General features: G+C 31.4%; 3 protein-coding genes and 4 long non-coding RNA genes across 10 annotated transcripts in view; 4 read left to right on the top strand and 3 right to left on the bottom strand.

Annotated features, from left to right (window-relative positions):
- The window catches only part of LOC143074341 (uncharacterized), a 2,633-nt gene extending 869 nt beyond the window's left edge, over positions 1–1,764 (bottom strand). The window contains exons 1-2 of the mRNA XM_076249840.1: positions 1,667–1,764; positions 1,106–1,148 (exon numbers count right to left, since the gene is read on the bottom strand). Coding sequence (XP_076105955.1) covers positions 1,106–1,148; positions 1,667–1,724 — 101 coding nt within the window. The 5' untranslated portion in view covers positions 1,725–1,764. The remainder of the gene's footprint in view (positions 1–1,105; positions 1,149–1,666) is intronic.
- Positions 1,765–2,250: 486 nt separating this feature from the next.
- Positions 2,251–5,432, bottom strand: LOC143074342 (uncharacterized). Its single transcript, XR_012977809.1, has 4 exons — positions 5,188–5,432; positions 4,578–4,868; positions 3,693–3,974; positions 2,251–2,611 (listed from the first exon to the last, which is right to left on the bottom strand). It is a non-coding gene; the product is annotated as an uncharacterized LOC143074342 (long non-coding RNA).
- Positions 5,433–13,447: 8,015 nt separating this feature from the next.
- On the top strand, positions 13,448–48,759 carry LOC143075245 (uncharacterized). Of its 2 annotated transcripts, XR_012978267.1 has the most exons (7): positions 13,448–13,503; positions 33,756–33,869; positions 34,125–34,213; positions 37,494–37,805; positions 40,278–40,393; positions 43,760–43,940; positions 46,278–48,759. It is a non-coding gene; the product is annotated as an uncharacterized LOC143075245 (long non-coding RNA). The 2 variants fall into 2 exon arrangements; XR_012978268.1 differs by lacking the exon at positions 34,125–34,213.
- A 23,753-nt stretch (positions 48,760–72,512) lies between these two features.
- LOC143075246 (uncharacterized) lies at positions 72,513–85,152 on the bottom strand. 3 transcript variants are annotated; one of them, XM_076250606.1, is made up of 7 exons: positions 84,997–85,152; positions 82,744–82,853; positions 79,781–80,095; positions 78,776–78,894; positions 77,843–78,023; positions 76,426–76,491; positions 72,513–72,867 (listed from the first exon to the last, which is right to left on the bottom strand). In XM_076250606.1, the coding sequence occupies exons 2-7, from the start codon at positions 82,850–82,852 to the stop codon at positions 72,755–72,757; spliced, it is 903 nt and encodes a 300-aa protein (XP_076106721.1). In that variant the 5' UTR covers position 82,853; positions 84,997–85,152; the 3' UTR covers positions 72,513–72,754. The 3 variants fall into 3 exon arrangements, with proteins under 3 accessions (XP_076106721.1, XP_076106720.1, XP_076106723.1); XM_076250605.1 differs by having other exon boundaries at positions 82,744–82,992; XM_076250608.1 differs by lacking the exon at positions 82,744–82,853.
- A 24,565-nt stretch (positions 85,153–109,717) lies between these two features.
- Positions 109,718–116,370, top strand: LOC143077007 (opioid-binding protein/cell adhesion molecule-like). The gene is made up of 4 exons (XM_076252898.1): positions 109,718–109,910; positions 113,507–113,806; positions 114,472–114,750; positions 116,066–116,370. The coding sequence occupies exons 1-4, from the start codon at positions 109,718–109,720 to the stop codon at positions 116,368–116,370; spliced, it is 1,077 nt and encodes a 358-aa protein (XP_076109013.1).
- A 656-nt stretch (positions 116,371–117,026) lies between these two features.
- LOC143074344 (uncharacterized) lies at positions 117,027–120,531 on the top strand. Its single transcript, XR_012977810.1, has 5 exons — positions 117,027–117,357; positions 118,444–118,734; positions 119,307–119,420; positions 119,911–119,938; positions 120,439–120,531. It is a non-coding gene; the product is annotated as an uncharacterized LOC143074344 (long non-coding RNA).
- Positions 120,532–120,896: 365 nt separating this feature from the next.
- LOC143074345 (uncharacterized) lies at positions 120,897–123,506 on the top strand. Its single transcript, XR_012977811.1, has 3 exons — positions 120,897–121,004; positions 121,863–121,939; positions 123,324–123,506. It is a non-coding gene; the product is annotated as an uncharacterized LOC143074345 (long non-coding RNA).
- Positions 123,507–144,179: the final 20,673 nt, after the last annotated feature.

Raw genomic sequence — 144,179 nt, forward strand, 5'->3', positions numbered from 1 at the left:
AACGAGTCAAAAATTCTAATTCTAACACATGTTCATGTATTTTTTTTCAAACATTATCGTTTAATCCTGCTTACAAATGCAGAAAGAATTATTGTTTATTACTTTAGAAATTACAAATTGTGTTTGAATTTGATCTTTTGCTATTTACTTCAAACAATTTGGCATACAGGTATATGGAAAAAAAAATTTGGCTGGACAATTTTTTTAAATTTTTTTTTATGAAACCTAGTATTGTGTTGCATTATATTTGTGGGTAGTAAAGATAACTGTAGTCAAGGTAAATCAATTACATTTTAGAATATATGTTTCCGCGTCGAATTAATATATCAACATTATTTACGTAACGATTGTTTCGTCCCCTAGATTTTTTTCCTATTCTAGAATGTTGTGTGTTTGTTTTTGAAACCAAATTCATACAGTTAACTACGACAAAGACATGTGTGTATCTCCGGTGCAGCTCTTAGCGCTACCGCTTAAGCACTGTAGCACTTTATCATTCAAGAGGGGCGAAAGCTACTAGAGGGACAGTCAAACTCACAGATTGAAAATAAACTGACAACGCCATTGCTTAAAAAAAAAACCAAATAGACAAATAATAGTACACACGAAACAACATAGAAAACTAAAAACTCAGTAAAACGAACTCCAACAAATACTGGGGTTGATCAATACATTTCCCTTTTTAAATTGTGTCCAAACCGTCCAAGATTTTATCTAAATGGTTACATGAGTTACAAAACTACTCTGTATACAGGCTTTTTTAAGAAGTATTTTATATATGATTATTATTTTTTACCTTTTCAGCTTTTGATTTTTGTACCTTTAAATAAAGGCAATCCAAAATGTTATTTTTGGAGAACCGACTTTTGTTCTTTTTTAATGCCGCTGCACCATTTTCATAACAAAATATAAACAACATAAATGTGTGGACAACTATAACCTATTCGTCTAAGAACACAAAAGAAATGAAATATATTTGAAACAGTTATATTCCATATCCCTTTATTACCCGCTTAAAAAAATAATGTTTTCTTCAATATGAACTGTAAAAATATTCGCTGTGCCTAAAAATATATTCAACGATATGATGTCTGTAGAAACTTACATTTGTCCATCGGTCTGATGCACCGAAGGAAAAGTAACATCGCCTACAATTTAAAAAAATTTCATTTTCTTTTAAACAGTAATGTTTACAAGTAAAATAAATTAAAAAGTAATTGAAGTTGATATCAGAAAAAAAAATGTTATATACTGAAATATCACTTACTTGATTTTTTTTAAATAATAAAAGGATTCCCATGAACATGTTTAACCGAGCCGCATTTACGCGCCTGTCACAAGTCAGGAACCTCTAACCTTTGTTAGTCTTGTATAATTTTTAGTTTTAGTTTATTTATATATTTCGAAGTCAAGAAGAACGTCCGTAATCCCTGAACTTGTGCGCATTTTTTTAGGAGCCAGCTGAAGCACGCCTCCGGGTGCGTGATTTTTTTCACTGTATTTAAGACGCATTGGTGGCCTTCGACTGTTTTCTGCTCTTTAATCGGGTTGTTGTCTCCTTGACACATTCCCCATTTTAATTCTCAATTTTTTGAGACATACAAATTTGAAATCAAAATGACGCGCTACTTCTAATCAGGCGGGTCCTTGTTTGAAAATACCTTACCCGTCAGTCTTTTTCGACGTAGCAACAAACAAACAACTGTTACTACAAATGCTAACATTCCAATAGATATCAGGATAACATATTCGTGTTCATAATGCATACCTGTAATAAATATTTGAACCTATAGCTAACGACTATTGTTTAACGCTACATTAAATTGATAGATCATGATTCGGATTATTTTATATATATTATATTATTGATTTCAAACGTGTGACAAAAAAGAATCACATCACGTTTTAGTTTTTATTACTATTCATTTTCAACTGTTGCTACGCACGTTTATTATTTTCCTCACTGGCTTTGCCGCACAAAGATTTGTTTTCGTTTTTGTACACCACTATTGCCTTCATTGGCGTTGCAGTATAAACAAATCACAAAGAAGTTATACCTCATTCTTTTTTTTTTATTCAAAATTTGTATCTAAGAAATGTTTATAAGTTTGTAAATTAATAGTACAGTACAGACAACTTTATTGTATTTGAAGATTTACGAATGTTAATCGGTAGTTTTACTGTCGCAAATTGTGTTTATCTGGCGAACATCTATATTTACTTTTACCTATTTTATTTTTATATACGTCTGTTTTATTTTCATATACGTCTGTGAATAAGAATCTTTCGTTATATTCGAATTTAACTTCACTGGACCCATAGAAGTTATATAGCTGGCAGATGAAATAAGCATAAACAATATTTGTTACTGCAATCAGCTCTACTCTCCATCCATCTAAACGAATTATTTGACCGTAATAATTCATGCTTATTTTGGTTTTGGTTACAGTCTGGTTAAACATCAGCGAGCTTGTGTTTATCATCACTTCTGTGTTGTTAAACAAATAATGCCATTTTGGCTCTAATGATGCCGGATTAGAATAATAAAGAACTATAAATTGAAAGCTGTTAGCTTTTGAACTGCTATGCTTATTCGTGATCACAGGAGGCCCTGCAAAAGATATGGAAGTATAAAAACATAATCATTTCGTTCACATTGCAATTTGAATTATTTTTAATCATAATCAATATATACGTTTAAGAGAGTTGTTAGTCCCGGTAAAAAATAAATTACCAGAAATTCGTTACAATCACATTTTTTATGTTAGTATTTGGAAAAAATGAGACAACTAATCACCAATTGCAAAGACATTAACCAACCGTACAGTGTGCTAAAAAGAACCCACCATCGATTGATCACGTTTTTGTGTCATATACGTCAATACGGAAATAAATAACCAGAACCAGACTTCCCATGAGCAAAACATCACACCAGAATTGAACTGTTACTGTAACAGCGATTGAATGAATAAAGAATTTTTGAAATACTAAGGCTTTTCTACCTCAGGCATAGATTACCTTAGCTGGATTTGGCAAAACTTTTAGAAATTTTGTTCCTCAATGCTCTTCAACTTCGTACTTTATTTGGCCTTTTTAACTTTTTTTGGATTCGAGCGTCACTGATGAGTCTTTTGTAGACGAAACGCGCGTCTATACAAAATTTAGTCCTGGTATCTATGATGAGTTTATTTATTACAGTTGAGTTTATGGTATTGTTTGGGTATCTCATCTTTCAACAAGAAACTGAAAATCCCATTTAATTTTTCGTGATTCAATATTTGTTCATATTTGTTAGTTTCTATTGTTGCTTAAATAGAAGTCTTGAAACATTGTTTCAGCCCCAAGAAATAGATGTACATCTGATGTGGGTATCTTTTTGTTCAGAATGATCTTCTATAGTCATTTCTAATATATAGCTAGCGAGTTGTAAGGGTTTGATACCTTATATTATTAAGAAATGTTTCAATACGTCGATGGTCATCACGTAAGCTATTTAACAACAAATACAATATGGTTAATTGTAAAAGCAATAACAATTCAAATTTTAAAAGTTTAAATAATATATGTTCTAAAGAAATAATAATAGTTAATTCTTCAGATTCATGCCAAGCTAAAAAAATATCTTACTAAAAAAGAAGTTTTCCGGTTTGAGATTTTACTAAAACAGTAATATGCTACATTGCATCTTTTACCTTTTATTGACACAAGAGATGAAACTTCAGCTTTATTCTCTTTCTCAAGTACGATACATTTATACTCTCCAGCATCACGATAATCACAGTGTGGAATTTCCAAAACGGATTCAGAATCTTTATGTTTTCCTTTGAAACTACGAATAAGATGCTTGTTTCTGTAATGGTACCAAGAACTGGTCCAACTAATATTTGATGATGTGCTCCTAATATTGCATGTCAGTTTTATTGTGTTGGATGTCTTGCAGTCAAAGTTTTTTGGAAAGATACTGACATCGAATTCTGTAAAACAATAAGTGAAATATACAATTTAATAGCTTCTTTTTTAAATACAAAAGCATAAAAGTATTTGTAATTCTTATATTTTCAAAACATCTTTGTATAAACTTTATGTGCAGGTGATTATACAATTCTGTATTTGCATACTTTTATTTTTGAATGCATTCGTTCTACGGATAGATATTTTAATTCAAATCAAGATGCAGTGCGTTGGGTATGTACTTTTGTTTTCTTTAAATCAGAACGATGTTATGCCTAAACAATATATCATAGTATTAGCATTTCTGTTGATTGTTCAACGCCCTTTCTTACCTTGAAGATTTATTTTGATTTTTGATTTTTAGATTGGATTTCTTATTGATCATGTTCTACGTCTTATTTCATTGATAAGCAATCTTTATGAAATCTTTTTAAAATTATTTTACAAAATGTACTTATAAAAAGATAAAAGATAAATAAAATCCCTCTCAAAATAGTGAAATACTTACCGGGTGAAACAATACAAGTTTAGCTATTAAGACGTATCAATTTTTGCATCATATATCATACTAATATCACTGTCTGTAAAACTTGTTTTGTTTTGTACCTGATGTTTTTAGTCCATACCTGAATTTACTAATTGAATCTGTACATCTTTGTATCCAGCTCCGTTCCTAATTCGCAATGAATACATTCCAAAATCCTGGTAAGTTTTTGGTAATATGGTTGACGAGATCACATATTTAGCTTCACGAAGGATAGGGACCCGCACCAATATTCCCAATTTACCACCCAAGATGTTGACCCACAAGACTGTAGGGTTTTCGTAGCTTGAAACAACAAATGAAATGTTACCAGGATGGTTGATTGTTGTGAGAAATGTCTTATTTGGGTTTAATTCGGTCACTTCCGGTTTATCTGAGAAAGAAACCAAACATAAGAATACTTGAATTCTAAAATTGATTGAAATACTATTCAACATGGAACATTGAAAAGGAGTAAACTTTATCTAATGGCATGTGAAAATGTAGGCACAGAATAGCATTACAAGTCATTTATCTTACAAACCAACTGAATGTGTCAATTCCGAGTCCAATTATAGGTCCAAAACTAATTTCAAGATGTTTGTAATCGAATTTTATCAAATTAAATGCAGTAATGGAACATGATGTACACAGCAATATGTAGGACAAAGGCTTAGTAATATTATGAATGTACTTTTTAAAGTTGTACTCACATGTAACTATTACTTTTACACCGTCCGAACCAACTCCTACATCGTTGGTTACTGCACAACAGTACATACCAGACTCTGATCTTTTGATATTGTGCAACCTTACAATTAATTTCTGGTTTGCTGTTTTATCTTTCAGAGAATGCAATGTACCATTGAAGAAATGCCACTGTACATTTGTTGCATTTATATTGCTTTTGTAATTACACTGTAACAACACATTTCGAAACTCTTCAATAACTAACTGATCTTTGCCTCCGGCTACTGTTACCATTGGTTTCCCTGGAAAGTAAGAACAATAATGTTATTCTGTTCAAAGGAGACGAAGAATACCAATGGAATCCTCAAACTACTAAGTCGAAAATAAACTGACAACGCCATGGCTACAACAAAACAAAAACAAAAAACCCAAACAACAGCCAGCAAAACCCTTACAACGAATAAAACCAAAAACAATTAAGTGTCAGCAGTTTCTGCTTCACATGATGCACCCGTCGTGTTGCTCATACTTGCATAAACCTGGTGACATGTCTGATCCTGAAAAAGAGAACATAATAGTAGATATAACAACTGATTTATATCCATTGTTATCTGTAAAACAGATATTCCATAACTGTCGACCTGCTGGGGATGGTTACGTATACGAAGAAACAATATCAATTTTGTTTGGGTGTTTATCTGCGGGTACAAAAACATATATTTCATGACGGTAGAGGATATGTGTTTTACAATATGTGGCTCTTAAAAGTGGATGTAGTATAGACATTCGTAGATCCGATTAATTTGATGATTTTGTAATGAAACACTTTTTCTCAGGAGAATACAGTAAGTTATCAAAAGACCAGGGGAGAGGAAAATTCAATATAAGTTCCTTCAGCGGTAACCTTTTCCTTTAAAAATTTCAAGCATATTTTCTATTTAAATTCACGATCATACATGTCTGATTTTGATTAAAATCAGATACCTTACATCTTTAATTGATTCTAAACGGAGCCATTAATTTTAACAGATGGGCATTTCGACAAAATATGTATCTTCAGCGAGGTCAGAGACATAGATACCTGAATATCCAAATCTTAAACAAACTTTTAAGAGGTGATTAAACTAAAAATGGCATGATGTGTATCAAAACTTGGAGCAGGAATTAAAGCGCGCACTAGCTATATAGCTATATTCGATTAAAAGTCTCTCGATGATTTCCAAAATATTGATTACAGCAAATTATAACCAAACACATTACGAAATGACAAATCTGTTAAATGTTACATATGGTGATAAAATCATTTGCCAATCGCCTATGGCAGTCAGGAGGGTTTTAAGGTTATGTTGTTGGTCTGTTAGTCAAATGCGTTTTGTTAAAATGACTTTTTCACTCTTTTGACCTTTTCGAAAATGTCGTTTGTGCTGTATTTAGACCCCTCTACTAAGAAATTTGTTTTACATGCACACGTTTACAAATTGCTGTTTTAATCCAACGCAATCATAGGTTTCAAGATTGTTTTCAATTTAAATTTGTTTATATTTTTTTCGTTTGGGCTTGTATTATATTTTCCTTCGAGTTTATATGAACCTTTCATTTTATTTCGACTCTGTAAAATTTCAAGAGTTTATCCCAAATTGAGGTAAATTGTATGGCCTTTCAAATACCGTTTCGATCCCTAACATCACCGAAGAGCTATTTATTATTGAAAAACCGGATATTGAGTACAAATGGTTGCACCTCATGTTTGCGATAAACCATCTTCTCCGCAAGTTTATTGTTTTCTGTTTGGTATTAAATTAATAATCAAGATCCATGTTACATCTGGTGAACAATTTATTTGGCTATCGCCAATGGCAGTCTTCTTTTCACTTTTCTGATCTTTTGAAAAATGTTGTTTGTGCTGTATTTAACCCCTCTCTACTAATACATTTGTTTTACATGCACACATATAAAAATTGCGGTTAATATTTTCATCCATCCAAACCATAGGTTTGAAAGTTGTTTTCAATTTAGACTTGTTACTGTTTATATTGATATTGATAAAATTAATAATATCAGAAGTCCATGTCTAGTACGGGACCTCTGATAATTTATATTATTTTGTTTATCAGTCTGTCTGTTTGTCTTTTTTGCATGACGTATTCGGTATATATTAAGCCTGGTAATCGATGTTGTTTTTTTCCACACGTTGCTTTTCTAGTTTAGATATTCATGGCAACATAAGATAAATGCCATTTTACCATGTGTATCAAGGGTCTGACTTTGAAGACACTTGGAAGACAAATTCATCTAATCTAAAACGAAGCATACACATACAAAAACAATTAATAAGAAATAGAGTAAGTATGAATACATTTAACAACATTTAAACCTGAATATATCTCATTTTACAAAATCTGGCCAATTTCTAATACTTTCACCAATGCGTATACACAGATATGTGATATACATTGCATATAATCAAAGATATCTAGATAAAACAATCGGGTATATGAGCCTCACCGTTCCAATGAAAATCTATAACATTCAGGTGTTCACAAACGGCTAAGGAGAAAAGTATCATTACGACAATGACCAACTTATTCTTGTCTTAAATTTTGTACTAATATGCTTGGTCGGTTGCCATTTTGTGCTTCTTTTTTACATGTTTGTATGTTTTGTTAGTGATTAGAATTATAGCACAATGTTGACTGCTGTATCATGTGTATCATTGACATTTTTTCCTATTATGTCTGTTTGTTTTTTTCACGCATCTTTGTCAATATAACGGAATTTGAGGCTACTGTCATAAAAGTAACATGTTGAGCTAGCTATAAAACTAGGTTCAATCAACCATTTCTTAAATTAGGAAAATGCCCGCACCATGTCAGGAATATGACAGTTGTTATCCAAACGTTTGGTGTGTTTGAGGTTTCGATTTTGCCGATTGATTAGCGACTTCCCGTTTTGAATTTTCCTCGGAGTTCAGTATGTTTGTGATTTTACTTTTTAGTAGCTAACTTGTTTCTTTAATTATTATAAATTTTGCTACTGACCCAATGGTAAAAAGTTAATTCATGACGCAAAATCACCACCTTTTGATAAACAAACAAAAGTGAAAGAATGTGTAGTTCTTCGTCGCAAAAGTAGTAGTTGTAACTGCAGCCTTACGCAAAGACCTTCGGTTGCAGCAAGTTCAGGCCGTAGCCTAAAACCAATTAGGGGGGAATTCTTTATAAGATATAGGAAAGGTTACCCTGTATTGAAAAAAAATCTAATTACGGTGTAATATATAAAAACACGCTATCAAATGAATGGTAAAAAAAAAAGTTTAACACAATAGACACGTATAGTATAAATTAGAATGAAATTGTGAACGCCGAGCATGCAGGTAAAAACACACACATGTATGTTACTTATAATGGTTATTCACATACTTAAAATGTAGTAGCGAGTTGTAACTACAATGCAGCAACTTCCCTTTTTAAACCGAGGACAATAATCTTATATAACACATCATCATCAAATCCTTCTTGATAAATTGCTTTAAACCAATAACTTACTTCTGACAAACAGTGTAATTATTTGTTCACTCGGCATTTCGGCAGCGCTGTTATTTGCAAAACAGGAAAACTGTTTCCCTTCATCATAACGAGTTGGGATAAAAGTAAATGATAAATGGCTAGGTCCACCATATGAAAGAGTTTTGCTATTGTTTCTCCACTCCATGTATTCTGGTGGTTTTCCGCTGACAACGTGACATTCAAGAGTACTATTCTTATTCTCGTCAACTACTAATATTCCAGTTTCTGCACGTTCAATTGTCATGTTTCTTACAGGTTCTAAATCATAAAACAAATAATTGTTTTCCCAAAATCTTAAAAAATCAATGAATAATAATATTAATTAGCACTTGGTTTGCCAGTTGCAATTTTATTTCAACAGCGAAGATCGGTGAATAGCAGATTCAAAGTATAAAGTGAAACGTCCAGAAAAGACAAGAAAGATACCAGGAGGACATTCAAACTAAAAGTCCAAAAAACGGACAACTCCATGGCTATAAGGAAAAATAGACAGACAAGTTGATGGCCTTCGACTGTTTTTCTGCTCTTTGGTCGGGTTGTTGTCTCTTTCATATGTTTGCTATTCCCATTCTCAATTTTAAACAAAAGTACACAACATGCAACGTAGAAGGCTTAGGACTAAGGAACACGAACGCAACATAAAATATGGGTGAACTTTAAGCTTTGTAACGAAGTTTTTGTTTGCTCAATCTTCATTATTCTTTATTGTTATTTGTCGTGTTATCTTTTTATTTCTTTATATGTGTCGTTCCTTTTATGAATCATATCGTCACTCCTAGTATTCACGTATATTTTAAAACTTATTTTGAACTTACATTCAAATGCCATTTTATTCCAGATTCCCATCAAACCGGGTTTGAATTAACCTTCAGCTCTGATTAACCAGAACAGTAACATCTACTCACACTTTAAATCGATATTTTCGAAGAAAACATTCAAAATTGAAACATTAGTGAAACACTGAAATGGTGGAAATCCATTTAAGCTATATAAATGTACTCACCGAAAAACTCGATTATAAAGTCTGCGGATCTTGGCAGACCCTTCATGAGCACAATACATCTATACTGACCAGTCTCATAGATAGAAATATTTGAAATCTGTAGATTAAAGCTTTCTCCGATTATAGCTAGTTTATGCGCGTTTTTCAATAAATCATTCACTTTTCGTCCCAATGCATAAACTGATAAATCTTCTGGTCCAAGCCACTGGGTTGGCTTTTCGTGTGAATAGTGAGGACAGTTTAGTTGAATATCATCTCCAATGTTTGCAAATATCCTGTTTGATATTGCGTATTGACAGCAAATGAGATCTACCAAACAAATGCGTTTCATATAATCTAGTCGAAGGCAATAAAGGTAAATTATTTGGCAAAATCATTAAAGTTGTCGCTGAAAAAGATCTTTTCTTATTTGAACGAATTATTCTGAATGCATATCCCAATTAAAAGTTCACTTCCTGTTATATATGGGCAAGTACAAACCAAAATAATGTTGAAGCGGGCGGTGAATTTAATTTAACATCATTAGAATGTTTTACGAGCAGTACTTAAATGGGCAATATTTTGTTTGTTCCTGATCCTAAACAAATCGTTGATAAATACATATATGGAAAATTTACAATAACTTAATAGAAAAATGGGACCAAATCAACAAAAAAAGTACAAGTCCTTGAAGTTTTTGACCATTTGCAAATGTTGGCATATAATTATTTTCGAATTTAAGTTTTCATGAATATCACCGTACCCAAATCTGGCAATGCGATAAAGAATACTCATATTTATTGCGACAGTACCATAACCTTCTTAAGCTGTATTTGGCAAAATTTATAGGAATTTTGGTCCTCAATGCTCTTCAACTTCGTACTTTATTTGGATTTTTAAACCTTTTTATGATTCGAGCGTCACTGATGAGTCTTTTGAAGACGAAACGTGCGTCTGTCGTAAGTGTAAAATGTTAGTCCTGGTTTCTATGATGAGTTAATTTACTTGGTTTATTTATTAATAACTTATTGTTATTGGTCATTTGCGATTCTTTAGAAAATACCAGAAAAAACAACGTGAAAATCAACTCGCAATCTAGTGGTATAGGGCTGAAATATGTAAAAGTTTTAATTAATGGCTGAAATATTCTCAACTCACATGTATATATCATAGTTGCTGAATTTTTATATATCTTTTCTTTCATATTTGTCATATTCCTGTAAAAAAATATCTATTATCAACTTTTTCTCCCACAACTTCAGAAAAAATACATTGCAGACTGTACATGAAAAGCACAAAGTTGTATTTTCGAATATACATGTAGGTATAACAAATTTTAATAGGACGGAAGAACGATTGAATATAAGCAATATATGAAAAAAATAATATCACAAAAATCCAAAACGGAAAGTTCATAATCAAATAGTAAAGTCAAAATCACAAACACATCAAACGAATTAAAAACAACAGTACAGTGTTACTAACACGGATGATATAACCGCTTACATGAGATTAGTATATCAAACAACATTTTGTATATGGATTAATATACAACCGAAATATAATGTGAATGAAATAATAAACAAAATACTTTACTGCTGCAGTTTTAAATCGTACAAAGGAGTTTATGTTTACATATATAAGACATACCCTACAAAGCAAAAAAGGTCATGTGTGAGCTGTATTCTGAACCATCAACCTCGTAGACAAATACTATCGATTAAACAAATGATTTGAAAGCGTGGAAGATATAAGGAAAAGAACCTGAGCTGAAATTTACTGCCATTTCTAACCAGGTTACAGTCTAACTCACCTGGATCAAGGCAAAGGTCCCAAAAAACTACATCCAGGAATCCTTAGCGGGCCCTTATAATGAAACCCAAGCCTCGACCTACCAGGAGACAAAATATCGAGCGTTTCACCCAGTGTACGAATTCCAAAAAAACTGTTGTTTCCGTTGGTAACGCCTGTAACTACCAAGGGTAATAAACATCTGTCAGACGCAGCCGTCATTGGTAACCCAGCTACACCAACGAAGAACAAGAGAGATCTCAACATCCAAACAGACGGGCATAATACATTCTAATGTCGAAGTAGGCGGTAATGTCATCCGTTTAACGTGCATTAGATTTGTAGTTACAATAAATAAGTACAAAGTTATAATTATAAACATATACATCCATTCAAAATCACCGATTTTCATGCAAATTGTTATCGTTGAAAGGTAATATGACTTACAATGCTTGCGGTCTTGTATTAAATGTAATTTAATTATTCTTTCAAAATTTCAAATAGTCGTCCCTTTTCGTTGTCTACGAATATAGACTAATATAGTCCGGAGTGTTGACAGTGGTTACTTGCCATTTTTTTTTATACCCCTTTGAAATTTATTTCTCCATGTTTTATGCCTCAAAGCGCACATAGGGGGTTAAAATTACACTGTAAAAAAATTGGGTTTAGAATTGTAAAGGAAAGTAGTGATTTGTTCCAGCTGAAAAAGGTTAAAAACTAGCACTTCGGAAGCTGTCCAAAGATTTCAAGACGCCATAAACATAAAATTGTCCATATTTTGAGATAGAGCCGATGAAGTTTTCTATAATTTTGATATATTTTGTCCCAAAAGTAGTAAAACTTACTGTAAGAATTTCATTGAGAAAGAGCAGGTGGGATGTTTTTAATGTTCATTTTCTAAAAGAAATGCACTACGAAATAATTGTGGTCTCGGACCAGTAAAAGGGTCTCGACTTGACGAAATGTGAAACAACGGCCTGATGTATAAAAGAAATCAATAAACGATTAACAAGTTTAACAGACAGGGACTTACATCAAATACTGAATCACTTGGGACATGCGCATGTTTCTGATTATGAAACCCCAAGCTTATCTGAGACAGCACAATAGCAAACTGGAAAAGTCAGTTGAAAATGTGTAAGCTCTATTATTCGGTACAAGCTGAAACACATTTAGTTTTACATTAAAAAAAAAAGACACCAAACATCGATATATGACTACTCATAGCAGTTAAAAGCACCAAACATCGATATATGACTACTCGTAACAGTTAAAAGACACCAAACATCGATATATGACTACTCGTAGCAGTTACTGAAAGAGGAACAAAAAATACCAGAGGGACAGTCCCCGAGGGTATCACCAGCCCAGTAGCCAGTACTTCGGTACTGGCATGAAAATACGGATTTTTTGTGTTATTAAAATTTGCTGTTACAAAATGTTAGAAATTAATATAAATTAAGGAATGTATCCCCCTCATGCAAAGCTCTGATTCCTTTCACGGATTTGGCTATACTTTTTGAACCTTTTGGATTATAGCTCTTCATCTTTTATATAAGCTTTGGATTTCAAATATTTTGGCCACGAGAATCACTGAAGAGACATGTATTGTCGAAATGCGCATCTGGTGCAGGAAAATTGGTACCGTTTATTGTTGTTATTATCATACTCATAGATCTGGAACGGCCAAAAATATCAGAAAGATAGTTCAGATCCAATTACAATTACTTAGATAAATAATGTTCTCCCAGACTGAAGTATGGACACATTCATATCCGATTGAAAGTTAATTAGTATTCTAAGTAACAGGTGAATTGTTTTCAGATCAAAATATAAATGATCTCATACAAATACATATTTGAATGGAATAATGCCATAATTTCAATAAGCGTAACGAAAAGAAAATATGGACCGAAACACGTGACTTTATAGAATACAAACACTTAAAAACTAACGTACTCAGATGTTTTTTTTCAAAACGGATAAATACACTAAATGAGGTAACTTGAACTTGTTTTGTTGATTTTCAATCATTTCACTTTATTTCTCAATATAGTTATAACATAAAACAATTGTCTGTGTCGATCTTTTAAAAATTACAATATGATAATTTGAAGCAAGTTAAGTGAGGAATATTATTCGTTGTTTAAAAATATTTATTTTCAGTACGATATTATCACACATTATTCGTATCCATCTTTAAGCTATGATTTACACAAATCTGTAAATTCTATTAGTTTCCCCCATTTGTGTAATTGTGTTATTTTCAAACGATCATGATAATATGAATCAGTATTTAGGACTGCGCTTGCTGAATCGTTGTTTGTAATATGATATATTATGATAAAACATGTACAATACAAGGTAACCTTTTTTAGTAAACATACATTTTCGTTCTGATATATGTATATTCTATGGTGGCCGGTTAAGGCCATTTCGCCTTTTCGCCATTTCGCCTTTCGTTTTCTATAGGGCGAAAACGCGAAAACGCAAAATTGCGAAGTTGAAAACGCGAAATATCTTTACTTAAATAGAGTAACTCATTTGGATTAAAAGGCTCTCTAAATACAATATCAACTACATGACTAAAACATCATTAATATACACATGTAAACAATAGATGTATATATTAAACAAAATATAATTTCAACAACAAAAACCTTAACTTATAAATTTGACACTTTTAAAAAGATAATGACTTGTTAGAGTATTTGAAACAAAGAATGTATTAAAGGAATTGTCTAATTTATGAAAATATTTAATGTAAACCGCAGATATGAAAGTTATATACAATTACATTTAAAATAAAATGTTATAATAATATGTATATCTTAAAAACTCGAGAAGGCGAAATCGCGAAAAGGCGAAAACACGAAAACGCAAAATCGCGAAGTCGAAAAGTCGAAAACGCGAAAAGACAAAGTTTTCGACTTTTCGACTTCGCGTTCTAGCGATTTCGCGTTTTCGACTTCGCGTATCGATACATTTGAAGAATCCAGATTTAGAAGATTTAAATTCTTGTATAAAACTAGCAAACGATGAACGACAAACTGTAGACGCATCTTAAGCGAGTGCATAGTTTTTCAAAGTTGATGTAAACTTTGCAAACTATGTTAGAAACAAATGAACAAAACATGTAAGCGCTAAGCCGTTTGCATCGTTTGTGTTCGATAAATATGCACTCAATATCATACAATATTTTAACATACTATTGGATAATTGCCAAATCCAATTCAATTCATTTTTGAATAAAGTATTGTACTAAACTATAATCAATATGTAACGTGTTCAAGGTAGAATAAAATATTGTAAAAGTACTTTTCTTTTTTTGATCCGTAAAGGAAAAGAAAAATATTCATTCTGTGGCTTTTCAATTATCTATTTTTATATTTTCAAATTTGATTTTGAATTATTTTTGGATTGAAAAGTTTATGAAAGGGCTATTTTCCCACAGATGGACATCGTTGTTCTTTGTTAACTAACGCTTTATCGGCTATAGATCTTGTCAATATACACTAACTTTTTTTTGTCCCTATGACATACATTAAATTTGGGAAACTATCAGTTTAAAAGTTTGAATGGCTATTATCAAACTTAATAGTTTGACACGACGGTACATGTAGTATAAAGTAACCGTTTGTCACATATTAAAGGCTTTGAAATGACAAATGTAAAACATTTCAAACGAGAAAACTAAATTAAAAAATGTATGTACCTGTATTTTGTTTTTAAATTACTGATCATGCTAAACACACGTAAAATTAATGTAGAGTGAAAGCTGTTCAATTTTAAACAGGGTATACTATAAATTAATTACCGCTCTGTTCTAAAGTGGACGTCAGTTGTGAAGTTTCACTCAGCCACATGTGATCGGGATCTGTATGGTCAACTACAATAACAAAAATCTCTAATCCCAGTTCCAGGAAGTACTTAAAACGTATTTCCATCATGATATTGTTATCGTTAATATAGGTCAATTGGCCATTTCATTGTGATTATTCTTATTTAAAATTATTTTTGCATTTTTACTCTTTGAAAACTTCAAGTACCGTGTTTACGACAACTGAATGGCGCCATAGCTAATTAAGGTTTATGTACCCTTCTGTAGCCATTTTTGTACGAACTTTTCAAACTTCAATTGTATAAAATGATTTATTTGCCACAAAGTCCTCTTTTTCTATCAAATGCAATGAAACAGTAAAAAATAATGCTTTGCATCAAGTTTCCCCTTGGAACATGTACTAACTGGCCTATCTCTATTATTTATTATAATTTTTATCTTTAGTTTTGATACAATTGAGGTTTGAAAAATTCGTACAAAAATGGCTACAGAAGGGTACATAAACCTTAAAAATATTAATAAAATAAATGTTGAAAAGGTCAAGATTGATACACATTTATATCAATTTCCATATCAACAATATATCACATTTTCTCTATTTTACGAAATTTTCATTTGATCCTACTGACTGATAATAAATTCCCTTTCTCAGCACAGTAAAGTGATATGAAAAAAATATTGCCAGAAACTAAGGGTGCACGTGTCAGTTGTTGGTGAAAATAATAACGTCATCAAAGATAAAATAGCGATAAGCAGATGACCACTGGTCATCTCAACTCGATTGCTTTTCTCACTTTCCTTGAACGGGTCAAAGGAGAAAATCAATCCCGTTGAAATGCCTAATGATCATGTATAATAAATATAACGGTTCCCTCATCTCCTTCTCTCATAATTAAACGTAAATTTTGAAAATTTGAAGAAAATTTAGTACTTTATATGAAAGAAAATGACTGAAAAACTAACCATGTAGTGATTTACATGTATCTTTTAAAGCCGTTTATTTCTGGTTGTCTTTCCATTATATATTTCCTAAAAACACTATAACAAAAGCGATAATACATCATTTGTAATTATTCAGTAACTTCGAATCACATGTTATTTAAAGATTCTTAAACAACAAAATCGGGACGGCTCGACTAAATGGATTTTGAAAGATTTTGACACAAATTCTAAAGTTTTTCATAACGTAAAATCTGAGCGGAATATACGAAAATTTTTTTGAATTTTTGAACAAAAAAAATCCATATTTATTGTCTTTGAAATAGAATTTGAGTTAAATCGGTGATCATTAATTTGACAGCTGATTGATTCCCCTTTAAAATGATGCATTCTTCAATGGGTGACTTTTATAACCTTTATCGTGAGCTTTCCTGACAAAGTTTATCCATGGTTTGTACGGAAGTCATCTGAATTGCATTCAAAACCACTTGATTTCTAGATTTCTATTCGAAATTCTATTAAAAAAAGGGAAGGGCGTTTTTGAATTCTTAAGAGACAATTTACCAAAATATCATCTCAAAAGGTTTTTTGATTCGTTAATACTCGATCACATGTACATAAATTTTGTAATTACTCAGTTTGCATACCAACAATACTGTGTTAAGATGTTTGTAGGTGAAAAACAGCATATTGTACATGGCATACAACTTGTTACTAAAATACATTCTAGAAATCCCATGTTTTACCTTTTTCATACAAAAAGATGTTGACTTTAATATAATTATAGACTTTGGTTGAGGTCAATACTATGTTTTATCATATATTTAGTGTGCCAAAAAAAATGAAAACTTGACGTTCGTGACGTCACTTACCAAACAATGACGTCATTCAATAAATTACGTCACTTCCGAATGACCGTTCTATTGGACATATTTTGAGGGAAAATTTTCTTAAGCTTACATAAATAAAATCTGACTTTATGTAAAAAATAAAAAAAAAAAATAAAAAAAAAGTTAGGGGTGTGATATAAAGGGTATGCGATAAAGGGTACGCACCAAAGTTGCGCGTAATGGATTAAACAGCAGGCTATTTATCAAATATGCAAAAATACTGTATTTACTTCTAAACATATGATAAATAGAGAATAATACACGGCAAAATCCGTATCATATGTCGTATCATCCCGAGACACCAATATCAGCCCAAGGAGGGGTGTGATAAAGGGTATGCGATATAGGGTGCGCATCAAAGTTGCGCGATATGGATTAAACAGCAGACTATTTATCAAATATGCAAAACTACTGTATTTACTACGAAACATATGATAAACTATGTACTTTTTTCCAGTCTGTATCACCTACCCTGTGTCGCATACCCCGTATCGCATGGCTAAAACCGTATCGCATAGCAAAACCCGTATCGCATACCTGGTGTGACGTCATAATTAGAATGACACAAACGTTTGATCTATGACGTCCAGTATTTCCTGGCATGGGGGAAAATTAATTCCCCACAAAAAATAAGATGTAGAAATATCCGAAGTTATATAACGGTTTATTTTGTTATAATTTTCGTGAAGTTTGTTTTCATTACCTGCTAGATTAAACACAAATACAAAATGTTCAAGATTTTTGTTTGGTTACAATAGAGAGAAAACTTTTCAAGAAATATTTTTCTTGCTGTTCACCTCGTCAGACAATAAAAATGATCATGAATAATATAATCGCCAAAAAAACCCAATAAACTTTAAACATTTCTATATCTTATGATATGTATTTGATAAATATTAATTTTAGTTGAAATAAAAGGACAGTATCGTTAGTGGTGCATTTGAATACATGGTCTAACGTATATTGAGAATGTAATAAGGTTATAGGGGACATTACGAGTTGGATATTAAACAAATAAGGAAGCCTATATAAAAAGAAAAAAACAAGTCAGCTGGAAAAATACAGGAAAATTATAATGTTCTTTTCTAGCTTATCATTTCAGACGATTAAAAAAAAGTTATCCCAAGAATCTGATTGTATTAAAATATGTCATTCTGAAATTGCGTTAATTTCGCGGAATTTTTTTTTTGGCGCCAATTTGGAAGTTTATCTTTTTTTCAGTTTCCTACTTGCCATTAGGGTCTGAAATATATTTATTTCGATTTGTTAAGCATGGATTTTATTATCACAAAAAAAATAATTCTTAAACATGTCAAATTGGCCGTCTTTTAACGATCCCGTAATGCCGTTGATCGTCGTTTAAAATTATTTTCCACTAATTTTCACAGATTAACAAAGACTATATGTATTATACAAACAATTAATAATACGTATCTCAAATTTAAAAAAAAATCATCAAGTATAGCGTTCTATCACCCCTTGGGAAACCCCGTTTGAAGTAAATTCCAAAAGAAAGACATTTTTTGACATTGTAGTTTTTCGGTCTTACACATCGATGTCACCTGGCGTCTGAACACAGTCAATATACACACATTTAGTATGTTTGTTTGAAAAAGTAATGGCGAGATCAGCTGTGAATATTTGACTGGATTAATTATTCTCTTTAAGTCAGTGAAATGTATGACTTAACTAGGAAATCTTATACTGTCTTTGCACAACCTTAACTGCTTTAGATGACTGACATAAAACTCATTCGTTGTATATAAAATTCAATTTTTTTTTATTTTTTTTTATTAAAGTCTCACCACTTGTATAACATTATACATTCCAATAAACATATAAAACATTGCGTATAACATGAAATATTGGATAACATTTTTAAAACATATTGTATATTAAAACTAACAGTAAAATATCATTAGCTTAAATACTAAAACATATACAAGTGCCATTCTATTAAGAATTATGAGAGACTAATATTAAAGGATTAATTATATACAAAATTTATACAATTTTAAAACTACATATATCTAAGATTTAAAATATATCATCAGCTATATACAAATAAAAAAATTGTTCTTCTACATAAAATGTTATAGCAGGTTTTAGCAACTACCTGACATAGTTCTTCGTTTCTGAATAAAAATATAAACTTTTCGTCAATAGACAAGTTATAAAATTGATCGTTATGTTTTACAGCTTCACTATACAATATATTTCGAAGGTCTGCATATAAAGGACATAAAGTAAATACATGTTTTTCGTCTTCAATTTCATTTTTACACATAAAACAACATCTTTCATTTATTGGTTTATTCTCATAACGTCCTGTTTCTATTTTAAGTGGCGCAACACCACATCTAAATTTTGCATAAGCACTTCTAAATTTAATAGACACATTTTGTTTTAAACATAACTCTGTACAATATTGAGATTTATATAGCTTATAAGTACGAAGCTTGTTACCATTACTCTGTGACAGAATTTTTGTTTGCCATTCTACAATATATTTATTAAATAAAACATTTTCAATTTCTCGAACAATATTCTTATGCAGCACACAGTCAATACTAGTATACAAATCAAAATTACAATCTTTAAGTTTTTTCATGGCTCTATTACACCAGTTTTTCTTATTGTTTACAGCATTTTTATGTGACCATTTGAACACTTTATAATTTATTCTGTTATTGGTCATGACACTACATCTTGCCCAGTGCCTGAAGACACATGTCCATTGCTTTACACAAGGTGGTCTCCAGCCCATGTCCCCGTTAATTGCATCATTTGGCGTATTCTTGCCAACACCCATAAAAAACCTGATAGCTCTGTTCTGGACAGCGTTGATACAAGAAAAAGAACGAGTACCCCAAATGGATGCACCGTAGCTTATGACTGACCAGACCAGAGTATCAAATAATGTTGTAAAGGTACTGTGCTGGAAACCACCATGTGCTTTACATTTTACAATTAATAAACTTAGAGCTCGACTTGCAGACCTTGCTACAGCTTTAGCCATTTCATTATAATCGAGATATTCTGTCAGCAATAGACCAAGATATTGGTAACAAGATACTATTTGTACTGTATTATTATTTAACAAAAAAGATTTAGATGTTTGTTGAACCGAAGGGTTCCTAAATGGACAACTTTAGTTTTATCTAAGTTCACATTCATACAATTGGTAACGCACCAATTACTTAATACATCTAATAGAGTTTGTAAATTATTTTCATTTTCAGCAATAAATACAATGTCATCAGCATATAATAGTATACCAATTTTTTCACCATCAATGTCTACACCAATGTCTAGTGCTTTTATTACATCAAATAAACTATTAATAAAAATATTGAACATAACAGGCGATAATACACATCCTTGTTTTAAACCTGAATTAACGCTAAACCAATCTGTCATATTGCCATTAAGTTTAATACAACATTCTACATGTGAATATATAGCTTTCAATGTACATAAAAAATGTGTACTAATTCCTAAATCATCCAATTTAGTAAATAATAATTTTCTACTAACAGTATCATACGCTTTTTTGAAATCTATGAAAGCTGTAAATGTTGATACCTTTTTAAGTTTTCTAGTTTCAATAATTGAAGTTAATGTACTTAGATGGTCAATGGTACTTCTACCTTTACGGAAGCCATTTTGCTCGTCATGAATAATATCTCTTTCTTCTAACCAATACACTAATCTATCACTCAATATACTGCAATATAATTTATATGCACATGGCGCTAATAATAATATATTTTTTTGTGATAAAGGAATCCTGCAAAAGTCTGGAAAAAAATCCATAATCCCCGCTCCCCGAAAACAAATGGTTGCTGCCTTCAAACAATCTCTTTCAGAGTATCATTTTAATCAATCTTATTCAAAGCATTATCATACTGACATGAAGTGTGACTTAATTTTGATTTGTGGTCTAAAACATAATTGTTGACTTAGCCCCCAGAAACTGCTCTGAAAAAACCTTTATATAAATATAAAAATGTATAGTTTTTTAGGCAGTTAAGCTGCCTTATGCGAGCACCCTGGATTTGTGTTCTACCCAATAAATGCTGAAATACGTGCCATTGTTATCATCTAGCTGGCTACTATGTTATTTATAACTTATTGGACAGTTTTTTCATACTTTTCATTCTAGATTACAAAAAATATGACCAGAAAAACCTTAAATGATCGTCGATTTTCCCAAAAGTTTTGAAGTTGCACATAGGAAGTCGAGCACATTAGGAATCCTTATGTAGTTTATTATCCCCTGAGCTTTTGGCTAAGATGTCAAAGAACAAATGTATGAAATATTTAATCGCCGTAAATCTCTAAAGACAAGTAGTTAAGATTTCCCAAATTGCAAAAGTCGTAGGAATATTGTTTGTCGTCAATACGTAGTCAACTACGTCAGTAGTCTATTAATATAAGTTCAACTGATCACGCTGTTGGTGGCAATTTTGAATTAGAAGACGAAATTTTCGTATCTTTTCAATTTGGACGCAGGGGTTCAAATTAGCGGTTGTCCGAGGTCTGCGACATTCCACTTTTGCAGTCGGACTTTCTACTTGGTTACTAGCTACGCCCGACATGCCCGACGGACCTTGAAAGAAAATAAAAAATAACTTTGCAAACGTTTTTACCAAAGTTTCGATCTAATAAACGATCTCAAATTTATTTTCATCATTACTATTTATGACAGCGATGTTCAATTTGTTCAACCGCTAGCTTTATACAGAAAATCGCCGACATATATTGTGTAAATCCGAGTAAAATCGTATCTCACTATCTGTCAAAAACAACATTGAAAACAAAATGGCTGCCGCGAGAAGACAATTACAATATCGGATCCGATTTCCGAAGCGGATAAGGGTAAACCCGGGTTTTGGCTATTAACTAAAAAAATCCAGACAGGTGACAAAATACATCTTTGCATGGTAAAGAAATATAAACACTAGAATTGAAAACCAAAACATATACTGTTAAGCAGAAATTTTCGTGGAGGATTTAATTTCGTTTATTTCGTGGAAAGAATATATCCACGAAATTAAAACCCCTACGAAAATTTAACTTCCATATAAAACCACTTCCAGTTTAAGGAAACCACGAAATTAAATCCCCATGAAATCTTACAGAGAGACAAAACCACGAAATTTTAACCCCACGAAAATTAATGTTTCTACAGTATGTAAAAGAAAGAAAAAGCAGAAAATATTTTGTACACCAATTTTAATGTCAAAATCCAATACAATGTGACAGCTGGGAACAGTTTATATGACAATATATATGTTCCTGGTAACAGTATAAATTTTCTTTATCAGTGATAAATGTTGGTAATGCATGTTAGATGCTTTTAAAGTTAAACATATTACTGCAATTTCAAGGGGTATTTTTTTCTTCTCAAATTTGATAGGTCATTTAAAATAGCTGGAAGTTTCTTATATTAAAAAAAAAGATGTGGTATGATTACCAATGAGACAACTATCCACAAGAGACCAAAATGACACAGACATTAACAACTATAGGTCATCGTACGGCCTTCAACAAGGAGCAAAGCCCATACACTATAGTCAGCTATAAAAGGCCCCGATAAGACAATGTAAATCAATTCAAACGAGAAAACTAACGGCCCTATTTATATAAAAAAAATAACAAAAAACAAATATGTAACACATAAACAAACGACAACCACTGAATTACAGGCTCCTGACTTGGGACAGGCACAAATAGTGCAACTATATTATATGATACCTGAATGTAAGCAAATCATATGATATATAGGTGGAGTCCATTGGGCCACTCTACCTCCTCCTGTTTGATAACTGAAACGGATGAGATCCCCACCCCTCAACCATATACATTCATGTATGTCAGAGACTAAATAACTACATATATCTTCATGTAGGGGACAATTTAACTAATCAAATAAAATATAGGGGGATTCCCTGTGGGTCACTCCACCCCTCCTATTTGAGAACTTGGAAACGGTCGAGATCCCCACCCCTAAACCATATATATTCATGTATGGGACAATATAACAAATCATATGAAATATAGGTGGAGTTCATGGGGCCACTCTTCCCCGTCCAGTTTGAGAATTTGAAAACGGTTGAGATCCCCAATCCTAAACTATACATATACATGTATGGGACAATATAACAAATCAAAGGAATAATAAGGGGGTCCCTAGGGTCACTGTAAACCCTCCTGTTTGAGAACTTGGAAACATTCGAGATCCTCAACCCTAAACCATATTTATTCATGTATGGGACAATATAACTAATCAAATGAAATATAGGGGGATTCCCTGGGGTTCATCCCACCCCTCCTGTTTGAGAACTTGGTAACGGTCAAGATCCCCACCCCTAAACCATATATATTCATGTATGGGACAATATAACAAATCATATGAAATATAGGTGAAGTTCGTGGGGCGACTCTACCCCTTTCTGTTTGAGAATTTATAACGGTCGAGATCCACAATCTTAAACAATATATTTTTATGTATGGGACAATATTACAAATCAAATGAATTATAAGGGGGTCCCTATGGTCACTGTCCACCCTCCTGTTTGAGAACTTGAAAAAATTCGAGATCCTCACCCCTTAACCATATATACTCATGTATGGGACTATATAACAAATCAAATGAAATATAGGGAAGTCCCTGTGGTCACCCTACCCCTCATGTTTAAGAACTTGGAAACATTTGGGATCCCCACCTCCAAATTAAATGAAATATAGGGGGAGTCCCTGCAGTCAGCCCACCCCTCCTGATTGAGAAATTGGAAACAGTCGAGATCCCCACCTTTAAATTAAACCATATATATTCATGTATGAGAACTAATCAAATGAAATATAGGGAGAGTCCATAGGGTCACCCTACCCACTCCAGTTTGATAACTTAGAAACAGATGAGATCCCCACCCCTCAACCATATATATTCATGTATTGGACAATATAACAAATCAAATGAAATATAGGGGAAGTCACTAGGATCACCCCACCCCCACCTGTTTGAAAACTTGATAACGGTTGAGATCCCCACCCCAAACCATATATATTCATGTATTGGACAAGATAACACATTAAATGAAATATAAGGGTAGTCCCTAGGGTCACCCCGGCCCCTCTTGTGTGTGTTTTAAGAACTTGTATAAGATTGAAATACCAACTCCTAAACTAAACCATATTCGTTCTTGTTTGTCATTTCAAAAAGATTGAATGACATACAATGTCAATCTCATGGGCGTCACATATGCATGTCACTTTGCTAGACCTAACCAATGTGTACTAGACCTTGTCCAATTTTAGGCGACCATGGGAATGAATAATTATGGGAGCTTTGTTTGGAAGACTTCGTAACAGCATTATGTTACAATCATTTTTTTGATAATTAAAAAAAATTATTGATGGAAAATAGTTAGTAGGTTTAAAGAATTTACCTTAATTATAATTTGAATTATTTCTGGTCCTATAAAAATTTTCATTTTCATATGGCTCATTTTAAAGAAAACATATCTTTCAAGCCCAAGAATGTTTGACCAACTGTTTTTATAATTACCTTATTTTATTCCAAACTCAGAAATCATAGACTTGGGGTGAAGGTGGGGGACATTTACATTTACTATGGACAGGTTAGACAGACCTCACCTTTGATCCCTGTAGTAGTAAACATTTGTCTGATTTGTGTCTCATAACTTTTGTACTGTTGAACACAAACTCAGTTTTCTTTCCAGGGAAGCAAGTCCATTCATACTTTTACAAACTTGTACTAAAGTACTAAAGTCAACTTGAACTACTAACAGTCAACTAATACCAACGTTAACTATCAACTAGAAGAACTGCAATCATTGCAAACTTGTATCACTGCAGACTCATGACCATGAAAAAAATATACTTGATATATGCGTTGCTTTTAAAAACTTTGACAAAATATGAATTATTTGCCTTAATGATTAATTCATTAAATGAACATAAATGTACAATATATGAATGTTTAATGTTTGTTCTTTTTAAAAATCTTTAAAAAAAAATTGAAGCAACATTGCAACAGTTTTTATAATTATGTTTGGCTTGGTTTTTGGTTAACTGCCTACAGCGCTTACAGTGCTTTGATTTAATGTTATTATTATTTTTTTCAAATAGAAAAAGAAAAATATTACTGAGTCTATTTTGTTCTTATTTATTTTCAAGTTCGTGATTAGCACCATTTATTTATTGGTTTAGTGTGTTATTTTTATAATTTGAGTCCATTCATTAGAACTATAACTTGCATGAAATCAATGAGACAACATTTATTGTTATATTTAGTTTGTTCATACAAGGATTGCAAACTAATTTTCCTTTTATTTAAAATAATGAAGATTTTACATTCAGAATACTTTCATTATGATCTCTTTTAAGTTTAAATGAAAAAGAGAGGACCAACTTGCAAGTGTCAGTCTTAATGAAAAGGAACTCCTGGTTTTTTTTTATCATTTTAATACTGTTGATCCATTATTCATGAATATTTATACTACCCCTTGTATAAATTGAGTAGACATTTATTTCTGTGTTAAAATAATTTTGTTGCAGCAGTAAAAATGCTTACCAAAACATGAATATTAAATTAACTATTGGAATATTAAATTAATATTAAATTAGTTAATCTAACCCTATTATGGCACATAGGGACACATAGGGCCTATTTCACTGGGACTGAGTTCTGAAAACTTAAAGTGATAAAATGTGTTTCTCTATTTTTTTTGCACATGTTTACAGTATCAAAATATATTTAATAAGATTATTGTTAATAATATCCACTTGTAAATAACAGCATATGGTGCTTAATATAAAAATAGTTTGTTCATGATAGTGTCAAACAAAGGGACGTAACTCGTGAATTACCGTCGGCCCCGCTTCGTCAGAAATATCGACACATCGAAGTGGCACATTTGCGTATCTTAGCATATCAACTGGCACAAATTTGACATATCATAGTCCAAGTTATGTTACATAACATAATTTAAATTCAGCATAGCTTCCCGAGAAGTTGAGAAAGAAAATTACGATTTCAATTTTCTGTGACCAATTTGTTTCGTCAACACCTTGACTTTGAAGACACATTTTGAGAAAAAAAAATGAGTTTAATCCATAATTGGGTTGAGTAATATAATTCTAATATACTCAAGAATGTTCAATTAAAAGGAAATTAGTTTTAATTCATTAAAAAAACTACAAATTCCCAAAAACGAGCTTCACTTTTTTTGGTAAAAAAATGCCCATATATGGTAATCACATGACGTCCATTTTTGCTTTAAGAAATGGGGTCAAACCGGGGTCAGCTTTCCGACTGGATTGCAATGAAAAAAAATACATAATTCATCAGAGTCAATTTAATGTTGATGTTAGTTTCTATATAACCGCTCATCCCTTTACAATGATCAAACATTCATATCGCTTAAAATCTGTTATTTTAAAAAGACACTAGAACACACCCGCGAAATCGCGGGCATTCAGAGCGTAGTTTAAAGTATGTAAAGTGTTGTTGGAAGAATTTTGTAAAAAATTGAATGACTGGAGAATTTCAGCAAAAGTGTCATAAGTCATAGCTTATTGGGGACAGGAAAATGCTTTTTGTTTTATCCCTCCTCCTTTATTTCCAAATTCCCAATTTTTGGTTTTCTATCAATTTCAATATGAACATAGTTACATTTAGTATGTTATGGACATTTAAGTAAGGAGCCTGTAATTCAGTGGTTGTCGTTTGTTTATGTGTAACTTATTTGTTTTTCGTTCATTGAGCCTGTAATTCAGTGGTTGTCGTTTGTTTATGTGTAACTTATTTGTTTTTCGTTCATTTTTTGTACATAAATAAGGCCGCTAGTTTTCTTTACATTGTCAGTTCGGGGCCTTTTAAAGCTGAGTATGCGGTATGGGCTTTGCTCGTTGTTGAAGGTCGTACGGTGACCTATAATAGTTGTTAATTTCTGTGTCATATTGGTCTCTTGTGGAGAATTGTCTCAACATGGCAATCATACCACATCTTCTTTTTTTTGTAAAAGATTTAATGACTGGAGAATTTCAGAAAAGGTATCAAAAGTTCACATGATTATTTTTAGCGCTTATCTTTATATTATGAAAATTCATTCCTTATAAATATAGTGTATTTACTTTCAATTCTAAGTTTACTAATCGATCCATGGTGGTCATTGATATAGTATACAGACCCTCTCTATTTAATAAACTCTGTGACCGCCGTTGATAGTAAACTTGAAAATGATAGCAGATAAAATTCTGAAAATACACTTTATTCTGTGTATATGTATGTTCAAAGTATACAGAAAAACGCAAACCGGAATTCTAATCTGACTTAAAATTTCGTCCAATGGCGGGACAATATCCGGATACCTTTTTTCTCGTTTTTCTCCCGAAGTAACTCAATCTGAATAATCATATGAATAGATGACAAATGCGACTATGCACTATACCTATAGGACACAGAGGCGTGTTGATTGCTTTATTGTCGAAAGAGGAGAAGCGACACCCAAAATGAGGTCTTCTCGTTTAATAGTATAGAGATGTACCGTAAATGACACAACAAACTCTGCAACAATTTCTTACTAAATTATGTATCAGTGGAGTCTAAACACTTTTTAAAAACTGGAATTTATTTTCTAACGTTAATATAAATGTCCCAGTACAATTCGGTGTGATGGCTATGGTGATCTTACAACAATTATAAACCTAGACCATCGTACTAATAAGGCAACTCTTATATCAAATCTAAACTTTTTCAAGCAAGAACTTAACTATACACATGAGTGTGTTTGTTAATCGCACAACTGGTCTATTATTAGATACACGTCAATTTCTACAGTGTTAAACGATACGAGTGCCAAGGAGACAAGACAACTCTACATCAACAACTGGCACTTGTTCAACACTATTTATATTGATATTATTGATCAATTTCTTACCAAGTATTAAGTAACGTATTGTCATTTTTTTCTCATCAATATCGAAGGTACAAAAAAGTACCTGTTTGGCTTAATGACAACTGGCACTTGTTCAACATAATTTATATTGATATAATGATTTACCTTCTAACCAAGTAACGTATCGTCCTTTTTTTCAATAATATTTAAGGTATTTTGAAATAGCACAATAGTTCTTGTGTTATTAAAGTTATCTTGACATCTGGTCTAGGTTTTCTGCGTTACGTATACGTCATGAGCATTTTCGTTTTGCGACACTTTAGACTTCAGACGTGATCATATCAGGCATACATTCAAGGAGGGCATTCTTATCAATTCTGCAGGTATTTACATTGTTTGTCAATTTATTTGTACTATTAACTTCATACACATACTTTACTTGACATACAACGAAGATATTTAATTTATGTCAATATCTGACAAGAAATTGAACGGATACTTTTTTTTTCAATCCGTTCATGTCCCTTAGACGTCCATTCTTATCCGTTAGACGGACGGTCCATATCCGTTGCATGTCCGTTAAGCTCCATTTTGAAGACCGTACCTTGACATATAATGGGTGACTTTGATGTAGAGTTGTCTCCTTTGCACTTATACCACATCTTCTCATATCTATATAAACCACTAATGGTATACCTTTTTTATATCTTCAAAAAACTTAATACACTACAAAGATCTTACAAAATCAAGAGTATCAAATTTATAAATAATTTTAAGCAATATTGGTAATTTTACAATTCTGTCAAGTTTTCTTTACATGAATGTAATCTGACATTATTAGTTTGTGTATCTAAACTACTAAAGGAAGAGACCGTTTTATTGAGCCGCATCTCCTATGAAACTATATAAAGTAGGAACTATTTGTGAAATGACGTATAGATGCAATGTTTTGTAATTTGTTTTTGAAATAATCTTTTTTTTCACACAGAAAACGTCAATTATTGAGAACTTTATCGATCCGTGTGCTATAAGCTTTCACGCATATTCAGTCGACATACAACCTGCGAAATTAAAAAAAAAAACTCTTTGTTTAAACACTTGTATAATTGTACCGCGATTTTGCGGGTATCTTCTAGTGATATTCTTATTTACCTACATAGTCAAATCGTTCCAGAGTTCAAATTGAATATATGCCATTACTTTATGCAATATTGAATGTTGTGGGTTTTGTTTTTTTGGATTGAAATCCGCATTTTCTTTTCTAGATCAATGGAACTTGATAGAAGGTATATATTAAATGCATTGTATTTCAATAAAAAAAAAAGACGATCTGTCAGAAGAACAAAAAAGGAAAAATAGACTTAATCAAGTGTAGCTTATATATTGAACACAAGTGTCTAACCGTTTAAAGATATGTATATGGGTCATAATAAAAAAAAGTGCAAATTTCGACGAGGTATTATTTTGAAAAATGCTGTCATTGTTGAAAACATTTGAATTTGGCCCTCTATTCTATAGTATGGTAGCAACGATATTCAGAAATATGCAATGGGAAAAATGAAGAGTTCCTTCAATTTTAACAATTTTAAGTCATACTTTGATAGAATCGTGTCAATTGTGTTACCTGTACCAATCTAAAACATACATTTAGGTACTAAATATTATTGTTAAACATCAAACAACTGTTTCAATTTGTTGTTTAGGTTTAAATTACGACTTATTGACATTATTCATATAGCTGTGCATTCTATTCAAACATACATTTCAGAATACATTGTCGTAAAAAAGTTGGCTGTCCTAATTATGGCCGGTGTAAATACTAAAAAATACACTTAAACTGAACATATATAAAATCTATAAAATTAAATGATAACTAGAACACACCCGCGAAATCGCGGGAATATACAGCTTGTATTAAACTGTTGTAGGATGAATTTTTGTAAAAGATAGTATGACTGGAGAATTTCATTTAAGGTATCAAAAGCCCTCTCCCTTTTTTCCGAAGTCCGTTATGTGTTTCCTTTTTGTTAAATTCAATTTTTTTTTCGTGTTTCTGGCCTTATACCACAATTATTCTTCCCCTTTGCTACAATGCATTTTTTGGTAAAAGTCAAATTAAATAAAAAATTTGCACCGCTTAAAATATGAAATAAATGAAACTGCTTTACCTTCATGTAAACGTTTTTGTCGAGGTAGTTTTTGATGAAGTTGAAGTCCAATCCACTCGAAACTTAGTAAATATGTTCCCTATGATATGATCTTTTTTAAATGCCAAATTAGAGACTTTACCCAATTTCACGGTACACTAAACATAGTAAATGATAGTGCCGATGTGACATCCGTATGCTATGGACACATTCTTGTTTCCACATGTTTTACTTATTTCTATATACATGCAACTGGTATGACCCCTTAGATAGTAAATATTTCAGAAAAAAAAGTAGACAGAATACAGAGAGTCTCTGTGCATTATAGTAGTATATTCGTAGTTTACAGGTGGATAAACGCGAAAACATAATTGTCTCTAAGGAGGTATAATAGTTGTGGTTCTTGCGATCTAAAAACCATGATATTGAGAACGCTCTGATTGGCTTATTTATTTTTTATTTTTGTAATCTATCATACGATTGGTTGTTCTTGTGAATGTCTAAAACCGGAAGTCTTATCTATGACTAAAAGTCAGTCTGATAACGGAAACAATATCCGGACACCTATTTTGAGAAATAACTCAATCTGAATAATCATAAGAATGGATGACAAATGCGACTATGCATGTTACCTAACACAGAGGCATGATGATTAATTTATTGTGGAAGGAAGAGAAGCGACACACAAAATGGGGTCTTCTCGTTTAATAGTATAGATAATTTACCTAATCCTTCATATACGATCTAAAAACACTTTCATTTATGAATAAACATTTTAAAAAATGTCGCATTTTTATATAGTAACACCACTGACCCTTCAGTAACTATAATGACTTTAAAAGCAAAAAACTTTATCCTACTAATTTGTCCTTTGGTTACACCATTGACTTAAAAAATGTAACATTTCCTTTTGGTGATTTTTTTTTATTATAAAACCAACATACACCTTCTAAATCATCAAACAATGTTTGTAAAACTATGTATCAAAATGCAATAAAAAGTGATAAATCATAATAACAAATGATATGAATAAAAGTCTTATTTCAAGTCTGGAAGGATTTATAGTAAAAAATAACAGTTAATATCCAAGGGTTTAAAAAAACATTAAGGATGTTTTAATAACATTTCATACTGTAAACTGTATATTGTGTATCACAAAACATTCATATCTAACATATGCAAGTGTTACTTTGATACATTTTCATGTCTGTGACTTAAAAAGACCCAATAACATAGTTTTGCATGTTTTTTTGATAATGACCTATATATGTATTATTGTTTTAAATAGTAATACAACATAAAAAGGTTATGTATGTTTTTATTAATTTGGGATCCCCTATTTTTAAACGGCCTTTTGAAGGGGCACTGGCTGTCAAATTCATGTTCACCGATTTTATTCAAATTCTCACATTTGATTAATAACAATGTAAAACATTTATCCAAACTATTAAAGGCCTAAAATAAACAATTTACAGGGCACAGGCAAGACAATGCGTAGCTTCGTTTCGTGTGAATTTTAGTTTAGACGACATCTAATTAATTACCGAGTTGACATCTAAAGTCTTCCGATGACCATATAAGCGATGTAAACATACATATAGATATCAATAGATTAAGCACACTCGTGCTGTTGGATTATTCTACGTCTATTCAATTTCATATTATAGTTGAAAAATAAATGTTTATCATCGTTTTTACCTGTATAAGAATGATGTTTTGTAGATCGAATCAGTCAATAAAATGATAAACCTTTAATTTACTTTCAATGTTGACATTCTTTTCCTTTAAATACCTTTACACATAAAATTCACGTGTTATCCATCTCAAGATAAGGGGTTATTGAAGTTCACATGAATACGGATACAATGAGGTCGAATTATTCACTTGCAAGTGCATAATTCATAATCAATGTTTTTGGACTTATTTCGACAAAATTGAACCATACTCTCTGCTAAAATCGAGTTATTATTTCACTATTTGCATTTCATTAATGATTGAGCAAAAACAATAATGAATTAAATTTTTGTCGAGCCTGCGACTTTTGTCGCAGAAAGCTCGACATAGGGATAGTGATCCTGCAGTGGCGGCGGCTACGGCGGTGGCGTTAGCTAACTTCTTAAAAGCTTTATATTTTACAAGGTAGAAGACATGAATGCTTCATACTTTTTATATGAATGCCTCATGTTACGAAGTTTCTGTCAGTCATATGTCCAATGTCCTTGACCTCATTTTCGTGGTTCAGTGACTACTTGACAAAAGTAAAGATCTTTTATAATGTTAAATTCTCTCTAATTATTAGTAATAGGATAACTATATTTGGTATGTGCTTACCTTGCAACGTCTTGCACTAAAGGCAACTCTAGATGAAATAGGTAAAATGGGACGTCGTTACTCCCACTGTATTTTCAAAATCCTCCAATCCCGTAGTTGCATTTGAAATTCCGCAAAATATTATAACGCTTGCGCTTAAATAGTTTCATTGAGGTCCAATAGTTGGAAACAATTGTCCGATCCAATAGTTCAAACCTTGCAATTTGAAAAAAATAATCAAAATATTGTGTAATTATTTTATATAGAAAATGATAACTGAGGTAAAATAAATCTGAACTATTACAATATCCGCTTGTCAGACAGTTTTCACTTGACCTCATTTCATGGATCAGTGAACAAGTTTTAGTTTTAGTGGTCAAGTCCAAATCTCAGATACTATAAGCAATAGGTCTAGTATATTTGGTTTATGGAAGGACTGTAAGGTGTATATGTCCAACTGGTAGATGTCATTTGACATTGACCTCATTTTCATGGTCCAGTGGTTATAGTTAAGTTTTTGTGTTTCGGTCTTTTTTTCTTAAACTGTCAGCAATAGGTCTACTATATTTGGTGTATGGAATGATTGTAAGGTGTACATGTCTAGCTGGCATATGTCATTTGACCTTGACCGCATTTTTATGGTTCACAATTTGGCCAAAGTTAAGTTTTTGAGTTTTGATCTTTTTTTCTAATACTATATGCAATAGGTCAACTATATTCATGATATTTGGTGTATGCATATATTTTATGATCTGTATGTCAGTCGCGCAGGTTTTATTTGACTTTGGCCTCATTTTCACGGTTCATTGCTCAGTGTTAAGTTTTGTGTTTTGGTCTGTTATAACTAAAAGCAATAGGTTAACTATAGTTGTTTGCCTGGCATGGTTCATCCGACCTTTACTTCATTTTCATGGTTCATTGGTTAATGTTAAGTTTATGTGACAGTTGTGATAAAGTTTTATATTTAGGACCATCAACATAATATCAATGATAAGAAAAGAAGGCGAGACATTTCAGTGTGGGCATTCTTGTTTGTATATCTCATAGCTAGTACCCCTTTAAAACAAAAAAAAACAAAAAAAACTTACTACAGCATTCATTTAAACATTTCACTACACACATGAACAAAGTAATATGTCAGAGTAATATGTTTTGATTTAAATTTTGTCTCAATGAATTTTTATGTGTATTTTGTAGAACTGGAACGATATTTAACACTCATTGTGTTTGTCACCGTCCCTTTGTTTGGAACGAGAATTGTATTACGAATTCGGTGTCAGTTTAAACTACTATAATAAAGAGGAACAACAGGTTTGTGTGGAAAATCTTTGATATATCTGGTTAAAAACGACTTGCTGAATAAAAAATATCATTCTTTAAATTTTATTTTGTATTTCAAAACCAACAAACATTATATCAATTTTAAAATAATAAGTCTTCTTTTAAAAATACATAAAGAAAGAAATAAAAAATATGTTTTTAATGAACCTTGCTTAGATTCCTATTCTAGTTTTTATGTGTTTTTTTGTGTAGTTTTGAATTGTAGACGTATAATTTATGTTTCAGTGACATATAGCATTTTGTCAATGCCAACATGATTAAACTATTGGCAACAGTAGTTACAATAGTTGCATTTTTTCCGGATTCTGTGATAGGTAATTTTCGCACATACGAAAATATCGAAATGGTGCTGGTTGCATAATATGTCAAAAGTTAAAAACTGTGCATATTTGTCTGCAATATTCACATTGTATATAAATCACTTTATGTTTAATTCATGTCATACCCCATAACTGTAAAGTTAAGATTTTTTAGACATAATACGTTTCTTTTTTATTATTGTTTTAGCGTATGTCAATAACGGCCAATTACTAAGCTTTTGCTATCAGATTTCGTCTGTCGTCGTCGTTCGTGGTTCGTTCGTCGGCTGTCGCCAAAAACGTTTTTAAAATCTTCTCTGAAACTTATTTGCAATTATTACCAACCTTCATCTGGATGATCATTTAAATATTAAGTTTCATATTTATGTCCGTGAATACAAATCAATACAATGACCACTGTTTCTAAAATAAAGCAAATGGGTACATACAGTTTTTTACTTAATTACCACAAAAGAAGAAGATAAGAACTGACAGGATAAATATAAAAAAAACCAGGTCAAATCATCTAACGATACTCATTGGAGATAATGTGACGAAAATTATTCAGTTACCTTAATTATGTTAAGGAGTTCTAAGTTTATCTACTAGGAAGTCGGCAAATGTTTAAATCCTTTCACTTTCGTTTCTTAATGAAGTACGTTAATTATGGTTGTAATACGGAAAACGATTTCCGAAGTTTTGGTACTGGTTCCGATCCTATCTAGTTGAAAAGTGAGTGCTTGATATTAAATTACTATAGGCGTTATATTAAAACGTAACAGTAATACGGAATATATTAATTTCTGTTTAGAGATTATATGCATTTTGGTTAGAGATTATTCTAGTATATAAGTAGAGTTTCTCGCAGCATTAACCAGTTCGGTCGTCAGAGCTCCTAGAGTAAAGACTAAAGAAAAGATAATTATAACTATTTCTGAATAAGAAGTAGCTTACCAAGGACCTTTGGTTAAACTTTTATAAGCAAGAGCCAATTGTACTATCTGAATAAGGTGGTGACATATTGTCCTGTGGTATATAATTAAGGTGACAACGTGATACTGTCCCTTTGGACCAGTGACACCTTGGCCCTGACCAAGGACCTGGGGCGCACTGGAAACCATATTTCCATATTACTTTTGAATCAAAGAACTGAAGTACTGTAAGGCAAATAGGTTATCAGTCATATATCTAATCTTAATGTAAGGTTAGGTCACAGCTCCAATTAAGCGTCATTTGTGTTGTACTCCATTGTTAGGTTACGGGTTCCATTTTGTATACTTACCGGAAGTAATCTTTTGTTACTTGTTGTTAGGCTTTTATATCTAAGGTTGAATTAGTTCAGGAAACACGTTACCATTTGTAAGGGTTAGCCAACGGTACACAACAAATCCAGGGAAGTAACCCTGGTACGGATCTACGGGTATACAAAGTACCATCTGGCGTGTAGGACCCCGGCACGTTACAATATCATTTTGTTTCAAATTATTTCATCACACCTCAAAGACTAAAACAGGAATAGCAAAACTAGCAGGGTAGCAGGTAGCATAATTTGCTCAACAGGTCAAGGTCTTTCTTCTCTGTTTTTTGTTTTTTTTAGAAAAATGAATAGGGTGATCGTATTTTGATTTATCCCTCCTGAAATGTTCCTTTTAAGCACGAATGTCGACGTAAATATCTTCAAAACGCTTTTAGAATGAGAGAAATCTTCATAAATACAAATGACTACAACGATAAGATCTACAAATAATAGACGAAACAGTTTATGATCCCATAAAGGAGTTATTGCCCCTAAAAAAAAGCTACTGACCAATTTTGGCGGAACCATAATATTTTATCGGTCGAAAGTTTATACTTTGAAAGACACACATATTCACCAGAACGAGATCGTCATTTTTCACCCAAATCGGAGAAGCTGTCGTAAAAAAGACTTGGCTAATTTATTAGAAACGTTGATAAAGAGAATGATAAAAAAAATCTGTAAAACGTTTTAAAATTAGATGTACCAAGAAATCAACATGTCCAAACTCTTAAATATTATGCGTTACTTTCCCCTTTTAATGCATGATATGTTGAAACTATTCGACAGAGAACAACATTAAAGACAAACTTGGTAAACAGAATAAGACCTATAAACAGGCCAACATGTCAGAAATCCTTTATAGACCCGTTGAATGCATCGTTATCCTTGAAAGATGATTGTTTTTGCGTGTTTTTTTTTTTTTTTTTTTTTTTTTTTTTATATAGCAAACTGACATATTCATGTAAAAAGAATAATTAGACACCGAAAAATCTTACCTACAGAAATTTTATCAAAACTAAAATATCTTTGCAATAAACATCAATTCGCGTCTCCACGTTTTGAAGAACCACAAAGTATTTCTTTTGTATTTTCTGTATAGTGTGTTTGGCATTGCACAAAAGCATTTCTGCTTGTATTTATGCACATACATGTACAATGTAGTTGCTGTGTGCAATTGTCTATGTAGTGCAGTGGTCGATAAGTGTAAGTCGATAATATTTCAATTTGGCAGTTTATTGTTCAAATTAATGTGTTTAAAGGAATAAATTATCAAAAACAAGTCCCACAATTTTACTCATATTCGATTTATAAATTTTATTAAAACGTATTTTCAAACAACATACGATTACAAATAAAACAAAAAAGAAACAATGCATTTACTCGATTTGATATAACATTCAATGCGTATTTCACATTAAAGCGTTCTTACTTTTTGAAAAAATGTACTTACGATTGACAAATCATCCGTAAAGGAAAAACCATTTGACTTGAAAGGGGAGGTTGATATGATTTATTTTCCTGAAAAAAATATTCTGATCTCCAATTTGATGAAAAAATATTCTTGTCAAGCAAATGACAAAATAAATTATTCTAGTCAAACAGGTGACAAAAATAATATTCTGGTGAAACAGATGACAAACAAATATTCTGGACAAGCAGGTGACAAAAAAAAATTGTCTGGTCAAATACCCCTTACATTTTGAAATGTTTAATTTGATAGCCTCGGAAAACCAAATAAACAGTGCATAGCAAAAAACAATACTTTAAATTATGCAAACCAAATTCGAACGCAAAAATGAAGCCTTTTGTCAAAAGTACACAAATTACATAGAAACATGTAATAATCATATGTACATGTAGTAACGCATTGTAAATGTATACCAAATACATCGTACTGGAAAATATGAATCTCTCTCTTTTGTTAATATTTAAAATTACATGTACTTGTACCAAAAATAGCAGTATTGTAACAATGAAATAAATGTTTTCTTTCAGGGCAGTTGACATTGTCCACAAAACCAGTAATCTTTGGTAGAAATGTCTCTATGGCGTGCACTGCGTCATCAGTTAAAGAGTTTCAATCACCTAATAGAATATGGAATGGTGGTAAAGAATATGGTCTCTTGGTCGTGAATGGTGCTCCAACCAACCCATGGAAATATAAAGAAAACAAGGATTCACCACGAAAGCGTTATATCTTAGAAATTACAGATTTCCACACAGAGGATGTGAACGAATTATATTCGTGCACATATGGATTTGTTCAATATAAAACAAATCTAACGATCAATGAGGATGTTTATGAATGTAAGCAGCTATTTATCTAATACCATTTTCTCAAATAAACTTACCTCTCCAATAAGAAAAAAAACCCAACATGAAATACTGTATTTTTCCAACAAAACCACGCGAATATATTCGGAAAGAACATGTTTTACTATATTTAGATTTTTAATTTCTTAATATAATAGACAGCGCAAAACAAATGTGCTGATATTATCTTTCATTTAAAGAAACAATTACATTTAGACATAATTCAAATTTCAGAAGAGCATCCCCTTTGCATCATTGTGTACGGGAAAAGGAGTTACGACTATGAATTACTAAATGCAAACAATTTTGATAGCACAACTGTTGTTGTACCACTATTGCTTCGTTCAGACACAATGTTTTGTTAATTTCTAGCGTTGATATTGATGTCGGGACATATTGCTAATTCTGCAACATGCGTAATTATGATAGTTTTAGGGAAACCATTAATGGCACATTGTAGTCATTGATACAAGTACATTTCATTTCAATGGAGATTATTTGACCCCGCTCTTAATTTATATTCCGTTAGCTTAATTTAGATATTTGTATTTAATCTGATAACATGCTACTCGAGGTAAATAATTTACAAAAAATATTAACCAATATGCATATTTTCACGCGATCAAATTACTGCAATTTAGCTAGTTAACGAACATGACGTTAATGAACATCGAAATAAGAAGAAATAAATGTATGTAACAACAGCGACTTTCTCTGCCTTCGAAAGAAGCATACATTTTTGTTAATGTCCCTTTTTTCTGTTGAACTAATTGGAGAAATAGCGGTTATATCGAGAGAGAGAGAAAAAGAACTAAATTACAGAAATCGCTTACATTTTACAAATAGTTAGTTTATGTACAGCTTATTCGAAATCAACAATAAAAAAACATAGGTCACCGATGAGTTAGAAAAGATATTTCAATTCAAATGCCTAAAAATGGCATTTTTACCAAAGGGAGATAATTTGGAACTCTTTCAATGATATCTAAATTTTAAAAGTCACCTGGAGCCAACACGAATTGATTTTTTGGAATGATTTTTGTACCATACAATAAAGTAATAACTACTAAAGGTAATAAATAAAATTTGTAATGAAAAATAAATGTTAATTTTTTTCTAAAAATTTATACCCGCAAGCCTCCTCAAGTAAGATTGATAGGAACCACTTGTGATAGATCAATGATGTTTTGTACGAAATTGCATTACAATCAGTACCGCTTAGTTTTTGAGGCTCTTCGCCCTATGTCATGGTCCAGTGACTTAAAACTGATAAACAATTGCCATGCATAAGTTTGTTTGATAGAATCTACGTGTAATAGATCAATGATATTGTAAGGTCCTTCCCCTTAGTTTCTGACCCATCGACTTTGAATTTATAAGAAGTTCAAAATTTTAAGATTTCTGTTTTAGCTAGTTTAATTGGAACATTACAATCAGTACTTCTCAGTCATGTGACTGCTCATTTGTTTATTAGCTCATGATGCAGCTACTTTGAAATAATAAGCATTGTTAATCTCCATGAACTTGTCTTTTTTTTTCTGCCTATTCTGCCGGCAGCATTTTATTAGGTTTAGCTTTCCTTTACGTAGTTTCATCTCTTTCCTCAAGAAACAAACTGTTAAGGAAAGTTGTTAATTAAAACTTAAAGACATTTTATATTTTACATGTTTTATACAGTGTTCTCTAATTTTTGTGCTATTTTCACATTTCCTGACAGGTGTGAGAAAAATATCTGTTCTCGGCAAATGATTAGTCGAAATTTGATTATGACGTCAAAATGTTTTGTTTTCTTCTCAATTTTCCTATTGTGACGTCATGAAAAAAGGCGACCTTGCCTGATGACGTCGCATTTAAAGAGCACAATTTTCTGAAAATCTTTGAAAAAGAACGATAAAAAGCATTAGAAAAACAGATTCCGACACTATAACTCGTGTATTACGATATTTCTCCACTCTCGACAGTTAAATTTTATTATTTAAAGGGCTCGGCAAGCCTCGCGCTTTAAATAATAAAATTTAACTGTCTCGAGTGGAGAAATATCGTAATACACTTGTTGCAGTGTAAGAATCTATATTTAATTTTAATTATCAATACGGTTATTTTGAACACAAGCCGGTTCTGATATTTTCTCGATGCGTAAACACCCATTAAATGCCTTAGGATGTTTTCTGGTCTTTGGTTGGATTGTCGTCTCTCAGGCATTTTCTCTGTTTCTGCTCTTCTTTATTCTGTATGTAATGAATAATAACTTAAGTTACATTGCATATATCCTCATACAGTTAAATGGCATGCATTATATATCATATAAGCTACAACTCACATACACATTATCCTCAATCGGCTATATTGCATAACTTACAAGTTACAATGCATGTATTCTTCTTGACGTTCATTAATTCATCTAGAATATTCTTGCCTGCAATACTTATATCCTATGAAAGGTAAATAAATTTGTTTCTTCAATAGATCACCCAAATAAGTCAGAAATAGGAGTATCCAATTACCAGTTGGATGAAACAATTGTTCTCGATTTATACATACATACAATATTTCCAATTCCAAAGTGCTATGCAAAATATAATGTAAGTATTTGTATTTTGATTATATTTCTTTTTTGTTTACATGTTTCTATATAATTTGTGTACTTTTGACACAAAGGCTCTATTTATGCGTTCGAATTTTGTTTTGCACATAGTGTTAAACTGTTGCTATGTACTGTTTATATACTAGTTTTTAATTTGCATTTTGTTTTCGCTTTTCAATTTAGGGCTAGTTATAACTTGCTGTTTGGTGTGGGCTAAAGCTTCGTGCTTTAAGTCGTACATCGACATAATTTTATAGTGATTTACTCTTGGAGAGTAACCATTCAACTTCAAGAGGAGGAGGTTATGGTTCTTTTGCCTGCGTCAGAATGTTTTTTTTTCGCAAAGAGCGAACATTGTATTTTAGTTTATCAACGCTTCTAATCAATTATACTTTTTTAAATTGAACAGTATGAGGTATGGGGGAAATCATTATATATTTTGTTTTGTCATCTGCTTGACAACATGTTTTTTTCATTGAATTTTTTTCAAGAAAAAAAAACGTAACCCCCTTTAAAGTAAAATGGTTGTTCCATTAACAAATTCAGAATTTGCCGGAGAGCTGTCTCATTAGTACTCATACCACATTTCTTTATGTCTTATTAAAATGAATGTTAAAATTAGATCTTTAATTTTAAATCACAAAAACTTTCAAATAATTCTCTAACATAAGCTTACATACAATGCACACACTTAAAAGAGGGGCTAAATATGCCAGAGGGACATTCAAAATCAAATATATAAATCAATAAAAAAAAAACTGTTAACACCATGACTAAAAAATACAAACATCAAAATAATAGTACATAAGACACTACCAAGAAAATTGAAGAATAAACACCACGAATCCTAACAAAAACCGTTGATGATCTCAGGTGCTCCAGAAGGGTAAGCAGGATTCTGCCCCCCCCCCCCCCCACCACCATATTGCACCCGTCGTGTTGCTTATGATAACTATTTACACCACTGGGTCGATGCCACTGCTGGTGGACGTTTCGTCCTGAGGGTATCACCAGCCCAGTAGTCAACACTTAAGCGATTAGGAGTTGACAGGAATATCAATAATGTGGTAATTTATAAATTTCCTGTTTACGAAACTTTGAATTTTTCGAAAAAAAACTAAGGATTTTCTTATCCCAGGCAGAGGTTACCTTAGCCGTATTTGGCACAACTTTTATGCATTTTGGATCCTAAATGCTCTTCAACTTTGTACTTGTTTAGCTTTATAAATATTTTGGTATGAGCGTCACTGATGAGTCTTATGTAGACGAAACGCGCGTTTGGCGTACTTAATTATAATCCTGGTACCTTTGATAACTAATTATTTTTTTACATATCCGGTTAATAGTCTAATTAGGTAGGTCATATTCGTAAAAAAAACTGGATCTTCTGAATCCGTACCCGAAACTCACATATAAGATCATTCGGAGCCTGGCTTTTTTAAATTCTTAAATGGATCAGTATAAGTGTCAACAGTTTCTTTTTATTTGTGAACCTCGTGTGAGGCCTCCCAATCTTGTTTTTTTTTAACATTTGTTAACATATCTTTTGATTTATATGTATCCTGAAATTACCCCTCTGGATTTACAATATAATCCTTTGCATTAGTTTATCGCTATCTTTATGTTACCAAACTGAAGGTTGGGAAAACGTGCATTAAATTGCTCCATAATTCTTGATATTGACTTATTTGGTGCCATTGTCTCCTTACCTACAATACAATACAGTGAAAACATGTATTACATATTTTCGTCTATCCATACTGTTTTTTCCGCGCTTTTTTCGGGATCTTTTCACCTATATCCTTGTACATTCTCGTCAGGATAATTTGTCATCTCAATAGCAACATAACGTGAGAGTACCCAAATTGCACCTATTCTGACAGTTTTTTTCATTTAAGTTAATTATATGATCAAGACAAAAGTATCCTCTCTGTGTTCATTCTGTAGACGTATCCTTATTTACTATACACATTTAAGTGACATCATTCAATCTGGATTCCATATTGAATCATAGAAAAATGGGTTGAACTGAACGACAATCACGTAGGTGTTCCAAATTAGCATCAATGTTTAAATTCAAATTCTAAAAATTCGAATAACCACTAGGCAGATGTTTTGTTTTTCTTATTCAAAATTAAGAACAATTTGACATTAGTCCATGCTTTATATGCATTTTATTTATAGAATGTATGCTTGTGACACATTTTATTTGCTCATTTTTAAGAGCTGACTATTTGTGAACTTCGTCTGTTGATATATATATAGTATATATACTTGAGTCTACGATTTGAGTATATTTAAATATATTTACGTTTGTTAAAACCATTGTGTATCAGGTCAAATCATTAACAAGGATATTTTGGTACACGGTGCAATTTGGGCAATTATGTGCATATAACGTTTCTTAAATAGTTTTGTGTTCAACGTTCGAATATTTTATTGTGGATTATGTTCTTAACACCTTGTTGTTCCTTTTCTTAATTCTGTCAACATGTATTATTTTTGAACTTTAAAAGAACCACTCCATAAACTTAAAAGTTTTGAAAACACCTTAATTAGATATAAGGAGATGTGAAATTAGTGTCAATAAGACAACTCTCCATCAAAGTCATAATTTGTAAAGGCAAACCATTTTAAGTCAATGTACGATCTCCAACACGGAGCCTTGGCTCACACCGAACAGTTTCTATACTGGAAAACATACGTATGGGATGTAATCTTCTCATAATTTGGTATCATGTGTTTCTGTTTCCGCGTCTTCCTTCTAGTTTTTTCTGACAACACTGTGAGAGTTATATTTTTGATTTATCCTTTAGCTCTTTAGTTAACTTGATATAGAAAGATGCTGTGTTAGTGCCAATGAGACAACTCTCCATCCAAATAACAATTTTAAAAAAAAGTAAACCATTATATGTATGTACAGGAATATTATTATGGATAATGACATTTCATATATCAACTCTAATGAAGAAGACAGGTCTTTCCAAAATACTTATTCGCGTATTGACAATGTGAATTAGGGAACGAACATTTGACAACAACAGAGGGTGGGGATTGGTTTATGTTTTTTCCTTAACAAATATATTATGATTATCAAATTGATTTTCCCTTATAGTGTTAACAATGAGCCAAATGAATTGAAATGACAGCGTTGAAAAATTATATAGAATTAAAAATTTCTGACTCAAATAAAACAAAAAATCTCCCCACTACACCTATGAAGTTAAATGGTCACACCTTTGTGCATTTAGTAAATGATACCACAAAATGATATGAACGTACAACTGCTCGATTTTTGTTAGACTTACCAAGTTTATGTTGCGATTACATAACACACTGTTCTGCTTGTAATTTCTTTTTAAAGGATGGAAAACAATCTGAAAATTCTGCAATGAATATGACGAAGAACGATATTTTTTATAAGATACATTTTCAATCGAACATTAGTTTGGAAAACAAGAAATGCGATGGGAAGGTTGTAATATCCTGTATGACTGGTTCAACTGATATTCCAATGTATTCCGCGTCTGTTAACTATTGTCAACGTAAGTAGTTTATAAAATGTCAATTAGACGTTCGGTGTTTTAAACTTTTAATTAATGTTTTAATTATCACTTTTAACGCTCATCAGTTTTACTTGTGCTGTGTATTTGATTCGCAGGGCGTTGATGAAAAATTTTGTTCATGATATAAGAGTCATTTTTTTTTTTTAACTCGCCCTATTTACAATACCTTTATTTATAATCTCAAAATCTTGTTTTATTGTTATCGATTTGCTTCTATCTGTAACCAATAAAGTTTACTGACAAAAATCAAGTTCTCAAAAATTGTTCGTCAGATTGCCTTAATCATATTTGACCCTTGTCATTCCTAGAGTTATTCTGTCGAGTCTGCGATATTTGTGTGACGTAACGAGACAAAACAATCTGATATTCCGTCGCTATCGGTGTTAGTGAACATAGAGGTTCAGTTTAACATTTTTAGACATCAGTAACTTTGTTTAACCTTAATGTAATTTATGAAATTTGAACAGAAGGTTTTATGAGAAAAAGACAATATCACGTCCGAGCAAACATAGGCAATTATTTGATTAATTTTGCCACTTTTTTCTAACCTTTAGCTCATTGTTTAGATGCACATTTAAATGTAAGGTTAATAGTTTTGTTTAGTTCACGTATAGCCCTGTCAAAGAGGGACGGACGAGACCAGAGGGACAATTAAACTCATATATCGAAAATAAAGTTACACAGCCATGGCTTAAAACGAAAAAGACAAACAGACAAACAACAAAAAACAACAACACAACTGACACAACATACTCAAATGTTCTTTGAATTTTACGTTTATTGAACAGGAGCTTATTATGATCAAAATGAACTCATCAAAGACACCCCTAAATCAAAACTTTGTGTGTCAGACACGTCTTTTTGTTTTCGAATTTTGGACGAACACTTTTATTTCATAATATTTCCCTGAAAAATTGTCAACAACTTCTTTGACATTTTTATATATGTATTCGATGTGGTATCTTCAATTATTTTCAAAACAATAAGTTTTTTTTGTGCTCTTTATATTGATTTTTTTTCAACACAGATCATTACAACTTTTTTTTTTTAAATCAAACGGTGCACATTAGGAATATATATAAGAGTTTAAATTCAGAAACAAATATACCATGATAACCATAGAGGTGCTGAATAGGGGTTCCTTTATACCTGCATTCTTTAATTGTCTATTAAATTGATATTGTAAATGAGAATTGTGTCAAAGAGAAACCAGCCCGACCAAAGAGAAGAAATACTGTATACTTGGTCCGTGTTAATGGATGTCATACACCCCCCCCCCCCAAAAAAAAAACAAAATAAAAATCTGACAAGACTAACAAGTGCCAAAGCCTACTGACTTGTGACATGTGCAAAAATCCGTGGGGTTAAACATGTTTTGTGATACCTCACTCCTACCTCCTATACCTGAACAATGTAGAAAAAACACACAACAAAATGCACAGTTAAACTCATTCTAAAAATAGTCCGAATCCGATATCAGAATAATTAACATAAAAAACTAAATAAAAAGACAATGATACATACATTAACAAAGGACTACTAGTAGTTACTGATATGAGGGTTCAATATTTCACTTAAACTGATTGAAAGATTATGTCTTCATCATATGAATATCAATAATATATAAGTTTCCTCCGTTGAAATATAATACTTTGTTACATACACGAGCGAATCGAACAGTTTGAAATATTTAAATACCATAAAATGGTGACAATGAAATGTACCCATCCAAAAATGGATACCTAACAATAGGAAATAAAAAAATCATCTCTTTTATCATAAAATTCTAGTATTTAGCTTCTCGTTAATGATATATTTATCAAGATCCAGGAAAGGGCAGTGATCATTACTAGTACTATCTTGATTTAAAGTGAATTCAATTGCAATCTTTCACTATTCTTTATACTTGTTGACATTATTCTCTACGCCTTATGTTTTAGAACCTCATTATTTTCTATTCTGGAATACCCCTTATGCACACCCTCATATCAGAGTGAGAACACGTTAAACGTGATGTTGGAGTTTAACGCGCTATTCATTACAAAACAGTTAACAGGGAGAAATGTAACCTTCCTTTGCTGATAATTCTGAAACCGAGCCAATCAGTTCATGCGCCTACTTATAACAACCACGTAGAAACAGGAACACTTGGTATCAAATCTAATGGTTTAACCAAAGAACACCCACACTCGAGGCTTGAAAAATACCAAGAGAGAACGAAATAATTTGATTAATCAATTAGCCGAAACTATATATATTCTAATTGATAATTGAAAGAGTTATCTTCCAATTATTCTTTTTTTTGTTTTATTTCAGGGCTCACCAGCAGTGATGTTGTTGTTGGTATTGTCCTATCTATTGGAATTGTGATGGTTATAATAATTACTGTGTATTGTATAGTTCAAAGGACAAGCTGCATAAACAAACTGCGGTACTGTAAGCCAAAACTATACATCACAAACTACTGTTTACATCAAAATGAACAGCAAATTATAGATTTTAGTGCCCATAAATAAACACACACAAAGTTTTTTTAATGCATTTTACAATCTTGATTTATGTTTCGAAAAGGACTCGGTTAGTCTTTTGATTTGCATTGTGTATCATCGCCACTAAACATTGGGTACCAAAGTGAAAAGAGAGGACATCAAATTACACTATGCTAAGCTTTTATTTCGTTCAGACTATTTATTCTATTTAGTGAATTTAACTTCACATTGATATATGAAACAACAACAAGACAGTTAACCTGCTAGTTTGTGTGTACACAAGATGTGTTTCTTTCCTAAGCAAACCATCTGGCCTGCATGAATTCCTCCCATGCTGAAAATTTGCCAAGGGCAGCTAAAGTTTCGATGTTTGATATTGTTAACATTGATTACGGAAATTGTTACGATTGACATATTCTATTTCTAAAATATGTAACAGTTTATCAAATGAAACTGCTATTGCATTAATTTCTATATAACATTATATATTGTGAATATATAATTATAACATTGTATGTAGTTTATGAATATGTTATAACTATTTTGAGAACTTTCAGGAGGATTAGTTTTAACTATAGGCATATGCGTATGCGTTAAATAAGTTTTAGTATAATTATTGTTTTGATGCAATGGATTATAATTTTATATTAAAGATACATAGTATGTAAAAAATTTTAATATGTAAACGATTTTTAACATTTTCAAAACATAGTTCCTTGACTACTTTTATTTCGGTATTGTTATGTTACGTCCTTTTTGTTTTTTACTGTCCATGGCTTCAAATAGTAAATCCCGGAGATGGGAGTAAGCTGATTTACAGTCAGATGCATTATATTTTGTCATCAATTGGTTTGGCTTTTAAGTATCTTTTAGTAAATGCAGGTACTTTCAAATCGTTTTTTCTTGCTGTTATTTTACCAATTTATACCAATTATAAGGCATTTTTATTATTTGGTGTATACTTATTTACGTATTTAGTGTTATATCTATCTCACTATTTGCTTTATATATACCATCTTTGGAGTGTTTGTTATTACGAAAAATTGTCACTTGCAATCTCGAACTATGAGCAACAATTCTTTTTCTTTTGTAAATAAAAATTCTGTACATCATGTTTACCTTAAAAAAAAAACTAATTTTATTAGCATGTGTACGTTATATTGTTTGGCAGCATTTTGCCGAAGGTTATGCTTGTCTTTTTGATATTGCTTTACATTTCACCCCCATATTTTATTTACTTATTCTGTATTAACATTGTGTCATAGATCAAATTTATCCGTTCAGTGGCTGGTCACTTATTTTAGTTGATATGTTTTGTGATTGAGATAAGCCATTTAAATTAATTATTTGTGGTGTGTCTTTCTATATCATGATGTTACATTAATGTTTTAAGTTAAGATGTAGGTAGGCGCCTACTTACACGTTTTAACATGCTGTCTTTGTGTGCACCTGTCCTAAGTGAGGGACCTAATGTTTACAATGTAGTGGTTGTCGTTTGTTGATGTGGATCATAACTGTTTTTCGTTTCTCGTTTTGTTTACCCTTGATTGTCCTGTTTGAATTGCTTTACACTAGTCATTTTTTAGGCCCCTTATAGTTTGCTGGTCAGTGGCTCCGTGTTGAAGGCCATATTGTGACTAATTATGTTTGACTTTTACAAACTGTGACCTTAACGGTGAGTTGTTTCACTGACACTCATACTAAATCTACTTATATCTATGAAATAGTACTTTGCAGTGTATACTGTGAATAAATGTGTATAGCATATACGCCAGGGCTGGCCAAAATATGCATATATATACTAGGAATGAAGTTAGACAAGGTTGAAATTTCAAATATAAATTTGAAAAATTCCATTGCAACATGTTTTCATAAAAGAAATAATCATCGAAGCTACCTCAATGTAAATAATTCATAACTTTCAATAAAAGGAAAGGTGTTTACCTTTGTGTATATGTTGATTAATTAAACAATATGTAACTATAAATATTGTCTCAATTCTATCTAAGTTCTTCAAATTTAAATAAATTGTGAAGAAAGAAACATTATTCTAATTGATGATTACAATCATTATCTTTGGAATAAACTATATTGAGAAAGGTTTGTTCCAATTACATTTTCTTTTATTTAAAAAAAAAGCTTTCCCAATTTTAGTGCAGTTTTTGATTGATAAAGACAATACTTATTTTTGTTGAACAGAAATAAGTCATATTTTATGTGGTTATGCATTTGATATGATTGATTAAAATTGAAGTCTGATTATCATTGCTTCAAGTTCTAAGAAGGACTTCACTTTTCACTTTTTACAGGAGTCTTTCATTACAAGAAATAAAATATTGACATCACGAGATCTTAATCAGTTTAATCCATTCTCTTTAATTTTAGCTTGTGCACATACAATATACAATTACCTGACCTTTAACGCCAAATATTTTACTAAAACAGGACAATTTAGGGATCTAAGTACCTTCAGACAGTTGTCAAAAACTAAAAGATCATTTCATTTCACATCCAGATAATTGATGATGTACTTTCCTTAAACGATCCAACCATTTCTGATTGTTTTCTATTTATATATCCTCCAACACACGTTTCCTCTGCATCTTGTTTAGACTTATTCCTCGAATTGGCAAACACGATCATCTCAGTACAAAAATCTATGAGATTATAGATTTTCCCCCCATATTGGAATCAATATACCAACTTCACCTACATATGGGATATACTTTTCAAATTTGGTTGGTATTCAAGAGCATGCAGCTCCTACTCATTATTTGTAAAACATAACCAGTGTCTGAGCTGAAGTTTGGTTAACAAGCGTTATGTCAATGTACAGCACGTCCTTTTTTAGAATTTTTTTATTTGACTTTTATTTATATTAATCTGGTGGTATCCATTTGACTTGACTATATACTTGTACATATACATCCCGTCATTATGTTATTATTGTAAGATTTGTTTTGCTCAGGTGTGTTATCTACATGCCTTTTTGTGCTTATTTGCTATACATTTGTTTGCGTTATAATTATTAAGATCATGACACAATATTGAATGCTTTATGCCTATTTTCTTTACATCAAAACCTTCTAAGACTGTTTGTGATGTTCGCAAATCGTCGTCCATTTGACGGAATTTAATACAATTGTCATACAAGTAAGATGTTTAACTAACTATAAACCAGGTTTAATATACCAGTTTCCATATAGGATAATGCTGTACCAAGTCAGGGATTTGACAGTTGTTATCAGTCGTGTGATGTGTTTGAACGTTTGATTTTGCAATTTGATAAGGGACTGTCCGTTTTAAACTTTCCTCTGAGTTCAGTATTCATGTAATTTTACATTTATCATATCAAATTCTCAGCTGATATCTTCTCTAATGCTTTTTCAAACAAATGTGTATTTTGAAACACACTAAACATGCGTACATTTAGTTTACATGGATGCTGTTACTCGATGTGAGATAAGCAACTACAATATAAAAAAGTCTATCCGTCGGAATCTTGTTTAAACGGTGTTTTTTATAAGGGGAAACATATCTTTAAACTTGTTAGTTGTTTTATTTTGAAGATACGCTTACTTTTGTATACCTATATATAGAATGTATATAATGCAAGTTTATCTGTGAAAAAAGTTTAAAAAAAATACGAATAGGCAATTCGTATAGTTTCTATATATTGGATTTTGGACGGCTAATTTGAACTATGATTCATAGCAATACACATGATTTAGACATTTAAGTAATAGACATACATGTACGCTTTTTTCTGCTTCAACCAGCAAACGTTAAATACACAAATTCATTTACTTAAGTATCATGCTCAAACTTGCAAACCTCTAGATGTGTTTAAGAGTAATGACTGAACTATTAGGATACGACTGTTTAGCCAAAAAGCATGAAATAATGCTTGACGTTGTAGACATTTATCTTATCTTTTTTGTAATAGGGATGCATTTGTAATTTATTGGTTTTTGAAAAAAATTGTGTCCTATTACAAAAGGTAACTCAATAAAGCTGGAACGGGTACAAATTTCAATATTGTTATTTGTTCACAACACATTTCCTTTGTGAACAAGGATAACACTAATAAGCTGATTAGCACAGCAACATGTTTATTAACAAATACAAGTTGAGATGTGTGAATTTACTTATTTGAGCTCTACTGAGATGCCTATATATATAATTAGAAGGGAGATAATTCCGCAAAACCAGTAGCTATTGGGGAGTACTATTGAATAATTTACCTACCAGTTCCAAAAGGTAAAACATTTTCATTGTTGTAGAAAATAGTTGTCACGTCATGAGGAAATAATATTTATCTTTGATTTTTGAAGTTCTGGCCTGAGAACATAGAGTTATTGGTACACTGCATAATCTCTTCGTTAAACGTTTCTTGTATACATTGCAAAATTCGCGTATGTGAGAATAACAAATGCTCTTATACATTAAAAAATTTAGTTCCTTGAGATATACCACATGATGTCAGAAAAAAAGAAAGATCCTCTGTATTGAAGGTTCAATAGGAAAAAAGTTCAGATAAACATTCCAAGGAGGCAAAGTCTTGCATGGAAGATTCAGAGACATTACAAATTCTGCTCTCATTTAATTCTGTCATCATACACAGTAAATCATACAAAGTACATACATAATAAGTATTCAACAGTTTTTAAATACTACATTTTCAATCATCAATATTCAGTTTTTCGCTACATGTATGAACTAAACTTCTAACAGGAGAGCTCCAGAATGGCAAAAGAGAGATAAGTCAAACTTAATTTTGGAACAAAATTGTCTGAAAAGAGGTGACTACAAAAAATTTTCTCAACATTTTTTAATGATCCCATTCATTTTTTTTTTTTTGATAGAAAAAAAACTAATTTATAGAGAACATTTGCATATTACTGAAATAGATAAAAGCCCTCGGAATTTTATATATACTTAAATATTTCAATATGGCGACATAAATTCCTTACATACAGACAAACCATTTAAGAGTCTATTTTGTTTTCCATTTTATATGCAAGGCAATTGTATTGGAAAAATTATGTGCCTTCAAATTTCTTGCTTATATATTTTTTTTTACCTATACTTTTAAGGTATTCATATATATATTATAATTGGTAGCCATGGCAATAAAACATTACAAGAACTTAAAAATAAAAAAAAGTATGTAATGGTTTATGAATAAATACATCAAATTTTTACGCAGTTTGCTAATTTATATCCTGGCATTGATGCTGTGGTGGTAACAGAGAACTGGTCTTTATATCTGAATCAATGGGCAGTTAAACATGGAAAACAGAAAATTTCTAAACTCCACCCAATTTCATTTTCCCCCAAAAATAACGCAACTTCAAAATGGCGCTTAAAATCAGCTCCTTTCTCTTTGGGAAATATCAACGACGGAGATTTCTAAGAGCTAACTTTCTTACTGATTAGACAATGCCCTCATGTAGCAGTGCAGCAACGGAATATACTTAATTCAACCCGCGTCAATTTATCAATTCAAGTAACGCATTTTCATTCATACAACCGCACAACTATCGCAACGTTTTGAACGCATAATAGTGTTTTTGATATCTATTTTATTTATTCGTCAAATTCGCAACAAAACAATATCAGCTCACCCTATCCGACGCGGTTGATATTCTAGCTGATTAAGTCAGTATCAAAAACAAAAATGATATTATTCTATATGGACGAAGTCAGTTCATTATCTTAACTTATAATTAGTAGTAGGATCGATGGAAAAGTGAACAAATTGCCGATAAATCCTAATTTCTTGAATATATGTTAAAAAAAAAGACGGTGTAAAAAAATCCTTTGGACAGAGATAAGACCTTTTTTATAGCTTACAGATGTCATTGCTAAAAAAGGATGATTTAACATAATATTCGATCCTTCATGCGTTGTTCAATCTACATCTATGTTCACATCTATACGACTATTTTCTTCTTTCTTTATTCATACGAGTTTATCTGCAGGTAAACAATTCTAATGAGAAAGTATACATTTGAGGTCAACTTAGTAATATTTTTAATTTTGATAAATCTCCATTTTTCAACATATTTATGCATGTGTAACCAAAGATAGGCTTAATATATCGCTGATGTTAAAGTTGTTTACACTCATTGTGCTTACTGTAATCATCTTTCACACACCATGGACGTGTTCTTTGTTTAAAAAAAATAAAAAAATACATTCATTTTTGCTCTAAGATACTACTTCACATTTGATCAGAAAAATTCAATGATTGGGTATTTTGCAAATATTCAGTCATTTGATTTACATAATACAGGTTCGATTTTTACGTTCGTCGCATTTGTCGCACCAATAAAAAAATGCTGTTACTCTTGGCATTGACAATAACTTTTATTGCATATACACATGTCTTTACAAGAGGGACGAAAGATACCAGAGGGACAGTCAAATGATTTATAAAGACACTTGACATTTCTGTCGGAGCCCGAAATTGCCAAAAAAAAATAAAATTGTATCATTATAGTTAAGCTTTCCGCATTGAGATTGTATAATTTATCAAATTTTAACCTATGACAACATTTAAATTTTTGAAGTTATGAGGGGCCTGATGGGGCGAGGGGGCACTCGTCACGATTCACGGGTTCATTTTTTTTGTCAATCACGTTTCACAAAAAATAAATTTCCATGATCCCGGATCACGAAAATATATTAAAAAAAAATCTGCAGAAAAACAAATCACGATAGCGAAAATGCGCCGATAAAAAAAAAACGAAAATAACCGCTCAGTTATACCAGATCAAATCGATCTATTTATTTTAGATGTATAAATATGCAGCCTTTGTTCAAATCGCTTTACCTAAGTTTCTACTTTGCTGGTGCGAGTGGTGCACTATAGCAGCATTAGCCTGCTTTTTTCGAAGGATAATACTCATTCTTAAAACGATGCAGTCATGTATCGTCCCCTGACGACGAATTATCATCGTTTCTTAATACCATTCTCGCAAAAGGTGTCGAGGGAGAGCCAACACAATTCTCATCAGAACGGGCATCGAACCAGGGGCCGTGTCAACGAAGCTGTCCTAGGACTAGGACATGTCTTAGGATGGTCTTAGGACACGTCTTAGTCCTAAGTCAGGTTAACGAAAGTCTCCTAAAATAAGATATGTCCTAAATTTGGTCCTAAAGTTAGGACATACAAATAGGTGTCTTAGGATAGTCCTAAAGGTTACAATGTCCTAAAACGTAATAAAAACAGCAAATATGGCATAAACTCAATACTAAAAATACTAATACAATATTAAACTATCAAACTATTATAAAAATTAAATTTATAAAACAATTTGTTTTTTCAATTTTTGTTAAAGATTCAATTGTATTACATTAAATTATTTCGTGTTGCCTTTTTTGAAGCCTAAAAAATACTATCAGAAAAGCAACATTTTTGCGACTTAACAAAACGGTGCAATACAAATTTAGATATGGGAAAAAATACTTCTTTTTTTAACTAATCCTCATTCGATACATGTAATGAAATCGAGTGGACCTAAGGACAAAACTAGTTTAGGTACTAAAATTGCAGCACGAATATCGCATTTAACAAAGTTTTGTGACTATTTACTTTTGTTTTCGTATTAAAATCTTTTATATCTTCCATCATATTTTCAATTAACGTATTTATTAGTATTACGTTAAATCTTTAACTTTTATTTTGCGTTAATTGTTTTCCGTATACAAGTCACCCTCCCTCTCTTTACATATATAAATATTAAAATACAATAAAATCTATGTCATAGAAATCTCTGTATATTTTTTTCAATTAAATGTATATGTGTTAGGATGGTCCTAGGACCATCATAGTTAGGACTGTCATAAGACAGCTTTGTTTTACATCCTAAGACATGTCTCAGACACGTCCTTAGACCATCCTAAATAATGTCCTAAGACCTATCTTAGGACATATCCTAGGATACTTTCATTGACACGGCCCCAGGAACCTTTCTAATTGTAGTCCGATGCGCTAACCACTACACAATGACTCTTAGTAAGTTCACATATATAACTAAATATGGGTCTTCACATAAATTGTTTAACAATATTACTATTATATAAAAAAACGCACATTTCATTATGTAACCATATACTAATTTTTTATGTAGATCTACAAAGATAATGTCTGTTTGTGAATTCTGAATCAATATCACAAATTAGAAGTATGTCATTGAAGCATTTTCTTTCTTTAGAAGTATGACAAAGAAGGAGAAAATACGCCACCAGTAAAAATTATATATCATTTGTCTCGCTGTTGTTGCTTGACATTTTTCACCAGGATATGATTTCAGTATTGTGTTCTTATTTATAATTTGCGGACCAAACAGCCCAAGCTTTATGCTAATTGTGTTGAAGCTATTTACGAGAAGTAATACTTTTAGTAACAATACAGATGCTATAAAGGCAACTAAAACAAATTGAATGTGATGTTTAGATTGTATATTTTTTTCTAAACAAGTCCCTAATTTCTAGATTGGTTACCATTACAAGAAAGACATTAGAATATTTCAAAAAAATATCGATCCAACAATATAGAAATATTAGACACACTTTCTGCACTAATTACTGTTTTTAAAATGGTATTACTTGCGACACTTTTAATCTATCTGATGGTAGTAATTGCATCAATAAAAGGAATCAAATTACGTCAATTTTACTTGATTTTTTTTTGCTGTATCATAAATGTAACATGCACTTTATCAGCATATCCTCTGCGGATTAAACTGTACACACATGAAAATTGGGAAAACTTACCTATTTAAATGGTTCAGTACTAGTAACACAATGGTTTTTCACATGAAAAGATATATCGTTCTGACGATGATTTGTCGTAAAACACAATTTTTGTCAGGAATTTTTCAAGAAAAATTGACGGAAGAACATTTAGTACAGAAGAATTTGAAATGTGTTCGTCAATTCACGTACATAAACAGTAGAAAACTGTATTAAGCTAAATAAAAAGCTCAGTCATTTAGTTAGTATAAGTTAAAATAAATAAAATTCATACGATAGGCACAATAAGCTGATTATCTTATTGGTGCAAATGAAATATATGGTTTTTAAAATTTAAATGGCAGCAAAGAACCATGCGCGCAAATTAGGTCATTTTTGGCTGCAAAAGATATCCCTGCCTTTTGTCATACTTTTTTCTGGCTTGTTGAATGTTATAAGAGTGACACATATCTCTTAAGTAAAACTGATAAGTTGTGAGCTATTAAGGTAGTAAATGTACATCCAAGCACATAGATATATTGAGTGTAAGAAGCACATTTTCTATCAATTGAAATAATATATTGTTTTAATTGATAGAAAATGTGCTTCTTACACTCAATATATCTATGTGCTTGGATGTACATTTACTACCTTAATAGCTCACAACTTAACAGTTACTCTTTTTTAGCCATGGCGTATTCAATATAAAAGAAGATATGGTATGATTGCCAATGGGACAACTCTCCGAAAGAGACAAACATAACACAGAAATTAACAACTATGGGTAACCGTACGGGCTTCAACAATGAGCAAAGCCCATACCGCATAGTCAGCTATAAAAGGCATCGAAATGACAATGCAAATCAATTCAAACGAGAAAACTAACGGCCTAATTTATGTTAAAGAAAAATAGACAAAAACAAATAGGTAAAACCTAAACAAACGACAACCATTGAATTACAGGCTTCTGACTTGGAACATGCATATACATACAGAATTTGTTGGATTTAAACACCCTCCCCTAATCTGGGACAGTGGTGTAACAGTACAACATGAGAACGAACTATAAAAATCAGTTGAAAAAGGCTTAACTCATCAGATCAATAAAAATACAATCACAAGTGGACGTGGCTGGGTATTTGTACATCCGTACAAGGACACGAAGTACATATATGTGAGTACTCGCAGTGACTGACATCTTGTTCAAAGCCACTTACAACTTGTAAAATTAATCATTCGTCTAAGATTAAATTATCATCCAACATCTAATGGATTTAGTGTAAAAACGTCATAAATAGTCAGAGAAAAATATGACCTTGCAAAATTTTAGTCTATGAGTTTGACTGTCGTTTCGATATCTTTTGCCCCTCCTTTACAACTGTTTACAACAGTTCGTTTTTCATATTCTGCTCTAAACTTTTCTATTCAGAACAAATCTTTAATTTTAATAAGTCTGATTATCGTTATATATATGTTATAAAATGTACTGAATATGATACTTCAATTCAAATTATTTCTTTTGAATGTTCAAGTACGCTTGTGTATTTTATACTTGTTAGAATATTTGCCAACATATAATTATATATAGAATTCATGTAAACATGTACCTAAACTAGGTTATTTATTTTTGTGAACAAATTGTATGTCAAGGTGAATTACAGGGATATATATTTATCTTGTTTACTGTAAAAGGTCAGGGTAACAATCAATTCACAATACAAATCATACCATTGTTTAATTTACAAAACTGGTTTTATAAAGACCAATAAGTAAACAAAGTCACTTTTTCCGATGTAATAAGTGAACCGTTTATTCATTCTAGTATTTTACAAATCACTGATTAAAATAGCAATGCTATACATTTATCTTCAGAAATTAAACAGAATTATTATCCTTTCCTGTTGCAATTTAGAAACCTAAATCTTTATTTCTGTTCATAGTATTCTAGTTATAATGTATGGTCTACTGCCTCTAATGTGAACTTCTTTTAAATTGCATATACAGGTACATTGTATCCTGTGTGTTTTTTTAATTAACAGTGATGTATTGGATGCTTTTAAAAGGTAAATACCCGAAATCTTTCATGTATGTGATATTTTTACATGCTTGTATTTTAATTACAGATGCTGAATATTCACTAGCAATTTGACCAAGAAGTCATTTTACCAGAAGTTACGATTATCTGAATTGTAAATCGATAAATGTCGTCTACGAATTAGAGTGCAACCTTTGCGGATTGGTATACGTCGGTGAAACGAAAGGAAGGCTAAACAAACGTATGTGCGGTCATAGATCAGACATGAACCTCAATGCTAACGACATTCTATACCAGCATTTCAATCAACCCGACCATTCCATCGTTTTTATGACAGTTCGCATTATCGAAAAGATATACCATAGCTATAACAATCCTAATCTTTCAACGACTCTCCGTAGACAAAAAGAAGACTACTGGATTAGACAATTGGGAACTGCAACACCGTATGGCTGCAATGACAAAATTGATGGTATTGGTATTCTATCTAGTCCTTCGTGTAACTCGGTGAATGTGATGAATATTTTCAACTCGACTCCTCGACGTAGACGCAGTCATGGTCATCGTCATTATACATCACCTTCTCTGCATGATGTCTCTATTAACATGATTAATGACTTGCTGTCATTCATATAAAAGCCGTTAGGTATTCATCACATTCGCACGAAACTTTATTCATTACCCCTTTCAAAACTTCATTCTCTGTTCAATTTATGTTTGGAATCCACTGTTACAAACCCTCATTCAAACCGATACAAACTTCAAGCTATAATTTCGGATATTGCAAGTCACAGACTTTCCAAGCCACTTCGCATTGGAAAAGATGAAAAAGAGAAAAGATCTTTTCTAAATCTTTCCTTTGCCAACAAAGGTCTCGATGGCGTCAACCTAGGTAATATCCTTCATCATAAATTATTTCAATCGAAAATACCTCCTTATTTCAAAGACTAGTCTGTACCAATTATTTCTTATACCTGTACCAAACCTATTGCAACTAAAATTTTCAATTACAAACGCATTTTGCAGAATCTCGATATTGACGACTTCAAGTCTAAACCTCCTGATTGCACTTGTGCTAGTTCCCAATTCATATATAATCCTGCTGGCCACATTGTTACCGGTGACCTTAACATTGTTAATAATACTTCTCTACGAAATGTGTTATCGAAAGGTCCGAAATATCGTGAGCCTTAATCCATCAATTGGAAATACAACTTTAAATTTTTGATGGACTCAGTCGAGGATTATGCCAGGCAATGGGCTAAACGTGAAATGGAAGACGTAGACACTCTATCCGAATGGATTAAGGCAGTGAGGTCGTTAATACAAATCAGAATCAAGAAACTGAATGGGTCCATCAATTCCCATGCTACTTCAATCTTTAAAGACCCAAATGTTGCTAAACACTTATCCGACCTCCATGATAAATATGTTGTTGTCCCCGCAGACAAAGGCCCAAATAACATCGTTTTTGTCTGTAAAAGTCACTACATTAATTGCTTGATAAACGAATTAGGTATAGACAATTCACTTGGAAACTTAACATATACCCTCACGACACTTACCAAAGAGGAAATCCTGGATAATGATAGGTCTGTTCTTTGTTCCTTTGGTATTTCAACCAAAGATGAAGAACTGGATCTTCCATCACTGTATTGGATACCTAAACTACATAAGTGTCCTTACACACAACGGTATATTGCTGAGTCTTCCAAGTGCTCCACGAAGCATCTTTCTAAACTATTAACATCTATTTTATCAGCAATCAAAGACGGGCTTCAAAGTTATTGTGAAACTGCCTATTCTAGTGGTGGCGTGGTTCAGATGTGGATACTTAAAAATTCCAAAGATCTTTTAGAGTACATACAATCTAACTCTCTTTCATCTTGTAACAGTATTAAAACATTTAACTTTTCTACTCTTTACACAAGTATTCCACATTCCAAACTAAAAGACAAATTGAAAGAGTTGGTATTACTTTGCTTTATAAAAAAAGAATGGTCAACGTAGATACAAGTATCTTGTCTTAGGGAGGGATAAATCATACTTTGTAAAGAATCACTCTGATTCAAACAAAAAATTCTCTGAAACCTATATTATTAAGATGCTTGATTTCTTGATTGACAACATATTTGTAACGTTCGGAGGACGTGTTTTTCAATAGACTTTCGGCATCCCAATGATAACAAACTGTGCCCCTCTACTTGCCGACTTGTTTCTTTATTAAAATGAGGCTGACTTCATGTAGGAACTTCTTAGGAAGAAATATAAGAAGTTAGCAATATCCTTTAACTTTACTTTCCGCTATATAGATGACGTTCTCTCACTAAACAATTCAAAATTTGGTGACTAGGAGATAAAGGATACTACAGATACAGTTAAGTCGGCTATATATCTTGACTTACATCTAGAAATTGACAATGAGGGTCGGTGGAAAACAAAACTTTACGACAAAAGAGATGATTTCAGCTTTCCAATTGTGAACTTTCCATTTCTAAGTAGCAACATTCCAGCAGCACCTGCATACGGGGTATATATCTCCCAATTGATACGATATTCCCGTGCTTGCATTTCCTATCATGATTTTCTTGATAGAGGGTTACTGCTCACAAGGAAGCTATTAAACCAAGAGTTCCAAATGGTGAAGTTGAAATCATCCCTTCGTAAATTTTACGGACGCCATCACGAGTTGGTTGACCGTTATGGAATAAACGTTTCACAAATGATATCGGATATGTTCTTACGTCGTAACTACAATCCCCTTCCCTTTCATGAATGTGACCTACCGAATTAGACTATTTACCGGATTTGTAATCACATCAGCAACACGACGGGTGCCACATATGGAGCAGGATCTGCTTACCCTGCCGGAGCACCTGAGATCACCCCTAGTTTTTGGTGGGGTTCGTGTTGTTTATTCTTTAGTTTTCTATGTTGTGTCATGTGTACTATTGTTTTTCTGTTTGTCTTTTTCATTTTTGGCCATGGCGTTGTCAGTTTGTTTTAGATTTATGAGTTTGACTGTCCCTTTGGTATCTTTCGTCCCTCTTTTATGTTTTCAATACATATAATATATGTTTTGGATTAAAAGCGCATCAGAGCTTATATTTTGGTATTGCTTGATTCACTGAATCAAAATAAAACTTTCGTAAATATATTGGGTCATTTTGAAAGCATATCTTTGTCAATGTCCATCGTAAGTTCATTATCCCTTCTCAATTAAAGTCGTTTTTAACATCAGGTAATCCAAAGATAAAATCTGATTATATGTATCACATGAGGTTTGGTGCATACGTCAGATGGACAACAACAACACAACGACAAAAGTACCATGAAGACTTCCTGAGTGTAACGTATAGTAGTCGGACCATTTTTCAACATTTTTTGAATTGCTGTATGTTTCGCTAATTATAAAAATGGCTTTACGTAGCGCTAACAAAACTTCGTTCATGTCATACTTATTTGTCTAATATGTATTTTAATTGCTAAGCTTAATATACCATTAATTTTTAATTTTAGGTCAAGTTATAAACAAAAAGACTCATGTAAGCAAGTACAAAACTTTTGCGTTTTTTTAAACAACAGAGATAGTAAGTAAACAATTTTGCAATTGTCTATGTTTCTCTATATGCTAACATGGGTTGACCTTCTTAATGCTAACATAAGTTCGTGTGTGTAATATGTGTTTGCCTTGTATTTATGGTGATTAATATGCTAATACAAATATGTTTGAGAAATTATGCAACATGTTATCGATTTTAAACTTTTTCGGGGTTTGAAACTTACCGACTCTAGAAAGTGTTTGATATGGTTTACAATGTACATAATGTAGCTTGAAAAATTTATTAACTCTTTGTATGAAGTTGTTTGAAAATCTAAAACTACTTCAGGTGAAAGTACACAATAACAATCAAAACCAAGGAGTAAACAAGGACTCACAAAACCAAAGGACATTTACATCAACAGTTATAAATAATAATTAAAAAAACAACACGAACTCCACTAAAAACCGGGAGTGAAATCAAAAGGATTGATCTATATTCTCAAGGTTTTTCAAAAATAGATTTTATATAATCTTAATGGTAACACAATATTTAAAGGTACAGACGTATCCAGGGGAGCATATAAGCTGCCTGCTAAAAACTTTATATATTGTGTGCGTTTGTGTATGTGTGTGTTTGTCGGGGTCGCCAGAAAACTTGTTTCACCTCGCCACATTCTGAAATTATCCGTACCAAGTCAGGAGCATGTATATATATAGCAGTTCTTTAAATTTTATGTTTTTTTTTTTATATATGCTGTCAACTTGCTGGCTTGTTGAATTTGTCATTAGAACGCTTCACATACAACACTCGATTAATTAACAATATGGGAAATCATACCACACGTTATTTCAATACAGATTATTGAAGCATTTCAATGAACTTCAAAAGAACTTATTTAGACATTTTAATAATCGGTCTATTTATAAGACGTATAACTACTAAATGACAAACTATAACATACATGTATGCTATAAGTGCCTCTAAATAGCAGCACATGCCATACAAATCTATGGGAGTGTGGATTAATTAGTACAGAGATTAATTCAATTACACAAACAAAATTATAGATTGTCTAACAATGTATGCTATATATATATATATATATATATATATTGATTTGTTTTTAATTAAAATCATGCTTTTATTCCTTGTGCAATGGTATTTTTATTAAATGCTACGATACGTTTGTCTCATTGACGTCTGAGTTATTTTAAGAATGTGTGAAAAAAGTAAGTATCACATGATCAATGTAAAACAGCTAGAGGAATCGTCTAAGTATGCATCTCAACATTAAAATGTGCTGCAATTGTTAATGAAATAACCGAACGGATGTACTGTTACCGGACATTTTAAGACGAAATAGTACATTAAAACATCTTAGTATAAATATAACATTTATAAAAAGGTATGTTCGGCTTCAAGCATGGGCAGAACCAATTTCGCATAGTCAGCTATGTAAGGCCCACAAATAAAACTGTAAATCATTTCAAACTAGACAAAACTAAGGGCCTGAATAATGTACAAAACTATGAACGAAAAATAAATTTGACGGATAGCAACAAACGATAATAACTGCTATATATATACATGTTCCTGACTTGGTACGGATAATTTCAGAATGTGGCGAGGTGAAACAAGTTTTCTGTCGACCCCGACAAACACACACATACACAAACGCACACAAATCAACTCCAAACACAAACCCGTACCCTATTCCTTACCTTTACCAGAAAAAGTGGTGTAACAGTAGAACTTAAAAAATATATGATATATCGTCGCTGGGCTTCTAAAATGTTGTAAATTACAAATTTTTCAAGAAAAAAATATCTCACAAACAGGCTTTGAAAATTTTGGCAAAGTGCATGCTTCCAAAATGTCGTATGTGAACTTGAACATTTTTGTAAATAGCAGTGAAATAAAAACTTTGACATTTCTGGATTATCCAAGAACTTAAATTATTTTCACAGAAATAAAGAAATGTACAATTATTTTTTTCCCAAAACCATTCTACAACGATTTTCAAGTTTTCATACAACATTTTTGATGCAAACTTTACAAACAACTGACATTGGCTGTTTTGTAATATGTCTTATTTCACACATTTTGATTGGTTTGACTGTATTCTATTTTGTAATACCAAAAATTTCCTCCCGCCCAGACCATTGGTGTTAAAAAGTATTTTTAGCCAAAAAAGTCATATACGACATTTTAGAAGCCCAGCGACGATATGCTCCGCAATGTTCGTACCCTGAACAGATTGTGTAGGTATGAACACTACAATCAAGTTTGATACTGCTCTGAATTTGGATTGTGATTAGATTTTTGACAAACTGTAGGTTTTCTTAAACGGAATGAATGCGCCACTAGGGGGACAGAAAGCCTTTCAAACAAATTTGGTGAGTGTACTCGGCAAAGTGTACATTAAACAATTTGATTTTTCGTTATTTGCCTTTGTACTATTACGAATGTCTTGTTAAAGAATTAGGAATAAATGAGCACTTATGTATTCCAACATACAAAAACATTATTTGACAAGGATGGGGTTTGATCTCATCGTAAGTCTTTCATATGACTCAAATGAACAATACATTGAGCAGCAAATTTGCGGACGTACCTAGTTTTTATAAGATACATCAGCTACACAAAAATCCATTTGAAAAACCGTACATTGCCGACTCATCTACATGTGATCTCGGTAAAATACACATCAAAGTGGTATTCAAAAAAAATATTAGAAAACAAGAAAATATATTTTGTAAATGCAAAAATAAACAATGATACTCAAAATGCGTTTTCAAAGTTTCAAACATAATTTAGAAAGTTACTTTACAATATTGCTGTTGACCTTTTAAAACAGTTATTGAATTGTTTTTTGTCAATATAGAAATATATCATACTATTGATTTTCTTCTCTGTTGAGGTATATTATATGAAGATTTTATATCTGATGTGTTACATGTATCGTCCGACGTCCGTCCAATAATATAAACTTCTACTTAAATTTACTTGAAAGGATCAACATAGTCAACTGTTATTTTCCTTCATTGTTGAAGCATATGATAAAAAGATCAAATTAACCTTAGGCTATCATTTTATATATCAGCAATATCATCAGCCGTCGGTCAATACAGCACTAGGGCATTCGGTTCTATGTCTGATTTTGTAACTTAGGCTGATAGTACATCTAATCTAAAATATGACATGTAGTAGTCTGATGGTATTTTTGGGAGCTACCGTTTGATTTTTATATCGGAGGGGGAGGTGTTAGTGAGATTTTGGATGTAAAAAAGGCATGACAGGAGTCTTGACTAAAAATAAGGCAGGATGACAATTCGTGTAAAAAAAAAACCTGGATAAACTAATAAAAAAAAATGTGGGACCGAAAAAGGTAAAAAGAGCCCTCTCCTCATAAAAATCAAATCGTAGCCGTCTTTAGTATAGCATGTTTAACATAATTGGTGTATATAAATGGTAATACATGATAAATATCTTAAAAAGGCTTATCCTTTCAAACTTGATTTTAACATAGCTTTTTAGCTTCTTCAGTTGGGAAATTTATTTACTTGGATTTTAAATCAACAACCTATTCAGATGGCATAATTGATTAATGCATATGTAGGTTTTCACCGTAGTGATATGGTTGATGATATTCAATTGACTAACTCATGACAAGTATTGCTTTTTTCAACATTTTTTTAATTTATAAATATATTATCATTTATCAGGTCGGGACCACTACCTTATATGGAAATGCATAAATTAGCATACTTATGTACTCGTACATGTAATTGTTTATTTACATGTGACGCAATTTATTTTAACCTAGGTTTTTGACCAATCCACTAAATGAGTCACAATGCATGATGGACTACTACGTGTTTACAATCAACCAAGAACACGTGTTATTTACTGAAATACAACACATTTTTTCGAGCAATGCGGGATTCACAATTACATTTTGTGTATCCTCATTTATAGTTCGTGATATAAAGTATTACTTCCATGCTCAGATTAACGAAGAGATGTTTCTATGCGAAGAAAAAGGGGTTTGAATTACCCGATATATAGCCATTAACATGTTTGATGATGGCTCAGAGATTTCATGTATTTGTCCACCAGAAGCAACGAAACAACAGCAAAAAACACAATTACCCATGAGACAAACTTACTGGTGTAAAGTAAGCCGTCGATAACAGCCAGTGCTGATATTCAAGAGTACAGCAATGTTCGTATAGATGATTAAAGGCAAACGTGGGATCCTTGAATTTTGTGTTCGTAAAAAAGGCGAAGAAATATTTACATACATGGCAGTGTTAACAAAATCAATAAGTATTTTTGTTGGTCACATTTCAGTATATGGGACTTCCAAACTGTTTCCTTTTTTTTTAAGGTAGTGAAGTCAGCAACTGTAGCTTCAGTTTGTTCGTTTTTTAACGGGCTCGGACATTTGCCAAACTGAATAAAATCATTACAGCTGATTTCTTAAACCTGCAAAGTAAAACTTTGGTTGGCTTGCTTGCTTTGTTTGTATAGTTGTTTATACAAGCTTTGAAAATAAGATTGACATCTTTAAACAATATATATATATATATATAGGCATAGTTTAACTTGTATATTTTATATTTTGTACAATAGTATACAAACAAAGCAAGCAAGCTAACCAAAGTTTTGCTCCACGTGCATTAGGAAATAAGCTGTAAGGATTTTATCCATATGTATGTGCGACAAGGTGGAAAATTTGATATATTTTGTGAAAATTGCAGTGTTGGATCTATAATAAAAAAGAAGATGTGGTATGATTGCCAATGAGACAGCTGTCCACAAGAGACCAAAATGACACAGAAATTAACATTTATAGATCACCGTACGGCCTTCAACAATGAGCAAAGCCCATACCGCATAGTCAGCTATAAAAGTCCCCGATATGACAATGTAAAACAATGCAAACGAGAAAACTAACGGCCTTAATTATATAAAATGAACGAAAAACAAATATGTAACACATAAACAAACGACAACCACTGAAATACAAGCTCCTATACAATATATTTTTTTTATGGGATAGATTTCTTGTCCTTTTATATATTAATTGGGCCGTTTTTTTTTGTTTTTTTTTGTTTTTTTTTTTGGATTGTTTTATACAAGTTATTTTGGGGTCATTAATAGCTTACTTTTCAGCATTGGACCTATGACTGCTTACTTTACTAAATTATTTCTTTGTTGGAAGCATGTCTCATTTGGCACTCATACCTCATCTTCTTATTTCTATATACAAAGCACGTTTTAGAAAAAAAATGATAGGTAATATGGCACCCACTATGATCCAGAGACTTTTAATATTGGAGATATTTTACATATGTCAACAGGACAGCAGCCGAGCGATAAAAAAAACCTCTGAGGTATATTTTTTGATAAAATTAGCAACAAACGGATATTATCGATGGATGAAACTATTAAAAAAATGTATTGAGCTATATACCGTACCCGCTCAGTGGCGGATCCAGGGGGCTATAAGTTCAGGTCCTGATAAAAAAAAATACACATTCAGTACAGAAAGAAGTGTTTCAATGAAAGTTTCGTGTTTTTCTAGGCAGAAATGATTTTGCAATGACATTATACAGATTTAAAAGAGCTCAAATGATTTTCTTACTGGACAGTGGTCACTTCATTGGATATTTCACTGTGTCATGTCGTGAAATTAATGCAGGTTCAATTCATAACAATGCACAAAACCGGTTCAACTACTTTTGCAAGGCGAAAAAGAAAGTCGAATCGTGAAGCCAATAAACAATATTTTTTTAATCTGAGCATGCAAATTGAAGATTACGTTGTATATTTTACAGTAAATATATTTGCAGAATAAAAACTTTGGTAATGAGAGTCCCAGACAATATATTAATTGACTGTTTTCCCACTAATTCCACGTGTTTTAAGTAGTAGTTTACTCGTAGTAGCCCACAATGCATTGTAGTTCATTGAGTCGATTGGTCAGTTTTTCAAGGCCATATTGGCCTTGTGTTTTGGAAATTACTATGCAAATATATTCTGACGTCAGAAAATCTAGAGTTCTCGACCTGTTTATGTCAACTTGTAGGTTGCATTATTCATATTGAACTTGATTTTAGTGCATTTAGCGGCAATGGATTCTTTTGTTTGAAATGGTATAACAAAACAATTATTGTTCCAAAGTCAAATTAATTCCAATGTTGTTTTAAAGGTCGCTAAGTGGTTGCAAGGTTTTGGATTGGGCATGGTTGTAAATATATACAATATGGCAATTTTTATTGAGTGAACAAATGTTAAACATGTTGTTGAAATAACGTGAGAAGGGATCAAGTTTATGTTTCCTCAATGCTAAGACATTTGACTGTTTTTGTTTCTGATTTATTAAAATGTTATAATCCAGTTTGTTAATTATTTCCCATCAAGAGAATAAAAACGGTTTTAAGCAGATACTAAATCTTATAATACTTTTAAAAAAAACCATCAAGCTCAAAGTTCTGACATAAGATAATTTTCAGTTATTGAAAGATAGTTTAAAACCCTCTTCGTTAGTCAAGGGTAAATGGCCATTTGTTGCGCCTGTAAATACTTTGCAGATTAAGCCATCATTTGGTACTAGTATTACAATGCTGTATAATCTACCGGTAGACCATACATACCTCCATTGACACAATTTGAACTTACACGTAATCATCTAAAAGGCGCGTTCGATTGGATGCAGCTAGTTTCATCTGCGACTATATATATATATATATATATATATATATATATATATATATATATATATATATATATATATATATATATATATATATTCATTAAATAAAATAATAAAATAAGTAAAAAGTTAACAGTTCCATTCTATTGATTTCATCCTTCCATTGGGGCTCTTCAGGATAACTGATGTAGTGTCGCTATAGGCGACGTCGTTAAGGAGGTTTGTGACGTTCCGCCATTGTTCGTTATTAAAAGTTCTCTGGATTTAATTTCGTTCGGAACGTTGTTATGAAATAACGTTCCATCTCATTTCTATATGCTTCATCCCGTCTACATTTAAAATAAGGCATTATTTAAAAATGCGTTTTACCACAAGTGTCAAGATGGGCACTAATTGGCGAATATCTGTATTGTGGGTGTTTTATTTGTTCTTTGTGAACTCGCACCAGTTCACAGAGGCTATCCCCGGTCTGTCCAATATAATTTTCGTGACAACAAGGACATTTGACACAGTAAATAAGATTTGTTGTCTTACAAGTCATATTGGCGTTCACATGAATTTGTTTGCCATCTTTAAATGATTTCATTTTACCTGTTTCTAAATATTATGTATCTTGACCGCAAACACCGCATCTTGAATCTCCGCAAGACTTATTTCAAAGTCACAAACCTTCGGTTCGAACCGAGCTCTGGTTACGTGTTTCTTTAAGTTTTTAGGTTGTCTTCGGCTGTAGATTAAGTTTCCTTCCAGTATCAATTTTTTTATAGTTTCACTTTCGTGTAGAATCGGGTAATTATTACATCGGAAACAGTGACTTTGTTTACTTATTGGTCTTTATAAAACCAGTTTTGTAAATTAAACAATGGTATGATTTGTATTGTGAATTGATTGTTACCCTGACCTTTTACAGTAAACAAGATAAATATATATCCCTGTAATTCACCTTGACACACAATTTGTTCACAAAAATAAATAACCTAGTTTAGGTACATGTTTACATGAATTCTCTATATAATTATAAGTTGGCATATATTCTAACAAGTATAAAATACACAAGCGTACTTGAACATTCAAAAGAAATAATTTGAATTCATATTCAGTACATTTTATAACATATATATAACGATAATCAGACTTATTAAAATTAAAGATTTGTTCTGAATAGAAATGTTTAGAGCAGAATATGAAAAACGAACTGTTGTAAACAGTTGTAAAGGAGGGGCAAAAGATACCGAAAGGACAGTCAAACTCATAGACTAAAATTTTGCAAGGTCATATTTTTCTCTGACTATTTATGACGTTTTTACACTAAATCCATTAGATGTTGGATGATAATTTAATCTTAGACGAATGATTAATTTTACAAGTTGTAAGTGGCTTTGAACAAGATGGCAGACACTGCGAGTACTCACATATATGTACTTCGTGTTCTTGTACGGATGTACAAATACCCAGCCACGTCCACTTGTGATTGTATTTTGATTCATTTGATGAGTTAAGCCTTTTTCAACTGCTTTTTATAGTTCGTTCTCATGTTGTACTGTTACACCGTACCACTGTCCCAGATTAGGGGAGGGTGTTTAAATCCAACAAATTCTGTATGTATATGCATGTTCCAAGTCAGAAGCCTGTAATTCAATGGTTGTCGTTTGTTTAGGTTTTACCTATTTGTTTTTGTTTATTTTTTTTTAACATAAATTAGGCCGTTAGTTTTCTCGTTTGAATTGATTTGCATTGTCATTTCGATGCCTTTTATAGCTGACTATGCGGTATGGGCTTTGCTCATTGTTGAAGCCCGTACGGTTACCCATAGTTGTTAATTTCTGTGTTATGTTTGTCTCTTTCGGAGAGTTGTCCCATTGGCAATCATACCATATCTTCTTTTATATTGAATACGCCATGGCTTAAAAAGAGTAGAACACAAGACACCACACAGAAAACTAAAGACTGAGCAACACGAACTCCACCAAACAGTTCAACACTAGAAACACCCATAATCAGTGTTTCAAAGATCACATTTGATCCAGATGTGATCAATTAAGAGTTTGGTACAGTATCAAAAGGGACTTTTTTAAATTATTACTGAACACTATATAATAATAACATTGCTCGAAAAAATGACGCTGATATTGTTTTAACTAAAAGTTTAATACCCAAATGAAATTTTTAAACCAAATTACCAAACATCTTACCATGCAGCAATTACTGTTTAATATTCAAACAAATAAAAACATGGATGTTGTTTTAATTTGAAAAAAAAAAAATTAAAACAAATGACTTAATTAGAAATTTCGGTGGTTTGGACTGCATCATGTAAAAGGTTACTTTAAATTCAGAAATTATTGCGAGGTTTTTATTATTTTGAAATATTTTATATGAATAAAACAGGATTTTTCTCAAAATCGTAAAAATTTAAAACGCATTTAAGTCTTAAATGACAAAATCGCAATTCTAAATGCACGCAATAATTTCTAGGCTTTTGGTATTACGGTTGCAAAATGTACTGCTTAAGTTTGAATGTTTATAGTTTAAAAAAAACACAAATATTGAAGCTATTGCATTGTGGACCTTTTTAAAATAAGGTATCATTTAGTCATTGATGTATTTTGTAGGTATTGCTACTTGAAGCTGATTACTAAGTTATGGTTACGTAAAATAATTACTTGCAGTTGTTAAAACAGCGAAAGTGAGCGTCAAAAACAGTTTTGTTTTCGAACATGGATATTTAGTAAGGTTCTGATTATTTTATTGTCTTTTATCTACATAATAAAATTTGCGGAGATTACACAAGGAATAGTATTTGCTCCTTTAACCATATTCATATTTTGAATCCTTCAATGAAAAGCAAAGGGTTATCTCAATAAATCTGCAATTTTGGGGATCAGTAGTTAGTATCAGGTATTGACTTGTCTTTGACTCTTGATTATTGAGTACTTCTTTTAAATTTTCATATAGTTTTGTTACTTAAGGAACAATATGCATTCCATTTGATTGCTGAATGCCAATGTATTAATTTCTCAAAACTTTTTAACTTGTATTTCATATTTTTAGGTAGTCGTGTTGATAGGCTATAGTTGATAAAAAGTTGTGCATGAGCTAAACTTAGGTCATTTGATATTTGCCAAAAAAGAGATTTATACAAACATTCACGGCTGGTAAACCATTAAATATCATCCAAATTTATGGATAGATAAACTCATCGTAGAAACCATAATTTAAATTTTGTAATGACACCAGTCTCGCTTTCCGTCTACAAACGACTCACCAGTGATGCCAGTGAAAAGTGCGAAGTTCAAGAGCATTGAGGGCCATACATTCCTATAAATTTTGCCAAATACAGCGAATGTAATACATTCCGGATAATAAAATCTACACTGTAGTTTGTAAATATTATTATCATAAAAAGATTAGGCCAAGCTGTGTCAAATCTTGTTCCTGATTTTAATTTTGTCTTTGAATTCTCTAATACCTAATCATGGTGTGAAGAGAATGAGACATTAAATACTGTATGTCCCATAAAGTGTACGTTCCGAAAAAAAAAGTTCTGTTTTTACCGTTTAACCATAATAAACAAAGACAAACAGAATGATTCTTATATTATTTGTTCTTCAACCTACAACGATCTAATACTAGTCTTATTTAAAGGCATTAACTGTACTAAATCATACATTATTTCTGCTGTTGTCTGTTCTATAGTCGGGTTGTTGTCTCTTTGACACAGTCCCCATTTCCATTCTCAATTTTATTGTTGAATGTGTATAATTATAGGCAATCGTTCACAGTCAATAACCACTAAGGAAAACAAATATGTATCTAAGACTAAAATATCAATCAGTACACATCCAATACTCAGTTATGCTAGTGTGAAGATGTCACTCACATGATAAACAAACAGTTAGGAAAAAAATGACCCTTTGTTATGTCAACATAAGGATATCGGCAGATTGTAGTGGTGTGAAACATGTGAAAGTGTATGTTTTACAGCAATATTTCGTAGTGTTTAAAGTTACAGATAAAAACGTTCAATAGGAATACCAATACAAAAATATTCAAATATCTAATTCATTTAATCATAGTGCTACTGTAACATTAATAACCTTTCAGAATACGTTGATTTCAAGGATTGATAATAAAATTAACGGTACTAATTTTCTTGCACCAGATGCGAATTTCGACAATACATGTCTCTTCAGTGATGCTCGTGGCCAAAATATTTGAAATCCAAAGCTTATATAAAAGATGAAGAGCTATAATCCAAAAGGTCCAAAAAGTATAGCCAAATCCGTGAAAGGAATCAGAGCTTTGCATGAGGGAGATACATTCCTTAATTTATAATAATTTCTATCATTTTGTAACAGTAAATTTTAATAACACAAAAAATCCGTATTGATAAATTAGCCTTGATGTAGTAGACATTAAATTGATCTAGCTGGTCTATATGGATTAAGTAAATCCATATAGTTTTAAATGTATTCGCGTGTATTTGTACGTATGCACCATTGACCTTCTCTTTTTCAAATTTTGTTTAGAAAGAGGAGATGTCAGAGCATCTTGTTGAATCACGTCTTTGATGTATTAAAGACGCTCGAAATCAATATAGTAATGTTCATTGTATTACGCTTATCTGAATAGATTTATGATCTTAATATACATTTTTTGATAAAAGTTTCGCTCAAAAATGATGGCGAGGTTCCCTTTTTTATATACTTCACACCTGCTTTATCGAAGAACGGATTCAGACAGTTAAACTCTAAACTATATTTAGTTAGTTCAACCGAAGCACATATTTGAACAGTAATTCTTCCTTAAAAAAAAACAAATTTGGACAATTTTATCCAAGAACCGATTTGAACAGTTCATCCCCGGTTTTTGGTTTAGTTTGTGTTGTTTATTCTTTAGTTTTCTATTTTGTGTCATGAGTACTATTGTTTGTCTCTTTGTCTTTTTCATAACCATGGCGTTGTCGATTTATGAGTTTAACTGTCCCTCTTTTATATGTATAATGACAGAAAAGAGATATGCGGTGCATGTATTATTGTCAATTTAATACATATCCACACTGAATCATATACAACGATATTAATAATATGTCGATAGCCTGTACTTTTGTAAATTCTGGTAGACACAGGTATCATTGTTTGTTTTTAAATGTTATTCCTGTTTGCATATTCATCAGTTTGCAGGTTTGTAAATCGTAAATGACATCAAATGAAAAACAGAGGACAAAAAAATTTTCTGTATAGATGTTTATATTTGTTCTATCATGCTGCATTTAAACTTTCTCTTTCATCATTATTAATGAATGTCTTTGTTCTGGACATGCAATAGACGCACATGGTTGTAATGTTTCCTTTACACACATATAATACAAAACCTGCAAAGTAAAAGTCATTTGTTATTATAAAACTAAGGTTTTAACTCCCTCAGGCAAAGTTAGCTTTAAATGAATTTGGCTGTTTATTTAAGGTATTTTTGACATATAGCACTTCTACGATTTTCGGTACTTATCCATCTTTGGATATCAAATGTTTGGCTTTGAGCGTTCCTGATGAAGGTTAATTCAGCAAAGCGCTTCGGATGCAATTATTTATTAAACGTGTTGTTTTTTATTCTTTACATCACTGGGTCGATACCTCTGCTGTTGGACTATCAGTCCCCGAGGGTATAATCGGCTCAGTAGTCAGTGCTTCGGTACTGACATGATTTAACAAATTTAGCTCAAATTGTCCGTTCATAATTTATAAATTATTATAAAACTAAGGTTCCAACTCCCTCAGTCAAAGTTGGCTTTAGATGAATTTGGCTGTTTATTTTAGTTATTTTTGACATATAGCTTTTCAACGATTTTCGGTTCTTATCTATCTTCGGATTTCAAATGTTTGGCTTTGAGCGTTCCGATGAAGGTAAATCTAGAAAAGCGCTTCGGCCGCAATAAATTATTAAACGTGTTGTTTTCAATATATGACATAACAAAATTCTTGTCAGCACCTTACAAATACGTTTGACCAGTCATTTAATGAGTATCTAACCCAAATGAACAGTCATTGTTATAGATATCACGTGTCAACAGTAGTACAATACGATTCGTTCTCGATAGTCTCAAACGATAATGTAATGCAAAATATTTTCCGTTCAAAAGGAGATTTTATTAACTGTAAAAATATGCAAATTATCCCTGGTTAATTTTTCCTATATAAATGAAAGCTTTAAAATAAACGACATTCTTTTATAACAGTAGTGTTATTGTAAACGCAATTAAATACAGATGATTATCACTCAATAAAATTGGATAAATAATATATTGCCATTGGTATTTTATTAGTTTTGGGTTTTATTTCAAAGCTAGTGTGCCTCGAATATAATTCAAATGACAATAACACTTATGAAAGCAACGGAAATGGAAAATCTTACTGGTCTCGCTTTTTTGTTTTCGTTTATACAAACATGAATGTACGAATTATAAAATGATGCAAACAATTCAAAGAGGGCATCGATGCAAAAAGAGGTTATTGAATTTATGTATTTCTAATAGGGGAAAGAAAAACAAATATAACGTTATATAATTAGATTATGTAAATGGTGCGCAGTTTTTTTCCGGTTTTGTAATTAATTACAAGCTTACTAACTTCAAGAGCTTTCTGTTTACTGTGTGTAATAATTTTGATAATTTCAAACGTTCATGTATAAAAATGTGTGTGCATACCAAAATGGAATCGAGTGTCGATGAGGAGTCTGCAGACAAGCTTGTTCCACTGCATCACACGATGAGCTTGTTGTCTTTTATGGCGACAAACATAACATCTTCATTACAATTCTTACGCTTAACATGTTTACACAAAGACAGGATGAAGCATTTATTCAACACATAACTATTGTTCGATGCTGTTCTCATTTATTGAACCTTTTTCTTCTTGATTCTGTATATTATTATTGGTTATCAGCAATTCATTCATCCATATGCAAGTAATTGAAAGTGTTTTAAACGAACTGAATGTATCTATTATTTAATCTACCCTACATTTGTATCAATCAATTCATTCCATTTTAAACAGGTGTGCAACAATTTTACAGAATGAAATCTTTATTTAAAAAGAAGAACAATGAAACAACTAGTATCTCAATTGTTTGTAAAACAATTGAAAGGTCTTTCCTGTGAAGGGGATATTTTCGAAATGTACTTTGAACGACCTTTCGTTTGATATAAGACAAGCATACCTTCTGGAACTTTGCGCTTTTAACACTTAATGACCTCATCCGCCTAATTTTCGGGATCGGAAGTATGATATATGTAACATAGACTAGATGAGCTTTCATTTGATATACGACAACGTCATGTTCTAGAAAGTTTGATTTTTGCACTAGATAACCCCATCCAACTAATTTTTGGATATCAAATGTACATATCATGACCTTTCATTAGATATACAACAACCCTATCGTAAAAAAAAAAAAAATGTTTGCACTCAATGACCCAATCCAACCAATTTTTGGGGGACGTCAATTTGAAATTTGAAATGTAGGCTGTATGTTCTTTCATTTGATATGCGACAACCTTATTATCTGAGAAACATGAATGTTAGCACTGAATGACCCCATCCTTCCCTCTGGGATAAAAAGAGGTTTACAATTTTCATTTTTGAGTAGAGTTTATTGAGACCTTCAATTTGATATATCAGATGACCCCATTTGACAAAGTGCCAAAAATGATGCAATATCAACGATATAAATAGAAGTTATGAAACTTACAAAGTCAATGCAAAACATGAAAATTTCAAAATGATTTTTTGGTGTTTTTTCCATGGAATGTTTATGGTATTTTGTCAAACATATAACTATGTTAACCTCTTCAATTTTTTAAACATTTTAAGTGGTAAGCTGTTGTTGATTCAGAAATACATGCCGCCGCTCGCAAAATTTCAAACTGCATTATCTCTAAAACGACAATATATATCTCAAATCTGTTCAATGGTAAATGATCTACAGTTAAAGAAAAAGAAATGGGACAATTTAAAAGTTCACCAAGGTCACAATTAATCATCAAATATATGATGCAATACCAAACTTGAGAAGAGGAAGTCGTAGATACATGGGACTATCACCATTCAACCTAGGACCACTTGACCTTTCAAATATCACATGGTCAAGGTCATAGTATAATGTAAAGGTCAAAGTAGAATTTCACCATGACCTGACATTGACCTCAAATTGAAGGTCTTGAATAACTGATCATCTTTGCAGTTTATAGTAGGTTGATATCTGTTACTTTTTAAAAGATATACAGTTGTTAATATAGTATTAAGAATTATATTGTTATAACTTTTGAACAGACAGTCGGACATTTTTGAACTTAATGTATAAAATGTAGAGCCTGTCAAGAGGAACAATTTATAAGCAGTATGTATGCAGCAAACTCTTCGTTTTCTTAATATGCAAGCTTGAAATTGCACTCGGTGACCTTTGACCTTTGGTGCAAATTGAAGGTCACATGAACTTAATATTATTGGTGTAGATCCTAAGTCTCTATGACTTCCGGTTCTCGAAATACAATTTTCAAAAATTGTGTATATTTTTTCAAGGGAAATAACTCCTTATAAGGGTTAATAACAAAATGATTGTATATGTTTATCAACATTGCCATCTGTTCTTGTGCATGTTGCAGTTTTCAAATCGATCATATCTCTAATACTTTTTGGGAAAAATGCAAATAAAAGAAATTGTGAAGAGATGATGAAATCTTTAACAATGTCATCTGGTAATACTTCATGATGAGGTCTATTGATGGCACATATTTGGTCTTCATAACTTCAAAAGAAACAATAGGCGAGCATGTAAAAAAAATGTTGGAAGAAAAAAAAGAAAAAGAAAAAAGAAACATTAGAAAAACAATAAGGTCTTTCCTCGAGTAGAGGAAAGACCTTAAAAATAAACTTACCAATGAAGATGAAAACAACGACAATTAAAACAGGCGTGATGATCTTTGCTGTCTTAGAATTTTTTTCTAAAATATTTAATGATAATAGAAATAATGATAGAATGACAATGACATCAACAGCAACAAGGTTTTATAAAAAAAATATAAACAATATATTTTTCTTAAGATGGTAATAGTGATAATAATAATAATTATAATAGTTATAGTTACAAAAATATTAATACTATTAATAATATTAATAATTAGAAGAATCCTAATAATGATAATAAATAGCAGTGAAATTAATACGAGTATCAATAAGAATAATGATGCGCCAAACGAATATGCTTTTATCACTAAGCCCGTCAGGCAAGACATGTCTCGTACTATTAATAACAATGATTTAGACAATTTTTTACGTATTAAGTTTGTTTGTTTTGTTAACACATCGTTGCCAATGTAATGGATTTTTATGCAATTGTACTACAAGTGAGAGATTTATAAAACCAGCTTTTATCTGTAATTTTCTACATAAGAAAATGTGGTATCATCAGGAATATGACAGTTGATTTCCATTCGTTTGTTCTGCTTGAGCTTTAGATTTTTCAATTTGATAAAGGACTCTCCGTTTTGAATTTTCCTTTGAGTTCGGTTTTTTTTCATTATCTTACGTTATAGGTTAAAATAAATAATCAAAATTTATTTTTTCAATTTTTTGTTCAACATCTCTACGTTTTTTTAATTTTTTTAATTTTTTGTTCAACATATCTACGTATTTTTTCTTATATACACTTATCCTTCCAAAGTAAGTGCTTTTAATAAATGGTGTACTAAAAAAATGATCCATTGATAACATAATAGGTAATTTGGAGGTAATGAAAATAAAACATGTTGAACATGTTATAAAGAATGCCCCCATTTAAAAAGCACTTTCAGTCTGTTTCAAGTTTTACCTGAATCCAAGTGTTTTCTGATCCAAATGTATGACGGATGCGTGTCAATATTGTGAGTGCATGGCGGGATTTGTTTTGCTCAATCTTTGGATTGTCTATCTAGGGGTGTATGGACTTGTTTGTCTTTTTTTCAATTTTCTTTGCCATTTTGTTATCAGTTCGTCAAATTAACATAATGACAGCAAAAAGATGAATAAAAAACCACGAAATCATAACAATTTCAACATTAACCTTAACACAATAAAGATCAGGCAACTGCTTGCTTTTCAGTAACTGCATCAGATTTGTTTTAACATTAGGTACATGTACTAAAACTTCAACATGCATTTTTATATTGATATGCATTTACGAACAGAAGTTAAATATATTCATCAGTTTTATATAAAAAAAAAAGGAAAAAGGTACTAAAGGGATATTCAAACTCACAAGCCGAAAACGAAATGTCTTATTGTAATATAATTCTTTATGTATACAATATTACATACCTGTATCTGTACAATTTATTTTTGTATTCAACTGGAGTATATTATATGACAGCAGTCTGCAAACTATAGCCAAGTTGTCATTGCATTGACGTTTTTCAAAAGCAGTTTTATAATGCAGACTTGAGTTGAAAAATATTCCTATAGGATTTGACAATACAGTTACATCTACCCAGTTGTTATCCTACAGAAACAGTACAAAGAAAAACATTTTTCAGGTATGCACTCGTTTACAAATATTTTCTATGAATCTAATTTACATAAAAGTGGTATCATTCATAAGTAAAATTTCAAATTTTGCTGTTAATCCACACAAAAACCAAATGCAGTGATTCATATTGCCATAAAAAAGTAGAGATGAGGCATCCATTGGGTGACAGAAAATACACAAAATTAACACTATATTCCAAATGGATAATCATAAAACATCTTTTTAAAAGTTTTACGACACTTTCTTTTTGATCAAAACAAATTGCAGTTTTAGAATAAGAATAAAGAGAAAATGCCTTTTTTTTAATCTATGTAAATCAATAAGTAATTTAGATTAGAAGCCCCTCAGATATGACAAGCTAACATCTAATACAATCATTACTATTAAAAAAATATACAAAGTTAAATTTGATTTCCAGATATGATATATACATATTTGTAATAAAAAATGTCAAAACCAAAACTAACAGCGGTTCTGCAGAATAGTTTTCTAGTGAATGATTTCAAATGTCATATCATTTAATATATACATGTACACGCCATTTATCACCATGACTGTTCCTTCTGTTTTTTTCATTTTGTTCAAGTGTATCGTAATACCCTGCATAAAAGTTGAAAATATTTTCAGTTTGTTAAACTTCTAGCTTATCCTATTTATGTTTAATCTTATGCCATATTTTAATTAACAGAATTGAAAAAAAAACATATAGTTAACAATAGTATTACCCCGATTTTCATCTTGCATTTTGGTTTTGGATATACTTTGTAAAAACTGATCCTTAAATCTAATTCCCTCTCCTCATTTTGCTCAAGATTACTTTCGATATCTTTTTTCTTTGGTTTTTCTATATACAAAAAAGAATTCCCAAAATTGAAAAATAAAAGAAAGTAAAGCTGGTAGTAACATCTTAATTTACCTTTTCAATATATATTTGTTTGGTATATAGCTTTGTCGAAGAAGAAAAATAAAAATAAATATTATTGGTTTGCTTACATAATTCTACTATCAATAGTTTCTCACGAGCAATTGTTGTATTATTATAATTACTTTTATTACTTCATTATTGTCATTATTGTTGTATACCAATATTGTATTTCCAACAGAAAGTAACCAAAAGTAAGCGTGCAATAAATTATAATATTCAGTAGTGCAATAAATCTTCAAAATTTATGATGACAAAATCTTAGTTTTAACCAATTTTTACTTTTAAATATTATATTACTATACAATAAAAGGGTTATTTCGTGAATATTGGGGACTATTGTCCCTCGCAAGCTCGTGCAATATAAATTCTACTCGGGATACAATTCCCCAATATTTATGCAATAACCCTATATTATTAGTATTATTAATTATATTACCATAGCTTATAACAATTGCTTGTGTGTTTTGTACATGTTCACATTTGTAAAAAATTATCCTGAAATTTAATCTTAGAATCTAATGACTGTTGAAATGCACAGTAGAAACATATTTTTAGGTTCATCTGAAATTGCATAATGATATATTTGAATTGTCATAAATGGTGTAAATCTATTGTCAAAAATGGTTTAATTGTATTGTAAAAATTCATGTCAGATCAAACACTTTTTATAATTTCTGTTAAGTTCAAATTGTATGGTTCCAATTAATACTGTAAATCAAATGATCAATGCTTCAACCGTCTGTCACTATTTGTCTCTTATACCCCAGTCTACCCCGTTGAAAGTGTCAATTATTATAAGACATACCCATAAAATATCGATCATCCAACATCAACATCTGACGGCTGGTTTCCACGCCAAACGAGCACCAATATTCCTCGTTAACATCATTATTGTCAAAATGCATTATAACCAAAGAGAAGTTATCGCATGGATCGTTAGATTCTTCGTAATACTTTGAAGAGTTGATTGAATAACCATTTAGTAACAATGTGTTTCTGTCAGATCCTAAATCCCAACGCCGTGTGACTGTCTTGTCGCATCCTTTCTTTCGATCCACCATACACGTAAGTTTCACGTTGTAACCAAACAACACAGGATTTGTTTCTCGTTGCCAATATACTTTAAAAAGAAATCGAAATAACATAAGCGGTACCATTTTTAATGCACAAGATGCGCATTTCGACAATTATTTTCGTTCAATGCAACTCACAGACATACTATTTTTGATATCCAAATTGTAATACAAATGTAGAAGAGCTGATAACAGCATCCAAAAGAAAGCGAAATCCTGATAAGGGATTACAGATTTGAACCGTTACAGATGTCAACATCTTTATTCTTTATATAATTAGTTATTAATATATCATTTTTTGTAATGTGTATTTATAATATGACAACAATTTGTTATATCAATGTTAAATAAAAAAAAACAACACGTTTAGACCAACTATATACATGTTGTTATGTATAGAATTACCATTAATGATTTTCAGCGAAATGTCAAACATCAAGGATAAAAATAGACGACTGATTTCAATTATGACCCTTGAGGATTGTCGTAATATTAAGTTGTAACGGAAATCTAAGATAAACGCAGTAAACACTTTTTTGATTAGAATCGTGCTGAACAGACTTTTGTCTTTTATTTTTTTTACTACTTATAGTCGTATTGTGGTTGTTTTCTGTGTTGTTACGTCCAATCAAAAGACACTATTTCCTGAGGAGAAACTGCGATGCCTTATGGCTAATGTGTTTACGTCAATATCAGATGGTCATTTACCCTTTGAAGTATCCTATTGTGTCTGCTTATATGAGTCGGTCTCATTTCTTATTAATACTCTAATAATTTTTGTATACTACTATTATTTTACCCGCATTACAGTTGAATCATAAAACGTTGAACCATTATTATAGCATAGATAATTATCCTTCATCAATGAACTAGCTGGATTTCTTCTTTTTTTGTTAGGTAAAGTTGTGGGATGGTTTTGTCATAACATACAATTTACTATCTACGAAAACAACTATTCAAAGATAGCAGGTAGAAAAAGACAATTTCATTTGAATTCATATACAGGAAATTAATAAATCTGAACTGATTGTTTTACAAAAGATGTAACACAGGTAACGTATAGTATAGATATCAAGTTCAGATCCAGACGGGCAAATACCTGGCTATGAAGTTATAATTTTTGATAATAAATCCTAGTAAATGAAATGCTCGCAAGTAAAACAAACATTTAAATACTATGAATTATATAAGAGTGCATATATATATAAAGGAGCAATGAAGCGGTCACATAAATGTATCAAGGACTCTGAAGAAGTGGGTACTATATTTATTCAACGAATACAATCTATATTGAATGGAATATGGTGTTGTATGTATGAAATTTTATCACATATTATTTTTAACACTTAGGTAATACCACAAGTTACGGTTAGTCAATGAGTTAAAAGGTATAGTATATACCAATGATACCTTCTACCGGCTATTTAATTTAGCAAATATTTACAACTTTTAATTAAAAGTAATCTCATAATTGATTTATCAATAATTGAGTTTTGTTAAAAGCACGGTGATTAAAAAAAAGGAGTAATTTACATATTGCATTAACAGTTATCAATTTCTTTCCTCAATAATGGCTGTATTTAAACCAAAACTTTTATTCTGTGCAGAAAACAAAATTGCAAATATGAAAAATATTTAATCACGGCTGGAATATCTACTTTATAAAATGTAAACAAGGACCATACGTGTTACGCAAGATGATCGACATAGCCTAAAACCATAGGGTTATTATCGTGAAAAACGCTGTAAATAGAGAAATTATAACAAGGTAGAAATTGATTAGGGTGTCGAGCTTTACCTTTTGTCTATTACCCTATGTAAATATTTTTTGATAAAGATAAAATTTACCTTGACCTATGTAACAAATAGGTCAAACATAGATGAAATCGTCATACGATTTCCTATTTTGTCGTACCTTTTTTGTGATGTTGAGTAATATCTTTGAAACTTCAAGATAGATAAAAGCTTTACAAGCAAAAGTTATCAGCAAAGCAAGATCATAGATCTGCAAATGAGTTGCAATGGTCGAAATCGATAGCCCATACATGTCACTACTATGGAACAAGAGATCCGATTATATACCAACAATGTCTATCAATGTCAATTTCATTTTTATCAACCAAAACATTTTCAGAAATGTTTCAATTCACTTAAAGACATTGGTATGATAACAGGTTGTTTCCAATTTGCATTTTTTTAAATTCTAAAATTCAGTAAAACTATGTATTTTCTGAATAATACATTTGTGCATGTATTAACTATCTACAGGCCAATTTGCAACACATTTTTAAAGTTTTGTGGTGACAAGTGATGATGAGGTTCCCCGTCTCCCTACAAATATAAGAATAATACACTGCGTTCCGAAAAATCGACATTAGAATAATGACACCACATTTACTTTGAAATTTATCAATCCTGTATAACCAAAAAATTAACTTGCATAAACTTATGAAAAGACAAAAATAGCAAAAGGCTAATAACAATTCTTTTTCTTCTTCTTTCTGGTTGTGTTTCACGTATGTAATTGATCGAATTTATTTAACTGACAACAGTTTTAACATGTTTAATTGGCATTGTATTCATTTGGGAAAAAAGCCAGAAAGTTATATCAGAAAAGTGTGTCATTCAATTTTACAGTATAGTGTACAATATACTGATAATAATGGCTGTTCGAGCGATAGTATAAACATATTACCTTTAGTTTCAACTGCGGTTTGTTTCAGAACAGCACATGCTATCTGGGATATCTGGATACTTATTGTAGCAAGTAACTCTGAACAGAAGACTGCAAATGCTAATCTCATTCTACCAACCAAAAAACATTGTTTTACACATTGTGCCATATTCTTTGATATGACTGGTCTTTTTGTTAACGTGCAACAGAAAATTATAACAATTGCTTGTGTAGATGGTAGTAGAAATACAAACTATGTCTTTAAGAATTCTAAATTAGAAAAAAAAATATCGTTTACCTTACCTAAGTCAATTATCTATCAAAACATTAATTATGAAATCAATCTGGTAAATTTGAATCACATGCATGATGTTGACATGTCATGCTACGTGCGTCTCGGTTCTTTTTTCCCTTATTTGTAAATACGTGTTAGTTCTAGTACATTTGTGCTTATATAACGAACATTAAATGAAAGAACAAATAAATATAATTAATTGATAATAACATTCAGGAGCTAGGTAAAAAAAAAGGTGTTGTCTGTAAATACAGGTCTTAATTTGAACCTTCCGAAAATCTGATATTTTTGGAAATAACTTATACAAGGAGAAACTCATATTCTCTGTGTATGAATATGCATTGCCTAACTGTAAAAATTCAAACCATGTGACGAGTTTATAACTCAGAGCAGGTGCCATTATTTTACTCCTTTCCTGCATGTCAAACTGTTTACCGTATGGCCGCAACAGTTACGGTTCTTTGATCATTAGACTGTCCTCCATTGTTTGCAACCGGTCAATAAGTTCTGAGCTCCAGTTAATTCCACGTTTATGTTGAAAGGTTGTATGTTTTTTATTTTGAAAAAGCAAAAAACAAAAAACGATCATTGATAGATTTTTCATATCTAAGCTTGAATTAGACTCTCCTCAATAACCAAATCAGTTCAAATCTTTAACATATACTAATTAAATCAACTGCAATAGACACTAAGAATGACATAGTTTGAAAACTTTATGAAATGTTTATCAATAAAACCCAAACAATTATCAAAATTATTGAGGAAAATTAAAAACGGAAAGTCCCTTATCAAATGGCAAGACCAAAAGCTCAAATATATCAAACGAATGGAAAACAAATGTCATATTCCTAACTTGGAACATCCATTTTCTTATCTAGAAAAAAGTGGGTTTAAACCTGTTAATATATATAGCTTGCTAATGATATATTATATGATGTATACAAGCTATAACGTCGCCTATCTATAATTGATAACAGATGTCAATCTTAATTGCAACGATTGAGCAAACACTTTTGACCACAACAAGCATGCGAAAAATAGTCCTACGTATGGTAAACTCTTGCCTACATTTATACTTACACATGTTAACTAATTGATAAATCAAACACACATAAAATTTGTTGATGAATTAGCTTATAAAGGCAACAGTAGTATACCGCTTTTCGAAACTCATAAATCGATAGAGATAAAAATAAATCCGGGTTACAAACTAAAACTGAGGGAAACGCATCAAATATAAGAGGAGAACAGCGAAACAACAGAAACACAACAATAAAATGTAACACACACAGAAACGAACTATTATATAACAATGGCCATTTTCGTGACTTGGTACGGGATGTTTTTAAGAAAAAAAGGTGGGTTTAACCTGGTTTTGTGTTATGCCAAACGTCACGCATTTATGGCAATTTAAAATATAACATTAAAATGACAACATTATATGACAAAACTACAATACAAATAAATGGGAGAACATATAGGACAGAAAAATACACGAATATAATTGACACTATATTTTAAATTTAGATGACTAACATATGGTTCTTAAGATACCACTAGGTTCACAATGTATATATATTGTTCCTTCTTTTGATTGGTTCTCTGCTAAACTATTCATCCCGCCCAAAGGACGGTTGGAACTTAGCTAAAAATAGTTGCATGCAAGCTTAGCATAAATAATACCTTTACATACACACTAGATAAACTTGCTATGATGTAATGCGGACGATCTGTTGTGTTTTTTTTCAATATTTTTTTGAAGCGTTTGCGACTAGTATCGCAATCTTTTATCATCTTTGCTTGTGGAGAACACACAACATATGTTAGACAATGGGTGAACATATCAAAGAAATAATTATTTAGTTTTTTGTGAACTTCTGTATGTTTTTTTTCTTTCAGAATGCGGTTTTATTTGAGTTAAGACACGAATTACAATAACATATTTTATGCAAATTTATCTAGTGCAAAACTCAACCTACCTGGTTAATGAAGTAAATATCAAGGAAATAATTCTTCGGTTTTGGTAAACCACACTTTATAATGAATCGTAGTTACCAATTGTTTTTAAATATATATATATTGCTAATAATGATAAAAAACTAAAATAAATCTTTAAAATGAATAGCTAGCATACATTTTGGACGACATTCATATACTGAATATTTGGCAGTGGTCTCAATATGATATATGTTTACAAACATAACCTAATTTTGTTTGACAATGAACAATGACCTCGTTTCTAAAAATAATATATCAACATATGACATAAAATCTTTAAATGACAAGAGTCTATTTTTGATTCTGTTCTGTATTTTCAGACAACCATGTATAAATATCGTTTTTCAGCTATTTTTAGGTTTAAATGTAAACTTTTTTTTTCTAGTTTTCATTTATAATCAGTTATTGACATTAAATCTATGGAAATTTGCATTGGTTAAATGTTAACAGTGTACACAACTGCGACAACAACTGTTATCTTTTAAAAAAACATATAGAAACAGAATACTAGTAAATGACATTTTGATACCATACACAGACGAGTTTATGACATTTGACTTACAATATGTGCGCCCATCTGACAAGATAACCGAAGAAAAGAGCTACTCTACTTCTGAAAAAAGACTTCAATATATATATCGTTGAGCTGGTTTGATAGTGTGGAGATACAATGTATCTATATATTTTGATGCAAGTGCAATTTCCCTATACAAATATATAATGTGATGTCTACACTCTACGAGATTTTATAAAGTTATCTCCAAAAAGGGGATGCTTTATTTTTAAGTTTCTGGTCCATTAAAAAAACAATCAAAAAAGGTATTACTCTTCATGTACGTAAATAACTATTCCCACTTTTTACAAATCACTATTCCTTCTATTCCAACATGCAAATAACAAATGATGTTTTGATAAATGATTTGTTTTTATAACAATCCGGGTTAACATAAAAGCAGAGCAAATGTATAAGCTTAATAAGCACATCCTACAAGAGGTACAAGTGAACCCATACTTAGGGCTCAAAATATCAAACAATCTGAAATAGATTATCCACATAAACAACATCAGCAAGGAGGAACTTGAGAAACGTACCAGAGGCATGTAGGAAAATAGCATACATATTCTTAGTAAGATCGACAATGGAATATGGCGCAATAATCTGGAATTACTCTTGATAGATATAGGAAGATGTGGTGTGAGTGCCAATGAGACAAATCTCCATTCACATAACAATTATGAAAGTAAACCATTATAGGTCAATATACGGCCTTCAAAACGGTGCCTTGGGTCACACCAAACACCAAGCTATAAAGGGCCCCAAAATTCCTCGTGTAAAGCCATTAAAACGGGAAAACAACGTTCATTTACGTTAATACCTTTCATGTTTTTTCAGATAATAAACACAAAACTCATATACACTTACAAAAATAATCTTATACCAATAAAAAACACTGGTCAAGTTGATTAAACAATGTTAATACAATACACATTAATAAATATTATAGTTTGTTTGGAATACCAGATTTATAAGCCAATTATGTTTGTGTTTTGTTTTATAATCTTTGAAATTTTTTTTCGAAATTGTTTGAGAAGCAAAAACCAAGTGAACAAAAAGTGCAGGAATATAATTCTACAATCACGTCATAATAAATAAGGGAGGTGGTATGATAACATTTGAACTATCCATCAGTACCCAAATGACGATGACGTAAACAACTATAGGACACTGTCAACCTTCAACAATGAGAAAAGTATGAAACGATTTAAGATATAAAGCTATTTACCTAAATTAAGAATGCAACCGACGACAACCATCATGACCATTGAATTACAGAATACTGGCTCTTGAACGTGGCAGTCATATATAAAATGTGACGATGTTAAACTGTAACTGCTTTTAAAGTTAATGATAAGTTATGACTTAGATATCCCCGTGGGCATTTAAATCTTTAATAAGTAAATCTGTTATATCATGTTAGAATTGAAGGTCAGTAATAATATGATTTTCTAAGTTTCTCCTAATGTATATTGATTCCTGTTTGGAGGCTTGTTCTTTCTGCTATTCCAAGAAATTATGCAACAATTTGTTAGATAAAAAATAAACGGCAATCCTTGTCATAACTTAATACCAAAATTAAGTCATAGCAAATTTAAAAAATTAAGAATGATCAGGTTCTGGTAAATTAAAATTTGAAGTTTTATGTCAAGTCCAAACAAGCTTGATACGGTGTTGATCAGGTGAAACTTACTTGTTATATCACACTCTGTCTATTTGTGTAGTTTTCATTAAAGAAATGGATTGATTTGTTTCGGCAGCAATAATAGATGCAATGCTGTAAAGAGGTTAGCAAAGTAGTGTAAGCAGCTAGAAAACTACTTTTTTTACTGTTATTTCGTTGAAGCCCCAAAGAAACTAATTTGTTTTAAAATAAAAAAAGATGAAGTACAAATATCTGTGTAATTTGGACATATGAAATAAATCGAATATCAGATAAGTTATCAGAATAACAAGCAATAACACTTTTCCTTAATAACTAAAATTACAACATTTGGGTTGTTTTTCATTGTTGAAACTTTGCGTGGTACACGAGAGATAACTCAATTCATATACAAAAACATTTGGTAAAACTTTTCGTAGTAAAACATGAAAATAAAGGGTAAATTTATATCACATAGTATGAATGCTTTGTTTGATTTTTAGCTCACCTGGCCCACAGGGCCAAGTGAGCTTTTCTCATCACTTGATGACGGCGTCCGTGTCGTCCGTCGTCGTTAACTTTAAAAAAAAACAAATCTTCTCCTCTAAAACTACTGGGCCAAATTTAACCATACTTGGCCACAATCATCATTGGGGTATCTAGTTTACAAAATGTGTGCGGCGACCAAGCCAACCAACAAAGATGGCCGTCATGGCTAAAAAAAAAGAACGTCGGGCTAAATTGTAGATTTTGGTTGATAACTCTAAAACCTCTAAAAAATTCTTGCAAATTTGGTTACTACGTATAATGACCCGGAATTGGGGAGGGGGGAGGGAGGGGGTGGGGTAAAAAGGGAGGGAATGCAAAAGGGTGGGGAATTATCATTTTGAAAACCCTGAATTGCTACCAAGCTCATTGTGATCTTATTTACTTTATATATTTTTTACAGATGTCTAAATGAATGATATTGTTTATTTGTAAGTATGTTAAAAAAACAGGAATGACATACCATCATAGTATACTTAAAACATTTGACTGTTGGATAAAGTTACATATTACACCTATTGAACTGTTTGATAAATGACTATTTGAAAATAGAATCTCTTAACTGTAGGGGTATGTCAGAAGAGGTGAAGAGAAGAGATTTTTTTTTCAAGATAGAGGAAAAGATATGATATAATTATATTAACAGATACACATTGTACTAAAGAAAAAGAAAAGCAGTGGGCACATGATCGGGGGTATAAGGCATTCTTTATCTCTGGTTCCAGCCGCTCAAGACGGGTAGCAACTCTAATGAAAAATAGTTTTACATTTACTATTCACCAAGAAAAAAAAGGATCAGAAAGGCAATGTTATCATTCTAGAAATGACCATTCACGATTATCGACTCTCTCCTGTTGCAATATATGGTCCCAATAGGGACTCTCCAACTTTTTTTGAAAATATAAAAGGTCTAGTATCTGGTATAAAAAATAGCTCCATAATTATGGCTGGAGATTGGAATGTGATGCAAGACTTTGATAAGGACACCTCAAATTATAGTGCTAAAAACAATATAAGAGCACATGATAAAATTTTAGATATGATAAAGTCCCTGGACCTTGTTGAGATATGGCGAGCATTAAATCCGGATACAAAAAGATTTACATGGCGTGGTCCTTGGCTTAAGCAAAGCCGTGTGGATTACTTTTTGATTTCATCTGATCTTGAACCATTTGTAAAAAATGTAGACATGGACATAAGTTACAGGTCTGATCATTCTCCAGTGTACCTGACCTTACAGTTTTACAATCAAATTAAAGATAAAGGCACATGGAAGTTTAACAATAGCTTACTACATTATATGGTCTATGTAACTGAAATAAAAAATTGCATTAGGGAAACTATAAATCAATACTCTCTGCCTGGGAATGACCTATAAACAGAACTATCAGTAAACCCACACATGTTTTGGGAACTCTTAAAATAAAATTGAGAATGATGTATGATAAGAGGGAAAACAATATCATATGCCAGTTATATAAAAAAGAAAAACACAAAAACTGAAAATGATTTAGAACTCAAGTTAGCTAATTTACTTGAAAATTATGAAATAGACCTCTTAGAATAATTAAATTCAGAAATTAAAATTTTAGAAAATGAACTTGTTCAACACGGAGAGAAAATAGTGACAGGTATTATGGCAAGAGCAAAGGCAAGATGGGTAGCAGAAGGTAAAAAATGTCCTAACTATTTTTGTAATCTTGAAAAAAGATTTACAAGTAATTATTATGAAAAGATAAATCCAAAATTAATTAACGATAATGGAGAGGAAATTTTCAATCAAAGTGAAATTTTAGAAGAACAAAAATCATTTAATGAAAAATTGTACTCCTCAACAAATCCTATTCTTCATCAAGAACATAAAAATCTATTTTTTGATGAAAATAATCCTTTTATCCGAAAACTTTCTGATGTACAGAGGTTACAGGCAGAGGGTAACTTGAATGCTAATGAATGCTTAAAAACATTAAAAAATATAAAAAAATATGACCTCCATGAGTTTATTATAAAATCTTTTAATTAAAGCTTAGAAACTGGATCTTTTTCGGTTAGTCAGAAACAAGGAGTAATAACATGCATTCCAAAAGAGGGTAAATCAAAATTTCAATTAACAAACTGGAGACCTATCACTTTATTAAATGTTGATACAAAAATTGCATCAGCTGCATTAGCAAATAGAATAAAACCTTTTCTTGGGAATATAATTAGTGAAACACAGCAAGGTTTCATAAAGGGAAGGTATATTGGATAATGTACCAGGCTTATTTTTGACATTATGGAAAAGGCAGAAGATGATAATCTACCAGGTCTTTTACTTTTATTAGAATTTGAGAAAGCTTTTGATACTCTTGAGTGGTCATTTATAGACTTGGCTTTATCTTTTCTAGGATTTGGTCCTATTTTTTGTAGATGGGTCAAGACCTTATATTTAGAGTATCAGAGCCGTATTACAAATAATGGACATTGCTCTCATTTTTTTAATTTTGGTCGGGGTGTTAGACAAGGTGATACCCTATCTCCATATATCTTTATGTTTTCTTTAGAACTTATAAGTGCTGCACTTAATAATAACCCAGATATAAATGGTAAGTAATAAATGATTCTGAGTATCTACTAAGCCAGTATGCAGATGACTCATGTCTCTTATTAGACGAGCATGAGCAATCTTTAGAAAAATGTTTATATACTTTAGAAAAATTTTCTGAGTGTGCGAGACTTAGGGCTAATTTTGATAAAACAGAAGCCATATGGATTGGGTCAAAGATTAACTCAAGGGATAAACTAACAACTACAAGAAATTTGAACTGGAATCATTCAGGAAAATTTGATCTGTTCAGTGAAAATAAAACGCTTGTAAATTTTGTAGAAAAAAAAATAAAAAATACAGAGCTTACTAAATTCCTTGTTTTATAGAGATTTAACATTTATGGGAAAGATCAATGTCGTTAAATCACTAGCTCTACCTATTCTAATTCAATCATTGACAGTTTTGCCAAACCCGCCTGATGATAAAATAAAATAAATTCAAAATATTTTTTTTAGTTTCTTGTGGTCGGGAAAACCAGACAAGATTGAAAGAAAGGTTATGATAGGGTTATTTGAAAATCGGGGGTTGAAAATGCCAGATATAAGATCTTTTTGTTATTCATTAAAGATGACATGGATAAATAAGCTTTTAGACCCCTTGAATATATCCCCATAGAAAACATTGTTAATGGATCAATACAACAGATAAGGAGCAGACACAATATGGTTGATGACCCCTGATGGTATCCAAAAGATTTCCTCAAATTTTAATAATTTCTAGAAAGACATTTTACTAAACTGAAATATCCTAAACACTGTCACTTATGGGACTGCTCAAGGGATCATGAAACAATCCATATGGCTAAACAAGAGTTTGAAAATTAATAATAAAACTGTCTTTTACCAGAGGTGGATTGAATCAGGAGTTTTCGTTGTAGGTGATTTACTTGATGAAAACAGTATTTTTTTTTACTTTAAAAGAATTCTGCGAAAAATCTAATCTTAATATAAATTTCTTGGAATACCATTCTTTGCTTCATATGATACCAAAAGACTGGAAAAATCTAATCACTACTTCAGAGAAAATTACGCAAATATCTAACGATAAATTTGACTTTATAAAAAACAATAAAAAGTCATGTCAGTTCTTTTATAAAAAATTCTTGTCAATGTATACAGAACGTCCTACAAATCGAGAACACAAAATGTGTAAGGAACTAGGCACTCATATATAGAAAATTGGGATTGATTTATAGGTTATCCTTTTGTTGCACTAAAAACAACAAATTTAAGTATGTTCTAGTTTAAGATTTTACATAGAACTCTCGCCACAAATGCATTATTGCAGAAATATGGGTTAAAAGAAACTAACTTATGTAGTTTCTGTAATGAAACTAAAGAAACCATAAGTCACCTTTTCTGGGAATGTACCCTAGTTAGAAATTTGTGGTTAGAAATTGCAGCGCTTTTCCTAGTTGAAAATAATTTAACTTTAATACTTAATGTGGAAAATATCGTTCTTGGGTCAGAGTCTTGGGATGTTTCCCTAAACTTACTCACTTTTCTGGTTAAATATTACATTTATAAATACATGTCGCTTTAACACTTCATTACCGTCTCTTACAGGTGTCATAGCTATGATTAAAAATTCCTACCGAATAGAAAAAATATCTACCTCCTTTTACAGATTCCCTAAAGCAAGAGAGAAATTTGATAGTAAATGGGAAGTAATTAAAAACTTAGTTCACATGTGAAGAGAGATCTTTCTATTTTGTACTTACTTAAGGCTTTATAATAGTTCATGTAGAATTAATAATATGTTGATGCACATCACAACTGGACAGTGATTTGTGTTCATCTTAAAAGTACTATCTATGATTATTGATATTGTTATATGTATATTGATATACTAGTTTTTGTTTGATTGTATTTGAATTATCTCCACTTTACTTATGTTGATATTTATTATGTGATTCTGTCCAACATGTTATCTGTTAATGATCTCTGGTTGCCTCTCCTGGTACCTCTCATGTTCAAAATCATTGTATAGGTAGTGATGCATATGGCTAGAGGAGAAGGTTGTTGCCATCATTAACCTTATCAGCATATTCAGGTATTCTAATCCAGAGTGATAAAGGATGTTTATGATCGAGTATGAAATTTAGAACAATTAGCCTAACTAACATCTTAAGTTTAGACTGTTATTGAAAAAATTAATATCAATACATGTATTATGAATTAACTATATAATTATGTATCACAATACTTGGTGTGTTTTCAGATGAAATAAAAATAAATTACAAAAAAACCTCTAAAACCAAAGCATTAAGACCAAATCGGACATGATGTTAAATTATTTACCAAGTCTAGATCTATCTGCCCTAAAATTTTCAGATGAATCTGACAACTGGTTGTTGGGTTGCTGTCCCTGAATTGGTAATTTGTAAAGAAATTTTGCCATTTTTGGTTATTATCTTGAATATTATAGATAGAGATAAACTGTAAACAGTAATAATGTTCAGCAAAGTAAGATCTACAAGTAAGTGAATATGATCAAATTGGTCAGTTGACCTTTTAAGGAGCTATTGCCCTTTACAGTAAATTTTTAACAATTTTCAGTAAATTATAACAAAATATCATCTGTAACTAATGGGCAAAGTTCATTATAGATAGAAATAATTGTAAGTAGCAAGAATGTGCAGTAAAGTAAGATCTACAAACACATCACCATCACCAAAACACAATTTTGTCATTAGTCCATCTGTGTCTTTTGTTTAATATGCACATTTTTTGATTGAGTTAAGTCTGCCAATTGATATTTTATCGTATGTTTTTCTTTGTTGTGATTTTATGCTATTGTTTCAGAAAAAGGGAGAAGGTTTGGATCCATTAAAACGTTTAATCCCGCTGCAAATGTTTGCACCTGTCCTAAGTCAGGAATCTGATGTACAGTAGTTGTCGTTTGTTTATGTAATATATACGTGTTTCTCGTTTCTCGTTTTGTTTATATAGATTAGACCGTTGGTTTTCCCGTTTGAATGGTTTTACACTAGTAATTTTGGGGCCCTTTATAGCTTGTTGTTCGGTGTGAGCTAAGGCTCCGTGTTGAAGGCCGTACTTTAACCTATAATGGTTTACTTTTTAAATTGTTATTTGTATGGAGAGTTGTCTCATTGGCACTCACACCACATCTTCCTATATCTACATAGACCAAGATGAGCGACACAGGCTCTGAAGAGCCTCTAGTTTAAAACGTTGTAGCAAATTCAAAACATGAAAGTACTGTGACATAAGGAGGAAAATGTCTATAAGTTACTTTTAACTATATTACCAATACAAATGAAAGGAAGAGACCGATAGCATCAATTGAGCCACATATCTTCTAAAACGATACAAAGCTAGAAATATTTGTGATAAGATGTAAAAGTGTTGTGTTTTGTACTTTCAAAACTTTTCTTTGATCGAAACAATACTTTTTATACAGAAACGTATTTTTTTTTAGAAAAGTACCTGATTTGGAGACCGTTATCGGTATTTGTCTTATACGATTTCTAGCGTGCTCAGTCGATATACTGCACCGCCCGCTAAATTTGAAAAAATTCTTTGTTTCAACGCTTTACTCATTGTACCGCGATTTCGCGAGCATCTTCTGGTATATATAGATTAAAGCCTGTTTTTCAAATATGATAGGTGTGGACAAAGATCAATGCGGAATGTTTACATTGTTCTTTTCACAAAAAGAACTCCCTGTTTTGCACAGAGACGCTTTACATGTATCAAACCAAAAAATTATCAGCGTCATTAAAGTATTAAATCAATATAGTGGACAAGGATATTCTAACTTTCACTAACTGACTAAGCACATGAATTCAACATTAGTGTTTTGGTGATGTTTGTGTTGCTTGGTATTGAGTTTTTTTTTTTTTATCTTAGTGTTGTTTTGTTTTTTCTGCATCTTATGTTTTGCCTTGGCATTATCAGTTTCTCATTTCTATCTTTTTAATGTTATAAATTATACGAGAGAATAGACAAAAAACATAGGTGAAATTTTTTATTCAAGCAAACCATATTACCCGATATATATGAAATAGTGTCTTTAATAGTCTTGGAATTTTATCAATGTGATTAAAATACATTAATCATAAAATATTCATAAAACATTGGTGAATTATCTATGATATGAAGCTTCTTTTGAATTTTTAAAGATGATTTTACAATTCCAAGTCAAGGATTTAATCATAAAAAGGGTGAATGTTCCAGTATTTGGACTATAATACTCAATAATGTAATTTTCATGAATTGTCTAAGACGGGTCGTATTATGGTATACCGTTGTTCGTCTATTCGTCAGTGTGTCTGTCCGTCATCCTCACTTTGGACAATTACTTAAAAACGCTTTCAACAACTTTTATGAAACTTTGTTGAATTTTTTTATATCTGCTGACGTAAGCTCCCTTTCGATTTAATAAATTTCAGATTTTTAATGTCAATGCTATGAAGTTTTATCCTGAAAAAGGGTGATTTTGCAGTTTTCGGACAATAATTCAAAAATGCTTCCATCAACTTTATTGAAACTTTAATGAATTGTTTATATCTGTTGACATATTCTCCCTTTCGAATTTTTAAATTTCAGCTTTTAGTTTCCGTGTTATGAATTTTTACTCTTGAAAAGGGGGGATTTTCAAGTTTTTGGACAATCACTCATAAACGCTTTCACCAAATTTTATGAAACTTTGGTGAATTGTTTATATCTGTTGCCTTAAGCTACCTTTCAAAAATTGAAAGAAAGTAATAACTATATAGGTCACCGTATGGTCTTCAACAATGAGCAAAGCCCATACCGCACAGTCAGCTATTAAAGACCCATACATGACATTGTTAATCAATTCAAATGAGAACAGCCTAATTAATGTACAAAAAAATCATTTAAAGCATAAAAACAAGCTAAAAGGGTAACGGGCATATCATCTGCTTATAGCGCAGCTCTTTATTTTATATTCTTAAATAATCATGATAATTGTTCTTTTTTTTTAAATTCTGATTTAAATTTTTGTAGTAATTGGACTAAAATTCCTTAAAGTTTTCCCAAATCCAGCTAAGGTAATCTATGCCGGAGGTCGAAAAGCCTTAGTATTTCAAAAAATCTAAATTTGGTAAACATTTGATTTATAAGTATAACCATATAAATGATAATTCATGTCAGCACAAAAAGTGCTGACTACTGGGCTAGTGATACCCTCGGAGAAATAAATCTCCACCATCAGTGGCATCGACCTAGTGGTTGTAAATAAACTCATCATAGATACCAGGACTTAATTTTGTATATACGTCAAACGCGCGTTTCGTCTACAAAAGACTCATCAGTGAAGCTCGAATCCAAAAAATTTAAAAAGGACAATTTCTTTTTTTTTTTTTTTTTTTTAAGACTTGAAATACATTTATTGAAAAACACCTGAATACAATTTTCCTTGTATAACCAGGGAAGAATACACAAGGGGCCCTGTGTTTACAATGATCCAACGTCCAGGGATAAACGGTGGACTCTATTATAAAAAAAAATCTATTTTATATTTTTTCCATACATAAGTTATACATTCATATTAATTACACAGATTGAGTTTGCGTATAAATTATTCACAATATTCTACCAGTAAATAAAATACATCAAAAGTCCCCCAAAACACACTACAATCTAAAGCCTTAGACTGAAGAATGCTTTCACCAATTTTAATGACACTTAGGTTAATGGTTTTATATATTGACATAAATTCCTTAAATTAATTTTTATGACCCATGGGGGAAGGGGCATTAACGTAAGTTTAAACCTTGACCGTCTGTCTGTCTGTCTTTCCCAAAGTTGTTTTTTGTTCTCTAACTGTAGTTTGCCTCAACCAAATGTTATAAAACTTTTACAAAAGCTTATTACCACATAACGCAGAGCAGGGTGAATTTTGTTAGTGTCTGTGTAACTGTTTGTAGAGTTATGCCCCTGTATAATAGGAAACATTGTTGCTTTTTTAATTACTTGTTCCTAACTTTAGTTTGCCTCAAGCAAGTGTTATGACACTTGAACACATTGCTTATAACTACAAAGTACAGATTGAGTTTGAAATTTGGTGGTGTCACTTTACTGTTCTAGAGTTAAATGTCCTTCACAAATGGAAAATTGTTGAATTTTTAGTTTCCGTCCTCTACCTGTCACTTTTACCGTTCTACAGTTATGTAAATAGATATAGGAAGATGTGGTATGAGTGCCAATGAGACAACTCTTCATATAATATTTGAGCAGTGCTCACAGTTTTTCAAGTTGACCATTACAATTCATTTAAAGCCAAAAACCAGCTAAAAGAGTATTAGGCCAGCTTATAAGGCACTCATGGTACAACTTTTTATTAAACACGCATTAATATACATAAAACAGCAATCCATTTATTGATGCAAGATGTCATTGAATAATATTTTCAACTCTTTTTTATGTGTAGGACAAGAATTTAAGAAGATACAGAGAAATTATAGACAACAAAAACAATAGTTAACTCAACTTAAATGGTTAGGCCACTTTAAAAAAAGTTATTGCCCTTGAAAGATGAGTATTATAAAAAAAAAGATGTGGTATATTAAATATGAAAACTTTTGATCATGTCTCTAAGACAACCTTCCATAATGAGAAAAATATGAAATAACAACAATTACCACTAAATTTTAGTGTCGGACTAAACTACTGTCTCGGAACTTAGGACAGGCACAATAAGAATATGGTCAGGTTAAATAAAAATAAGACAACTCTTCACTAGACAACCAATGACATAAATTTCCTGCAAAAAAAACCTGACAGGACTAAGCAGGAAATTTATACATTTACCTTAATGGAAAAGAAACAAAGATCTGTTAGTACTCAACATCACTGAAAGCTAGTTTTAAATCAAAAACAACTATTACATGTTAAAAAAAAAGATTTTGAGCACTCAACCCTATCCTAACGGACTGGTTTAACAGGTCAACATATAAAGAACGAACTGTAAAATAGCCGTTTCAATTTTCTCAACTGAAAAGACTGATAAAATGCACAAAATCAACTGATGTAAAAACCTGGATAGACAAAAAAAGCACTGAATTAAGAGAACCCACAAATAAAAAAGGAAATATTCTGTAAATATTCATAAACATGACAAATAAGCTTTTTTATTGCTGTTTCTGTTTCCATCATGTCCATAAATTTAAAACATTTTATTGATTTATATTTTTGTATTTATAGGTCAGACATTTTGGTTTTCAGTATCAATAGGTCAATACTGAAGATGAAACTAAAAGTTGATAGTTATCTACATCGTGCCCCAATTGGATTAATGTAAAATGGAATGTTAGCTTTCCTGCAAAAAAGAAATAGAAAATTCAATCATAATCAAATAATGGCTATAAACAAATGTACGTGGAAAGAAGGGAAGAATGTAGACAAAAAAGTATTTCATTGTTGAGAGGAACACAAGCTTTATTCACTCATTCACATCGCTCCCTCATACCAATTATATCGAAGAAGATTTTTAAAGAAAACATTGCAAAAATGTTTTCTCTAAGAATTGAAGGAAAATGTTTTATGAACGGGATAATTTATGCACTGAACTCTTATGTAGTGGATTGAAAAACTGAACACTGCAGCTGAAACAGAAGAAAATTTAAAATAACAAGAAAAGTGTTTATATTATTATATAATCTGCAAATGTGAAAGCATTCTAAAGAACACCACAAATGGTTTGACATTCAAATTGATTACTTATTAATGTATTGCATTGAAACAATAACAAATAAAACGGAATACTTAGCCACAAAAAAACATTTTATAAATCAAAGTTTAAGTCATATATATCAAGTAAAACAATACCCAGACCTATTGTTTTTGTATGTCATGATAATTTTGATTCAAGAAATTATTAAAGTTTTATCAAGTCTTGTAAACATTATTTTCAAACTGTTTGTATAGCGATGACTAAAAATAGGGCAAAACATTCCTCGAGGAAATTTGATGTCCAGAAATTTCCTTCGAGGTTATTTGGAAAACAATGAAATTTGTAGTCTTGAATTTTCCCTTAAGGAAAAGTGTTTGTCAAAAAGTTCCTCAAAGGAAATTGTAGTTGACAAAATTTCCTCACATGAAAAAGTATGTCCTTAAAGGAAAATTGGTAGGCGCTATTTTCCTCAAATGGAAATTAGAAGCTGCAATTTTCCTTAGAGGAAATAGAATTTCCTCAAAGAAAATTTTTTAGCCAAAGTTTTAAGTACAAATATTAGGGAACCAATACCAACCAGGTTATTAACCTAATTTTGACTTAACTCCAAAAATAAAGGTGACAACTTTTGCACTCAGCGGAATGGCAAACTTGTCCCGGAAACTGGTATTTGTATAGTATATTGTTTTCATGTTCAAGACTGCCACGAAGGAGATGCTAATTGCATGAATTAAAAAAGGTTTTTGGTAAAATATGTATTATTAGTAAATAAAAATCTTTGAATGTAGGACATGTATATATATATATATAGTGGTGTTAAGTAATTTCAATTCAACATATATTTTAAAGGGAATGTCATATCTTAGATATAACCGTGATATAGGTAACTAAGTTCGTAAATGTATATACGATCCGGATAATGTACCTATTCAACACTGATATTAAATATTTGCGTATTGTTCATATATATATAGTATTTACGATTTTGTTATCAGTAATAAAATACCTGACTAAATATTACAGAGCCCTACCTTCAGGGTACTACACTCTGTCGATATCTATTATATTTGGGCATTGCAAATGTCATGTGTTTACGCTCAATCCATTGGATGTTGGATATGGACTGACATATATTTAAGTCTTATATATCTGATTTTTTTTATTAGTTGATATTTCGAACTAACTGTCAGTAACTGTGAGTAGTCTCCGGCTTCACTAAGTGTTTTAGTTTTTTGTTGTTAGGGATGAGGGATGGATCTATATATAGATAAGCACTGTCAAAATTATATTAACTTACACTGCAAATCAAAATGTTTATGGTTGATTACCACTGAATTTAGATATACTTTTTTATTCAGAGTTTGAGCCCAGTGAATTGAAATTCAAGTATTTGACATTGCTAATATGTTTTTAAGGTGCTAATCCAGTTCTTGCAATTTTAATAATATATATAATTATACATTCTTAGTAATCGGTGTACATTGGAGAAATTATCGAATGTCAGGAATATGAATATGGAAGGGAATATTCGCCATAATTATATATTTGTGAAATGCAATTTCTTAATTCGTAGCATGTTATTTCATAATTTGTAACATGCATTCTTTCCATCCGTTAAATCAATGCTGACATGAATTATCATTGATATGGTTATACTGTTTACATTTTTTGAATTTTTTGAAATACTAAGGCTTTTCTACCTCAGGCATAGATTACTTTAGCTGTATTTGGCAAAACTTTTAGGAATTTTGGTTCTCAATGCTTTTCAACTTCGTATTTTATTTGGCCTTTTAAACTTTTTTGGATTCGATCGTCATTGATGAGTCTTTTGTAGACGAAACGAGCGTCTGGCGTATATACTAATTTTGGTCCTGGTATCTATGAAGAGTCCATTTTCTACATTTCTTGATTTGTAAAATCTATATAATTGTTCACGTATTTTCTTCATGTGTGAAATGTAGTTAATTCGTTTGAGTCACGTTTGGTGAAATCGCGTCTGTGTAATTGTTACCATTGCCAATCGAAACGGAACTTCTCATTGGCTGGCAGCGGTAACAATTATACAGACGCAATCTCACCAAATGTGACTCACACAAAGTAAAAAAAATGTTGAAATTCATGTAACAGATGGAAACAACAATGTTACAAATTAAGAAATAACATTTTATAAATTTAGAAATTGCATGTTACGAATTAAGAAATTACATTTCACAAATTAAGAATTGAATAGTTAAGGCGTATATTTCCTTCCATATATGACTGTAACTGTTGTTATTCATTTGTTCGATGTGTTTTAGCTTTTGATTTTGCCATTTGGTTATGGACTTTACGTTTTGAATTTTCCTCGAAGTTCGTTTTTTTTTTGTTATTTAATTGTTTACCTTATATTTAATCAGTTTGGGCTTTATTCGAACTCTGAACAACATATCTTCAAAGACGTGGGAAAACAGATTCAGCAATAAAAATGATTTATTCGTTAAAAATAAAAGTGGAATTATATCATATATTAAAGAGGATGAACTTTTTACTTGGCAAAATTATATCAGAATTGCAATATGCGGCTGTGTCCAATTTATAATTTTAACATTTATTACGATTTCACAATTTCCCGTATGCTTTGGAGGACGGAATCGTTTTATACGGATCGCTTTATTTAAATACATACTACTGATAAGAAACAGACAGCGCCTGTTTTTATAACATCCTAAGTATCTTCTGTAGTCGTTTAAAGATTTTAGAAAAGTTAAAACGTTACTATTTAGAATTTCCTTTTTTATTGTCATTAATTTAAATAATGTGGTCATTTTTATAAATTTCCCGTTTACAAAACTTTGAATTTTTCGAAAAAACTAAGGATTTTCTTATCCCAGGCATAGATTACCTTACCTGCATTTGGCCCATCTTTTTGGAATTTTGGATACTCAATACCCTTCAACTTTGTACTTGTTTGGCTTCATAATATTTTGATATGAGCGTCACTGATGAGTCTTATGTAGACGTAACGCGCGTCTGGCGTATTAAATTATAATCCTGGTACCTGTGATAACTTTATACAAATTTCACAAAAGGACACTTCTAATGGATTTTAATATTTATAATTGTTTTTCGTATTATTTTCAATAAAACATTTGTCGCAGTGTTCATGCAGGGGCTAGATATGACAGGAAGCTTAAAGGCACATGCGTAAGGTAGACGTAATTTCTAAACACGTTTGAAACAGTACACGCGATCCACACTCACAAGCTTCAAATGCGTATTTAGGGGGGCAGGGGTCCTGGACCCTCCTTTCGTCGGACAATATTAGAAACAGGCTAGTGTTATGTCAATCAGTTGGCCCCCTTATGAACATTTCTGGATCCGCACAGTAGTAAGTCTGAAGCTCACATGTTACTAACCCTAACCCTAAACAAGCTAAATGAATTCGCAATGATTGACGAAAACACGCATGACATTCTCGATGTTAAAAAAAATCATATGAATGTTACAAAGAAAAAATTCATTTTGGATAAGAAAATTTATAATATTCTTTAACTTAAACATTTAAGCAATAATATAGTTAAAGTAATTTCTTTATAAAAAAATAGTTGGCAAACGTCCATAATTACTTAATTTTTTTACAACACTATAATTTTGTTTCCGTGTCAAGCGAGGTGAAAATTGTTTCCATTGGGAAATATATAAATAAAAAAAACACTTCCTTCCTCTTATAACTGAGTGCCAATTGTGAAAGGATGTGACTATGTTAATGACCTACAATACTCTTAGCAAGATGATGTTACATATACTGCTATCTGTTGTAAATTTTATGTTTTTGTTTGGTGAGTATATGTCTTTTTCAAATTTAAAAAAAAGTAAAATCACAAAAATACTGAACTTAGAGGAAGATCAATAGGGAAAGTCCATAATCACATGGCAAAATCAAATAACCAAACGCATCAAAAACGAATGGACAAGAACTGTCATATTCCTGACTTGGTACAGGCATTTTCAAATGTAGAAAATGGTGGATTAAACCTGGTTCTATAGCGCTAACCCTCTCACTTTAATGACAGTCTCATCAATTTCCGATATTTTTACATTGATGTGTTAAATAAACAGACACAATAAATATAATAGTCAAAATATGGGTACATCAGTCATCATCGTTTAACAATTTTAAAAGAGACAATTTAACAGAACACAAAAACATCTACTATCTACGAACACATTTATTGATTTGAGTGTCTGACGTCAGAAAATTTTATACGTCACATAAATTTGTCGTTCAATGTGCGTACAAACAATTTAAAAATTTTCCTGGGAATGTTAGCATACAGGGTTAAAAAATCAAAAGTATGTAGGAATAAATTTAAGAAATAGACCGAGATTTAAAGGATACGAAAGTAACAATTTTAGTCAAAACAACCAAATGAGTTGTTTCCTGTTGATACATATGAAACGAATTGGCATTACGAATATCTTTTTACAACGAATTCACTGTTATTTACGGCAGCTTGATGGTCATAAATTTATTCATTAAATCCCTAAATAGGGAACAACTCGAGATGAAATATAATAATACTATTCCAGTGTGCCTAATAGTTTACAAGCTCAAAGACCGAAAAATGTAGACAGTATGCAATGGATGGTTATAAATTTAATGTGCTTTTAAAATAATAATTGAATTTTAACCAATGAAGAACAACTAAGAACAAATGAACAATGCATTTATAAATAAAAAACTAGAGCATACCCGCGAAATCGCGGGCATTCGGAGCGTGGTTGAAAGGTTATAAAGTGTTGTAGGAAGAATTTTTGTAAAAGATTTTATGACTGGAGAATTTTAGAAAAGGTAATAAAAGTCTTAGGTACTTTGGGTCAGGCAAATTGTTTTTCTAGCCCGGTTATTCCCAAAATTCCCATTTTTCCCCTATTAATTTCAACGTTTATCTGTATAAAATGAACATTCATTACTATATATTACTCCATTGGTATGATATAGACCTTCTCTTAAAAATACACTCTGTGACCGCCGTAGATAGTAAACTTGAAAATGATAGCAGATAGCAAATACACTTTTAAAAATGCAAAGTAGATGTATGTCCAAGGTATACAGAAAAACGCAAAACGGAAATCAAGTCTGACCTAAAATTCCGTCATCATTTTATTGCAAAAAGGTAGCTTGTTTGAATCCAATCAAACGAGAGCTTACTATATGGAAGAATATTAATTTTATATTTGACAATAGCTGTCTCAGCGGGGTTGATTTTTTATACTTTCGATATTACTATAGTATTAATGTATGGACTTTACATAATGACCCTGTAACATGCCTGAGGTATTAATAATGGCCAAGGATGGTTGTAATGGCCCCGAGGCAGCGCCTAGGGCCATTACATCTGTCCTTTGCCATAATTAATAACAAGGGCATGATACTAAACCAATATTAAAAATTCCATATATTGATACTTTTATTAACCAACTAAGGCACTCAAGAATAGTCTTCGAGTCTCGGATTCAAATACAGCTAACCACGTTTTATTACCGTTAAAGTTTTATTTCTTCGATTAAACAAAGAGTAAGAATCCTACCGTGAATAAGATAAAATAATTCATAAGCTGAACTTGTCTTTTCGTATTCCTGATGGATTGTTGGTCAACATTGTCAGATGTTATTTCTGATTTCTCAACCAAGTACTTAATTTTATGCTATTACAATTCATTTTATCTAGCAAATATAAAGTAGCTGGGAGGAATAAATCAGACAGTGATTATTCTTACTATGAGTAGTACGCGTTCTGATAATTGATCAACGGAAAATGAAACAGTGATAATAGTCGAAAGTCGTACATGATGACTGTGTAGTATTTCCATATCGAGTGGTTATAAAACACTGAACACCATTCAAACTTTTTTTTTTATGATATGAAGTTAAAAAAATAAATTGAAAAAAGTTGTCACTCATTTGAAGAAATAAACAACATTTTGATTTAATCGATGTCCCGTGTTATCTGTTCATAATGAATGGCTGTGATTTTGTAATGCATGGCTGTAGCAATTTCTCCGTTCATAATAGCCAGTTGTCGAAACTTTCCTTTTATAAAACATTGGCATTTCTATACATATTATCGTTAGTTGGTTAATAATTCAATTTAATAAAAAGTACTCAATTTTTCTTTGTAAAAAATATATAAAACAAAACCGGACAAAACTGTACACTTTCCGTAATCATGTCACACTTTATTTTGTAAAAACAAATGTATACATGTAAACTATTAACTATGAGTTGAAACCTACTAACTAACTAACTACTTATAAATATGAATTCACTGGATAACATCCCTGGTTATTCAGTGTCTACTTAATTGGCGAACTGTTGTAGGTCGAGTATTTTGTCAATACAGCAAATAATAGTGCCATAAAGATATTTTTTTTAGAAAAAAAAACAAACAAACAAAAAGACATTAGACAAACTAATAAATTTAGATAGATCGATTAAATAAAGACCCCAACCTTTGGCACATCTGGAGATTGGAAAAAAATGTATATGAATGATGCAGTCTGAAAGCGAATCTGGTATGATGTGAGATTTATATGAGTTTTATTTGCACTCATCCACATTATTTTACAAAATCTTATCAAGATATTACAACAAGTGTAGAAAGCTGAATACTAACTATGATTATGTTTATGGTAACTGTCATCAGATCAGCGGACACACACATATTTTATAAATATTTTGTCTTGCCTGCGACGTAAGTAATATTAATCTTTTTTTATTTTTTTTTTAATAGAACCAAAAGGTCAACTTTATTTTGTGTATTAAACATTTTAGAGTGTATATCTCTATCAGACAGGTATCATCTGTTTATGGCCTCATTTTCCCGTTTTATTGATCAATGTTAAGGTTCAGCAGTTAGATTAGTTATCTTCAAAGATACTATAAGCAATAAGTCGACTTCGTTTCGTAAGTTGAAAGATTTTAAGGTGTAAATGTCTGTTTAAAATAGTTGATTCGACCTGAACTCCATTTTGATGTTGCTTTGTTAAATGTGTTAAGTAAGTCGTATAATGAATGCGAGAAATTGGGATTATAATCCGGTGGAGGTGGTTGCTTAGTTAACCATAGTAACTCTGCATTATCTGCCCTTGAGTATGAAGGTTTTTTGAAAATTTGAGGAAACTTGAAAGAGAGAAATTTATATCCTACAGTGTAATATGTAATGATGATATTTGATTGACAAATCTATAAGACTTTATGAGTAAAGTATGTTCTATCGAACGGATTCATTTGTTACCAAATAGTGACTTTTACAATATTTTCCATTTATTCATATATTGGAGTTCACAACACACAAAATGGCTGACCAGGTAATTAAAGAAAAACAACAACAACAATCTAACATTGTCAGGAACTTCGGTGGCAAAAGAGGCCAACCATCTAGTAGTCCTGATAATTTATCCCCGTCAAAGCAACAAGTAGAAAAATTAGCCAGACTTGTCCATGTTGTCAACCTTGATACTTCACTCAGTGACTCTAGCGTACCCAATTCTGATAGTACTGAGAATAACATATCATCTGTTGAACAAGAAACAGTGTTTAAATTATCAGATAATGTTTGCGCTACTCTAAACAATCAAGAGTGTATGGATTCCATCATCCCTCTTATCAAAGAAAAGGTCATTGAAATGGTCGAACTCAAAATTGTCCAGATAGCTGATGGACGCACACAGCCTTACTTGGTTAGTATCAAACACAACAAAGATGCTCTTATTCTTAAAGACGTAGAACTTAATAAATATAAAGAGGAAATGAAAATGTTAAAAACCAAATTAGACAGGATCGAGGCCAGAATTGAGCAACAGGAACAATATTCGCGAAGAACAAGCTTGCGATTTCATAATGTTCCTGCTCCAATTGACGATAATGGTGACATAATTAAACCACATGTACTTGGTATTTGTAATAAAAATCTCAATTTGAATTTGAACATTGGCAGGTCCCATCCAATTAGTGAAATTAAAGATGGCAAAATTGCAATCATTGTTCGCTTCCTGTCGTACCGTCAGAAACAATTAGTCGTCAACAACAAACGTAATTTAAAAGGAAACAAAAACAAAATTCTCATTGCAGAAAATCTCACCAAACACAGGTACGGTCTGCTACATAGATTAAACACTTTGCGCGAAAAAGATATCATACACTCCTCTTTGACACATGACGGGTCCATACTAGTAAAATCAACAGAAAATGCTCGTCCGAAAAAGATCAACTCAAGGTAAGACATATACAGACTTGGTGGGGAAGTCCTTGAAGGTGATGATCAGAATGAGGATAAGACATTCCGTTATCATCATATTGTTGGTTGTTTTTGCCTGAATAAAGTTTACAACTTCACAAGTTTACTCGGAACTGTATGATCAAGTTTAATACTATGTACACTAGGTAATTTTTCAATATACTGTTTCAAGAAAGTGTATAAACTAGTAAGCACTATCCGTATTTACTTAATGTTTAACAGTTGCTACAATACACGTATTAAGAAACACGTGGTAGTGTTTACATACACTAAAATAATACATCTTTGGCAATTTCAATTGTTCAAACAGTAGGTTTAAATTCTACTCTATATCACATGAGTGATAATCAACGTAGTGTGTTTTAAAAAAAATTAATAACGTGACAACCGATACGGTTATTATGTTCCAGCTAATATAATTATTTTACAACAATATGAAAAACAGTTATTTCCTCTTTCGATACAATTCAAGAAAAAGTATATAAAAAGTTGTCACTTATATGGGATTTTCTTCATCAAATTTGTACGTTTTTAAAGTATCATTAAAACAAATGTTTTCGTAAAACAATTCAGCTCTCTGATATTTGCAATATCAACATTGCACATTTACGATCTTAAGATATTGCCTTTTGTACATGTACATATTTTTCTTTTTTTCTTTACTTTTTATTTTTAGGAAATTCATGAAGGTCATTCGAATTATATTTGTCCATGTTATGTATCATGTTTTATAATGCAGTCCTATATTGTTTCTTTTGTATTGTATTTGACAATGGGTAATGACGTTGTAGCGTACAGGATAACAATAGGACTGTTTTATCACAGGACTAGTTTGGATTGTTTGAGAAAAACAGTTTACCGGTATTGTTTTTCTTTAAATGAAATGCAGGCAGAATTAATAAAGATGATTTCAAGATTTTAGTTTTAAGATTGTAAGATTTTATTTGAACACTCAGACAAGTTTTTGTACCATTATATTTGAAAATGACACCCAAATACGAAAATGTATCAACAATTTCAAGTAAATCATTCTGCAGTGAAAATTTCAGATTATGTTTAGTTTTCCTCGTGCTAAATACCATAACTTTAGTCACCTTCAGTTTCCAATTTTCACAGTACAACTGGAAAATATCTAAGGAATTTTGCAAGCCTTCTGTAGTTTCTGAAAAGATTACTGTATCATCAGCATACATAATTACGAACAATTCAAAACATATATGAAGTTCGTTTTCAAATTTTTCCTTTAAAAGTTCTAAAGGAATACCATCTAAATTTCTAAAATATTGTTCCAAAATTCTGATTGTTCACCATTATATTGAACACAAGATTTCATACCTTGATACATATTAAAGATAACTTTGAAACATTTCCCCTTGATTTCACTAAGATGTAGTTTTTGCCATAATCCAGTTCTTAAAACAGTGTCAAAAGTTTTTCTAAAGTCAATAAATGTACAAAAAAAATTTTTTCCAAATGAAAAATGTAATTCTACAAGTGCATGTAACACAAAAATATTATCTGTTGTTGCATATCCTTTCCTTTAACCCGCTTGATTTTCTGATATAAGCGAAATTTCATTCGCAAAAAAATTTAGTCTAGTATTAATAATGGAAGTAAATAATTTTCCAAAACAGCTGATAAGTGTAATAGCTCTAAAATTATCAGGATCTGTAGGATTGCCTTTATTTTTGAACACAGGTTTAATAATGCCATTTGTCCAAGAGTCTGGAATTATTCCAATATCTAATACAATATTAAATAATTTACAATACAATGATATAAAAACAGGTGGTGAATTTTTCAAAAATTCATTAAGTATTTTATCAGAACCAGGAGCCTTGTTATTTTTAAATTTTTCATCGCTTCCAAGACTTCCAGTTCAGTAATACTTCCATTCAATATTTCATCATAAATGGGATTACTAGATATCTGATTAATGTCAAAATCGGGTGCATGTATATGTTCTTCTTCACCCGCATTTAAATCTTTAAAATAATCGTAAAATGTATTTATATCTATTGGTGGAGATTCTTTTTTAGTGGAAGACATTTTTATTTAGTGTTTTCCAAAATAGTTTTGTGTCATGCTTTGACAATGTTCTCAGCTCATTTGAACATTTGTCTTTATATTTGTAATAATCAACTTGTAGATTTTTTTTACTTTCTCGAGCTGTGTGATTTAATACGGTTGTGTTTGCATCTGATTTTGCTTTATTATATGTACTCTTGCTTTTATGAAATGCATCTCGTTTACTTTGACATTCTTTGTTGAACGATGGTTTGTTTTCATGGCCGGGGTTGTGTATTTTCTTTTTAGATTTACCAAATACAGTCTCAGCCATGTCTAAAAGTACACGATCTAGGTCATTTACTAGACCGTTAACACTTTCACTGGTGGCTGTGTCAATTTCTATACTATTCAAAATATCATTTAACTGTTGTAATGAGCTACCTCTATCGTTTGTCAACACCTGAGTGAAATCGTCTGTTTTTGTACTGTCCCATCTGATGTAAGTATAACTGTTTATTGTATTATGTTAATTGTTTAATGAATTGCTCGAGGGAAACGAAAATGAAAAACATAATCTATTGTGAACATCGGAAAAAATAGGATTAAAATCAACAATACCGATATCTGATGTTATATCAAACATAATTAAATAATCTACTAAACTTGCATCTATACAAGTTGTACAACCAATGTTTTTATCAGCAAAAAATCTGCAATTTCAAATATAAATACCACTTCTTTTACAAAGTTCTATTAACATATTACCATAACTCTTTATTAATGTAGCAAAATCTGGATTCAGCAATTTAGAATTAATACCACAAACGTTAAGATAGGTAAAATTTAACTTGTCAACTGTGTATACGCAATTTATATAGAACTTGTAGTAATTAAATTACTTTTTGTTTATTGCTTTTATGCTTGTTATTAATATGTGGTGACATTGAACCGAACCCGGGTCCTAAACGCACACAAGAGTATTCCGAAAAAAACCTTGTCAATTTTCCTTCGCAACATTAGAAGCCTAAGAAATTAACTGAACTATATTGCCGACATTTTTGAGGATAATGACGTAGTATTTTTCATAAAAACACATTTAGACCCTAATATTACTGATAACGATATATCTATTATGGGGTTTCAAGTACCAGTTATAAAAGACAGAAACTCACATGGTGGTGGTATTATTGTGTATTTTAAAAATTACATTCACATAATCCGTAGGCATGATTTAGAGCATGATGAAATTGAGAGTATGTGGTCTGAGTTAAAGCAAACTTCAATCTATTTTGATTAATATAAATTATAGGTCGGAAAGGCAATCTACAGTTTATTTCTGGCAATACTTTGATCAAATGTTGAAAAACGCCCTTGATGAAAATAATTGTATAATTTTCTTACGTGATCTGAATAAAAAATTTATGTCTGATCTACCGTCAAATATTAGAGATATTATTTTCATTAATGGCCTGATTAACATAATTGACAAAGCCACGCACTTTGACAAACGAACAAGTAGCTCGTCACTACTTGATCCTATTTTAGTTACAGATTCTATACCAGTTTTAGATAAAGACACACTACCTATTGATAGAGGTATAAGTGATCATGATGGTACATATGTCACAATTGATTGTGGTTTTAGTAAAAGTCGAACTTATATTAGATCTAAATAGGATTATCAGAGAGGGGATTATGACTTAATGAAACAAAAAGTATTAATTGGGAAAATTTAATTTCTGATGCAAGTGAGGTTAATTTTGCTGCTACAAATGTCACTAATACTTTTATCAATATAGCATCTGCATGTATCCCTACAAGGGACGTAACTATAAGATGCGATGATAAAGTTTGGTTTGATTCATATTGGCGACGGGAAACGAAAAAACGGGACAGACTGCGAACATTTTTTATTCGTTCAAGTAGTACATCTGCTGAACATAAATATAAGCAACAAAGGAACAAAGTTAATAATTTTAAAAAGAAGGCTATAAAGAGTTTTTATGCGACTATTAACGAGAATCTGGATGAACTGAAAGTTGCAAACATTAAATAGTATTGGAAGACCATCAATATGCTAATTATAAGCGACAGACCAACTCATGATGTTCCGCCGCTTAGAGATCCGGATCAGAACTTTAACCTTGCGTATGAAGGAGATAAAAAAAGTCGGCGATTTCAAATAAATATTTTTGTTCCATTTCTAATTTAGATGATCGCTGTCTTGATTTCTTTCACAAATAATTGTTATTGAACAAAATGTACTTGATATTGTTTCCACGATCGATGCAAATAAAGCTGTGGGAACAAATATTGTTAGCAACATAATGTTACTTGCTGTTAGAAATGAAATTTCAAAACCATTATGTTTAACTTTTAATAAATCACTTCATGATAGAGTATTTCCCAATCAATGGAAAATTGCACATGTTATTCCCTTATTCAAAGGTGGTGACAAATCATTACCTTCCAACTACAGGCCTGTCTCCTTATTGTCATGTGTGAGTAAATTTGTAGAAAAAATTGTTTTCAAATTTTTTTTTAACCATTTACATGTAAATGAACTGTTGTATAACTATCAATTTGGATTTATTCCAGGATACTCAACTACGCATCAATTGATTAAACTTTACAACAAAATTTTATTGGCGCTAAATAATAAGCTAGTAACTAGCATTACATTAGCTGATATAAGTAAAGCATTTGATACTGTTTGGATTAAGGCTTTACTATACAAACTTGAAAAATATGGTATAAAAAGAGATTTTCTGTGTTGGTTAAAAAGCTACCTGTGTAGCCGATCTAAGAAAGTTGTCGTGAAAGCTTCACTTTCAAAATTTAGAAAATTAAATGCCGGTGTGCCTCAGGGTTCGGTTTAAGGACCGTTATTGTTTTTGATATATATTAATGATATAGCTGATGTTTTTTTCTGGATTTGGGAGGCTTTTTGCAGATGACACTTCAATAGGTCATACTGGTCCTAATGTATCCATTTTAAGAAATTTAATCAGCATAGATCTTGTTTATTTAAGTGCATGGTCAAAAAGATGGCTGGTGAAGTTTAACCCAAATAAACAGATATTATGATATTCAGTATGAAAACTATACAAAGAATTTTTTCTTTTGATTTTGATGGCGTTACATTAGAGCCATTTCATACGCATAAACATCTTGGTGGGATATTTAGTAGTGACTGTAAATGGAGTAAGCATGTGGATAAGCTGATAGAAAAAACTTCAAAGCAGTTTAATGATTTACAAAAACTAAAATTTAGGCTTAACAAGGAATATTTGGAAAAAATTTATATGACTTTTATTCGGCCAATTTTGGAGTATTCATCTGTAGTATGAGGTAACTGTGAAAAAGTAAATTCTGATCGGTTAGAAAATCTCCATCAAGGCTGCTTGAATACGGGATTAACAGGTTACGCTAGCAGGAACAATATGTATTTAGAGACGGGATGGGAAAAATTAAGCGTCAGACGGGAGGTTAAAAAATTATGTATGTTTTATAAGATTAATGATAACCAAGTGCCAGGTTATTTACACGATTTCGTTCCGGATTTCGTATCAGACATTAGTAATTATAATTTGCGTAACAGTCAAAATATTACTATTCCCGTAAATCGTTTATCAGCTTATCAACAGTCTTATTTTCCGCCATCGATAGCATTGCGGAATACTGTAGACTTGAGTATAAGACAGAATCCTACATTTTCCCTTTTTAAATTAAATTTGCATACATTTGCATAAATTTGCATGAACGACAAATCTATGTGACGTATACAATTTTCTGACGTCAGACACACAAATCAATGAATGTGTTTGTAGATAGATGTTTTTGTGTTCTGTTAAATTGTTCCCTTTTAAATTGTTATACGATGATGACTGATGTACCCATATTTTGACTATTTTATTTATTGTGTCTGTTTACTTAACGCATCAATGTAAATATAACGGAATTTGATGAGACTGTCATCAAAGTGAGAGGGTTAGCGCTATAAAACCAGGTTTATATCCACCATTTTCTACATTTGAAAATGCCTGTACCAAGTCAGGAATATGACAGTTCTTGTCCATTCGTTTTTGATGCGTTTTGTTATTTGATTTTGCATGTGATTATGGACTTTCCGAATCGATTTTCCTCTAAGTTCAGTATTTTTGTGATTTTACTTTTTTCTATACTATAGAAATAATAAATCTCCGAGATATGATTCTTTAGGAGATCGTTTGCATTGAGTGTTACACACAAGCCTGTGTAACAGATGTAGCGCACTACATGCTGACTTGTTTAAATTTGATACAAAATGCAAATTGTTCATGAGGTTTAATAACAATGTTGATCACTATCTATTATATTGTATTAATTTTTCAACTCCGAGAAATCTGATGTTAAACGAAATTAATGTGTTTAATGTCAATATTACTATCGATTTGTTATTATTAGGTGATGATGTTTTAATTACTAAAGAAAATGATAATTTTTGTTTATCTGTTCAAAAGTATATAAAAAATACCATACGTTTTTCTCTTCTTTGACAACCTTAACTCTGTTAACAACACATGTGATTAAAAATATTTGTATATACATGTAATGGCAATACTTGAATGATCTTGATGAATAACTACTTTAGTTTATAAATGTTATGTTATCACAAAAGAATATAATATTAAGTTTCAAATCTATACTTACCATTGTGTAGTTGACATCCTTTCTATTAATTTGCAATTCGGTGTGTTTGTGTTTTATTTATATTTTTAAAAGATGCACTTCCTTTTGTTTTCATGTCTTTATTCTTAAATTATTTGTTAGTATGAAATATTTGATGTGGTCATTAATTAATGTGTATATTTTGTATTGTTTCGGAGAAGACGTTACTAAGTTGTAAAACTTGTGTCTGATCCTTTTGTCATTTTGAACAATAATAAAATATGTTTAAATTAACCATAGTATTTAGCTTTATATTTTAGGTGGTATAAAAGTTAAAGGCATTTTACTTTGTATTCCAATGCCTTATTGTACAAAGTTATGTCCATTGTCCATGACTTTATTTTTATAGTTCAGCATGCATCGGCTGAATTTATTTCTATGATCTTTTAAATTGCTCACTCATTATGAGAAGTATTATAAATTCTTTTAGAATATATGTTTCATGAAAGGTCTACATGTACATGTCGGTTAGTCAGGAAAGTTAATTTTATTGCTTTCAGATCTAAACAAATGTGAAATACTCTACGTAGCTAAATCTGCCAACTTCACCATCAAATGTCCGTTTAAATCGGAAAATGGCACAGTGGTATGGAGTGGTCCACCGAATCTGAACACGTACAGCGATAAAGAGACTGTAAGTTCAAAAGTGAAAGGTATCGGTATAATTGGAGATAGTGCAAATGGCGAATATACTCTGATTATCTATGGTTTTGATGAACCCAATGAAGGGTTATACCAGTGTTCAGCAGTGTTTGACAAAAAGCCTATTATGTACGCTTTTGAAGTTTTGTTGCAAACAAGTGAGTTTATGTTATCATATTATTTTTTTAATTTCGTGATATTGATCCATGTATATAGACTAAATACATAAATACTATGTGTTTGTACCTTGACTTTTCTGTGGATTGCATTTTTCGAATCAACAGTATTTTGTAACACAACTTAAAATAACCAGTAAACTAGTCTCATCTTCGATTAGTTAAAATTCAATCTATTACTTAGATTCAAATGGTTGCCCTCGCATTGATATAAGCAATGTAAATTTGTAAGAAAATAATAAATATTAATAGATAGCATTATGAAAGTCCTTATTTATAGGTGCTACGTTCAAAAGTTCATTTTCATATTGTTTAATTGAGATATAAGTATTTATGAATTAATTGTCCCTTTCTTTAGATCAAAGTTTAATAACTAACCCAGTTATGTCATGTAAACACAAATCACACGCAAATTTGTAATATCTAAAATACATAAACTTACACGAAGAAATCATGTATACCTATAACTATGTTTTATCTAACTCTTGCTGCTGCTTAAGAATCTATACATCATAACATACTTATGATGTATCTTTTTAATTTGCATTTGCTCGATTTTATTTCTTTATTTTACAAAATTATTACGCAATTATTTTAAAAAAAAGACTATGACTATTGCCCTCTTGGTTTTATCAACTATTTTTTAGGACAACCAACAATTTCAATGAACATCAGTCCTTCAGAATCCATTATTGAAGGAACTAATGTTTTGATTGAGTGCAAGGCAAGGAATAATCCGTCACCAAGTTTGCTTAAACTAAACGGACCAGATGGAAACATATTGAATTTCACTGGAAACCCCGACAAAGAACAAATGCTACGTTTTACTTTATCAGATATAAAAAGAAAAGATATAGGTTATTACACGTGCACTGCAAGAAATTCTAAGGCAAACAGAACTGTTTCTGTATTGCTGAACATTCTGTGTATGTATATACATTATTCTGTATTTCTAGTTTTATTGATCTAACAATATCTATACACGCACATATAATTTCGAGAAATGCAAACAACTGTTTGACTAAAAAATGAAACATTTCTCAAAGAAATTTAATCTACAATATAATTGGTATACACAGTGTGGTGTTTCTTTTTATCTTAGTATCAAACCACAAAATCACATGTAAGATAATAATTATAGAAAGCGTGTATATGGGGGAGCGAGGTATGGTTAATGTTGATGACAAAGGAAGGGAGGGGTAAATTCCTCTTTGTACACAATTGACATTCATATTGGAACCAACTGTGTCCATCTTATTGCCGACTTGTTACTTTATTTATATAAGGGTGCCTTTATACAAGATCTGTTTACGGGAAAACGAAAGCAGTTAGCAGTGTCCTCAAAATTTATATTCCGCTATATTGATGATGTTTTCTCAATAAACAATTCAAAATTTGGGGACGATGTTGAACGCATCTATCAAATCGAGTTTAAGATAAGGGATAGAACAATTAAGTTGAAAACAAAACTTTACGACAACAGAGATGCTTATAGCTTCCAAATTGTTTACTTTTCATTTCTATGTATCAACATTCCAGCTGCGCCTTCATACGGAGTATATATATCCCAAATAGTACCTTATTCCCGGGCTTGTATTGTCTATTATGTTTTCCTTGGTTGAAATTAATCTGCGTAAAAGGAAGCTGTTAAATTAAGAGTTTCTAATGCTGAAGTTTGAATGATCCCACCGTATATTTTACAGACGACATCACGAGTTGGTTGACCGTAAAGGAATATCCATTACACAGATGATAGCGAATACGCTACTAATGCCGTAAGCAATCCCGTTCCATTTTCCCAAACGTGACCTACCGAATTAGACTTATTACAGAGTTAGTACTATCATGAGCCATACGACAGATACCACGTGTGGAGCAGGATCTGCTTACTCTTTTGGATCGCTTCGAAAAATTGGTGGGGTTTGTGTCGCTTATAATTAGACCTAATAAGTTTACTATGTCGTTTTTTGTGTACTATTGATTGTCTGTTTGTGTTTTTCGTATTAAGTCATGGTGGTGTCAGTATATTTCAGACTTGAATATTCCGGTGGGATCTTTCGCCTCTCTTCTACCACATAGTTGCACATTTAAATAATCAGTTAAACAAATAAGAAAACACATAGGTATACGTTCAAATTAGTGGCATGCTAAACAATTTCAACACGTAGAAGGGGATTTGTCTGTTATATTATGCACGTTGTATAAGAAGGATTAATTTAGATATAACGTTTCATTCACCAGATTCCCCTACAGTAACCATTACTGGAAGAAACTTCAGCAATATTGAACCAGTCAGGAATTTGGATTGTGTTGCTTTAGGAAATCCGAATACATATAAATACAAGCAATGGGAACATTCATTTTATGGTCAACACATACGTTTCCTTAGTGGATTAAAAAATGGTACACTAGTTTTACCATTTATCAATAAGAGAGAACATAGATATGAAGACAGTGGCAGTTATAGGTGTTTTGTAGGAAATGACATACCTGATGGTGATTTCTATCAAACTGCAGACATTTTTATCCAGACAAAAGGTGTGTAAATTATTTAAGAGAAAGGTGGTTCTTTTAGAAATTCATCCAATAGTTACTATTCAAGTTCGTTACTGGAACATTGCCCCTAAGGGCGGAAAACGGCTCTTTTCTTGAATAATTTCAAGTAGAGTAAATATGTATTTACTATAATGACAATATGTTTATAATATGAAGGACCAAATAGAAATATATTTAGGAACTTGTCTACTTGTAATTTTAGTTGATGAAATTTAGCAATGACATTATTGAATAATCTTTTGCAAGTAAATATATTGATTAACATGAAAGGAACGAGTTGAAATATATTTCAAAATACTTAACTTATTCAAAAACATCATCTCAAAAATAGTTTTGATTTTCCTTTTTCTTTTTAATTTGATCTTAGCATTACAAAACCAGAGAGTCACGGTTGGTTAAGACTAGATTCAGCGTAATTTTGCGAGTATTATCGCAGCTAATGTTTGAACGTCTATTCCATCACGTTGGTGAAAAAAAAATGTTTTAAAAATAACCTGTCATCCTGTAATTCAGATAACAACAATTAAAATCGATTTTACTTCTAGAAATTAATGATATGTCTTTTGTTTCATGATACATGTTTTTTCTTTATCTTATACTTGTTTCTTAACACTAACTTTTATACATCTTCTTTAAAGGACGTCCAGTGTTTTTGCGACGTAATCGCAAAGCACATTATGGAAAATTTGGAGATTCAATCAACATTCAGTTCTATATATATAGTAAACCTGATGTTACCAGCGTTATGATTATACTATCGACACCAGAAACAGATCATGTCAATATTAAATATGAAACCGAAAAGCAAAACGTGACAGAAACTTTTCACAACCAGCATATTAAGTTATTGGTGGATGTTGTAACATTCCGTATACCAAAGATTGATTTGGAGAATTATTTCACAAACTACACAATTGAAGCTAAAAATGAAAACGAAAACAGCCGTTTTACCTTCCAGTTAAAAGAAACTACATGCTGTAAGATTCGACATTATTTTTTTTTAAATCTGTATTTTATACATGTATTTTCTAAATTGAACGACTTTAAAGGAAATGAAATATTTACTAAACACGGGTCTTCTTTTCACTTATTAATACATGCCATATCAAGGTATCCCAATCGTCAATGCTCGTTTAAATCAGACAAACATACTGGAGTATTTAAAATCATTTCAGATGATATTAAAAACTTACATACATTCCAAATCAAAATGGCATGAAAGCTTTTTTATACCCAAAAATAACAATGTACATTTCGCAAATCATTGATTGTACATGTAAATAAAGAAATGACCTTGTTTTATTTACCATCATACGGATAACTAAAACCGACATATTTAAGAGTTAGGGTTCTAACGAAGTTGTAGAAATAAAAGAAATTATTAGACCAAATTGAAACCTATAAAGAATGACAAAATTCAACAAGATCAATTTAAAAAAACAAATATTGAACATTATTTTATAGATAAAGTGAAATCGTATCAACGTGATATTCGTTAAATATACATTGTTTATCATGTTACTATCGATTCAACGACTAATGACTTGGTGATACCCTCGGGACTCTCGTGTCATCAGTGTATGTATCGAACAAGTGCTAGTACATGTTGAAAACAATTTAAGAATTTGTTCATTCGGAGCGCTTTTTTTTTAATTATTCCTCATAAAAAACCGCAAAAATCTAAACATTTTAGAGTCAGGGTTGTTCGGATTCCTAGACAAGTTATGAGTTATTGAGCGAAAATACTTAACATTTAAACATAAAATTATAATGTGACAAAACATATGCAACCAAAACTCAAATAATTGTTTTTTTTTTTACACTCGAAATGTAAGGATAAATCGGACTGTAACGGCAGGATGTACACTTCATATTCATTCTTATATAAAACGTACGTGAACAATGGTAACCATTTCTTTTAATTTAAGAACTCAGTGAGATTAAATAATCAGGAAACACAATTGTATAAAGTAGATATTTTTTTTTTTGATAACTTCAACAAATATTCGTATTAACAAATTTGAATCAAGTTATTTCATTTATCTTCCCATTTTTCTATTAAGATTGCCCCGATGTCCCAGATATAACAACAGTTTTACCAGGAACTAATTCAGTGAAAATAGATTGGAGTGGTGGATATAGCGGAGGCTTTCCACAAACTTATTTCATTGAGTACAAACAAGAATCTCATTCAAAATGGGTTGACAATATTAACATAACTGATACACTCAAAACCAGCTACACTACTGTTATAGACAATCTTCTGCCGAATAAACTTTACAATTTAAGAATGTATGCAGTGAACAGTATAAACAGAAGTCAATTTTCAAATGTTTTCAACGTAACAACAGGCGGTAAGATATGTATAACGAATGTGTTCATAGTAAACATAGCGTTGCGAAAAACATAATTATTTAAAATATAGAATTTGTGCATTCATAGAAACATGTTTAAAGATTTACAGTTTGTTCGAATGGTATAATAAACAACAGATTTATACATTTTAACTACATCATGTCAAAAATGTTAATGTAAATAGCAAATGGGGTGTGGATGGATGACCTGACCGCTTGCTATCTAATTCAGACTGGAGTTTGACAATTTCTGAAACGCAAAAATAGAAAATACCAAACTTGGTATTAAATTCTTACAAAAGTGCAATAGAAATAAACAAAACCATGGCGAGAAAAAACGAAAAAAGACAAACAACTTTTTGTAACAAAAACTCAAAACAATTTGAAAAACGTAACACAGACCCTACCAAAAATTAGATGCTCTAATATCTTAATTGTTAAGCTATGAACACGACTAGACTGTTTCTTTTACTGATAGGGTGGAGCAGTGTTTAATTGAGTTCAGTACAAAAGTATAACTTATTCAATCAAAAACACTTTAGCGACTGTATGAAATTACCCTTTCTTTTAAGATTCAGATGACTATTCCAGAGACATGTTTTCCTATTCGTCTGTCTACATAACAATTGGAATCGGACTTATGTTTACAACGATGGCCTCTGTTTGGTACTTTTGGTATAAATCAGGTGATTTTATAATAAGTAACGTTGATATGAATTACACTTATCTTTCCCTTGATATTTGAATTTAGTTTGAAATGCAAAAGCCCATGCTAATGAAATATTACATGATTGGACATTATTTTATCAAGCAGACATTTTTGCTGTTGTAATGATATCAAGTCATTTTATACGAATTATATTTTCAAACACTATGTAATGCATGTAAAAAAAAAAGGCAAAATCAGTTTGGTAATTTCTAATCACCACGCTTATTGCTATAGCATTTTCAACTTTTCATCGACTTTTGAGTTTGAAAACGTATCTTGTTGGCACCTTTAGCCTCTCTTTAGTGCAATTTTACTTTAACCTAATATAGTTTGAATAGAATAAAAACTGAGTGATCACATTTGCATGAAATATAGACAAGTTTTCTTATCAAGTAATTCACAAATGATGGTTGGTGCTTTTAAAGCCAAGTTTAACTTCATACATATATATCATTTTAATCTTTTAGTCAATTTCAAAAGAAGACATGAACACAGGTAATTATATTTTCAATTTATATACATTGTTTGATACAATGTAATTACACACATGTATCACCGACAACGTATGCTATTTTCCCCAGCACGTACAATGGCCGACGTACAGTTGACTTGAAAAACATTAAGACTATGAGTGCTCGTTGTAAAATGTCAAAAAGAGCCATTAGAATGAATAGAAAACGAATTGGAAAAAAAACCTCGACTGCAAAAGCAATCAACAAATAAAGTTAGTTTTGCAATCAATCTGTTGAAAGCTAATGTTCCACATAAACAAACTTACTTGATTACATGTAACTTTTCACGTTTACAACCATCTTGAATGTGACATAACAAGAACATTCAATGATACAAGATTGTTTTAAACAATATGAGTCGACTTTATAGATTATCACTCAAAAAAGGAGCTTTAATTAAAAATCTTAAATTTCAAATCTTCACTTCTTTTGTAGCATTATTTGAATTTAATTCTTTGCAAATTTGTTTTTATTTATTAACAGTGAACACAGAAATAGCGGTCAGCAGGAAGGTATGGTGTTTTCTTTTATCCATACCAACAAAGGGAGCAATAATTATCAAAAAGGATCTAAAAAATTGATATTTTTAAAAAATAAAAATTAATTACAAACTAACAACAGCATTTTCGCTTTAGATTTAATGTTCTTGACAAAATGATAGAATATATGGATATATTTGTTTTACAAACATTTAATTAGTTAGTTTCAATGTTGTTCTCATACCTTTATTTACCTTTAGAAAATTGGAATACGTTACATTATGTTTTCAATTTGAACTAAATCTTGAGTTTACCATTCATTTGAACCTTAAGTCTGGTTGATATCTTCTACGATATATTTATATAGGATTTAGTTGTTTAAACAATAGAAGCAATAATAAAGTTACATTATAATAAACTTAAACCACCGCGTATCTTTTCTTTTTATTTCAGGAAATGTTGCATTTAACAATATTTATGGCATTAATGAAAATCGACAACCAACCGTTCCTGGAGCTGCCTCTGCATCAGTTGTTTATTCAAATTTCAGTAGGAATGAACATGTTCAATGTATGAGCCCCATTTTTCACACTAGTAACGAAAATGTACAAGGTCCATATTGAACAGACCGGATACAACGACCTTAATGTGTGTTTCTCCTCAAACCAATAATTGAAAAGAAAGAGTCGACTTTAAGCGTACTCAATAAAATCTGTTAAGGACCACGAATCCTATTTTCCGATTCGATAACATTTAAGTTTCCGAACGAATAAAAGAACACACTCTGTAGCATTCTCGAACTAAAGAGTATCATGTAAAAACGTATTTTTTTAAATAGTGATTACATATATTACCTCATTCAAACAGTTGACGAAGTCAAAATTCTAGTAATATATAGTGTCCTTGAAATAAAGAACATTTTGAAAATCGATTTGTGTTCATATGAAAAGACCGTTCTTTACAATGTACTTGATTATAACCAATTCTTTTACTAAAGGTGAGCAGTTAAAACTCGCCATTGCAATATAAATGTTCAAAATGTATCAAATGCAACATGTGCTAATATGACTGTCTAATTTTCAAAACTCTTCCAGAAAATCCTGTTGAAATTCAGATATCGAAAACATACATGTCATAACCAAAACTTTCATTCTTTCAGTATTTGTTGTACTGAATATACGTAATCGCATCGCAGGGCTATTCAAATTGTAAACCAAATTATTAAAATGAACAAAATAAAGATTTTCGGAGAACATATTAAATTTTGAAAGATTGGTGGAAATTTTATTTTTTATATGGAAGTCTTCTTAACTTTTAATGAAGGATATTGATTGTAAGATACAAATGCTTCATTTTTTATTTTTCATTTTGAAAGACTTTGAATAGCAACAGGATAAACTCGATTTTATAACCTTTTGTGTTTCATAGCATTGAGGACTCATCAGCTTCCATGCAGACCATCGACGAGTCATACCAAGCCACCAGACCAGCAGCTAGTGAAACAGGTAAGACACCATGGGATATTTTACTATCGTTATCTTGAATCAACCAAGTAACTGTTTGTAGGAAAAAACTGTGCGTAACAATACCAAAAGAAACAAGACAACAAACGGTAATTTGACAAAAACTCATACAAACAGGTTTTCACAGTTTATAGATATCATTGGATGTAAATTTAACCAATGAAACTCGTATCGCACGATATTCTTTCACTCTCGACAGCACGGCTCTTAATATTTAAACGGCTCGGCATCCGTAACGCCTTACGAAATTCTATTTATGCATTGTAATTTATGAGTTAAATAGATAGACAGATGGTAAACAGTCCAATACATGGATAGCATAGTAAACTTATTTGAAACATGTAGACTGATCAGCTACAACCTTTCAAAATTTCAATGTCAAATTGATGTGGTAAATTACAAGTCTGTCTTTCGACACACATTTTTTTTATCGACTTAACAACAGTGTTGCTTGTTTTCATCTAAAAGTAAGCTAGGTCATGTTAAGGTGTTGATGTAGCCATTAACGCCTTTACAAAATGTTTTTTTCATATTATTTACATAAAATTAAAATTGAGAATGGAAACGGGGAATATGTCAAAGAGACATCAACCCGACCAAAGAGCAGACAACAGTATAAAGCCTGCAGTGATCTTCAACGCAGCGTGAATTTACTTGTATGGTGTGTTCGAATCTCGTTTTTGTTTACAATTCACCGTGAACACTAGATATCTTTTAAATCTAGTAATGTATATATGATTGTCTAAATGCGTAAGGAGATATATGACAAAAACAATTTAAAAACAAGAATGTGTCCATAGTACATGGATGCCCCACTTGCACTATCCTTTTCCATGTTCCATGGACCGTGAAATTGGATAATTATCTAATTTGGCATTACAATTAGAAAGATTATACTATAGGGAACATATGTACTAAGTTTCAAGTTGATTGGACTTCAATTTCATCAAAAACTACCTTGACCAAAAACTTAAACCTGAAACTACCACTTTCATTTTCTATGTTTAGTGGACTTTGAAATTGGGGTCAAAAGTCTAATTTGGCTTTAAAATTAGAAAGATCATATCATAAGCAACAAGTGTACTAAGTTTCATTGGACTTCAGCTTCATCAAAAACTACCTTGACCAAAAACTTAAACCTGAACGGACGCACAGACGGACGGACGGACGGACGAACGGAGCCACAGACCAGAAAACATAATGCCCCTCTACTATCGTAGGTTGGGCATAACAATAGATAACACGATATAATGTCTTCTCTGTTAGCTGCAACAAGGACATACGTTTCCCTTTATTTTTTAACTAATTAGTGATAATGTTGATGTTAGTTTTGCGTAACGTACATTAATGATTTCTTTTCTTACAGAAACCTTCTGAATTGAATTACATTGAAATTGATCTGGATCCCGTTCCACAAGACCGCCAATTTCATATTCATGGTAACGACAATCGAACAGAATATTCAGAAATTGAAATTGGTGTCATTGGTGATCCCCTGCAATTCAGTGAATCTGAAACGGATGATGACAACGACACAATCGACTGTGCAGCGACCAATACTTAATAAAAAAAATTTTTAAAGACAATACTGCTTTAAATAAACATTTCATAAAAAAATTAAAAAAATGTTTTAAATAATTTGTTTCTTTTATTTTGAAGCTCAAAGTCGAGCAAGTTGTGGTAAATGATAACACAGACCTAATATGTATTGTGTCCAGATGTTATCGCATAAGGTCATACTTCATCACATTATACATATTCATGCATTACAACTGTTTACACTTTTTATCGAAAGAAGCTTATACTTAAAGTAAATACTAGTTGTGCGTGCATGTGTATTTAGCAATTGAAAACTGTTTAAGTAGGATTATCTCCTATTAATTGACAAGAAAAGACAAACTGCATTTCAGCTATAATTGGTTTTATAATTTTTTTATGTTACAATCAATTCGACATTATTGATCATTTCTTTACATCTACTGAATATTAGATTAGATATTGCTTATCAACAACGGGTCATACTTAAGGTAAAAACATTTTGTAAGTGTATTTGTAATAGGCGAAGAAAAAAATGTATATTTGGATTGTCTTCCCTTTACCAGAATAATATCAGGTTAAGGAGGCACATCCGCTAAATATGATTATTTGGCGGGAAAGATTGAAAAATTGGAAGCTTTTTTCCAGGGTTGCGATGCTGCGCAACGTACTTCGGATCAAATACTTTCAAATTATATGGTTAGAGCGGTTTTAGTGAAGTAGATGGATATTACGATTTTGACTTATATACATGTAATTAGATACTATAACATAAAACCTTTTCACTAAACCAAAATACCGAAAACTGTTAAAGATGCTTATTAAAGGAATAAGAACGAAACCTTGTTAAGTTTTTGGTTTCAGCAGACCGGGCTAAGAATTTTCAAAATGCTGTATAGGAAGCGGTTTATTGTTAGCTTCGTTGGTACAAGCACTAAATTATAATCGATCAAATACAAGTGTTGTTCATGTTATGGAGGGTTTAGTGCTCAAAGCAAAATCTTAATAAAGCTACATGTACATGTGTACCTGCATGTATAAAGGATGAAGCGTTATTATCATTTTTTTTTCTTAAATCATTATTTTTCTCATTAGTTAAATTTCATGTGGATGACTGATCTTTAACACAGTACTATAACACATATATTCCAAACTATCACATAGTTCAGCAAATCAAGCAGCTTTTAAGAGCTGGATACTTCTATTGTTGCGTTGTAGTCATTTGTCTCATATAACTAGTTCAACCATTGAATCTATTATTCATGTGTGCAACACTACACAGGATATTATCAATTTAGCAACTGATAAAGTCGAGTGTTTTGTTTGCTATACAAACACAAATTCCGATATCTTAAACTCTTAAATCTTGAAAACACATTCAGTCGAGTTAAGATACAGACAACCCCTATTTGTCAATGAAACTAGAACACTGTACATTTGGATATATGTCGTTCTTCTGCGTAAACTAGAGCGAGCATGTTCAGGCTATGTTTTACCAATTGTTTGCATTATAAACACATATGCTACTGCTTAGTAACGAGGACTTGGGATAATTTGACAATGAATAAACCGATGACGAGGATCATGTTTATTGAAGATCCTTATTTAAAGTCTCAAGCTATGCCATTTTAAGAAAACTAAGGAATCGCGATCAGACATTCGTCTTTACTTTTCAATCGACCATTGCGATGCAATAATTCTATAAAAGGTTGTTTATTCTGTAAATGACATCATTATATATCTTACTTGTAATTTTTATAACTTGGAGTGACATTTGTTTTCTTTTTGTTATGAATTCTTTTTCTCAGCTTTTATGTGAAATCTCCATCATATGAACCAATTATCAGGTTAGTTATTAAGAGCAATGCAGGATGCACAACACCTACTTTGTATATTCATGATATTGACTGTTGGTTATATTGAATTCAAGTCATACGGCATCTCAAATACAGAAAAAAACTTTTTTAATTATTTTTGCATTTCTTTGGACGGTGAGCAAAAGTTTTTGTTTTTCTTTAATCTCGAAGCAATTCCTATATATCAAATAATTATATAAAAAGAAGACGTGGTATGATTGCGAATGAAACAACTCTCTACAAAAGACCAAATGACACATAAGTTAACAACTAGAGGTCACCGTACGGCCTTTAAAAATTAGCAAAGACCATACCACATAGTCAGCTATAAAATGACCCGAAATGACAATGTAAAACAATTCAAATTAGAAAACTAACGGCCTAATTTATGTACAAAAAATGAACGAAAATCAAATATGTAAAACATAAACTAACGGCAACCACTGAATTTACAGGCTCCTGACTTGAGAAAGACACAAACATACATAAGACCCATTGGTTGCCTTCGGCTGTTGTTTGCTCTATGGTCGGGTGGTTGTCGCTTTGACATATTCACCATTTCCTTTCTCAATTTTATAATGTTGAGGGGTTTAACATGTTAGCGGGATTCCAGCCTCCCCCAACCTGTAACAATGGTGTAATAGTACAACATAAGAACGAACTTAAAAAATCAATTACAAAACACTTAACTCATCAGATTGATAAAAATACAAATACTACAAACACAAGTGGACGTGGCCGGGTACATAACAAAAAGACACTAACAACAGATCTGAGAGTACTCGCAGTTAATTATTGATAGTGTATTGATAATTTCTTATACCTATACTAGACCAATTTTGCAGGATCTCAACATTGACGACTTCAAGTCTAAACCTCCTAATTGCACCTGTGCTAGTTACCAACTCACATATAGTCCGCCTGGCCACGGTTTTACCGGAGACCTCAGCATTGTCAATAACACTTCCCTGTGACATTTTCTATCAAAAGGCTCCTAAAAATCGTTAGCCTAAATCCATCAATTGGAAATACAACTTCAAAATACTGTTGGATTCAGTCAATGATTATGCCAAGCAATGTGCTAAATGCAAGAAAGAAGACGTAGATAATATTGTCGAATGAATTAAGGCTGTGAGGTCGTTGATATAAGTCCGAATTAATAAACTAAATGGGTCTTACAATACCGACGCTACGTCAATTTTTAAAAACCCAAATGTTGCAAAACACTTGTCCTACCTCCATGACAAATATGTTGTTGTCACCGCAGATAAAGCCCCAAACAATATCGTATTTTTGTGTAAATATCATTACATAAACTGCTTGATAAATGAATTAGGTATTGAGAAGTTACTTGGAAATTCAACTTATACCTTCAAGACCCTTAACAAAGAGGAAATCCTGGATAAACCTGGGTCTGTTATACATGTTCCTTTGAAATTTCAACCAAAAATGAAGAACTGGATCTTCAATCACTGTATTGGATACCTAGACTACATAAGTGTCCTTCCTCTTAGACTCTCTCATCTTGCAATAGTATTAAAACATTAAAAAGAAGGGCGAACGTAGATACAGGTATCTTGTCTTGGGGAGGGATATATCGTACTTTGTAAAGAACTACTCTGATTCAAACCAAAAAATCTGAGAAACTAACATTATCAAGATGCTTGATTTCTTGATTGACAACATATTTGTTACGTTTGGAGGACGTGTTTTTCAACAGACAGTCGGAATATCAATGGGTACTAATTGTACCCCTCTTTTTGCCGACTTGTTTCTTTATTATTATGATGCTGACTTCATACAGGAATTTCTTAGTAATAAAGATAAGAAGTTAGAACTATCATTTAACTTTATAGATGATGTTCTCTCACTAAATAATACAAAATTTGGTGGCTATTTTGAGTAAATGTATCCCATCGAACTAGAGATTAAGGCTACTACAGCTGCAGTTAAGTCTGCCTAATATCTTGACTTACATCTAGGAATTGACAATGAGGGTCGGTGGAATATAAAACTTTTCGACAAAAGAGATGATTTCAGCTTCCCAATTGTGAACTTTTCATTTCTGCATGTATGTAGCAACATTCCAGCAGCGCCTGCAGACGGAATATATATCTCCCAATAGATACGATTTTCCCGGGCTTGTATTTCCTATTATGATTTTCTTGAGGATTTCTACTCACAAGGACGCTATTAAACCAAGAGTTCCAAATTGTGCTGTTGAAATCATTCCTTCGTAAATTTTACGGACGCCATCACGAGTTGGTTGACCGTGTGGAATAATCGTTTCGCAGATAATATCAGATATGTTCTTTATGTCGTAACTTCAACACCCTTTCCTTTTCACGAATGTGACCTATGAAATTAGGCTATTTACCGATTTAACGTTTGACATTAACTGGAGACTGAGACACATGTGAAGAAAAAAATATAACAAGATTGAGTCCCAAGTACACGGATGCCCCATCCCCACCATCATTTTCAATGTCCAATGGACCGTGAAAATGGAGGAAAATCTCTAACGTGGCATTAAAATTAGAAAGATCATATCATAAGGAACATGTGTACTAAGTTTTAAGTTGATTGGGCATTAACTTCATAAAAAAACTACCTCGCCCAAAAACTTCAACCTGGACCAAAAACTTCAACTTGAACGGACGCACAGACGAAGGACGAACAGACGGACGGACGCACAGACCAGAAAACATAATGCCTATGAATGGGGAATAAAAATAAAACAGTGCACACAATGAAAAAAAGTTGAAAGGTGGAACATCAAAAGTAAAAAATCCGTCAAAGACATTCAGCAAAGGAATTAAATGTTGTATCAAAACTAGCACACAAAACTAACTATAAATACGTTAAGAGTCTATCCGAGTCGATCTCTGTTTGGAAGTATGAATGTCCAGTAGCGTCAAAACAAAAGATTGGCGTAAATTTCAACAAACCTGTTACAGTATTATATGAATTTGCAGATATAAACGGAAAAATCTTTTTGAAATTGTACCGCCTTAAGCATTAATGAACTAAGGCGTTTTTGTAATTTAAGACCGTTGAATATCATTAAGGGAAATCAACAATTACATTGAATGAAAAGCTATGAACGAAATTACCTTGTCGAATGAATCGTCTGTTTACGATACAATATTTGTAACAATTTGTATACAAAAATATCAATTGACTCTATACTTGTTGATAATTAAATGTTGTCACCTATTTGATTTGACAATCTTAATATCAGGTGACAATCAAACAAAATGAATTAATTGTTATTGGTGTACAATTTAACGGGTCACAAAATGTTTGACTGTCTATTGTATGACTATTGTATGACTATTGTAAACCTTTATCTCATGGTCTGAACAGCGAGCTGTTAACATTTAAATATGCATGTTTGCGTTATGGCAGATAAAAAAGTGTACCATTAACGCAATCTTAATAGAAGTTTAAGTGCAAAGATAAATGAAAATAACCGTTTTTTTATCAATTAAATTAAAATAAGCGTATTTATTAATACCAATGAAAAAAGTGTATTTATCAATAAGAAGCGAAAATACAATTGGCATACACGTTTTTATCGACGAAAGACCGATAAGATAATTAGAAAAGTTAAAACAAAAAAGTGACAAACAACAGTATAAAAACACTAAAAACCAGAACTAAGGAACATGAAACACAAAATAGAAGGGATTACATATTCCCCAGAAGGGCAAGCATATCAAAAATAACAACACACATCGTGTTGCCCAAATTCTACAATTATTAATAGTCCTTTTTTCATCCGACACAGTATTCTCTAATCCATCGTCTGTCTGATACATACATCTAAATTACTACGTTTTTACACTTATCCATCTGCACAATATAATGACAGGAGTTTATTCGTTACATTCAAATAACTAACCTACCGGAATTCTTTTCGGTAAACACATTTGTAGGTCATCACATGTGTACATATTTAAACCTTATTGACTTTCAAATACTGAGTTCTAATAATTCCGATGCACGAACATAAAGAGAAACATTTCAGATTCTCAAAATTTAAAAACTGGTATATAAATTATTCAGTTTTGCAATTTATTTGGTATTTTTAATCCATACTAAATTTGAAAACGGTTCAATAAAGCAATACCTTTTAAATTAAACTTATAATAAATTCCTTTAGATGCAGTGATCCAATGATGTTGTTGTATTTACTTGGTAGATACATGGAGTAGTAACATTATGAAAATAAAAGATAAATTAGGGATACAAATAATCAGTTATGATATTCAAATTGACATAAACTGGATTAATCTGGTATGCATTATATGTTTAAAATTGCTGAAAAAATGTTTGCATTTCGTTTAATGATTTTGCGGTTTTTTTTAAATATTCCTGCGATGCAGGTTATCATATACATTTAATCGATGTATGATCAAGCCTTTCAAAATTAATAACTGATTATTATTGTCATTATTTAATAGTACGTGAATTCAATGCAAAGTTTTCTAATTATAACGCAGGGTCTGCTGACCTCTTACAAATGTGTTCTGATATATTTTGACCAAATAGTTACCATATCTGATTAACCGTTTTTACATTGTCTATGCTTTTGTTGAAAATTGTGGTCAAATATTGAATCTGACAGAAAATTCGAACAAGTAAAGGAATAAAATCAATTTAATTTTATTAAATATGTGACTTCAAATGCAATACAGATGGAATGGTCATGTTTGGAATTGCAATATTGTCTATTTAACAATATTCCTGGTAATTTGTTTCTTCTAAAAATGTAGATATTCGAAATCTTATTTCACCAAAATATGAAGATGCTATTTCTAACATACCTTATTAAAAAAATTCCAATATCTTATGTGGGTACAGCACATCAATTAATAGCCTTTCGCAAAAGTCGTGTGGCGCGAAAAGGCCGATAACTCAATTCTAGACTTTAACATTTTTGGAGACAGTCAATTTCCGGAATTGCATGCTTTATCATCACCATGTTTTTTCTTTCGCCGTCAATGAAGATACAAGTGCTGCCTTCTGTGACAATAAGGTAGATTTGACAAGACAGTATTATCAATTTATTATCGTAGTATCAACATATGTTAGCAATGTTAGAATACCTGAATTCATTCTTATTTTGGCAAGAACAATTCATCCCTTACCCAGAACACATGATTTTGTACAACTTCACTTATCGGCATCTCCGGGCGGCAAAACAGATCAAGTCCCTGATGAATTTTACTACGGGACTCACATGTTTATTTATTCCTATATATTATTGCTTTTTTATATCAATTTTTGTTTATATAATCAACAAATATTCGTAAAATAATAGTTTGAGTTGTCGTTCGTAGTGTATAGTATTTTTCCAAAAGCAGTTTTTGTTTCTTGTACAGTTTGGCAGTTGTTTATTAACAATAAAGTTGCTAGCTCCTGTGTGTGTTTTTTTATATGTAATTTTTTAGAGCAATAAATCATTTTTTTTAATATACATGTGGCAGACAGGATAAATAAATATGTAATTTTTATTTCCCTTGTTTAAATCTTAAATTTCATGTTTCTTCATTTAACGATTTACATGATGCTTATTCAGTACATATGTGTTAAATAAGATAGACATTGCTATTTTGAATTTATTTGTTAAAGGTATTTTTTATATTCTAAAGTTTAGTATTTGCATCATTACAAATCATGTATAACCTTCTTTGAACACCGACTGTGAAAGGGATGTAAAGCCAGTCAATGTCGTTTAAAAACTTCCATTTGGGATATGAATTGTTTCTTCCGTGCGAGGGCTGTATAGCCAGTCAAGCTCGATAGAACTTAATAAATTGTCAAGGATTGAAGTGCAGATTAATGAAAAAAGCTTTGTTCTTGCAAATATCCCTATGTGGCCAGTTATTGCATCTGCCATATGTCTTCTAAATACGGGTAGTCATTGAATGCTTCATTTCTTGACATTTATGGTCTGCATCCTATTCAAGTTGTACTTATTGGATAAATTATATATTGTTTCACTGTTTTTTTGTTTTTATTTTATTCACATATTTAGATAGTGTTTTTACATCAAGCATCCATCGTCTCCGTATAAATCAATTCACAAACTAGAAGAAGCTGTGGTCTGCATCCCCATATCTCCTGCAAAACGGCTCCTTCTACAAACATGCAACCGCCCTCCTTTTCTTGTATTGCTATATGTAAGGCGGTTGATCAGGGTGCATTGGTTGCCTGTTCCCTCACCAAAACTTCTAATTCACTCCGTATTGGGTTTCACTGTTCTCCTTTTGTTTCTTCAAACATGAATTATCCACGTTTAACAATCCTTTCATCAAGGTTGTCACGCCATGTTTCCAGTTTGGATCAACCCCGTGTTCACTTCCAGCCGTCTCATTTCGGAGATTCGAAAGTTATGTTCACCCCCTTATCAGTGCCACAATGACTCGCACCCATTAACAACCAATCATTCGGCCAAAAAGCATATTATACTTCAATTGGCTGAATTATTTCCATTATGCACATCTCGGTGTGATTTTTACTTTTAAATTAATCAAATAAAACAATGTTTACTTTCAAATATATATTTGGCCAAAACGCACACAAGAACAATACAAACTTTCCCTTCACAAATGTGTTGTCAAGATAATAAAAATGTACCGTTTCAATAAATGAAATATGAAATAAATTCATAATCCCTTTTTAAAATTTCTGTAGTATAAATTGAGAAAAAATCGAACTTCCATACGCTCAATTGATTTTCCAGTGTTTCAATGTATAAATTGTCATTCTTAACTATTTATTTAATGGTGTCCTTATATCCTATAATGAATCTTTAAAACAAATCCACAAAGTTTACATAGCAATTCAACATTAAGGGTTTAAAATATTTGAATGCAGCCCCAAAATGAAAAACTTATTATAAAGCAGGGATAGGCAAAATACCTAGAAGATGTTTTAAAAAAAGACTAAAGTTGATGAGCTACTTCCGTATATAATAGGATTTATTGCCATAGTGATTAAACATATTGACATTGAGATTTAAAATTTTCCCTAAGATAACAGCCAGTACCAAAGTTATTTTTTTGTGATTTATTATTGATAAACAATAGTTAAATAAAAGAAAAGGGATAATACTTTCAAGTTCGAGGTCTCAAAGAGGCATTTTTAACTGTTGTTTAAATTTTACATTAAAACACTAAAGTTAGATTGAAAGACTACAATTACCATTATTTTCCATTTCTTTATAACTAGCAAACAATTTTGATTAACATTATGTACATGAACTAAATTCTAAATTCATGCTGATCCTCATGGATTGTTCCTAACGTCAAATGACAAGAACGATATGCATAGACAAACGAGAATTTGAAGTGATGTACAAATCTACTTTTTACAAGACGATTCTTCTAGATTTTTAAAACGCTAGTTGATGCAACTTTTAAAAGTAACTTATACCGGCTACACTTTTCATACAACGGACTGTTATATGCAAGTTAAGATCAAAGATTGATTTATTTTGCTGATCATTTGTTTCTTATTCAAATAAATGTATGGATGTTGTAGATAATAGAATATCACTTTTTTTTTAAATAATTCAGAAAATAAATAAAAGAGTACACAATACGCCTATTTCCAGAATGATAAATCATCTTCAATAACTTTAAAAACGGTTTGTATTTGTACTGTCCGACAAAAGGAGCCAACACTGTGGTGTTGGTATGCAGTAAATATTATACAGACGTTTAAAATTCATCTGCTTCCAGTCCGTGCGCTCCAGAGAGAGTCATATAGACAACAAATATTTCATAGCCACATCACAGATAAATGGTTCTTCTGGACATTTAAAGGTGCCTTCTATGTATTGGTTACCTAAACTATACATAAAAAAGTAAAATTTTGCTTCATCTCAGCCTCTAGGAAGTATTCTACCACTATCCGTCAGTGATTTTTACAATATCCTTAACTACTATCAAAGAACTTATCATAAACTATTGTTATAAAATATATAATAATAGCGGCATTAACTTTTTTTGGAGTGTAAACAAATCTTTGGATGTTTTAGATAGACTACGTGCTTTTGGTGTTCCTTTTTGTTTTGTTCAGTTTTGACTTTTCAACTCTTCACACCACACTCCCACATAATCTTATCAACCAACATTTTTCCTCTTTAATTACATGGTCGTTTGGTAAATCTGAATGCAAATAGATTTGCTGCAATTAATTTAATGAGAAAGGTAAATATGTTAGATATACTTACTGGAGGTGTGATGAAATGATTGAAGCTGTAAATTTTCTCCTTTCTAATAATTATGTACGTTTAGGGATATGACTGTTGTTTTTCAATCCTTAAATGTGTTTAAGCTTTTGACTTTGTCATTTGATAAGGGACTAGCCGTTTTAAAGTTTCTTTTGAAGTTCGGTATTTTTGTAATCTCACTTTTTGCATGTGAATCATTTTGCCACATACCAAGGTATATTAACAAAACATTTATGTATATGATCTGACTCGCAGACTATCATGTTGAGTGCAGACAGGTGTAATATGGATAAGTCTATACTCTTTGGTTTCTTTGGGTACAGAGGTCATCACATTTGTACATATTTGTACATTATTGACTTAAACAAGTTTATAATGCTTAAGTTCGAGTAAAGCCGATGAAAGAAAATAAAAAGAAGGCTTTCGGATCCTCATAATTTATAGACTGGTATTCAAATCATATGTTTTTAAATCTCTCTTTATTTTTTATCTATATTTTTTTGTTTGAAAAAGGTTCGATAACTCAATCTCTTGATTGGTTAAGCTAAAAAAAAAAAAGTCCTGTAGTTGCAATCATATTTTTTTTTTTAAATTACACATACTTTATTGAATATTTTTCACATTTGTTAGTTTGATACAAAAAGTACCGGTACCTTATTCCGGCCTCGTTAAACATTAGATTGTATATTTAGAAAAATTCTTAGTAAGTGTTAGTACTCAAAATTATAAAATATATATACAGTATAGTATTGTGTATCAATTATTTCAATATTGATCAATAAAGTGAGAATTTTATTTAAGAGAGAAAGTGAGAAGAGAAGAGAAAATAATAAATAATTAAAACATAAATGCAAAACAAAAACAAAAAAAAATAAAAACCAATTGTTCAGAGAACAATTGAAAGTCTTTCCACATCAAAGAAATTTTGATAAGATAGTTTCTTCATACTAATTCGATAAATAATTGTTTAATTATATTTTTTTGAGTGAAATAAGGGAGATAATACGCTACTTCCGGTGAAATGAATGTCACTTCCGGTCTCAAATGATAGCTTATTTCACACTGATTCCAAAAATATATAGTTTCTATATACTTTTGTATGTAGAATGGGAGATAATTGGCCACTTCCGGTTTGTTGGAAGTCATTTTAGTCTTCAGTAATAAGTTTATGTATCTATATAGCAAAATATATGGATTCTGAGTACTTTTCTATGGACCAATTGCAAAAAAGGCTACTTTCAGTTTTCTCAAGGTCACTTCCGGTAGTCATTTTTCAAAGTTATTTGTCACCTTATCTTTTGTACAAGGTCAAATGCCTTCATAATGAACTTAGTTGAAGTTATAATCAAATAACTTCATATCAAGACATTTCAAGGGCACCAACTCCTATAAGATGCCATAAAATTGTATCAGACTAAATGTAGCATATCTTCATTACAATAAAGCAGACAATTTGCACTTGTTCTTTTATATGTATCTTTCAAAGTGTCTGAGAAAATGCAAAAACAAGCAAAAGTCACAATTGAGAACTTGACCTTGACCTTTGACCTTGACCTCATTTTCTAAGTTAGGACATAGGGGCCTCAAATAAAAATATTCCAGGCTTATCCGGTTAACGGTTGATGAGTTGAAAACACATACCGACAAATTCATTGTGCAGGGGTAGATAACTCCTATAAAATATCATCGAATCGCTTCGATCCAAATTAGCCAAAAATTCCTGAGGATGTAATGAACAATTTGTAAAAGGAATTTTGTCGCTATCTTTTTTTGTTACGAAGGAGATGCACACACATGATAAACAGTGAATAGGGAGATAACTCTTACAAAGAAAATGGTTTGCTTTAGCAGGGTGAAATTTAAAAGCGCACAAACTGTACGATACTATATGAGAAATATCTAAGCGACATATTTAGAAACAAACATTTATCGCAAGAACAAAATTTGGCGGAAGAAAAAAAAATAATCAGAAGAAAAACAATTAAAAACCAATTGTTCAAAGAACAATTGAAGGTCTTTCCACCAGTTAATATCTATTTTGATATTAAAATATTAAAAATCAGTCTAAAATGTCAGTTCATATGGCTTTATGATGTATAGATATGAATTTAAAGCTAAGGTCAAAATCTAGACCGTCAAATTAACATATGACCTTGACCTCAATTATAAGGTCACAAACTGAGGATCTCAAATCAAAAGACCCTATGTCTCTAATATGTATGGTTAATAAGTTATATAATTTAACACATAATTTTAGATATGATAGGGGCAAAAACTCCGATTCATTGTCTACGCACCCTTTCAACTAAAGTTATTAAGTTACGACATGTTGCAACTAACAATTTAGTCAAAATAATTTTCGATATCTTATACGGTTTCTGGAAATGAGTGGAAATAAGCCTAATTCAAAAATTAGAATATGACCTTGACCTTTGACCTAATTTTCATTTTTTTGGACCAAGGACCTCAAATCAAAAGATCCTAGGTCTCTATCACTTATGGTGTTCCAGTTTAAAATACATTTCAAAATTTCAAATACAAAGGGGGAAATAACTCTCATATGGAGCGTTCATATTGCTTCGGTCGAAATTAGACAAATCATGCGAAGGATATAACGAGCAATTTTATAAAATAAATTTGTCGTAATCTTTTACGGTTGCGAAAGAGTCGTGGACACAAGGAAAACAGTGTTTGGGGAGATAACTCCTACAAAGAAAAGTATTCGTTACGCAGGGTAAATTTCAAAAGCGCATAGCTTATTTAGTTTTGGGTTGTTTTTGAACAACCGTCTTATCCAAGTTAGTTTCAATCCTTTTATATATTTGTCAAAATGTATCATTTTCAGCCCTCCTAATTTGTGTTCAGAACATAATATTTCTCTTTTTATCTTGTCAGGTTTGTTTTCCCAAATAAATGAATAAATTTTGTCAGTTAGTTGTTTTAAAGTATTTTTGCATGGTGCTTGTAATGTTAAAAACAGATGGTTCAATTTTGAAATAATAAGTGTCTTAATGAAAGTTTTATTTCTAGTAATGTAAACCTACTGGAACCCCATTACAATCCCTATTTTACACAAATTGTGTCTTGACTATATTTTTTTTGCCTATCCACACCACCTTTGTTTTGTCCAAGTTCATATGGAGACCAGACATTTCAGCATATTTTTGGAGTAAGCGAAGAGATGCATCTAGAGATTCAGGTGTACCGTCAAGTATTATTGATGTGTCATCTGCGTATTGGGAGATAAGATATTCTGTGTCATCAATTTTAATTCCTTTAATTTCTTTGTTCTTTCTGATTAAAATTCCTAGAATTTCAGCACATAAAAGAAAAATATAAGGTGATAAAGGATCCCCTTGTCTACAGCCTCTTTAAATCTGAAAGAAATCTGATAAAAAAACAGTTTTGGGATACTGATGAGCTTATATTTGTGTAAAAAGTCTATATCCAAAGTTTTATAGAGGGTCCAAAATTGAAAAAGTCTAATACTTCATTTATGAATTTCCATGATACCGAATCAAAAGCTTTTTCAAAATCTATGAGAAGGAGAGGACCTGGCAAATCATTTACCTCTGTATAGAATAAAATATCATATATGAGACGAGTGTTTTCTCCAATATATCTTCCAGGAATAAAACCTGTCTGATCATTGCTAATAATAATGGGTAGAACAGATTTGATATGTTGTATTCAAAAGACTTATTGGTCGCCAATTTTTCATAAACTGTCTAAGTTTATCACCTTTTGGTAAACAAGTAATAATACTCTGTTTTTGAGTTATTGATAATTCCCCCCTTTTGCAACCATAAATTATAGATCTGAAAACAAATTTTCCTACATTTGCCCAAAAGAATTTAAAGAACTCATTTGTAAAGCCATCTGACCCTGGACTTTTCTCATTTTTTATTCTACGCATAGCTGTTGTCAATTCATTATAAGTTATCCCCCCCTCTAAAGATTCTTTTAAAGTATCATTTAATTTTTTAATATCAGAATCAGGTATTTCACTATCAAGATTTACTTCACTCAAGCTTTCTGTTTTAGTATACAGTTTTTTATAGTAATTTTTGGCCTCTTCTAATATTTTATCTTGTTTACAAATTGTCTCCCCTTTATCATTAACTTGTTTGGGGATGGTTTTATTTATAAAATGTTTAGTTTCTATATTAAAAAAAAAACTAGATGGCTTTTCCCCTTCTTCAATCCATTGTATTTTTGACCTGATATAGTATCCCCTCATTTTTTCTTTCTTTATTATTCTAAGATCAGATTTATTGTGTTCAATTTCATTTAATATTTCCTCTGTTTAGATGCTTTCCTCTAATTTCTGCATTTTTTCTGATAATCTTTTTTCCTCTTTATCTCTTTCCTTCTTTTTATGAGATGCATAGGAAATAGTTTTTCCTCTGATTTCTGAAAGTAATATTTCTAAAAAATATGTTGGTCATTTATTGTAAAGTGGATGTCTAAATCATTAATGTCTTCTAACGTTTCTCTATTATATACTTATGATGCATATTGGTCTTTTACTTTAAGTATAGTGTCTTTTATAGTTTTGGAGTATTCAATATAATGTAAAAGTGAGTAGTTAAATTTCCATAATCCTTTTCCAAGTATGAAATCATTCATCTTCAGATTTAATATTATTGGGGAGTGATCTGATCTATAGCTGTTGTGATTTTGTACATCAACTACATTTTGATTAAGGTCTTGGGATATTAAAAAGAAGTCTAATCTTGCTTGTTTCTCCATGTGAACTGTTTTAAATCTCGATTAATTTTCCTAAAGGGGTCTGTTAAATTATAAAGATCTTTTAAGTCTAGAACTTTCCCCTTAGCTTTTGGGTTATTAATATTTTGATAATTATATGTATCAAGACTTTGGTTTTGTACTAAATTATAGTCTCCAGTTATAACAAATAATGGATTGTTTAAAGATTCTATCATTCCACTCAGTTTTACATAAAAATCTGGTATATCTTCGTTTGAACCATATAAGGTTATAAGGTTATTCTCTTTCCTTCGATTTCCATATCAATTCCTAACAAATTTCCTTGATCATCGTTTTTTACTTTATGTATTTTATACTCAAAGTTTGTTGTCAATAAAATTGCTACCCCTCTTTGATTTGTAGCAAATGAATTAAATATGCACTCTCCTCCCCATAGATTTTTTATTGATATTTCATCATTTTCTGAAAAATGTGTATCTTGTAAGCAATATATGTATTTTGTTAAATGCATAAAAGAAAACCAAGAAAAAACCCATACAGCTGTGTACTTAAAGTGTGTGAATGTGAAAATATCTTTGAGATGTCTGATCTCACCTGCCATGTCTGAGAAGAATTCAAATTGTAACCAGAATACACCAACAATGCTGCATAATATATTATACATTACTGTGCCAATAACATGAAATAGAGAAAAAAGACATACAATTTGTAAAATGTAAAAATAGATAGAAGAAAAAAATGAGATCATATATAATCAAAAAGAGACAAAGCAAGAAAATCAAATGGTTATAAACAAATTATGTTGTTCAGAAAGTAACATATCTACTATTGTTCTATTTTCTTTTAAATAACAGAAATGATGTTCTCTATGTGTAATATCTTTATCATTAAAACTAGCTAGAGATGATTATCTCCCTTACATCATAAATCAATATAATGATTTGTGAGAGTCATTGATTGATATGATAGTTAACTCAGTCATTTAAATATATATATATATATTTCTTATATTAATTTATCCAAATATATATCCGAATACATTGTAGTAAGGTTTGTTCAAAAAGTTAAAGATAATGAAGAAAAACAATTTATTTCTTTCTTATATCAAAAATCAGCCATCTATGTATGATTTGTGTGTACAGAGATTTCACTCTTTTGCCCAGCTGTATATGTTTTAGAGAGAAAGAAAGCTGGTACTTTATGCATTCAGGTTCATAGTTTGTTTACCCGGTACTTAATATTTCTTATCTTAAAACAATATATAGTTTGATTTTGACCAGACTATAAATAGTGCAGCCATGTATATATGTAGTCAAGAAACTTGCAAAGTAATGGCTCTTGTCAAATGCACATGTTAAACCTAAGTACAGCAAAATAGCACTAAATAGTTAAAGTGAAAGCTAAACATACAGCATAAGGAAGCATTAAATTATGTTAGAGCAATGAATAGAATTTCAAAAATCCTGTTAAAACTATTTATTCTAACAGTATATTTTAGTACATTTGTACATACATGTATCAAGGAGGAACATGGTTTGTACATACAGTACTATGTAGTCTTAATTTTGATAAAAGGGTGTAGATGCTGATGTAAAACATACTAGGTAAAGAAAATTTAAAGTTTGAAATATCAACAATTTAGTCCAAAGAATATATCCCTTTCAAATTCCAAAACACTACAGGTTTAACACTTTGTGTTTGTTTGATTTAAGGCGTGTTGTTGGGTTGTTGTCCCTGTAGTTCAAATCTCACAGGATTGGTCATTATGAAAGCACTAAATTTTAGAATGCTAAAAAATTGATCTAAGTTTATTTCTTTACGCAGACCGTGTATATTTACGCCAAACATTTTTCTTTTTAAGCTGAACAAATAGATTTTGAAAATACCCTACAAATTTTGAAATTAATTGGTTTGATAAATGTAACAAACATCTGTTGAAGTCACTTCTGAAAAATCATTTTCGTTATGAGAATTGAAATTTGTAATTTTCATGACATTACATTATTTGATTTCACGAGGATAATATTAAAAGTAATGATAAGTTTGTCTTAAAAAGATTTCATCTTATCAACAGTTTGAATAAATTAAAACATTTGAATTTGATTGTTTTAGAAAAGAAACAAATTTCAGTCTGCTTCTTAAGGACAAAATATTGAAATTGCTAACCTTAAGCATTTTTCAATTTGCCATAAGATATTGAAAAATGAACAATGCTAAAACGTGGAGCATTTTTCAATTTGCCTTTAAAAATTGAAAAATGAACAATGCTAAAACGTGGAGCATTTTTCAATTTGCTTTGAAATATTGAAAAATGAAAAATATTGAATTTTTCTTTAATTTTTTTTTCTCAAAAATGAAAATGTTTTTTTTTTTGTGTTGAGGATTTTTCAATTTGTTTAATCAAAGTTTTGCATTTATGCTTTAAATATAATACACATATGTGTATGTGTGAACCCGTGTATACACATTTATTACCTTACCCCGAAAAGATAGGAGAACAACAACGCACCAGCAAAATTTTGTGATGTGGCGCAGGATTATTATGCAAAAAACTATTATTATTTCCCTTGCTTAAAACCTTTAACTTTATATTTCCCTATTTTGTTATTCACATTCAGGTTAACTACATATTCTCTTTATATATGTTAAATCAAATTGATATTGGGTTGTTTAATTCATTGATAGAGATATTTTTTTTACTCCAAAGTTTAGTATTTGCACCGTTGCAAAACATTTGTAAACTTCTTTAAAAAGTTAATATACATTTAAGATAACATCTGAGCTATACGGACACGCATAGATCAAGGCATATATAACCCTGCTCCTAACAACACGGTTCGGTTATTGCCATTAAAGGATTTAGCATAGCGGAAAGCAATTACAATATGCCCTGTAACACCCTCAACGACAGAATAGCTTCACCAAAGCTACGAGCTATTCATCAATAAATAGTAAATGAAAAATATTGTAACATAAGATTTCGTACTTTCATGCAATGGCTACGGATTTGGTGATACCCTCGTTGACAACCTAGAAAATATGTAAAGATAAAAACAACACCTAGGAAAGCTGTTCTGTTCCCAGTCTCTCTGTATAAAGTTGATTAATATGCCATTTTCCTTCTAAATACAGCTCATTTTGGAAGTCATTGAATGCTCCCTTTCTTAACTAGATAAAATGAATTAAATAATTTGTTCACTGTTGTTTTTTTTGGGGGGGGGGAAGGGAAGGGGTAGCATTACTTAGCTATTTTAATACCAATAGTGCTTTAACATTTGGCATGCATCGTCTCTGTTTACAACTAGAACAAGCTGTGGTTTACATCTCTGAATCTCAATCAGAATTACTAATGCTAAATGTTGGTCCCGCGAGGTTGATGTTGAATTTTACAGCGATTTTTCTGTTTTTAACTGAAATACATTATTTTGGGAAAACTAATCAGAAATGAAGCAGACATTTGAGTCAGTGCTCGGTGGAATTAGATACGACTGTCTTTAGGAGACAACTTTTGAAAATGTAGGTGTATAATTGTTCCTGTGGTCTTTTATTTTTATAGTATGGTTTATTTGGTACATTTTGTGTCAATGTATAGTCAAAATATGTTTAATGTTGTCAAGACTGATATTGCTGATTACTTAAAGTTTGTTCATTTTGAGACAGATTTTCTTTTATTTGGAATGAATGTGCGGTGGCATTTTAGCTAAAAATTAACTTCAAATGTGAAGCTAGTTTACATTTCTCTAGATATAAGAAGATGTGGTATGAGTGCCAATGAGACAGTTTGCCTTCTAAGTCACAATTTAAAAATAAAAACCATTATAGGTCAAAGTACGGTCATGGTTCACATAAAACAATAAGCTATAAAGTGTTCCCAAAATGACTAGTGTAAAACGATTCAAGCGGGAAAAACAACGGTATAATCTATATACAGAACGAGAAACACTTATGAATCACACCAACTAACGACAACAAGGAACATTATAGAAGATAAAAAAAAAACCTGTTAAACAGACTTAGGAAGAAGGGATATAGTACGATTCTGTTGTGGTTGTCAGGTTATTAACGTTTGCATATTTTGGTTTTAATATTGTTTCACTTATGGGGTCTTTACATCGGAATTAAACATATTTTTTAAATACCAGTTGTTGGCATGACACGGGTTATGTTCTTCTCTTAAATATTTTATAATTTGTATAATACTGAACCCCTAACGGGAGTTGCCTGATATTCCTATGATGAAGAGACGTAATCTTAAAATCAGTTTAATTAAGGTCTGGAGCTGACATGTCAGTAACTTCTAGTAGTCTGTTGTTATTTAGGTGTTATTATCATTTTGTTTATTTTCTTTTGTTACCTCTTCTGCATCGGACTCGGACTTCTTTTGAACAGAATTTTACTGGGTGTATGGTTATGCGTTTACTTTTCTACATTGGTCAGAGGTATCAGGGGAGGTTTGAAATCTCATAAACATGTTTAACCCCACTTATTTTGCGCCTGTTCCAAGTCAGGAGCCTCTGGCCTCTGTTAGTCTTGTATTATTTTTAAATTAGGTTTTTAGTTTTTAATTTGTTTAGTATGGCGTCCATTATCACTGAACTAGTACATGTATATATATATTTGTTTAGGGGCAAGCTGAAGGACGCCTCTGTTTGCGGCAGTTTCTCGCTGCATTAAAGACCTATTGGTGACCTTCTGCTGTTGTCTGTTCTATATATATGGTCGGGTTATTGTCTCTTTGACACATTCCCCATTTCCATTCTCAATTGGATTGTCTATTTAAAAAAATAGAAGATACAAAATTATTATGTCTGAAGCTGTCAGGGAGAATCATAAAACCCTTGACAAAAAATTATCCATATTTTGAGTCAGAGATGGGAGATCTTCCTATGATACCCGCCCGTCCTCCCCCTAAAAAAAAGTAAACAACACTAACATCTTTATTCCGACATTACAGATGGGATTTCATTTCATTCACGTGAATGAGGTTGGAGTGACTCGGTGTGCGTCTTTTCCTAAATTCATCTTTTTTGTTTGTTCTCCAGATCACACCTTTGGTGTCCCTTTGATTTCATTACCCACACTTTAATAATCCTATATCCGACCATCCCTTTTTGTAACCTCAATAGCACCCCCTCTCTATATCCCACTTCTGGGGCTACTTGCAAAATTCATTTTGATCAAGATGGATTGTATGCTCAGAATTATCAGCCTGATATGGATCAGGATAAAAGTTTCGTGATCCCTTTCTGTTTACATAACGAATATAAAAGGGGAGCGGACGAGCTACAAAACATATAATAGGATCAACAAAGAGGCAATTTTGATAAATGTTCAAATTATTTAAAATTTCTCAAATTACGAAAAGAGTGCACACGCTGAAATGTCTCGCCTTCTTTACTAATCATTGATATTATGTTGATCCAAAATCCTGGACTTAAAAACATGAAATCCCGAGGTCCTGAATGAAAAAAAAAAATCCGGGTCCCGAAAGGGCTAATCCCGAAATCACAAGCTTAAAGCATCCGATCCTGACGTCCTGAAAAAGGTCCTGTCCACCCTCTATGTTGATAGTCCTAAATATAAAGCTTTACTACAACTATCACACAAACTTAACATGGTCAAAGAAAATTAGGACAAGGTCATGTAAACAAAACAAGAAATACATGTACACCTTACAATAAATCACTAAGTATAAATGACCCATGCTAATAGTTTCTAAGAAACAGACTTAACCGAGAAAATTAAACACATGAACCACGAAACTAAGGTCAAGGATCTGAACCATGGCAGGCAGAAGTGTACAACTTACAATTCCATACAGCAAGTAAAGTTAACCTATTTCTTATAATTTAGA

Source organism: Mytilus galloprovincialis, chromosome 5 (genome assembly GCF_965363235.1).
Source record: "Mytilus galloprovincialis chromosome 5, xbMytGall1.hap1.1, whole genome shotgun sequence".
NCBI classification, from domain to species: Eukaryota; Metazoa; Mollusca; class Bivalvia; order Mytilida; family Mytilidae; genus Mytilus; species Mytilus galloprovincialis.

Coding starts and splice junctions, on each gene's coding strand:
- LOC143075246 (XM_076250605.1), bottom strand. CDS start 82,891: ATGGCACAATGTGTAAAACAATGTTTTTTGGTTGGTAGAATGAGATTA. Junction 80,096..82,743: donor AACCGCAGTTGAAACTAAAG/GTAATATGTTTA, acceptor TTCTTTTTAAAG/TATATTGGCAACGAGAAACA. Junction 72,868..76,425: donor CGTTGTTTTCATCTTCATTG/GTAAGTTTATTT, acceptor TTTACTTTGCAG/GTTTTGTATTATATGTGTGT.
- LOC143077007 (XM_076252898.1), top strand. CDS start 109,718: ATGTCTGATCTACCGTCAAATATTAGAGATATTATTTTCATTAATGGC. Junction 113,807..114,471: donor TGAAGTTTTGTTGCAAACAA/GTGAGTTTATGT, acceptor ACTATTTTTTAG/GACAACCAACAATTTCAATG. Junction 114,751..116,065: donor TGTATTGCTGAACATTCTGT/GTATGTATATAC, acceptor TTCATTCACCAG/ATTCCCCTACAGTAACCATT.